At 48.8% G+C, this 105,835-nt stretch overlaps 2 protein-coding genes across 9 annotated transcripts; both read right to left on the bottom strand.

Annotated features, from left to right (window-relative positions):
• Positions 1 to 13,689: 13,689 nt before the first annotated feature.
• Positions 13,690 to 63,390, bottom strand: NACC2 (NACC family member 2). Of its 8 annotated transcripts, none has more exons than XM_033077504.2 (6): positions 63,279 to 63,390; positions 27,521 to 28,444; positions 19,455 to 19,622; positions 16,819 to 16,924; positions 15,826 to 15,923; positions 13,690 to 14,648 (listed from the first exon to the last, which is right to left on the bottom strand). In XM_033077504.2, the coding sequence occupies exons 2-6, from the start codon at positions 28,380 to 28,382 to the stop codon at positions 14,149 to 14,151; spliced, it is 1,734 nt and encodes a 577-aa protein (XP_032933395.1). In that variant the 5' UTR covers positions 28,383 to 28,444; positions 63,279 to 63,390; the 3' UTR covers positions 13,690 to 14,148. The 8 variants fall into 8 exon arrangements, with proteins under 8 accessions (XP_032933395.1, XP_032933399.1, XP_032933396.1 ...); XM_033077508.2 differs by lacking the exon at positions 63,279 to 63,390 and adding an exon at positions 36,450 to 36,534; XM_033077505.2 differs by lacking the exon at positions 63,279 to 63,390 and adding an exon at positions 36,413 to 36,497.
• A 17,132-nt stretch (positions 63,391 to 80,522) lies between these two features.
• TMEM250 (transmembrane protein 250) lies at positions 80,523 to 84,530 on the bottom strand. Its single transcript, XM_033077896.2, has 3 exons — positions 84,439 to 84,530; positions 83,134 to 83,293; positions 80,523 to 81,084 (listed from the first exon to the last, which is right to left on the bottom strand). Exon 3 carries the CDS (start codon positions 80,964 to 80,966, stop codon positions 80,547 to 80,549), a length of 420 nt encoding a protein of 139 aa, XP_032933787.1. The 5' UTR covers positions 80,967 to 81,084; positions 83,134 to 83,293; positions 84,439 to 84,530; the 3' UTR covers positions 80,523 to 80,546.
• Positions 84,531 to 105,835: the final 21,305 nt, after the last annotated feature.

Below are 105,835 nucleotides of genomic sequence, written 5' to 3'. Positions count from 1 at the left end.
CATTCTTGCTCATTAATAATTCAGCGGCAGCGTGGCGATCTTTGGAGAGCGGCAGCACTTCATATTCCTCTCGAGTCGGGTGCCTGGAACGCTTTGGGGGAGGCAGCCGCCCTTCCATCCGTCTCAATTTCAGCTGCTGCTGCTCCTGTCCTTCCTGAGCGGCGTTTTCCAAAGCTGGGGAACTTTCCTGCTCCCCTGGGGTCGGTGCCAGCGAGTCCTGGCAGCTCCGGAGCTCTGCGCCCACTCTGGAGCTTCCCGAGGTGTCCCTGGCGAACCTGGGCAGCGCCAGGAGATTTTGGGTTTGCATTCAGCTCAAACCCAGCTTCACCTCCTCCTTGAGTGGGGTCTGAGCTCAAATCCAGCCTCACCTCCCTGTTTGTGGGCTCTGAGCCGGGTCTGAGCTCAAACCCAGCTCAACTTCCCTCCCTGAGCGGGGTCTGAGCTCAAACCCAGCTTAACCTTCCTCCCTGAGCCGGGTCTGAGCTCAAACCCAGCTTCACCACCCTGTTCGTGGGCTCTGAGCCGGGTCTGAGCTTAAACCCAGCTCAACCTCCCTCACCGTGAGCTCTGAGCGGGGTCTGAGCTCAAACCCAGCTTCACTTCCCTCCGTGAGTGGGACCTGAGCTCAAATCCAGCCCCATACCCTGTTCGTGAGCTCTGAGCCGCGTCTGAACTCAAACTCAGCCTCACCTCCCTATCCGTGCTCCCTGAGCCGGGTCTGAGCTCAAACCCAGCTTAACCTCCCTCCCTGAGCGGGGTCTGAGCTCAAACCCAGCTCAACCTCCCTGTCCGTGCGTCTTGAGCCGGGTCTGAGCTCAAACCCAGCTTCACTTCCCTGTTCGTGAGCTCTGAGCCGGGTCTGAACTCAAACCCAGCTTAATCTCCCTCTCCATGCTCCCTGAGCGGGGTCTAAGCTCAAACCCAGCTCAACATCCCTCCCTGAGCCGGGTCTGAGCTCAAACCCAGCTCAACCTCCCTGTCCGTGCCCCCTGAGCCGGGTCTGAGCTCAAACCCAGCTCAACCTCCCTGTCCGTGCCCCCTGAACGGGGTCTGAGCTCAAACCCAGCCTAACCTCCCTGTCCGTGCCCCCTGAGCCGGGTCTGAGCGCGCAGCCCCCACTGCAGAGGATGTGAAGGGATGGGGAAGAGTTTCCCGTGCCCGAGCTGCCCTCACTGCCCCTCCTGGCCTTAACCACCGCAAAATCACCAGCAGCAGTCCCAGCCCCCCAAAACCCCGCAATTCCCAAAAATCAGGAGCTGTCCCCGCTCTCCCCCGCCCCTGGCAGCCCCAGGCCCCGATGGGGATGCTGCTTCTTGCTAATGCTGACAACCACCGTAATTTAGCTTTACACCAGCACTAAAACCGGAGGAAAAATTCATGTCCTGGGACATCTGTGGCACAGTTGATGCGGAGGGCGGATTTATGGGCAGCTCCCAGCGAGGAAAACACCCCGGTGCACACACACAGAGAGGTGAAACAGCCCTGGGTTGACTCCAGCCGCGAAATCAGCCTTTTTTTGTAGGGATAAACCCCTGCTCCACCTAATTCCAGCGTGGTCAGTGGGGTAGGGGAGGGAGGGAAGGCAAATCCATGTCCTGGCGCTGCTGGGCTCATTCCTGGACCTGTCCAGCATCCACAGCCCTGCCGGGATACAGGAATGCCCCAGGGCAGGCACCAGCAGCAGATGGATGGAGAAACCCCCCTGAAGGCGGCACCTGGAGCAGCAGGGATATTTCGGGATGCCAGCAGCAGCTCCGGAGGGTCCCTGCTTTCCGCCCAGTGCCATCACTGCTGCTCCCAACCAGCAACCAAATGCTCGACAGCTGCTGCAGGAAAATCTGAACCCGCAGCCAAAGCCCCGGGGGCAGCAGGAGGGAGGGGAGCAGGGCAGGATGAGGCTGATCCCGGCTCAGCGCAGGGAATTGCAGCCCCTGGATGAAGGCACTAAATGTCACCTCTGCCGAGGAGCCCCCAACAACCTTTACGGAGCTGCTGCGGGAGGATAAACCTGTTTGCACACCTGGCTGGCTTTTGAACAGGTTTAATTCCTCTGTGCGGGTCCCGCCGGGAGCATCCCCGGGCAGAGCCGGGATCTGCCTGGCCCCAAAGCTGAGTTCTGTGGGTGATGGCAGCCCGAGGTCAGGGACAATTCAGGGGCTCAGAAAGGCTCAGGTGAAGTCCTGTGGTGTTGGGTGTCCTGGTTCACAAATCCCCCTCTGTGGATTCTCACATCCTGCAGGAGAGGGGCTGGGATGGTGTGGGACAGTTCTGGGGCTGGATCCATCCCCAAATCACCCCACAAGTGCTGGTGTCCCTGACCCGGTTGTGAGAGGAGCCCTGAGCATCCCCAGATACCCAGGAGGTGACTCCTCATTAAACTGGACACAAATCCAGGCAGATTTCCAAAACCTGCTTCTCTTGGAGATCCTCCTGCATGGTCCAGTGGGATAAAAAACCAGAAGCATAAGGGAGCACGTTATTGAATATGGAAACCTTCTCTTCGGGTAGTGCACACTCATAAATGAATCCACTTTATGGAGCCATAGCAGAGAGGAAATGACTATTCCGAGCCTGATTTATCTGCTCAAATGCTTTGTAGTACTTCAGATTAATAAAAATATTTAATAAAGAATCAAGTTGGTTTATGCAAAGAGAATCACATCCCCTGTATTTTTATTACTGAAAAATTGGAAGCGAGAAGGAATAATGATATAAGCTACTGTATAAATGACAAAAATACCCATTCTAGTTATATGCATTGCTGTACAATCTTCTTCTATCCTATAAACATAATATATTCTTATGCCTATTTCAACTGATTCAGTAGTCATATGCTGCATTGTGCAGTTTAATACCACCCCGTCCTCAACAGTTCTGGCAAGTGATTAAATAAGAAATAAATTTTGCTGTCATTGCATTTAAAATCAAATCAAGGATCATTTGTTACCCCAAACGAACCAGTTATCCTGCTCTGCTCGTAAGGAGGCTGCTGTTTGCTGAAGCATTTAGAAATGTATATATAGTAAACTCTTTGCATAATGGCTTGTACTGTAATATGATCTTTATGAGCCTCCCGCTCCGGAGACACTCGGCAGCGCCAATAAACAGCACATTGCTTTTTTAATTTAAAGTTATAGGTACGAGACACTCCAGATTCTCCTTGTGCTCCTCCCAGCCTGGCTGGCTGGGGACAGAGCTTTGTGTCCCCAGTGACAGCCCTCAGTGCTGGCAGCTCCTCCCCAAAATTCCAGACCCCAAACACGCAGGGAATGCGCCCAGGAGGGACAGACAAACCGTCCCACTCCCCAAGTGCATTAAATTTAATGTCACCGCCTCGCTAATGGCCCCTCAGTTATAATGTGCAATATAAACTCACAAATTAATTGTGATACCTTGGGAAGGTTCTTTAACTGCTGCCAGAATGGAACCTGGCTAATAACCATCAGTTCAAAGTCTGTTCTTGTTAGGAGGTTGTGTCTGATCAAGTTCCTTCTGTTGGGTCGTTATTTTAATTCCTCTCCTCCCCAGGAATTGCCATTTTTTGGGCACATCCTCACTGGGATTTACCTGAGAGCAGCTGCTGCTTCCTTTGGGATTTCATCCACAGGTGAGCCAGGTGTGAGCAGCATCCCATGGAGGGAAACACTTTCCTTAGAAAGAAAAAAAAAAAAAATCAAAGAATTTTCATTTAAAAAATGACCATTGTAAGAAAAACAATCAAAGAATTTTCATTTAAAAAATGACCATTGTAAGAAAAAAAAATCAAATAATTTTCATTTTAAAAATGGCCATTGTAAGAAAAAAAATCAAAGAATTTTCATTTTCAAATATGACCATTGTAAGAAAAAAAATCAAATAATTTTCATTTTAAAATGACCATTGTAAGGAAAAGGAGGTTCCCCAAGGTGCCCCGTGTGGATTTGGACATCACCAATAACTCCCAGCCCCTCACCACAGACCCACCACGGACCCTGCCAAACCCACTGGGTAAATTATTTGTTGCAAATTATTTGCTCAGCTTTAATGATCAAGTTTTGGCACCCATTAGTTAAACCGGTTAATTTTATTACGGAGAAAACAACAAATCACACGGCTGACAATAATGAGGATGAACAGGCATTTAATTATCCTTGTTCTAGACAGAACAATTATTAATTTTAAATGGTGAAAACTCATTTGAAAAGTTTGGAGTCTGGAGGATTCTGGTGGGGAGTGGGAATTGCTGCGGGAGATCCGTGGTCATTAACACCAGCAACTCCAGGAAATCAATTCCTGCACCAACCTCTTCCTCCCCCTTGCAAAGGGCAGGAGTAAAACCAATAAAATTTAGTGTGTGGGGTTGTTCTAAGAGATTTGGGGTCGCTCTTGATGGATCTGGAAGGGTTTGACAGCGCAGATCCCTCCCCTCTGATCCTTCCTCGAGGCTCAAGGAGCAGCAAAACCACCCAGCAATAAAAGTTGGGGGAATGGAGCTGGAGAGGGAAGCAAGAAGTGGAATCTCATCCCTTATCCCCAGTGGTCAGTGGCACAGATAACATTTTTCAAAGTGTAATTGCAGTCAATTGTGCTTTCCCCCCAGTGCCCGTCAGCCCAGCTGGGGTGATAATTGTTGGCTTTTAAGCAAGAATGGATTGATTATTAATAGCTTAGATACCAGTTACAGGAACTGCAATAAAACTAGATTTTAATTTCCCTCTCTATTAAGGGATCTCATGTTTCATTCAACGTGGAGGGAAAATTGGGGGTTTTGCAAAGATATTAGATTTACTGCCTCTATAAAAGGTCCTTGATGCACCCAACTCTGGGCTCTATCTGAGTGATTTTCCAACAAAAGGCAGCTCAGAGGGACTCCCTGTGCCCAGCCCTGAACCTCCCTGGTGTCAGGGAGCAGAGGATTTCATGGAAACTCAGAATGGGAAGGGACCTCAAATCCCTTCCAGTGCCACCCAGGGTCACCTCCCACTGTCCCAGGCTGCTCCAAACCCTGTCCAGCCTGGCCCTGGGCACTGCCACAGCTCCTCTGGGCAACATTTCCACATCTCCAGTGTTCCTGATCTCCCAGACTCCCTCCTGTGCACTCCTGCTCCCCACTAAACCCAAAATCCCAGCAGAAAAATCACTTAATCAGGGTAGGGATGTTTGGGCTGTGATTTGTGTCTAAGTCAGGAGCAAAGGCATAAAAGCTGCCTTGACTGAAGAACAGAGTTGTGCATTTTAATCTCTTATAACTTACTTTTATGATGTAATTCTGAATTATGTTATTGCATTTGTATTTAGAGAGCACACCAGATGGTGCATGCAGTAACACTTTAAATTAGGGTTTCCCAAATACACATTAAATTTAGATTTAATAAGACAGTTATCACATGGGAATTAAATACCAATTGATTATTTAGAAGGTACCACAGCTCAGCAGAGTGAGCAGCTCCCTACACTGCAGCTGGCACGGGGGAGGGAGCTGGAGGGAGCACCCAGGGGTGCTGCCCTGGCTCCTGCCTGGCACCCCTGGCTCTTTGTCACCTCGGTGGTGGCACTTGGAGGGTGGACACGAAGGGAGGGACGCTGCTGTCCCCCCCCAGCCAGGTCAGTCCCCCACTGGGATCCCAGCATCACCCAAATGGGAGCAGTGACACCCAGACTGGTTCCAGTCCAGCATCACCCCTGGGTAAATGAAATCAGCTCTGAGGGCACCTGCAGCCTCACAAACCCATCACAGCCCCCTGGCTGTGCCCAATTCCAGCAGCCCCTGCCCTCACTGCCACCCTGGGGCACAGGAACGGGCACAGGGGTCCCTGGGGACATGGGACAGCTCTGCTGGCATGTCCCAGCACCAGGAGTGGGGCAGCAGCCCTGCTTCCATCACAGGCACCACAGCTCAGCTCTGTGAAAACACTGCAGAGCCTTTGCTGCCACTGATTCATTTTTATATATTTATTTATTTATTGTTATTATTATTATTATTATTATTATTACTATTCTGAGCCACAATGTGCTACTCATAGACTGCGGGTAATTTACTTTTCTAATCAAATTGATTTCCATTCAAATGAATTCTCTTGTCCGACTCCATTCCTGTAATGTTATTTTGAGCGTGAGCTCTGTCTTGGTACAAATGTCTAATCAAATGGGGAGATGCAGAGGGCAGCCTGGTGTGTCCTGGTGAATCACTCACAAGTGAAATTAGAGATGCTTTTAGGTGCAATAATTTATGTATTGTAACTTCTGGGGAGTGAGATTACATTCCCTCCTGGATTTATCTGCCTTGGGTTGTGGCTTGGCATTTCTGCCTTTTTTTATCCCCCTTTTTGTCCTGGACTGATCTAATTCCTCTCCCACAGCCCCAGAGGGATGAGGTTTGGTCCCACAGGACCTGGCAAGGACCAGATCCACCAGGAGGGATTTGGGCACCAAAACACCAACCCTGCCCCAGCCAGCCCCAGCAGAGCCAGCCAAAAACCGAGATCTGCCTCCCCTGAGCACCCCCTCATCACCCAATGTCTGAATTGTCACCGTGCCACTGCTGCCACCACCCCAAGGACGTGGCTCCAACCCATCCCTGCCACCCTTTCACCACGGAATTCCCATTCCTGTCATCATCCCCCCACAGGAACCCCCAAAGCTCCTCCTCAGCCCTGCCTGGAGCTGAGGATGCTCTGCTGGCTCTGTGCATCCTCCAGAGCGTGGCAGGAATGATGCAGTTCCTGCTCCTCACCCTTTATTTGTGTTTTGTGTCCTGCACGATCCATCTGAGCCGTGGCTGGCGCTGGAGTGCAGCTCCAGAGTCGATTATAAAACAGCTCGGTGCAGAGGATGCATTTCAATCAGAGCAGCGCTGGAGCCGCCGGCGCGGGGCTGTGATGGATGGGGGCTGCTCCAGGGCCTGCCTGGCATCAATCCCTCACCTCCCTCACATGGATGGGGCAGGAGGGGGAGTGGTGGCACCCTCAGAACCCCCAGCACCCCCAGCTCACAGCCTGCAGGGAAAGGGGGATGAGTGGGATGGAGCCAGCCCAGCACGGGGGGCTCAGCTCTTGGTGCCTCTGGCAGCTGCAGGGACAGGGACCAACATCTGCAGGGACCAAGGACTGCAGTGGGCAGCTCCTGGAATGGCCAAAACCACCTGAAATGGCCAAAGCCACCTGCAATGGCCAAAGCCACCTGAAATGGCCAAAACCACCTGAAATGGCCAAAGCCACCTGCAAGGGCCAGTGTCTGCAATGACCAGCTCCTGAAATGGCCAACTCCTGCAGTGGCCAATGTCTTCAATGGCCAACTTGTGCAATGCCATCTCCTGAAATGACCAACTCTTGAAATGGCCAAAGCCACCTCTAGTGGACAACTCCTGCGTGGCCAACACCTTCAGCAATGGTCAACACCTTCAGCAATGGCCAGGGCCAGCTGAAGTGACCAACACCTGCAATGTCCAACACACAAAATGACCAACATGTGCAATGGCCAACACTGTGGTGGTCAGGTCAACACCTCCTGCAGTGGCCAGCACTTTGTGCAATGCCCAACCCCTGCAGTTCCCAGAGTCTTGTGTTCCTGGGCTGGTGATCCCCGATCCCAGCACCCTCCAGTTCTGTTCTGTCACAGTGGGGACAACCTGCACCTGTAACACCCAACTGTGTGGGTGGAAATGAGGAGCCAGGTTCAGGGAGCTGGAGCTGGTGCAGTGCTCCAGCATCTCCCCCTCTGGAGCACAGCCCAGGAAATTAAGACAGGTTAAGCCCTAAGAACACAGCACTAATCAGGAATTTTTAATGTCCTGGGGTTGAGCCCACCCATGGGTGCCCCAACTCCTCTCTCAGCCACCTCCCTCTCATTTTGGCACTGTCAAAATCACCACCCCACCCCAGGCAGGGGGGAACCTGTTTTATACCAACAGTAATAAAAATAAGAACATTAATGCCCAGAAAAACCCCGTTCTGTGTCTCCAGCAGTTCCCCTCCTGTCCCTGCTGCAATCCCAGGGCCCATCCAGCCTGAGCCAACCCCCCCCTGCACATTTTCCCTCTGCACATTTCTACAGCAACGTCGTTTACTTGGTTAAATAACTCATTTATCTTTTTATACTCTCTGCAGATCATAATACACCCACTCTGACAATACCGCACACCAAAGACCTAATTTTAGCGCTGGTGTTTAGAAGTAATCAGTTTGAAATATTGGAGCAGGCGTACGATGGGGTTGGGGTTGGTGGTTTTTTTTTTTCCCCCCCTGAAATACTGACGTTTGCAAGAAAGCTGCTCATAAGGAAAATTCTGATTATAACAACTCATTTAGAATAAATCAGTTTGAAATGGTTTATATAACGCGGCGGAATGCGCCGTACGCCAAGCATCCAAGTTTCTGTGTTTTTCCTTTTCAGTGAGATGAGATTAAATGAAACCCCAAATGCAAGTGGTTTTTGGGCACTTCTATTTTGCTAAGCTGAGGAAATGCAGCCTCTCAGCAATTTTATGGCCAATTGGGTTGGGGGGGAAAAAATAAAAGGCAAAAATTACAGAGAGGAGAATTACCACCCTCACAACCAACGCCCCCAGCCCTCCCTGGGACCCTGCTCCAGATCAGCTTTGAAATATTTTCCTAAAGGCAACAACAACCCCAGGACAGCAGAGCCAGGAGTGCTGGGACTCCTGTGGTGGTGCCTGGGTACCTCCCCCAGAGCAGGGGTGGCAGCAGAGCTGTCGGTGCCGCATCCCCTGAGCATCCTCACTGTGCCCAGAGCTGTGTGAGCCCCCAGATCATCCTCACTGTGCCCAGAGCTGTGAACATTCCCTGAGCATCCTCACTGTGCCCAGGGCTGGGAGAGCATCCCCTGAGCATCCTCACTGTGCCTCAAGTCTGAGAGCATCCCCTGAGCATCCTCACTGTGCCCAGGGCTGTGTGAGCATCCCCTGAGCATCCTCACTGTGCCCAGAGCATCCCCTGAGCATCCTCACTGTGCCCAGAGCATCCCCTGAGCATCCTCACTGTGCCCAGAGCATCCCCTGAGCATCCTCACTGTGCCCAGGGCTGGGAGAGCATCCCCGGATCATCCTCACTGTGCCCAGGGCTGGGAGAGCCCCCTGAGCATCCTCACTGTGCCCAGAGCATCCCCTGAGCATCCTCACTGTGCCCAGAGCATCCCCGGATCATCCTCACTGTGCCCAGGGCTGGGAGAGCCCCCTGGGACCCGGCAAACTCGTCCCTGGTGTCCCCTGGGGGTGGCAGGAGCTCTCCTCAGAGCCTGGGGGAGGATTTTGTGTGGGGAAGAACTGGGGAGCTCCCAGCAGATCGGGGAGGGATTTCAGTTGCTGCTGCATCCTCCAGTCTCGGCCCCACTGCCTCAGGTTAATTTGGGAGGGCTGCAAATTCAATTTTAAATACTGATAATAACAAATACTAGTTTTTTAAAGTAGTGAGTGTGGAGGGAGGGTGGGATGTGTCCAGGTAAAAAAGCCAGAAGATGTCCAAACCACATCAGCTGCAGTGGGGAGAGAGCTCAGGGCAGTGCAGGGAACTCCAAAACCCAAAATTTGGGGAAAACCCAAAAATTGGCCAAATCTGGGGTGTGTTTCATACCTTCATACCTGAGCCATCAACAACCCCTGCCTGACACCACCCACCACCCAGAAAGACAGAAAACAGAGCAAAGGAAACCTTTTAATTGTAATTTACTTTATTATTTTGTAAATGTGAATTTTACAAAGCGTTTTACAATTAATGATCACATTGGGTTGGGTTTTTTTTGTTGGTTTTTTTTTTTTAATGGAATTTTTTTTATCATATGAAAACAGCTATGAGCACAGTTCCAGCTCAGGGGGGGTCTTCATCTTTTCTCTCTCTTTTTTTTTCTTTTTTAGTTACTGATATATCGTGTCAGCCATGGCTACAAAATAACAGTCTGAACTATACAGAGTAAGAGCACATAAATACTAGTGAATAATGCACGATAAAAAATAAAATAAAATAAAAAATTAAAAAAAAAAGAAGCTAGCATCTTTTGTGGCTGAGACAGTTGAGGAACATAATTCAGTGGTACTGTGAGATTTCCTTACAGCACAGAAAGTATTTTTAACAGTCATGAATTACAGTACTACTTAATACCCTATGAAGACGCTTTAAAAACAACCTTGTACTTTAAGTCCTTTTTTTTCCCCAAACATTCTGTCCAAAGGATTAATGTTCTATTTGAATCAAGTGCCATCCAAATGTTCAAGTCAAAAATATTTATACATTTATACTCAGTTGTTTTTTATTATTTATTAATTATTTTATCTTTTTTTTTCCTTTATTTTTGTCTGCTAAAAATAGTATTGCAAGTTTTGGCTTTTTTTTTTTTTATTTTTTTATTTTTTAAACCTTGACATAAAAATCACGATTTTTTTTTTTTTTTGTAAATTTTTAAATTTTTGTGTGTGTGCAAAACGCTTTTCTAACAGTGGAAGAAACTCAAGGAGGAGTGGAGGGGTTTCCAATGTGAGTGTGTCCCACTCGCCCCCTTGGAACACTTGGAACAGCAGTTGAATCCCGGGACATGGGGGGGTGGGGACACTTTGGGGACATTTTGGGGACCTTCTCCATCCTTTAAAACCCGGGATGTGAGCACAACCCCCCCGGGGGACACGGCTGGGGACACGGGGACAGCTCGGAGGGGTCTCTGCTCCCCCAGACACCGCGGGCAGTTCCAGTTTTGGGGCTCAGCTCCCACCCCCAGCTCCAAATCCCAGCTCCAAATCCCAGCCCCTGCCCCCAGCGCCGGGAAAAGCCGGGAATGTCACGGCAATGTCACGGCAATGTCACCGTGTCACACCTGGGGGGGGTGGCAGAGGGTCATGCAGCCCCTCGGCAAAGCGGTGTTTATTTAATTAGCGCTAATTAAGGAGGAGGAGAGGAGCTGGTCCTGCGCTGCGGGGAGCTCGGGTGCTTTCACTGCGCTCGTTCAAGGTGCTTGGTATAACTTCAGATATAGAATATACAGGTAATATTGCTAATAGTCAAGCATAAGAATAAAGGTGCAGACATACCATAAATACTGATGCTCTGATTTTACACTGTCAGACCTAGATGAATGCAGTTTTCCTATTCACATTATAAAGCAGCCCCAAAATTCTAGAATTTAAAATAGTGTCGTAAACAAAGAGGAGGAAGGAGTCGGTTATGATCTGATCTTCTTAATCTGTTTTCCTTGGAAAAAAAATGATCAAAAAATTCTAAGGCACTCAGGAAAGCCGCATACAATCGATGGACTGCTCTGTTCTCACCTTACATTCAGTTTTAAGGGGTTATATTTTTTTTTTTGCTTTTTTTTGTTGATTTTTTTTTCTTTTTTTCTCGGAAGAATACAATCATTACCGTATAACATTTTCAAACATATCATTAATCCTCCACACACAGGAAACATTAGTGCAAAATGCTTGCCCTCATCTACCAGATAAGGAAAAACCCAACGCCCTTCACATTTTAGAAGTTTGCCTTCCTAATAATAATAATAATAATTAACAAAACAAACCCAAATCAGGAAAAAAAAAAGGAAATTAAAGGAAAAAAAAAATAAAAGAAAGAAAAAAAAAATCCCAAAATATACAGGAAGTTGTGCTAGGTATAAAAATATATATTTTCACTGTGCAACTTGACTCTCTCCAGACTCTCTGTCCTAAGCCATTCAAGTACTTTGCTGCTGCCCCCCTGGTGGCCCCGCCGGCTGTTTGGGAACAGGTTTGGTCCAGAATTAATCCCTCCAGCCAAGTGCAACCCCCAGCCAGGGGGCTCAGCCTGCTCCCCACCCCCAGCAAGTGCCAAAAAGGAGGAGGGGGAATCCTCTGCAATATCTTTTCTCTCTATATTTATATTTATATATAAGCACACAGACACACACACAAGGGACGACTTTTGATCTCCGGCACCCGGAGCCGCTCCCAGCTTGCCTCAAACTTTTGGCAAACCCAAAATTTTGGGGATCAGGAGGGATCCTCAGCCAAATCTGAGTCCCACCAAGCTGGCTGAGCTGCCCTCAGGGGCACAGGGACATCCCAGGGTGAAGGAATTGCTCCTTGTCCCCAGGGATGGCCCCAGAGCTCAGCCCGTGGTCCCCGGGGTGTTTTTAGTGACGTGGGTAAAGTGCAAATAGAGCCGTGCCCATTCCCACTTCTCCAAAGCATCCCACACCTCTGCACCTGCACCAGCCCCCAAAACCTGGTCTGGGGCATCACATTCCCCCCAAAAAAGCTGTGCCAAAACCCCACGTGGGGCAGGACCCCCCCTCATCACTGATTTGTTGTGTCAGGAGCAGTGGCACAGGCTGGGCAGCCTCGTTATTTACGATGCAAAAAACTGCTTCAAGTATCAAAGAAAACAAAACAAAACGGCCAAAAGTTGGGTTATCCTCTCCCCACTCCCCCTTTCCCAATGGAAATACAAAGAAGGAAGAAAACCCTGAGCAAAGCGCTGTCTGGATTAGGGAATCAAAGCAGGAAAGGAAAGAGGAGCACAGCCACAGCAGCCAAAAAGTGACTCTTGGTGCACCTTGTTCCTCGTCCCAAACGTGTTAAAGAACAAGCTGCAAGTGTCATTAAAGCAGGTCGTTAAGTCACAGTAAAAATAATCATCATTAAAAAAGGAAAGAAAAAAAAAAAGGGAAAAAAAAAAGCCAAACTTGGCTTTCAGGTCACTGTCCCCATCCCTGTGGGACCCCCAGCCTGGCCCCAGCGTTTGGGGGAAGCTGCAGCACGTGTGGGACAGATTCTGGTTACTGTGGGGCTTGTAAAAGGGACAGAGCAGGTACCTGCTGCCCATCAGGCTCCAGGGACACCCACAAGTCCCATCCCGAGGCCACCAAAGCCACCACAGCCCGGGGACATCAGCCTGCAAAGACAAACAAAGACAAATAATCCACATTGGGTTTTCCCCAGCAGGGGCTGCGGGAGGGTGAGCAGGAGGCAAAGCGCTTCCTCCTCCCCAAAACCTCTTCACAGAAGGGCACAAAGCTCTTTTTTTTTTTAAATTTTTTGCATCCAAGACACTCCAAATTATTAAAAAGCGAGAGCCTGGTTGGCCTGGGGAGGAGGGAGGGGGCAGAGGGTGAGCTCTGCACTCACTGAGCTCTGCCTCCCCTGAGGAGCCAGCACCAGGAGCTCCGTGCCCTTTGGAGCAAGAACAAGGTGCTCTCCATGCTCAGGTTCCTCCCTAAATCCCTCCACAGGCTGAGGGGGGGCTCCTCCCCTCCCAGCAGCTGCCCCAGGACCTGCCCACCCTGGGGTGCAGAGTGGGGACGTGAAGGTGCAAACACGGAGAAGCAAAGGAGAAGGAACTGCTGGGATGGAGGAAAGGAGGGAGGGAGGGAGAGAGAAACCAAACCCAAACCCAAACCCAAACCCAAACCCAAACCCAAACCCAGCCATATTGGGCAAAAAGCAGACCACATCACAAGGGTGGCCAGGCTCTCCACCTGCATCCCACGCAGTCCTCCCGACACGCGCCAGCCTCGACTCCCCGCTCCAGGGAGCTGCAGGAATCTCCCTGGGACAGCAGCGCCCACCAGGGCTCCCCCTGCCCCCAGAGGGATCTGCTCACCATCACTGTCACGATTTCCCCCAGCCCATCCCACTTGGCTCGAGCCCTTCCCGAGACAAACACGGCCAGTCACAGCACCTGCACCCCAGCACGCCTCGCTTTCCTGTTCAGTGACAAAACTCTCCTTAGAGGACAAGGTTAACCATGGCTTTACTTCTGAGCTGAGTGATGGATGGGGTGATGACGGGGTGGTGGTGGGTGGGGGGTGGCTAGCTTTTCTCCTCCCCTTCTTAAAACAAACAAACAAACAAAAAAAAACCCCAAAAAAATAAAAAGGAAAGGAAAGGAAAAAAAAAAAAAACAAAAAGAAAAAGCTACAATCTTATAGACTAACCTCAGGAATATCAAAAAAGGAGCCCAATATTTTTTTAAGTAGGTCGCCACAGACCTAGTCGTTTACAGTATAACGAATGCGATTATTTCCTTCATAAATTTTAAATACAAGCAGAATAAAAATCACATTTTTTTCAGGCAACAGTAGCAGTTCAGTAGGTAAGTGGCTTGATCACATTTGTTTTGTTTTGTATTAGTAATGCATGCAAGCAGCTTTAGTATTACAGATCCCTTATAGGTCACGAAATGTTTGCTCTCTTTATAAAGTCCCTCCATAAGTACCATCCTGTCTTCTCACGGGGCTTTCGGGCCGGCTGGAGGAGCCCGAGCCTTGCTCGAAAGGTTGTGGAGTGCTTTGGGTTTCTGAGGCCAGGGCTTCTGTGGCAGCTGCCTCCTGGATGACGGAGCCGGCGCCCTCGGCGTCCTCGCCCTGCTCGAAGGACTGCGCGGATCCGTTGCTCAGCTCTACATTCACTGTGTTAGTTCTCAAGGCTACGATAGTCCCCGAGTCGCTCCTCCTCTCTGCATAGATGCGCTGCTCGAAGACCTGAGCAGTGTTGGGCTGGAAGTCGGGCTCCAGGGGGGCAGTGTTTGTGGAGGAGCCCATGACGCTGCGGTACATCTCCATCCCCTCGGGCAGCATGGATTTGATCTTGGGCAGCCAGCGCTTGCGCACGCGCCGCGCGTTGGTGCACATGTCGGCCGCGATCACGTTCATCTCGCTCTCCTTAAAGCTCGGGGCAAAATTCTGACAATACACTGCAAAGACAGGGAGACAAGGAGCTGAGGGTTCAGGGGGGTGGCACAAAGGTGATCCCACACTGCCAGGTGGGAGCGGAGCTTCGCCCATGGAGCTGAGCTCCTCGGCGGGAGGCACAGCCAGGAAGGGATAAAAGCTGAAGGTAGAAACACCCAGGTGACAGAGGGAGGGGGATGGAGAAGGACCCCTCATTCATTCAGAACCAGCACCCAGAGCCACAGCACGTGGGGACACAGAAAAGATCCCCAAGAGCAGCCCCAGCAATGGCTCCTAACCCACAGCGCTGCAGGAAATGTCAGAGCTCAGGGGCTGCCCAGGATTGTCCTCTGCCTGTCCCTCTCCTCATGCCACCCCTGTGTGACCCAGCAGCCTGGCACATGCAGTGGCACCCAGCAGGAGCTGGGAGCTGCAGCAGCCCTGCAATCCCTCGTGTCCTGCTCCTCTGCAGGAGCCAAGCACCTGATGTTACAGAGCAGCATCCAAGGAACTGCCACGGTGAATAAATGTCAGCTCAAGCTCATGCACAGGGAGAAACCCAGGCAGCAGGAACCCATCCTAGATCCTGGCACACAACAGCAGTGCCCTTCAGCCCCCCTCAGCAAGGACCAAGGCTGGGAAGTCCAGAGTTGGGACTCTGCAGGACAGAACTGCAAACAGGGAGCTCACTCCTGCATGTTCAGCCACATTATTGAACATCTGCCCTCTTATCCCTCTTCCCCAGATGCCACAAATCTCCCAGGGCAGCTGGAAGCCCCCTGGACTTCATAATTAGGGAGGGGAAAGATTTCTCTTCCAAATCTTAAAAACAAAATTTAAAATTTGCCAAGAGTATTGTTTTCCAGCACAGTATTATTTACACAAAGATTTACTCCCCAGAATTCAGCCATGGTGAGAGAACACAATGATTTCCACAGCACATGAAGCCTGTTGCAAACAGATTTTCTGCACCCCTCATCGTTTCCTCCAGCCCTCAGCTCCTCCCTCTCCAGCACCTCCTGTCCCAAAACACTCCAGGTATCCACAGGTGACTGGGGGGGCAACCAAAAAACGATGCAAACTAAAAAATAAATTGATTTTTCTACAACCTAATTCCACCATTATCACACCACAGAGTGCCCCCCCCTGCTCAGGGCTGGGCCCTGCTCCACCCCAGCAGCAGAACATCCCTCTCCTTACATTTGACTGCATTAAGGACCCTGCTGTCCAAGGGCTTCCTGCTGGGATCGCTGGTGGAGGACCGGATTCCAGTTCCACAGCTGTTGGCAAGGGTGTTCCTGTGGGAAAAGCAAAGGGACATCCTTGGAGAGAGCATCAGGGTCAGCCCTGCCCTGCCCTGCTCCCTTCAGCTTCTGCTGGAGGCATCACCACGATTTCAAGGTGAGGAATGGGAGATGTGCATGGAAATGGAATAAAGTTTTCAAGCATCATGAAGAAAATGCACAGAGCTGAGTGCAGAGGATGAAGCACTCGTGGTACAGGGTTAAAGCCTGGGAAATGAGGGGATAAATCCCTGGGAGATGAGGGGATTGAGGGGATGGATCCCTGGGAGATGAGGGATGGATCCCTGGGAGATGAGGGGATTGAGGGGATGGATCCCTGGGAGATGAGGGATGGATGGATCCCTGGGAGATGAGGGGATGGATCCCTAGGAGAGGAGGGGATGGATCCCTGGGAGAGGAGGGGATGGATCCCTGGGAGATAAGGGGATAAATCCCTGGGAGATGAGGGGATGGATCCCTGGGGATTGAGGGCATGGATCTCTGGGGATTGAGGGGATGGATCCCTGGGAGATGAGGGATGGATCCCTGGGGATTGAGGGCATGGATCCCTGGGGATTGAGGGCATGGATCCCTGGGGATTGAGGGCATGGATCTCTGGGGATTGAGGGCATGGATCTCTGGGGATTGAGGGCATGGATCCCTGGGGACTGAGGGGATGGATCCCTGGGAGATGAGGGGATTGAGGGGATGGATCCCTGGGAGATGAGGGGATTGAGGGGATGGATCCCTGGGAGATGAGGGGATTGAGGGGATGGATCCATGGGGATTGAGGGGATGGATCCCTGGGGATTGAGGGGAGGGATCCATGGGGATTGAGGGGATGGATCCCTGGGAGATGAGGGGACTGAGGGGATGGATCCCTGGGAGAGGAGCAGCAGGACGGACGCACCGATCGAAGAAGGTGGCCAGGAGACGTCTGAGCAGGACCTTGTGTTTGACACCTGCACATAAATGGCAATTCATCAGCTGCCCCCGGGTGATGTAAACGCCTGAGCCTGCAAGGGGGGAGAGGGACAATCCAAAATTAACCCCTGACACACCCACAGAGCCATCAACAGCTCCTCCTCGCTGCTGGGAACCTGCTCTTCACCTGCTGCAACAAGGATTTCTGGAAAATCCTGACAAATCCTTGGGGTCTTGGCAAGTCCCAGGCAATAACAACTCCTAATTTTATCTGTACAGACAGGAAGTCTGTGGGAATCAAATGAAAGGATTCTTATTTTCTCACCAGTGCACACAGTGCAAGGCTTACACTGTGATTTTATACATACAGATCAGATTATTTATTCTTTCTGACGTGAGAAAACCCCAATCCATTTGGCTTTGTCTTTTTTTCCAGTGCAAGACTGTAGAACTCAGAACTGGAAATGAAAGAAAAAAACCATCTAGCACAGAAAGAAGTACTTGGTTACAGATCTAACTGCTTCCAAAAGCTCAGCCCACCACCTCTTGATACCTCTGGTGAGCAGGGAATTTTCCTGCTAATGCACAGCAACTGCTGCCTTTGAACATGCTGCCTTTAAGGATGTTTTCTGGAAGAAAAAGGAACCCTCTGCAAAGCAGCTGGACACATCCAAAGGTCTGGCAGTGCTTTACAGCAGGTTTTATATCAAACCTTTTTACTCTGCTCACTGACCAAACTGCTCCTGCCTCGGCATCGCTTCCAGGGAGAGCTTATCCCATTTTTCAAGCATTCTGTTACATGAGAAGGCTTTGGTATTTGCTTTTAATTAAGATGAAATAATGGGTCATAGCTGGATCCAGAACACACTCTGCTCTCAAGATATAAAAACATCTGCTGGAGAAGTAATATCTCCTCCTGGATTTCCAGGGAAGATGATTGTCCCTGACCTTCTGGAGCTCAGGGCAGCCCCTGAGCTCGACCCTCTGCACTTCCCTTGGCACCCCAGGCCACTCATCCAGCCCCAGGATCCAGCACCACTCTGGATCTCTGAGCCATGCCACATCTCACCAGGAATTCTCCTTGTATTCTCCTCCATCTAATGAGTTTTTTTTGGGTTTTCTTTTGAGTAGCAGCTTCAGTCCCTCCCTCAGATGTGCTGTGGTGACTGCAAACCTTGTTAAAGACCCTTTTTCAGAGAGGGCTGCTCAAATTTGCTGAATCAATGGTGGCATGAAAACCGAGAAACAAAAGGAAAACACTCCCACTTGGAGAGCTGAGGAAAACTTTCACAGCAGGATCAAGCCTCCCCTCCAGGTCTGAGACAGGAATTAGGGGGGTTTATTTTGTATTTTAAGAGATAAAGCATCAGAGTGAACACCAGCCACCACCGAGGGGAACTTCACTCAAATAAATGAAAAATAACCAGGCAGCCACTATCGGTTAGTGATATTAATCTACTTCTTCTCCAGATTGAAAAATGTAAATCAAGCAGAGTTGCCTCAAGCCAATTTGCAGCTCTCACTGTGAAAATAACCTGCACCACTTGATGGTTTTAAGAAGTCTCACATTAAATGGAAATGGGTACAAAATGAATATTCCAGATACAAAATAAATACTTGTACAGCTGTACGCTGTGCTTTGCCTTCCATCAAAGTCCTGTCCTCCATCAGCTGCAAACCACTGAGGGCATCCCCTGAAATCCTGACTCCTAGGCTGGAAATGAAATCATTTCACCAAGAGAGAAATGACTGGAAGGGAAGAAGAACTGATTTGGGTGGACTGTGCTGCCATGTGTCCTTTTTGGACCAAGGGTTTTGTTTTTTGCAGGAATTAATTCAACCTCCCCACCTGGGGTCAGGTCTGGGGTGTCCTGCCCAGTCATCCCCACACAGCTACAGCCAAGGGAAACAGCCAAAGTAAAGCTGGGGGGGACTTCTAAAAGCAGGATATGATTATTTCCACTGCAATTTGACCTGGTCACTCCAGTGAAACATTTTCTGTGCAGTGCTGGGGGTGCCTGGGCTGGCACAGCCCCTGATTTCACTCTTCATCCAGCTCTGCACTGTCTGAACAGAACCATCTTCCACCTCACACTGGCCAGAAATCTTTTATAGAGAAGGAGTCAATTCTCCCAATATTGTAAATTCCCCCCAAAATGAAAATAAAGACAGAAGAAAGGACCAAACCAAATTCCTTCTCCTCCTGCTGCAGCGTTTGACCACTTAGTAAATTTACAAAGAAACTTTTACAGGTTTTTCAAAGCTTGTTCACTGACACAAATTTTATCTCCTTTGCTTTGTAAATCTTATCATGTGGTAATTTTTTTTTTGGGGGGGGATGTTGGGTTTTTAGATCTGTGATTCTAAATGAAAACACACTGCAGCCACACCGAGCAGGAAGAACACAAGCTGCAGAATTCAATTAAAATGCTAAATTAATTCAATTGAATAAATCCTGTTAATGACACATTTTTCTATCAGCAAATTAAAGGAACTTTTCAAAAAGATGATTGGTGATGAATAATCCAGAAAGACACAGCAAGGGCACACAAGATGCAAGATGGAGAACACAATTCCAGAAGGAAAACAGCAGCAAGCTGAAGGTATTCTACAGAAAATTACCTGCAACCAGCTCGAGTTTTTCTCCAGGATCTCCCTCTGAGTAGAGCTTTGGGTGGCAGCGGTATCCGATCTGGCTGATGAGACTGGCAGGGAGAGCCACCAGGTCCCGGCGGATCAGGACACACGAGCGGTTCTCCAGCGGGATCTGCTCTGCCTTCTCTTGGGCAACTTCAAAATCGAAAGGGAAAACGGTTAAAATCGCTCTTAAAATGATTTATCATGCAGGAACAAGGTCAGGCTTTGACTTCTTCATGCAGCAGCTGGAAAAATTCCCCCCTTCAGACATCCAGCCACGGGGCAGGAGCCACCTGAAAAGTTTGGAAAAATCTCCCCCTCCACGGCTGTCTCAGGTTCTGCAAGAGGGATTCTTAGAATCTAATTATTCTTTAACTTCTCCTGAGTTAATCATTTGTGGAAATGGACAGCTCTGCCCTGCTGCCAGCACAGCACAAACACCCCAGAAGGGTGGCAGGAACTTCACCAGGGGGTTCTGAACAGGCAGGAAATTGCCTCAGTTTGGTGAACACCTGCAGCAGCTCCATCATTACTCCTCTTGATGGTTTTTCCTGCTGAAGTTAAAATCCAGACCCTCCAGACACCTCTGCTCTGAGAAAGGTCACCAGAGCCTCTCCACCATCTCCAGCCCACCTCCTCTTCCTCTGCCTTCTGCAGGCCAACTTTTCCTCTCAGTAACAGGAGCAGCCCCATCAACAAGGTAAAAAATGTTATTAAGATGTAGCCTCAAAGCCAAACCACCAGATTTTCCCAACTCACCCCCATGCACCATCCCCAGAGCTCACCACTGCCCAGGAGCCACCAGCAACATGGAAAAGCTGGGAACACTGGGCTGACCTGCAAATCTGGGCATTGTGAGCACACAGAGGGTTTCTAAAGCACATTTACAGACCAAGACCACCAGATTGCTTAAAATGACAATTTCTGACAGCAACCAGGGCTGACATCAACTTCAGGGCATGGTGGGAACAGCTCCAGGGCAGGATCCAGAGCAGGATCCAGCTCCAGGTGCAGCCCAGCTCCACCATGACCCACCTTCCTTCCCCAAAATTATTTGATAATGTGGCCAGTGCCATGTACAACCCCAAACCCAGCTCTGTGCCTGAGCACTGAGAGAAACAGAAACCCCAGCAAGGAGAATTCCTGAATCTCCTGCTCCAGAGGTGTCTTTTCCTGTGATTATCCTGCAGTTCTGGGGGCCACTTTTCCTCTCTGCAGATAAAATAACAAGTTTTGCAGACTTGTTGCTGCAGTAACCGAGGGTGATGGCTCAGGGACAAAGGGAGCAGTGTTCTAAGTAGGACATGGCCGTGATGCCGTGCTGGGCTGTGGCATCCTATGGCAGGCTCTGGGATCATCCCCACCCTCAGGGCTCCCCCTGTGCCTGAGGAACTGCAGGAGGGATTCTGGAATACCAGAATGATGGTCCTTGCTCAGGGGGTGAGGACCCAACAGCAGCAGAACAACTCACAGGGTGTTTTTAAACTTTTTGTGCCCCGGTTATCTGTGTAAAATCTGTGCCACTGCCATTCCCAGCTGGAATATGGAATATTCCCAAGCATCCAGATCCAAGATCCCACTGGAGATGGGGTCAGCTCCCACTGAGGGAGAATCTCAAACACCAGCTCTATTTTGAGGCTTTCAGAGTGGTAAGCAAACCCTATCCAATTAAATACTGATATTTTCCAGCTTAAGTGCTGGAAAGCAGAGGGACACTGGGCATGGAGGAGCCAGTCTTGCTCTGCTCTCCTTCCCTGCCTAAGGGGAGGAAAGGACACCTCAATCATCTCCCAGAGGCCAAATTTTACTCAGAGGTGAAATTAAATACACATCCCTAGGAGCTGTGTATGTGACCCACACAACCCCACCCCAGCACAGGGCTCTGCCCAGGTTATTAAAACTGAATTTTGAATATTGTATTTTTACTTTAACCAATGATTCAAAAGCACCCACAAGATCCATCAGCACCCAAAAACCAGTGGAGCTGCTGAAGGGAAGCAGAATCCTGCACAGACTCTGGGATGAGAGGCTTCCAGGTATTTTTTTTTGTGTTCATTCTCCCTCCCTGAAGAAATCTGGAAAGATTTGGTGTCAAACCTCTCTCCTGAAAGAACAGCAGCTTTTCAGGACAGGTTGGGACAGTCCTGGTTTGAAGAAATTCTTTGATTCTGAAGACATTTCACTTTTTACACAACGAGAAATGGAGAAGTTTCTCTTCCTTCCTGTGAAATCAAATACTTCATAAACCAAACTAAAATTATGCCAAAAAGACCAAGTGCAACTCGACCCACTGCTGGATTTTGGTTACAGCTGCCCTGCTGCCTCACTGTCTGTAAATCTCTCATTAAACATGGCCATGAATCACTTTGGGGGACTTTGTTTCCCTTCAAGCATTAGCACAAAATCAAGAACACCAAAAAAAAAAAAAAAGAGATTTGGGGCTTTCAGTGGCACCTCAGTTGGGCAGATAGCAATCAGTTATGTAAAGGAGCAGGACACAAGAGCCACTTTGGTGCCATGTTTCCAAAGAAAGCCACTCTGTTTGGCCTTTCTGCTCCAGAGAACAGGAGAGAATTCGCTTCTAATTAATTTGTATCTTCAGAGGGCAGCGGCTCCTTCCCTCTGAATGAAAGGGCAAACAATGGGAAGTATTGTTAAATACAGTTTTGTTCCTGAACAAGAAAGGAGCTCCCAGTCAGCAGAGAGGGGCAGGAAATCATTACAGAGGAAGCCACGAGAGCTGCCAGCCAAACATTGGAATATTTTATTTCTTTGGATATAAGCTTTTATCCCAAACTTAGCTGGAGGCTGCAGCTGCAACAGGTGGTGCAGGATGGGAAATCCCATTTTCCTGGATTTTTCTGGCTGAAGAAAAAGCCTCAAACTAACTCACTGGTAAATGCTCCATGGCTCCAGGCTCTGCATGATGTTGGGACATGTGTCCTCCTTATCCCTAAAAAATTCTGTCCCCTCCAGAGGTCCCTCACAGCACCCTAGTGCTGAGCTCATGGTGGTTTGGGATTTCTGCAGGTCCCACCTGAGGTGTTTGGGGCCAGATTTGCTGGGGATGGGCTGCTCAGGTGAGGGAATTTCTGGACACACACCTGGCCCCAGCACTCACTGATCTCCTCAGTTCCTGGCAATCCAAACAGCAAAGCTTCAAAATGAGTCATGAACCCCCAATTCCCACCAGTCTGGGCTCTCCAAACTGCACATCAAGGTTCTCCTGTGGGCAAGAAACAACTCTTGCTGGTTTAGGAGTGGGATTTGGAGATACAGAGAGATCAGAGTGATGGAACCTCACCCAAAATTTGATGTTTACAGAGTCCCAACAGGTAAGCACACATCTCAAGCCCTGAAGGAAAGGTTTGAGAACCCATCTGCTCACCATGGATGCAAACTCATGGATGGCTCTCCCCTGTTCCACACACAGCCAGAAGTCCCTTTTCAAACAGCAATATTTTAACAATGTTAATATTTTAACATTTCTCTCCCATCTCCTATTTTCCACTGGCAGTGGGATCTCCCCCAAAATATCTTCCCTCCACAGCCTCAGCATCACCAGCTCTGCTGCAGATGTAAACCTGTGGCAGAGGACACACGCAAGCACCATGGGACAGATCCATCACAGAGTCCCAACGGGGAGAGTTTACATTTCCCAAATAGTACATTTATACCAAAGTACTGCAATGTAGCCATTTGATTTGTGACCTATTTATACAGGGAGGTAATCTGGAATTAGTATAGGAAAAATATTACCGGTTTATAAATACCCCTATCTTGCCTTCGCCTCAGATCTCAGCCAGGAGTGAAACATCTGCCAGCCTAAAATTAAACATCTGTGGTTCAGAGTGAGGAAAACGGGGCTGGGAGTTTAATGCCAAAAAAGGCCAGAGGCTGAGTGCCCCGGCGTGGGGCTCAGCCCTGCCCTGCTCAGGGCTCAGGATGGGGCAGTGCCACCACAGAGCCACTCAGGCTGGAAAAGACCTCCAGGAGCATCAAATCCCATCTGTGAGCAATCCTCACCTTGGATTAAACACACCCTGCCTGGCTTCCAGCACTCTCCAGGTGTCTGAATCCCTCTGCTAAAAGCGCTCTGGTGGACAACAGGCACAGCTCAACCGCTTCATTTCCTAAAACCCCACGAGCTCTTTGCTGCTGAGCATCCTCCCTGTGCACAGCCTGGCCACCCCAGCAGCAGTGGGACCTTGCAGGACCAGTCCCTGTCCCTGCAGTGGCAGCCAGCTGCAATTACCCGGCGTCAGAGCCGTGATTTACGTCGCTGCAGCGCGTCGTGCCCGGGCTCCGCTCGGGATGCTGCACGGGCTGCATCATTTGGGATTCTGGGTTGTTCCTTGCCCTCTTTCCTTACTGTCAGGAATCAGAGGCCAGGAGAGAAAACTATTCTCTCAGCTAATTACCACAACTATTCTATAATGGCTATTTTAGATGAATTTTTAATGAAGTGTGCTCTTGTCAGTTCAGGATTTCATAACTTTCAAGTCCAGCCTTTACATTCCAGCCATTTGCTGCATAAAGATTTTTCCCTTTTCCCTGCAAACCGCTGCAGCAGGAGCAGGGGAGGAGGACGGACCCTCGCACAACTTCTCTGGTGCCTGTCAAAATTAAATTAACTGCATCTGCTCAGCAGAGAGCTGACTGACAAGAACGTGGCTCAGCGCAGAAAAGCGCCGAGCATCTGCAAGTCCTGCTGAAACCCACTTCAGCTCAGGCCCACGACGCTGTAATTAACAGGGATAAAAATACTTTGCTTTTGTTTAATATTTTCTGGAGTTGTGCGTTCCTCAGATCAGATGCTGGAAACCTCATTAAGTCTCGCTCGTGTCCTCGAGGCCCACATGTTCTCCACAACCAGACCTAGTTAGGGATGAGGAGCCATTTTACCGCAGTGCTGCCAGCCTGGCGCGGCACCGCAGCCACCAAACGCGGCCACCAAACTGGGGGGGAAACTGAGGCACCTTTTCCTACCCCCTTCTGCCAGCCCTGTCTGCCAACACCTCCTGTGTTTAATCCTGGCCTCATCCTGCTGCTCCTTTTGCATTTCTGCTGGTCCCTCACACCACTGCAGGTGGTATCAGACTCTTCTCCCAGTTTCCTCCAACAGGAAACAGCCTCAAGCTGTGCCAGAGAAAGTTCAGGTTGGACATCAGGGGGAATTTCTTCATGGAAAAGGTGTTCAGGCACTGGAGGTGTTGGAGAGATGCCCAAGGAATGATGGAACGTGGCACTTAGTGCTCTTGGTGGTGTTTGGTCAAAGTTTGATCTTGAAGGCTTTTTCCAACCTTAAGGATCCTATGATTTGGAGATGTGGCTCTGATCCAGCTTTGGACTTTCAGAATGGCTCTGACTACAAGAAGGGGTGAAGAAAATAAATTAAAAACCCCCAGCCTTGGGGCAAGAAGAGGATTGGTGACCTCTCCAAGTGATGCTGAAGGCAGGTGAAGAGCACCAGCCACCAGTGTCCCACCACACCCTCACCAGCACCAACACTTCAGATGGGGAACAAAAACACAGAGAAAAAGAAGGAAAAAAAAAATCCAGCAACTCTCTCTGAAATTCAGAGCTTCGTCTCCTCTTTGGCTTTGTTTTTGTTTTCACAAACAGGGCTCTTGGAAACCTTGGCAATCCCTATTTTAAAGGGCTCCCCCCTCCCCCAGGCCTTTGTGAGGCTGTGGGGATCTCCATGCCAGGAGCAGGATTAGCTGCCTTCTCTCTTCCATCTTACAGTTTCATTATTCCGCACCTTTGGAGAGGGTACAGTTTATCCCGAGTAATTAAAACACAGTTAGCTCTACAAGTCCAAACCATAATGGAACAGCTTAGGTTTTACTTTTTGTAATCTCTTTTTTTGCATGCTCTCTTTTCCAGGAAGACTGATACCTCTAGCTGGTTTATTTCAAACAGGAAACTCCCTTGAAAGGTGCTGGTGAGGAAGAGGGATTTCAGCAGAAATGTGGGATATTTAGAGCCTTACATCCTGCCTCTTCCCTGCATGGCCTCAGCATCACCACCTGGTTCTCCCTACAGAAAACAAGCAGGAAAACTTGGCTGTGGGATGCCCAGCTTTGGCACAAGGCTGCAGCACCTCCAGTGCCACCTGAGAAAGCTGCTTGGATTTTCAGTTTTCCAGCTGGGATGGCTCCTGCCCGACAAGGATTAGGGACAGAGCTGCTGCCTGCACCATCCCAGGGCTGCTCCTGTCCTTGCCTTCTGAATTGGTTTTGTTCTGTTTCTGTAGGAACTGGCCCCGTGACAGGGATGGAAAACACAGTCCAAGGGCATAATCCCACTGCTCTGAGGAATAACACTGAGGGCAAAGCCACATTACTCACAGGGGGGAAAAGCAAAATAAACCCCAAACAAGTGGGTGACAGCACAGATCACAGTTCCTGATCAGTCTGGCTCTAACAGCAGCCATGGAGGAGACTCTGACCTTGTCCCACCCCAATCCCACTCCTCTCCTGCCCCATCCCAACCACTGGGACCTGAAGCAGAGCAGGGAGAGCAACTCAGGCCTTTGAGTTTCCTACAACTGCTTGTCCATTTTTCCTAGCAAATATTTCTAATATTAAAACAGTAACTTTGTTATGTTTCCCCCCTTTTTCATATGGTTTGGTGGAAAAAAACTCAGAAAATACTGCTTATCTGCTTGCTGTCTGACAGGGGAATGTGCCAAGAGGATGCTGAGCTTCTCTTGATGGGATGGGATGGGATGGGATGGGATGGGATGGGATGGGATGGGATGGGATGGGATGGGATGGGATGGGATGGGATGGGATGGGATGGGACAGTGTGTGGGGGTGAGCCCATTCTCAGTACTAAAGAATCCTGGCTTTAAGTAACAAAAATTGACCTATTTGCCAAATCTTGTTCTTGGTAAAGACTAAAATCAAATGGCTTTGAGGAAAGCTCATCAATGAACCAGAGTTAAAGTATTTACAACATTAGTGCAGCAGTTCCAGGAGCCAGAGCAGGGGAAGCAGCTCCAGATGAGGGGATGCTGTGTGGGAAGATGTCCCTCCCTGGGGAGCTCCTGAGGATCAAAGCTGCTGCCACAAACACCTGCAGCTCCCATGGGGAGGCCACTGAGAGGCTGAGTTTCCATGTGGGACACTGCCAGCTCCATCTGTGGGGGTGCTGGGAGCTGCTTCCACACAGGACAGCGCCCAGCAGGCATCTCCCCTCTGGAACTGAGCCCTGGGTCTGCACCCCACCTGTCCTGGCTCCTCAGCAGGGTCTGAGCCCTGCAAGGTGCCCAGGGAAAGGGGCTGTGTGTCCAGGGAAGTGGGAGGGAAAGGACCTCTGGTGTCCTGTGCCCACTTCGGGGCAGCAGCAGCTCCCAGTCAAGCACCACTGAGGTGAAGCTGCCTCCTCTGTCTGAGGCCCATCGAGGGATTCGCACATCCCAAATTCTAGAAGGGCAGGAGAGGGATTTTACTTAGTTCTGGGCACTGTGTTTCTAATGGGGAAATAAAAGAACATCAAGCCCCCAAACTGCTTTTCCCTTTCTGGCAGTGATGTGTGGGACAAGGCTGGCAAAGGAGAGAGGGGAACTTTGGGCAGTGGGGAGAAAAGTCCTGCAGATATTCCTGGTTAACTTCTATAAAAATGATTTTGTTGATATTCTACCCTCTTCCTCCAAATCTCACTTTTTTGGAAACTCTTAGTCTAAAAAGCCAGAAGACAACTCCCAAGTGACCACCTCGTCCTGGGCCAAAGGGCTGGTGCTCCCCATGGTAGGTGAGCTCAGCCATCACTGTGAGATGGATGTCACCACCACAGGGCTCATGCAAACACCAAAAAGCAGAGGGCTGAGCTGACCCTGTGCATGATGCAGCCTCTCCTCTAAAGAGTCTCCCAGCCGGGCAGCGATGGCACAGGGGGGGACCTGAACATCAGCACCAAACCAACAAATGAAACCCCCAAATACAAAACCTGGCAAACAACCCAAAACCACCCACAGTGGCTGGACAAAAACCACACAACCCCCGAGAGGGAGCAGAACACCCAAGCAGAGAAACATCCATTACCAGAGTAACCTCCCGACGACTTGATGTACATCTGCCCGTACTGCTCCTCCACCATGGTGTCGTAGGCCTCGTCATCCTCCTCATCCTCCTCGTTGTGGTACGAGGTGGGGCTGTCGGTGGTGGGGATGCTGCTGGCGCCGGGGCTGGTGCGCTCTCCCTGCGAGTACTGCACCTGCTGCACGTTGGGGATCAGCGTGGCCAGGTTGGGCATGCCGTAGTAGGAGACGCGCGACAGCTTCAGGGGCCCCGCGCCGGTGCCGCCGGCGCCGCCGGGCCCGTCCCGCGCTCCGGGCTCCAGGGGCCGCTTGCCAGGCAGGCCTGGCAGGGCCTGCAGCTCCAGGTTCTCGTGTTTGACGCGCGTGAGGAGCGGGATGGGCATGGAGGGGGACATGACGTAAGGAGCCGAGGCCGACTGCAGCTGGTTGCAGGGGCTCTGCGGCTCCGAGCTGGGGTCTTCGATCATGGTGGTCTGAGAGTCACAGTGGGGAGAGCTGACCTTGAACATCAAGTCCGTGCCTTTCTCCACGATGTGCTGGATCTGCAGGAAGCCCGCCGTGTACATCACCACCAGCTGCTCGCTGGCTGCCATGGTCAGCTTGCCGGTGTAGCAGAAGGACAGGATCTGCTGGAAGCAAGCGGGGGGGACGGTCCCCGGTAGCTCAAAGGCGTTTTTGCTGTTCCCACTGAACAAGTCTCGGAAGTAGAGGCTGCTGGCGGCCAGCACAGCCCGGTGAGCCTTGAAGGCTTGGCCCTTCACCACGATGGAGACATCGCAGTAGAGCCCCAGCAGGCGCTGCTCGTTCAGGCAGCCCAGCACGGTGTTCCCGAAGTTGGGAATCTCTATGTGCAACATCTGCGACATGGCTCAGGATCGGCTGGAGCTCCTCAGACATTCAATGCAGGAATATCCAAAGTAGGGCACATCTGAAAAAGGGAGAAGGCAGGGAAGAGAGGAACAACGTTTTTAGACAGTTCACCAGAGCAGGCAGGAGCACAGGAACCCACCTCACCCGACATCAAAGGCTCCAAGCCGAGCTCTCAGAGCCAACACGGAAAAGCAATCGCTTATAAAAATTACTTATCGATGGTTTCGAGTGATGTTGGGAATGCTATTGGTGGATGGCAAGGGATATTCCAAAAATGCAAGTATTTCCTTCAAGTTGTGGTCTGTTTAAATAAGCACCACTGATTTATTCCCCCGGGGGTTTTTACTTTATGCAGGAAAATCTGAACGATAATGGGAGAGAACAGTAAAGCAAACGAAAGGCAGTCAGACAGATCTCGGTAGCATTATATAAGAAACACAACAACCAGCAGCTATGTTGAAACTACAGAAAAGATATTTATAAAACAATGTGCCATTCTGCCCGAAATAAATACAGGATTCTGCCGGAGCGAGAGCTCCCAGGAAAAAGCACTTTGAAAAGCAATCTTCCCATTTGCACCAGAAAGAGGGAGCATTTCAACAGTTAAACCCCTTCTCAACAGATTTATCCTCCAACAAAACGAGGCTTATCTCCAAATTAAGCCAGATATTTGAGCCCCAATAAAACAAACCCAACGTGCCTGCCGCAGCGAGCCGCCTACCAAGTTGTCTTCTGATTTTCCTCCCCCAGATCCCGAGCGGGGCAGGGGGAGCCCCAGCCCAGCCCCTGGGGCAGGAGGAGCCCCCAGCCCAGTGCCCCCAGTGCGAGCCAGCCCAGCCTGGAGGCTCCGGCTCTGCATCCCTCTCTTCAGGGCCAGCTGTACCTTTCGGCCATGGGCAGAATTCCTGCTTCCACCTCCCAAAAAAAAAAAAAAAAAAGAGCCAGGCGTTGGAGGAAAAGCTGGAGCAGGTAGCGCTGGTGCAGCCTGGGCGCTGAAACTCCAGCGGAGCAAATCACTGCGGATTCACCGAGCCCAGACCCCCCCGTGCTCCCTCCCCAAAGAGTCCAGGAGATTTAAAATCCTGGCTGCCTCTAATACTACTGAAGAAAAACTACGTTTAACTAATACTGAAAGCTCAGAAGAACGATTTTTTTTTTTTTAAAAGGAAAAAAAAATAGAAGTTTATCTGAGAAAGATTAAAAAAAAAAATCTCTGGAAAGAAAATAATAACCCACAAAGAGCTGCTCTGTTCCCATTGCCGAGGGGAAAAAAAAAAGAAAAAAAAAAAGTCCTATCTGCAAGGCCACGGGGTAACAGGAAGAAAAGGGAACACACTCGGAGCCAATTTAATTGTATCTGCATGGTTAAAAAAAAAAAAGAAAAAATTCTTCCAAGCGAGGAAGTTCGCGGTGCCTTCGCCCGGCCGGGAGCGAACGTACCTTGAGCAGCGTCCCCGGCGCGGCTGCTGCCGAGGGGCTCCTGTCCCCCGACTGCTGAGAGCTCAGGGGAGGGGGAAAATAAAATATAGTATCAAGCCCTGGGTTTGTATCTGCTGGAGCTCAAGCTTTTACCAAGTCAAATCTCCCCGGCAGCGCACAGCATCTAAATGAATAGGCCGGATGCAGATTAACATTCAGGCTGCTCTCTGCAATGAATAGAGCCCTTTGATTAGGGACCTGAAGTAAATGCCAGTTTCAAACCGAAGCTTTAAAAACAGAGAAATATCAGTGCCAGAGGAATGCTCTCAGTGTTGGTACAAGACAGACTTTTGATGAGTCACTGCAATGCAAACAAAGATGGCAGAAATACTGTACTGTATGCTGATGAAATGCTTAGTGGTGCCACGGCAACTGAGACAGGTTTTAAATTTATAGTGCAGTTTTGCATATGAATTACGCTGTAAACTGCCTCCCCTGCCATCTAGTACATCCAGAGTGTCAAAGCATTTAAACTATTCCAAACAGTCTGCAGAGCTGGCACTGCTGCTGGTTAACTCCTGCGGCCAGGGGAAGGCACGGAGCTGGGGGTGGTGAGCATCCCCTGCATCCCCCCAGCATCCCCTGCATCCCCCCAGCATCCCCTGCATCCCCTCAGCATCCCCTGTACCCCCTCAGCATCCTCCTGTACCCCCAGCATCCCCTGTACCCCCTCAGCATCCTCCTGCATCCCCGAGCATCCTGCTGCATCCTGAGCATCCTCCTGCATCAGCCCTGCATGCCTTCAACATTCCCCTGCATTACCCCCACATGCCCCCAGCATCCTCCTGCACCCTCCAGCATCCTTAGCATGTCCCCTGCATCCTCCAGCATCCCTTAGCATGTCCCCTGCATCCACCCCAACATCCCCTGCATCCCTCCAGCATGTCCCCTGCATCCACCCCAACATCCCCTGTATCCCCCTCAGCATCCTCTGCATCCCCTCAACAACCCCAAAATCTCCCCCAGCATCCTCCAGCCTCATCCAGCATCCTCCCACCTGGCCCAGCATCCCACCCCAAGAGCTCCCCAAAAGCACCTGCCCAAAAGCACAGCTTGGGGAATGCCCAAATCTGCCCAAAATAAAGGTGCTCCTTGAGCCACAGTCCTGCTTCCTGCCCCCCTCCAGATCCCCCCTCCCCAATACAAGAAAGCCTTTCAAATGCAGGAAAAATGTTTACCCCTTGGGGAAAGCTTCTTTCAGTCTGTGGCTGAATCCACTAAAAGCAAATCCATTTGCTTAAGTAATGAAATCCCAGTCACATTGTCTCCTGGATTCAGATTTTAAATTACCTTCGCATTTATTGAGCATGTTTGGTGCTTTTTTCTGGGAAAGAGGGTGGGGCCTCCCTTTGCTGATTTCTCCCCTGCCCAGAGCGTTTTTCCTTGTGCCACTGGCCTCGGATTTGGTTCAATTGCTGAGATGGTCACACAGAGTTAAAATCCCAGGGATGAGAGGTGAGGCCATCCCTAGAGGAGGATAACTGCAGGGAGCACAGGGCTGGTGATGCTCCAGCCTGACCTTTCCCTCCTGATCCTGCTCACAGCTCCACTTCCACATCCAAAGGGATGTTTGGTGCATTAAGTTCAAGCCCAGGGCAGGGAAGTGCTCCCAGCAAAGCTCTCTGGCACGGCTGCCCTGAATGCCACAGCACCTGCAGCCTCACAGAGCCTGGAGAGCCACACTGCTCCCACAGCAGGGCATCCAAACCCCTCATCCAAACTCATCCAAATTCCTCATCCAAACTCATCCAAACCCATCCAAACCCCTCAGCAGCTCACTGAGGTCTCTGCCTGGTGCTGGTGAGGGGGACTGAGGTGACATCCCAGAGGAGGTCAGATATGACACCACAAAACCTCTCCCAGCCCCAACACCACCCATCTCTGCTGGAGAAAGGATGGAACCTGCCCTGGCAAACAAAGATCTGCTCTGGATCTGAGAAAAAACGAGTTACAGAAAAAACATCACTGTTCAGGCACCTAAGGAAGCCTCATCCATAGTGATGGGAAGAGTGGAGAAGGATTTCCTCCTCTTTTCCTCCAGGAAGGGCTCCCTCAAATCTGGAGAAGACACCAGGCTGGACCTCCCTGGACCCAGCAGGGCAGGATGTGTGGGACCAGCCAAGGACAGCTTGGTAGCACAGAACAAGCCAAACTTAAAATAAATATCAATTATTAATATTACTTAGAATGTGCTCTAGAAACAAACAGGCTTGTCAGGAGTCTCTCCCTAAAAGCACCAAATTGTGCTGGTTTAGGGTATGTTTAAGCCAGAGAGAAGGAACAAAGTGCCCCAGCATCCCAAATCTTTGGCAAATCTCAGATAAAACCTCCCAGGAGAGTTTGAACCAAGATGCTCCACACAAAATGCAGCTCTCAGGGAAATGGGGGGGAAGGAACAGGGTTTGGTTTAGAGAGAATCAAGGAACATGAGTAAAGCCACACAAGGAAGCTGCAAAAGCCCAAACCACCCCAATAAACCATCAGCCAGGACTGCTGGAATTTTTTCTTCTTCCTCCCTCTACCCCTTCCTTTTTATAACCAGAATATATAAAACAAGCCTCCCAAAACCCAACCCAAAACCACCAACAACCCCAAATCATGGAGAAATAAAATAAAACAGTCTTGAAAGTTCAGGAGAACCTGCTCACCATCAAACCTCACATTCTCTAAAAAACAACAGCAACAAAAAGCTACTTTGATTAGACAGCAAATTCAATAAAGCTTGATAATTTCTATGTTTAAAATTCCCCTATTAAATATGATCATTTTTCTTTTAAATAGAGCACCAAGTGAGTTTTGAAGGGTTTGAAATGGCTTCAGCCCATCTGACACAGGAAGAGCTGTGCTGCAGGAGAAATGACCTTTGCAATTACAGATGGAAGCTGCATTTTTCCAATCTCATCTCCCAAGCTGAGCTGTGTCCCAAGGTGCAGGAGGAGCCCCCAGTATGACCATCACCCCAAAAAATCCAGTCCCCTTTGGGCTGGAGTGTCCTACAGGTGACAGAGCAGCAACTGGACATTTCCAAATGGGAAAACTTGGATAAAACTGAATTAAAACCAGACAAACATCCCCCACCTTGATCATTTTACATATGTGACCATTCAAGCAAAACATCATTGTGTTTTCTGGTGGCTGTCTCTTTTCCCAGCTCGTGGATACAGGAGGATAATTTGTACATCTCTGCCTGATTTTTGTAAAGTCATAGCCCTTGTCACAAGATGTTCATAAAAAATGCAGCCGTTATCTGAGACAACTTCCAGGAGAGTTTGGGAATTCTCAGTTTCTGCATTCATCTGCTTTGGGGGCAAAGAAAAAAGCAGGTTTGCTCTTTTCCAAACTAATTCCCTGCTCCAAGGCCTGAAAGGTCAGGGCGAGGCGACAGCAACAAAGGGAAAAAAGCATCGACCTAGAATAAGATGCTGCCATCACAGCTCCCCCAGGAGTAATCAGAAATAATTAGATAATGTATTTAAATTGTCTTTTTTTCTTAGCCAAACAACAGAGAGACTCAGTAGAGAATCATTTCCCCCAAAAGCCCCCAAATATCCCCCCAAGTCCTGCAGTTCCCCAGGAAGGTGAGCTGGGACAGGGACAAAGGGACAGGGAGCCTCTGGGGGTGGGAGACAAAGCAGCCAAAGGCTTTCACCCCCCCAGCCAAAGCCCCTGGAAAGAAAAGAGCTGAAAAGTCCTGCCCTTGAAGGCCCCAAAAGGTCAAAGGAAACTTCCCTTTCTTCTGTAAATGAGGAGAGAGGGGGGAAAATCCCACCCTTGGATTTGAGGCTGGCAGGGGGTCCCCAAAGCCACCCAAGCCCCCAGACACAGGGGTGGCACCTGCCCTGCTCTCACTGCAGGGTGTGGGGGTGATTTCCCCATATTTTAATTGCAAAAGAAATGTGAAAACCCAGGGGAAAATATGCAACAGCTCACTGCAAACTCAGTGGCCAAGTATCATCCCCTGAGCCCTGACGCTGTAATGCCTCAAATGAAAAAAAAAAAAAAAGAGTTAAATAAAATAGAGTTAAGTAAACTAAAGAGTTAAATAAAATGAAAAGCTAAATAAAGCCAAATAAAATGCACTTCAGGTCGAGGTTGAGCATATTCCCCCACCCCTGCATCGCAGGCTGTGCCAGGGAGCTGAGAAGCCAAAATTCAAAGTCTTTGCACCCCCACCCCAAAAACTGAGCATCCCCTCCTCGAGGTGACAAAATCCAGGAGAGGAAAGGGATTGAGGCACAGGTTTGGATTCCTGCACAGTGTTTGGCAGGGGGAAGAAAACAAGGTTAAGTTCAGTAATCAAATGGCAGTGAGACTCCTCTCCTGCAGCACTGGTATCTGCAGCTCCAAAGTATTTATTTTTGAAATGCTGCAAGTGGCAAGCGGCGCGGACGGACCCTATTTTTAGTGTAGCAGCCAGTGGCAATGGGTGAAAGAAGATTATTTCTGCCTTATTAAGAGCAGAAAGTGAATTTGCAAATATTACTCAGTAAGACACGGGCAGCCCACACGCAGCAGACATGCAGCACGGAGCCACCGCCGCTTCAGAAGGCTCCAAGTTCGCACAGAAAGTACAGACCTGGAGTCTGGGGCAGGGAATGGGGGGGATGGAAAAGTGAATTGGGATCAGGGTGATGGTGCAGCTCAGGAGGGGTGGGCAGCCTGGGGATGGGGCACTGGGTGCTCAGTTTGGGATGCTGGCACTGCTCGGGGGGTCTCTCCTTGGGGACCTGGCACAACTCCAAACATCTCTCCATGGGGACCTGGCACAGCCCCGAGGGTCTCTCTGAGGATCCTGGCACAGCCCTGAGGGGTCTCTGCCCGAGGACCCTGGCACAGCCCCAAGCATCTGTCCATGGAGACCCTGGCACAGACATGAGGTCTCTCCATGGGGACCCTGGAACAGTCCTGGGGACTCTTCCTGGAGACCCCAGAACAGCCCTGGGGGCTCTCCCTGATCCCCCTGCACAGCTCCAAGGGGTCACTTTATGGGGACCCTGGCACAGTCCCAAGAACCCCAGAACAGCCCTGAGGGGTCTCTCCCCTGTTCCCCAGCACAGCTCCAAGGGGTCTCTTTGTGGGGACCCCAGCACAGTCCCAAGGGTCCCAGAATAGTTCCAAGGGGTCTCTCCCTGTCCCCCATTACAGCCCAAGGGTCTCTCCCTGTCCCCTGGCACTGCCCCAAGGGTCTCTCTCTGTCCCCCCAGCACAGCCCCGAGGGTCTCACGCTGTCCCCCAGCACATCTCCAAGGGGTCTCTTTGTGGGGACCCTGGCACAGTCCCAAGGACCCCAGCACAGCCCTGAGGGTCTCTCCTCAGTCCCTGGCACAGCCCCGAGGGTCTCACGCTGTCCCCCTGCACATCTCCAAGGGGTCTCTTTATGGGGACCCCAGCACAGTCCCAAGGACCCCAGCACTACCCAAGGGTCTCTCCCTGTCCCCCAGCACTGCCCAAGGGGTCTCTCCCTGTCCCCCATTACAGTCCAAGGGTCTCTCCCCAATATCTGGCATTACCCCAAGGGTCTCTCCCTGTCCCCCAGAATTATCCAAGGGTCTCTCCCTGTCCCCCAGAATTATCCAAGGGGTCTCCCCCTGTCCCCCCAGCAGCACCCCAAGGGTCTCTCCCTGTCCCCCAGCATTACCCTGAGGGTCTCTCCCTGTCCCCCAGCAGTACCCAAGGGTCTCTCCCTGTCCCCCAGAATTATCCAAGGGTCTCTCCCTGTCCCCCAGAATTATCCAAGGGTCTCTCCCTGTCCCCCAGAATTATCCAAGGGTCTCTCCCTGTCCCCCAGCATTACACCAGGGGTCTCTCCCTGTCCCCCAGCAGTACCCCGAGGGTCTCTCCCTGTCCCCCAGCAGTACCCCGAGGGTCTCTCCCCAGTATCTGGCATTACCCCGAGGGTCTCTCCCTGTCCCCAGCACAGCCCCGGTGCCAGCCCAGCCTGGCAGTGTCCTGCTGCAAGGTGAGTCACCGGCAGCCCGGGTGCAGCGCGGCTCCTCGAGGTCACCCACCCGGCAGCTCCAAAGTGCCGTCATTCAGCCAAGGCGAAGCGTGTTATTGCCATTATTATTTAATTAGCTTTTTTTTTTTCCTTCTTCTTCCCCCCTTCCCTAACACTGATCTTAAGAGCTCTCAAAGCAAGGAGAAGCAAAAAATAGAAAATGCAACATTTTAATTTTTTTTTTTTTTCAGATTGCTGCAAGGGGAAGGGAGAAGGGAGAGACACGGCTAGAAAATACAATTATTCTGCAGAACGGAGTATTTTGCCATCTAATAAAAACTCAAGACCCCGAGTAAGTTACTGCCACAGGAAAGCACAGAGCACCCCATCACCCTGCCTGCAGCATCCCATCACAAGCACTAATTCCCATCCGTAACACATCAAAAAAGACAAGTGCCATGCTGAATCCTATTCTCCTCACTCCTAGTACACAACAGCACAGCTAGCAATATATAACATGCATGACTCAGTCCTAGCACCGTGCCACTACGGAACAGAAAGCTTTAAAATAAAGTAAATATCTTAAAAGGTCAATTAAAAAAAGCTTACAAAACATCAGACGCTGCTTCTCGCTAGAGCTCATTACCTAGTATGGTGGAGCTGCCTGTGTGTTTTTTTTTCTTGTGCAAGTTAGTCTGTGAGTCAGCATTAACACACATGAGAACATCAGGAATACTGCCTAGTTCTGATGCAATGGAGGTTGTAAAAAAAAAAAAAAAGAAGAAGAAGAAATCGCACTCGGTTTGGACAGGAGCCTGTAATTCAATTGCCTTTACTTTTCAATTACTGCATAGCCTACCCTGACCAACCTGCAGAGGGGAAGGAAACTTTGCTTACATCTCTGTCTTAAAATTAATGACTTTTACTTTTGGCTACAGCTTATTCTCCCTGCTTAAAAAAAAAAAAAAAGAAAAAAAAAAAAAAAGACATAATACAATTAACCCTTCAAGGGCAGCTGAGCCCGTGCAGTAATTGGGATCCTCAGGTTTTTGTAGGAATTTCAGGGCTGCCAAAAAGTTCTGGTGAAGGGAGACATTTATACATTAAACTTTTAATACTCTATAAAGCAAAGCTACAATTGCATCTGAGCTTGATCCTTAATGGAAATAGAAGCTTGCAGACAAGGGAAGTCAGAGACTGCAGAAATTTAACTCTGCGCTTCTGGGTCCAGACAGGCAAACACCAGACTGCACAGGAGCTCCTTCAAAAATGAGGGGCTTGCTCATTCAGCAAAAACCCTGAGAAACCTAAAATTGGTGACATGAGGTGGCCACCCCAGCCTGACACCCACTCTGCACAGGCAGATGGAGGCAAAGCTGAAAAGCTGCATTTTTAATGTATTGCATTTACTGCCTGTACTCCAGCACAGAATTCCCTGTCCCCCCTTTTCCAGGGGGGAAACCCCCCCAGACTGATCCCTGCCCCCAGGATTGAGCACAGGAGCCTCAGCACTGATTTCTCATTTCTGCCTCCTCTCCCTCTGCAACAAAACCTTCACTGGGGGCAACAAATTGTGCCCAAAGCTTCAGAATGTGACTATTTCTGTATCACACCCTAAAACACCCCCAGACAACACTGCAGCCCAGAATATTGTATTATATATATACTGCTGATGACTATATACATGAACTGTTATAATACTGATGGTGTATGATCAATATATTATTTATATATATATATTACATGCTAAGGTACATTCACCAGCATCTGACAAGTTCTGAGCTGCTGGGAGAGCCCAGCACAGAAATTCCTTAAATCTGTTTTTTTTTTAATCTCTGCAGCAGAGAGGGGTCAAAGGTTGGAGTGAGAAAGTTTCCCCAGTGCTCACAACCTCACAACCCACACCACCAAACACTGACCAAGCCTCAAAAATACAAAATATAAATAGGTCATCTAATTCATATGGATTCATAATCCAGGGGAACACAAGAAATGCCAAACCCCAGTTCAGTTTGCTGGTTGTTCTCATCAGCAGACACAAACACTGCAAAACTCTTTCTTTTTTTTCCAAGCATAAATACTTATTAATGCTGATTAACCAACACAGAACCCCCTAATATCAGAGATCAATCAATTCTGCAGCCTCTCCTGCAGGCAAGGGTCTGTCTCAAACCAGTATGAGCCTGGTGGGGTTATTTTTTCTTAAGCATGTGGGATACTTGAATACAGATGAATTGAGTTTTAAAGGAAAAAACCCAAGCAGCAACTTCTGGGCCAAGTTCTTGTGTGCCAAACTTTTCAACTGCCACAGCACAGCTCGACAGTGTTTCAAAAGAATTTAAGCACTGTTTTGAATACTGCTGACAATCTTCCTCATCAAAATTTGTAATTTAAATACCTCAAATCTGAAAAGCACGCTCCCTGGGGCATGCTTCATTCTCCCTCCCCACCACCTACCCTCCCCAAGCCCCATTTGGAATAAAATCCATTGCTTTCCAAGTCTGGCTGGGTTTTCCCCCCTCCTGCAGCCCCCCGCTGCATCCTGCAGGGATCCCAGCACAGCAGCAGAGCTGGAGCCTCTGTGTGCACCCCAAAACACAACCACCTTCCTCTTTTGGGGCTCTTGAGGCTGATTTACAGATAAAACCAGTCACTGGTTTAGAGATAAAATCACTGATTTAGAGCTAAGTCCAATGAGTGATTTAGGGCTAAAACCAGTTAGTGATTTAGAGTTAAAACCAGTCACTGATTTAGGGCTAAAACCAGTTAATGATTTAGAATTAAAACCAGTGACTGATTTAAAGCTAAAACCAGTTACTGATTTAGGACTAAAACCAGTTAGTGATTTAGGGTTAAAACCAGTTACTGATTTAGGGCTAAAAACCAGTTACTGATTTAGGGCTAAAAACCAGTTACTGATTTAGGGCTAAAACCAGTTAGTGACTTAGGGCTGAAAACCAGTAACTGATTTAGGGTTAAAACCAGTAACTGATTTAAAGCTAATATCAATTTCGGATTCAGAATTAAAACCAGTTGCTGATTTAGGGCTAAAACCAGTTACTGATTTAGGGCTAAAACCAATTACTGATTTAGGACCAAAACCAGTTACTGATTTAGGACCAAAACCAGTTACTGATTTAGGACCAAAACCAGTTAGTGATTTAGGGTTAAAACCAGTTACTGATTTAGGGCTAAAAACCAGTAACTGCTTTAGGGCTAAAACCAATAACTGATTTAAAGCTAAAACCAGCTTCTGATTCAGAATTAAAACCAGTTACTGATTTAAAGGTAAAACCAGCCAGCAACTCAGACTAAAACCAGCCTGCCCTGACTCCTACACAGAGAAGGGTTAATCCAAGGAGCCCCATCCCATTCCCAGTGGATAAGATGCTCCTTCAGTGTCAATAATCCCCAGCCTGACCCTGGAGGAGCAGCTGGAGGGATTTTTTGGGGTTCCTGTGCTGCTGGAGCAGCAGCTCCATTTTGGCAGGAGAATGTTTAAGATTCCCTCCCAGTGCTGCAGAAGCACCTTGAAAGGTCGACGAGCGCTTTCATATTCTCAGATCCATCTCCAACGCTGCCGCAGACGAAAGGGATTGACCTAGACAAGAACTGCTGTGAAATAATCCATCACCACCCCTCGCCAGCCGCAGCCCTGCCTTTGTCATGGGAATCTCACCTACCTAGTGCAGCCTGGAGAGGATTTAAATCCCAGCCCTGCTCTCCTGGGATGCAACCAAAGCAATGCGGAGCGCCAAGCCGGCACACAACAGCAAATTCCTCCATATTCCAAAGCCCCGTGCCCATTACCCAACTCATTAAAGACAGTGATACTTTGTAACACACTCTAATCTTTAATATTCATAGCTTGCTGCATTTGCATATCATGCCATAAATAGTTGAAGCAGAGGTAAAACACAAAGCGCTCCACTTGCATTTCTAATTATGCCTAAAATCAAATGTAAATCACAACACATCCGAGACACTGAAAATATTAAATTTGCTGGCTCTCAGTTAAAAATCTTTTAAATATCCACCCCCCTCCAACCATGCTCACAAACCCAATTATTTTTAAAAATAAAAATCAAAGGGGCTCACGTTGTGTGTTTTTAAAGAGGAGCTGACAGCCCCAGCCCCAGCAGCATTCCCAGCTGCAAGCCCCCAGTGCCAGCTCATCTCCCCAAAAACCATCCCCAAAAACCTGCCCTTCCCACAGGGCTGGGCTGCAGCTGCCCATTTCACCTTGGTCTCTGCAGGAACAACAGGAGCCTTTTGCCCCAGGGTGCCTGGGAAAGCTGATCTCCAGCAAAGGAGGTAAATTTGAAACATCAGCTCGAATCAACTTAGGCTGGCTGGAAGTCAGGGCTGTGGATTTGGGAGAGGGAAGGAGAGAGGACCTGAGGCTGGGAGCTGCTCCATCCCAAGGTTTAACAAGGAAAGTTTTGGGGTGCAGAAGGAAACAGGTAATTCCTGCTCACCATGTACCAGCACAGGATGTTCTGTGCGGTGTTTTTCTCCAGAAAGAGCCCTCAGAGGCAGCCACTGCTCCTTTGGGGAGCATCCAGGAGCCCCACTCAGCTGCTCCTTGGAAAGGTTTGATGTCAGTGAGCCCTGTGCTCTCTCCAGGTATATCCCAAAGATCCTTTTCATAGGAGCTGCAGCAAATTCACCTGCCAACCCCAGAAAGGAGCCTGGGGAACTGTGTGGAGACTTCAGTCCCCAACCACCACAATCCTGGAGGATTGTTCCACAACAATTCCCAATTTCTCAGCTTTTAGGGAGAAGTGTGGCATTGGTTGAGGAGCCAGGCTGCACCCCTGGGGGAAACAGGGGTGAGGTGTCCTCACCTGCACACAGGAACCTCCCCCAGCACACCAGGCACCAGGACACTTTCTATCTGCAAAGCACCTCGATATCCTTGGGTAAAAAATGTTCTTGATACATTCCTGAGAGCGGCACAAATAATTTCCCTGATGCTTCTGCATCAAGCACCATGAAATCCTCTTGATTTTATGGAAATCCCCATGATTTTATGGGAGTCCATCACCACCACCATGTGAACATGCACATTTTTAGTTCAAGAGCACTGCAACCTCAACCCAACCCTGCTCTCCTTGCCCACCACACTGATCCAACACACTGCTGCTGCTCCCAGGAGGCTCAAACCCTTCCCAACCTTCATCCATCTCCCCACTCCTCCTCTTCACTTCCCAATAAACTGCTCACAACAGAGAGACACAGCATCCACAAGACTCAAAGTTTTACAGCTTCATGCCCAAAGATTGAATGAAAATAAAATGAACTGAATTTTACAAAAATCCCAACTCTTTGGGAAGGCACGAGGTGCCCTGGCTGGGCAGAGGAAGGTTGGGTGCCACATGGATCCTTTCCCATTTACCTTCCCTTTCCCACTGGGGCTGCAGCTGCAGAAACCCACCACATCCCAGGGAAAAAGGCATTTTTAAGTCACTTGAACCTGGATTAATTTTGAAGAAATCATCTAAACACCATCACAGTGAGCCGAGCACCCAGCGGCCACCCCAGCTCCAATCTCCCTCCTGAGATTTCTCCCACTTAACAAAAGGCTTAAAGAGACTTCTGAGAATGGGAAGAGGGAAGAAGAAAATAAAAAAACAAATTATCACTGCCATATTCTGCTACTTGTACACTGGTTTTCCTAAACCCCATCAGTGAATGGTTCCAGAGCTCCCCTTTCATCCCCTCATTCCTGCCCTCCCCTGGTGCTGCAGCTCATCCTGCTCCTTTTCCAGACTCAAATCCAGCTCTGCAACTACACTGCACCAGTGCTAAGAAGGAGTTAAAAGCTTTTTTTCCCTGCCATACCAACTTCCAAAGAATTCCAGAGACATTGTTAAATTTAACCCCAAAAGGGGAGCAACCGCCCCGTGCCCCCAGCCCGTGCCCAGAGAGAAGTGAAAGCGAGCAGCTCACAGCCTGCAAAGCCTTTCTGCTCTTCATATGCACCCTGGCATCCTGCCCAGACCTATTTTTAAGCCCATTTACTAGAAATCCCACAAATTAAAGGAAATACGGATAATGTTGTAAGAATCCTTTGGGCCAAATAAAAGCTACACATAATTTTCCTTGTGCATCAAGAGTAAGATCCTTAACCACAAAAACCAGATTTCCCCAAAGCTCTTTTGCAACAGTGAGAGAGAATCTTGTTTTGTAAAAAGTTGCTTTGATTCACTCCTGGATTACAGGGAGCTCCGCTGCCTCCCGGCCAAACCCGGGAGTGATTCCTGTTATGAAACACAGAGGTGTTAGAACACAAATAAATTAAATTTATCTCCAGCTCTGGAAAGGGGAGTGCAGTGACAGCAAGGCACAGAGTGCTGTGGGGAGAAGCTGGAGGATGGTTATTGGGGTTTTTCCCTCTGCAGAGGAGACTTGGGTGGGTTTATCTCCCAGCTGTGTGCTCACAGTGCTCAGGAAGGGTCAGTGTGCTGGAAAATTCCCTGCTGCAGGCAGGACAGGCAGCACAGAGCCTCTCCTCCATCTCCAGTCCCCATCCCCAGCTGCACCCCAGTGCCACCTGCACCCCCAGGATGGGCACAGGGTGCACCCCAGCTCCACTGAAAGCTTTCCACAGCATCTCCTCGAGGATTTTCTGTGGTTTTATACAAAAATAAATCTATCTCTGCACCTCTGAATAATTACAGTGGGGTGAGCAGAAATAAAGGAGCATCCACCTGCAGCAGGGCATTGGGAAGGAGGGAAGAGCTGTGTTTTACACAGCATCCACGATTTTAACGACACAAAGATTTAAAATAAACTCCACTAACACTGCTTGTACTGGGTAGGATTAAAAAGAACACAACAACCAGATTCATGTTTCAATAAAACTCATCAGACAAGCAGAAACAGCCCCAAAACACAGCAAGTCAAAGCAGCATTTGTGCTTAGTCCTGGCAGGGAGGGAATGAGGGGAAGGTGCTTCCTTTTCCCCATCCAACCTCACTCTCCTTCATCCCCACCACTGGCTTAAAATGTCTTCCTCACAAACATTCCAGCTTCTTTTTAAAAAAGGAAAATAATGATGTAGTGGAATAAGCACTTCTCTGCTCCAAACACACAGATATGAACAGTTAAACACGCAACTTTGGGAACTTTTCCAAGATTTATATGTTTTGCATGGAAAGCAAATGTTGGTGGTTTGGTTTTTTTTTTTTTTTCCCCTGCCTGGGAAAATATTTAAGCACCAAGTTTATGGAGCCAAGTCCATTTATTGCTGGTTTATGCTGCTGCTCAGACAGAATCTAATTAGTGATTTAAGCAGCACTGGGGGATGCAGCGCTGGCCGATGCTGAGCCCCCAGCCTGGAGCTGTGCTGGCACGTGGCTCTGGCAATTCTGGCCCACACAGAGGTTTTATCCATGGCACAGGAGTGGCTGAAGGATGGCCACCCTTCCCTGGAGCATCCCAAGGTTCCCAGGAGAGCCCCCCAGGTCCCTCCCAGCCCATCCCAGTTCTGCTTTTTGACGCAGGAAAAGTCTTTTCATGGTGATGCCCTTAGAAACAGCAACACCTGATTTGCATTTTCCTGGCCCATTTTACTGAATCCCTGCCTTCAGATGGAAACTCCTCCCTGCAAGTGTCCAAGGCCAGGCTGGACAGAGCTTGGAGCAACCTGGACCAGTGGAGGGTGTCCCTGCCCATGGCAGGGATGAGCTTTAAGGTCCCTTCCAATAAAAATCATTCTGGAATTCTATAAAACCCCAAGATTCACTCAGTCCCAAGCCTCAGCCACTTGCTCAGACCTGGAGACTTCCTCACCAGGTCCTTTTTGCACCAAGCCAGCCAGTGATTTTTTGCCTCTGTATTTCCATTTATTTGTATATTTTTGCAGATCTTTCTGGCCAGTTAAACCAGATCCATGGCAATTGCGAAATCCAGGAAATTTGCTGCAACACTCTGTAACTCTTGCAAGGCAATTAGCCAAAACCTCACACAAATAAGCTTTTTTGCCACACCATTCTAACCACCAAGCATTAACCCATTTTCTTAGGAAACAACATCTGCTGAAACAACTTCCTAATCTAGCAGCAGGCATGGAAAAAACCCACTGCAGTATCTCTAGAGCATGGTAAAGGGAATTAAAAGGCAGATTTGTCCTGCTCAGAGGGTACTGACCAGACCCTCTCCCTGGAATATTCATTCCCTGGGGCAGAAAAAGTGTTAAGGTCAAAGGTTTTCCTGCATCACTTCCATGTTTTAAAGACAGAGATGATGGAGGAGCAGCCTGGGGGATTTGGAGCAGGATTTGCATCCCTCAACCTGAATGCTGTGGGCTCTGAAATCCTTGGAGCTATGGGAGCTGCACCCTACAGCTGTAAGGATAAATTAAAGCACAGAAGGATGGCACAGGTGTCATTTGTAAGAATAAACAAACTACTGGGAAATAAAATAAGTTTTCATTTCCTACCCTGGTCTTTATACAACTTTTTTTTTTTCCCCTGGAAAAATGGGAACATAGAGCCAAAATTAGGCTCCATGAGACCACACTGCATCCTTCTCCTCACTCCAGATTAAAAGAGCAGTCACACTTCTGTGCCATTGTTGGAACTCATTTCCTCCCTCACTCTTTGCCCCTGCTTTCTCCACCATCCCAAAAAACCAATAAAATAAAATAAAAAGCTTCCTTTTGGGAACACAGTGCTACTCATAATGCTCCCATCTGTTGATAAGTCCGAGGAGCTGCACGAGGAGCAAGGAGGCTGGAAAGCTGAAAGGGAGTCAAGTGTTTGCATGGCTTTACTGAGAAATGAAATCCAGCTTTAAACACAGCAAATCGGAGACTATTCTGAATCACCTCTTGAATTTTTTAATGCTACTCCTGGGAGCACTGAAGGTAAATATGTTAATTTGACTTCAATCATGGTGCAGGGAAAAAAAAAAAAAAAAGCAGCACACTGTATTAGTTTAGGGTACCAAGTCTTAAAACTATTCATGCATTTCTGCATATTTTATACTCAGCAAATAAAGTTCCAAGGTTCTATAAGGAGGCTGCAAAATTATTCTGAGTAAGCAATAATGAGCTGTGCATTATATAAGGCTGATACTAATGGTAATCTATTATTAAAATTTGAGAGTTATAGCAGCTCCATAAAAGTCCAAGAGCAGGTTTTCCTCCCTGGGAAGGGAGAGCAGCATCTGGAGCAGGGAGGTTGGCCAGACAGGTTTTAGGGGACCCAAAGTGCACCCCAGGTCCTTGGGATTATCTGTCCCATGTCTAATTAACTCTTCCACAGGTAGCCCTGCACAGGCACCACCCCCAGCCACGGCAGGTTCACATTCCCAGCGCGTTTCATTCTCCACCTGAGCGAAACAGATCTCCCAAAATGCATTAAAGAATTAACAGGGTCTCAGGTTTGGACACCTCAGCCATCCCCAGAGCCAGCCTTTCCCTCAATTCCTGAATTAACAGGGTCTCAGGTTTGGACACCTCAGCCATCCCCAGAGCCAGCCTGACCCTCAATTCCTGCTGTGATGCCTCACCTGGGCTGCCCAGTGAAACCCAGTGAGCTTTTCCTACCTGTCCCCTCCTGCCAAATCACCTCCAGGACCTCCAAGGAGCACCAGGGTGGGATCCTGGACTCAAATGCACAATGGGAGAGGGCACATCCAGCACTGGGAGGTTCCCTGCCCTTGGAACAGGGTTGGAACAAGATGGGCTTTAAATCTCTTCCAAACCAAACCCTTCCATGGCTTTACAGTGCTCAGTAAGTTCAAGCCAAGCTTTGCCTGGTGCTGGTTTGAGCTGGGTTTGTTCTGCTCCTCTCCCAGCCCCATTCCTTCCTGGAGATGATCCTTTCCTGGGCACTGCTGCTGCAGGATCCATCCCAGCGAGATTTTAAGGACAAATCATCCTTTCCTGGAACAGCACCTCTCTGCACTGCTGTGAGAGAAACAAACAGCAAAAAGCCCAGAGTTTGGCTCACTTTCCTCCTTCCTACATCTTCTGGTGAGAATCAAAGCAGTCTCTGGAGGCTGCAGATTTGGATCTGGAGAACTCACACAGAAACAGGCACATCAGGGAGGGAGCAGGGCATGTCCATGTTCAATCTGTACACCTCCATCTCACAGGGCCCATGGATCCTGAACACACTTGGGAACATGATGGTCTCACCTCATCACCTGGCCCTCAGAGGAAATTCCTCCCTTGGTTTTGCATGAAATACAAAATTACATTTTTCCTGCATTTCACAGCGTGTTGCAGTGTGCAGCCAAGCTCCTTTTCCCCACATGAAACCCTGCAGTAAGTGCAGATCCCGAAGGCAATGTTCTACCCAAACCAGAGCATAATGAAGCATAATAATTCCAGGAGAAACAAACTTAGGCTGAGACCTTTCTGCACCGAGAAGGATCTTAAACAGCGACGAGCTCTTTGCTCTCTCCGTGCTGAAAAAAAAAGCACAAAGGGAAGGAAACCAAAACAGAGCAGGTGAGATTTGCTGGGTGTTTATGGCACCCACCTGCTCTGTGCCCATTCCCTGCTGGATTCCCTACCTGGGCTGAAGGAGTTAACAGCTCCTCTGGGATGTAACAGGAGCTGGAGTTAGTCACCCAGGCATGTCCGGATGGGAGCTGCCTATGAATGAAGTTGCCTTGGAGATGCAGCCAAAACCAATGACCAGATATTAACTTTTCACCACGGGCTGCCAAGGCAGGCAGAACATGTGAAACCAGCAGGACACAGCTCCCAGCCAAGCTGGAACATCCGGATGCAAAGTCAGAGACCCCTGACTCCCCCCAGAGGAGTAAAACTTTGTGTCTTTGCTCATGGAAAACAGGAGAAATTTCCCCTTGCAAAGCCAGGGGAAATCCAAGGGCTGGCAGTAAAACCCAGCTCTGGGACCTTCTGGAATGGGCAATTAATGTCCATAAGCAAGATGATGCCTTCCCTTGGTTTAATTTTAAAGTTGATATTAAAGATAGCAGCTCATTGCTATTAAAGATACCAAGCTCCTTAATTCTTTCTGGAATCAGCTTCATAAGCAGAAAAAAGCAGCACGGGCACCTTCCCCAGTGCAGCTGAAATGAGATATCATGAAACAAAACCATTAAGGAGGAGTTCAGAGGCTGGGCTGGTGCAGGATCACACATCTGCCCAAGCCAGCACTTCCTCCAGTCCAAGGGCAGGTTTGGAGGGGGGTGAGCAGGAAGGAGAGGCTGCCCCAGCCATCCACTGCCTGCCAGGGCCCTCACACAGAAGGAAACTCAACTTCTAGCAGAGCTTTCTCAATCTCAGCTCAGAGCTTCCTTTTGTGCCCCCCTGAAGGTGCTCAGCCATGTCCCAAAGGGACCAAAAAGGAGGCAGCAGGTAGCACCAGGAGGAAGAGCACCCACTAAAGCCCATGGGTGAAACCTGCCTCACTGCACCTCTCCTCCCAAGGAAAAAAAAAAGCTTTCAACCACAACAGTGAGATAAATCAGAGCAGCACACTCCACTGCCACTGGGGAACACACAGCACCACATTTCCATCCCAAAACCCAGCCCCTGCAGGGGATGATGCTTTGCAGGCCCTGCAGTGTGTCCCACACAGGGGATGTGTGCAGGACACCAATCCCAGCCCCAGCAGCAGCACCCAGCAGGGATGGATGGGTGCTGAAGCCACACTTGGGGCCAGCACAGCTCCATGAGCACGAAGCACCACGGACATCTCCCCATCAGAACAAACACTTCCTTCCCATCCACACGCCAGCCCCTTGATATTTTTTCCCTGAAGGAAAAACAGAAGATGCTTTCCATAAGCAGACGATTTCAGCAGCTAATTTTACCATCACTTATGGTCGACTTTATGACTAAGATTTCATGCTGACTATATTAATCCTGTCAAATTTCAGAGCGAGAGAGAAATGATACTGTATATTTTATGGCTGCAATAACTTCTAAGCCATTAGACATGCATGCTGACATGAAAGTAATCAAATTGATTTTTTCCTATTACAATGAAGAACTTTGTATGAGCAAATAGTCTTTCTGGCACAGGAATGAAACACCAAGAAGCCTGTGCTCACTCAGGAAATTAGGAAATTGCCACGAGCCATCGTTCAGAAATTTGAGTTTTCTGCTTACTCACATTTTATTGTCACCAAAGCTGAAAGGGACACGTTAGTCAACCAAACGATCGACAAAAGCCAACGCCAGGGATAATCAGAGGGGTTTGAAGCCCTGTTAAATACTGCAGAAGCTGCAGTTAATTGTTTTCCCAGCATTAAAGGCTCCCCTGTGCCTTTTTTAACCTCACCAGACACGTTTTTCCCCCCACAGCTCACTGGCCACTCCTCCAGGTGTTGGGTGGGCAAGGCAGAATGGATCAGAGTTGCTCAGAGGGTTTTTGGCAAGTCCTGGAGATCTGGAAGCTCTAATGGATATCCCACAGTCAATGAGAAAGGCCAGAAGGTCAACTGAAATGATTTAAAAATGCAAATAGGTATTTAATTGTTAATACCAGTTGTTTAGTGTTTTGTTGAGGGTTTCAACACCAACTCATCTCTACACCTCGACTCTGCCTACCCAAAATTCCAATTTAAAAATCTTTAATCCAACCTGCGCGTCAAGTTCTAGAGAAAGTCAGCTCAAAGCAGAGCCAGGGTGGGCAGACAAGTGGCAGGGCAGAGGTGCCACAAGGGTGTCCTGTGTGCCCAGGGGCACACCTGGGCAGGGCAGGGGCTGTGCAAGCCAGGCCTTGCAGGGATGGGCCAACAGGACACACCTGCCAGGTGAAAATCCCTGTGAAAACCTGTTTTCTTCCCCTGCTGCGTGAGAACACGTTGGGTGTGAGAGGACAAGATCAGAGAGGCTCAACATCTCCAAAGACTCAGCAACCAGAAGCAATTAAGTGCAGATAACACAAATAATGCAAGAGACTCACCTGACACCCTGCAGGCACAGCCACAGCTCCTCTACAGCCAATAAAGTGTAAGATTTCCTTTTAGTTTGCAGGGTTTCTGTAGAATATTGGTATCAATCATTGGATAATGTCAGATCTTTCAGACCAAGCCACCTGCATGAGAAAAACTGGCACAGGGATGTGCCAGAGCTGTCTGAAAGCTCAAAGAGATAGGGGTGTGTGTGTATATATATTTATATATATATGTGTATGTATGGCTTGGGTTAGCAAAATAATTACAGCTTTAACATGCATTTAGTTGCAAATTAAAATGTTTTGATGGCTCTCTATCAATAATATTTATTTTTGGTTACGTTTTCATTTTTTTCTTTAAAAACAAAAAGAATTTAGAAATACAAAACCATAAAACCACAACTACATGGACTGCCTCAACCAAGACTTGCAAAACACCAATTTTAGTGAATTCCAATTTCAGTGAATTCCAATTTCAGTGGGTTCCTTTGTCCTTCCACACACCAGACATTTGTAAAATCATCAGAGCTGCTGTGAGCAGGGACCTTCCACTAGACCAGGCTCCTCCACCCAACGTGGTCTTAAAAAATAAAGAAAAGTTGGGTATTTTGTTGTTGTTTTGGGGCTTGGGATTTTTTTTAAGCTGCATACAACAAAGTTGTCCCAAAAAAACCCAAACCAAAGCTCGTCCCAGCACACTGAGCCCCATTAACCAGCACCAACCTCTGCTGCCCCTGAGATTCAGAAGGATCCCAAATTCCAGGGCAAGCCTGGAGGATGAGCCCATGAGCCACCAACCCTCCACCAGCACAAATCCTTTCAACCAAACCTCCACAAGATCGTCCTTCAAAGTTATTCCCCAAACCCAGAGCCTTGCAGAGGTAGGAGAAGCCTCCCAGGAGAGGCAGTGAACAATATCCACGAGTTTCTCATGACCTTACGGAGATTGCCATGACAACACCGCTTCGATCCTCCAAACATGGATATATTCATTTGCACTGGTGTGATTGAGAATAATTAGAGTGAGATTCCCTGAGCCTGGGAGTCACAGCCGAGCTGGGCTCTGGCAGCACAGCCCAAGTTTCAAGGGAAGCAGCCTCAAATTTAAATGTAAAAAAGAAAACCGACAACACTCTTCGGAGCCTCGTGACCTAATTCATTATAAAGAATGTCAGTTAGCAAACCTTTTAAATAAAACATTAAGCTAGAGGTAATTTGAAGCCTTGTGGATTTTGTTTTACTCAATTATTTTCTAATGCTTCAACTTCAAGAATAAATATGCAGGAATCAAAAAAAAAAAAAAAAAGGAATACTAAGGGTTTCATTTAATTCTTTTTTCAAAAGAAATGAAGACATTCATACTAAACCAAAATACCCTCAACCAAGCTGGATTTTTAATTAAAACTTTTATGTCCTACAAGATTCTTCAAGGTTAGAATATCTGCTCCCACATCATGAGGCAGCATCACGCTCACACAAGGGCGAGCCCATCATCCACGTTAGAACAACCTGTGCTCTGCATTGCTATAACTTATTTCCAGGACATCCACTCACAAATTAAACCAGCTTGGAATGCTATTTCTTCCCTGCCCCCTAATTTCCATAACCACTTGCAATTTTCCCTCTGTTGGGAAGAGTTTCCCTGCAGCAGACAGAGGCAGGGGATGATCACACTGCTCTCTGCTTTGGTTTTGTTAATTCTTTACCTGGTAAGAGCATGGTTGGAGTGGGGCAGTGGGGATGTAAAATCTGCAGCAGAGGGTAAAAACCACAGCCTAAAATGAGGTAAATTGGGAAAAGGGGGAAAACAAAGGGAATCACAGAATGCTGGAGCAGTTTGGGTTGGAAGGGAGCTTCAGGCCCATCCAGTGCCACCTTCCACTGTCCCAGGTTTCTCCAAGCCCTGCCCAACCTGGCCTTGAACATTGTCAGGGACGGGGCAGCCTCAGCTTCTCTGGAAGGAGCTGGAACACTGGAAATGCTCTTCTAAGAAATACAACAAAACAAAAAAAATACAGCCACAAAGAGGCATCTTTTGAAGGAAAAAAAAAATGTTTAGAGCTAAATATTTGATTTGATTTTGGCAGCATCACCTTTTTCCAGAGGCTACCAGAAAGAGATTTGCAGGAATGTGCTTAACACCACTCTGCTACAAGTCCACACTACAAAACATTCCAGAAACAAAGAAACCCAGAAGATAAAAAGATTCCTTTCCGCCACACTGTTTAGAATTAAACACCTCCCTACTCTGAGCCAGCCTTCCTTGCAATGTTTGAAAAACAAAAAGTCAGCTTTTCCCTGTGGGTTCCAGCATGGATCCATCCCCAGGCTCAAGCAGCAGCTCCCATCCTGACCCCAGGAGATGCCAGGGAAGCAGAGCAAACTCACTCATCCCTCCCTGCTCTGATTTCCAGGTCACAGCCACACCCCTGGGGCCACTTTCAGGGTGCTGGAAGTTCTGTGTGTCCCGGGAAGAAAGGATTTGGTGTTGGTGGAAGGTGTCAAGGGTGGAACTCACAGCAAACATCGCACCCAGGGCTCCTTTTCAAGGCACAAAACTCCAGATAAATCCATTTCTCTGCAGCAGGGAATAAACAAGGATTAGTATTCACCCGTTCATAACAGGGAAACCCTGCAGCTAGAGGTGGAGTCAGGCAGTGCCAGAACATCCAGCCTAAGTTGCTTGACGAATGCTAACTATGACTTCCAGCTTATTTATCTAATTTGGGTTGATTTCTAAATATTGAGTTATCTAACCAGACACAAAAAGAGAGCCTGAAAATTTCCCGTGTTAGTGGAAACTCTCCCTGCTGCTGTAATTCAATCTGCATGTCTGAATATTACTGACTTTTCTCAATCACATTTGTATTGAGAAATGCCTAAAAAAATTCAGCACCTCATTTTCTCAAAATGCTTCAAAGTGCCTGGAAAACGGGGTTCTGCAGCAAATGAGCCTCTCCAAAGCTGGCTGTGATGCACAGCTTGCAAGTATTTCAGTCATTTACAATATTTATCAGGCTCTATTTTTGTCAATCAATCCATAAGAAGAGCAGAACAGCCAATACCTATAAAACAATCTGCTCTGGTTTCTGTGTGTGAGAGAGGGGCAGCTCTGAACTGATACAACAAAAAAATCCATGGAGGAGGGATGAAGTCAGTGGCAAAATCCTCAATGGCTTCAGCTGGGCCAGGATTACCTCCAGGAACGTGCTGATGCTTGGAGAAACACAAGGAAGATGCCAAGGCTGGAGAAAAGGAGGCTCAGGGAAGATCTTATTGCTCTGCACAACCCCCTGACAGGAGGGAGCAGCCAGGGCAGGTCAGGGAATGGGGACAGGATAAGGAACAGCCAGGACAGGCTCAGGTTGGACATCAGCAGGAATTTCAGGCCAGGCATTGGAGTGTCCATCCCTGGAGGTGTCCAAGGAAGGCTTGGATGTGGCACTCAGTGCTCTGGGCTGGGCACAAGGTGGGGATGGGTCACAGGTTGGGCTCAATGATCCCTGGGTCCAACCTCCCAGCACCCCTGCAGTGCCCCCATCCAGGGGGTCTGACTGGTCCCAGGGGCTGGAACTGGTGATTCTGGGGAGTCTGTCCCTGTGAAATCCACCCCAGTCCTGCTCCCCAGCACTGCTGCTCCTGCTCAGGGTGATGCTGAGCATCCCCACCCCACGGAACAAGAGGCACCACCACAGAATTTCAGAGAGCACCAAAGAGCTGAGAATATCAGAGCCTGTAATCACCACCAGGACGGATGTGAAACAACAATCAAAGCACAAAAACCCTCCCTGACCATCCCTGAACCCACGAGGTTCAATGCACTGCCCCCAACCCCAGCCCTGGTTTTTAAATTCAGCCTTTATCAGCTTGAGTTGAGCAAATCCAGTCAAAAGGCAGAAACGGATTGTGCTAGTAAGCAGAAAAACTGTTACATCTTCTGAATGTAATTTTGCCAAAAGCCTCTGCACAATTTTTTTTGTCACGCTTTGCATTATGAAGGAAATTTCTTTTTAGAAGAACAGGAGAATGATTTGCATAATATTCTTTGCAAGTTAATATCAGCCTCTGATAATGATCTCTGCATAATGCAAAAACGTTTGAGAAGACTGTTACAACACTAAGTAATCATATTTTAAATTATGTTTCCCTTTATAGAAAGGTGTTGCAAAAACACACAGACATGAAATCTGTCTGTTGAAGTCCCAAGAACCACCTGACCATCTTCCCACTATTCTACTGTTACAGATTGCAACACTGCCTTTCAAAATCTTACAAAACAAATTACGCTGCAACAGTCTGGCTTCACAGAAGGCAGAGCTTTTTCCTGTGCTGCTGCTCCAGCACATTACATTTCACAAGAGCCTCTGATGTACTGCAGGGGTTAAGCAAGGGCCCAGGGATGAAGCTGTAGGAGGATTCTCCCATCTCACACTGCCACCAGGCAGAGGTGGCAGCACCAGGACATGCCCTGCCTGCCCCCAGGTGCTGATTCCTGATTTGGGGGCATTCCTGGCTCGCAGATGGAGCACTGGGAATTCAGATATGATCCCACCAGGTGTCCCTTCCAGCAGGCAGGGATCTTCCCAAAATCTCTGTGAGGGATGAGGTGCTGGGTGCAGCCATGAGATCTCCGTTGATGCTGTCACTCATGGTTAATTAGGTCAGGAACTGAAATAAAGGCAGGGTGCAGGAGGAAGCTGTTTGTCCATCTCTGCTGGGCACCATCCCATTAGATGTGGGCGCTGACGATTTCCCTCAGCCCATCTCCAAAGGGGGATGTGGGTGGGAAGCTAATGCACTTGGATATTAAATACTTAATATGTCACTAAGACTTAACAGCCACAGCCAAGTGGTTTAAACCTGAGCTAACCTTCCCTGAACTCCACAGATCCCAGGGAGGAGCCCTGGCAAGAGGAGATGGGATCAGGAGTGGGATGAGGAGCAAAGAGAGACACTTTGGGACCAACCACACAAGTGATGTGAGTCAGATTTGGGGTGAAGCATGGAGCAGGATCCTAAGGGCAGTGCCAACACCAGAGTGTGTCCCAGAGAGCCACTGTCCCCATCCTCTGGCCAGGAGCACAGTGGGCAGTGCATCAGCACAGCCAGTGCCCCCCACGCCTGTGACACACACAACAGGGCATCATTCAGCCTGCATGGTGGGTGGTTCTTGTCCCACCTACAAAATGAAGGCTAAAATTCAAATACCAGAGCTGAGCAGCCAAGGCAAGGAGAAAAGAACCTCTGGGATGCCAGCCTGAGCTCGCTGAGGCAGCTCAACCACTGCTCTGGGTATGAAACCATCCCAGACTTGTGAGATCATCCCTTCCCTCAACAGCTTTTGGTATCTTGGAGAGTTTGTCCAACTACATCCAGTGATGGGCAGGAGAACAATCCTTCACCCCACCCCATCACCCCTTTTCATACCTTTTGAAACAAGTTCCAAGCAGCTCCTTGTTACACCTCATCCCAGGCTCCCTCAAATGGGTTTGCAAGCATTGGGAAGTTGGGTTTTTCTTCAAAATCTGCCAGCAAATCTTTTCCTTTTTTCCCCCAAACAGACATATCCATCCATCCTGGTGGGTGGTACCACCAGACACAATTCCTAAGCTCCCAAACCACCTCCTGTCACCAGGAAAAACTTCTCCCAGGTCCCAGCAAACACGGCAGCCGCCGGCACGTGCGCCGGGGCGGGCACCAGGGCGTGCCTGAACCAAATATTTCCATTGCTAATGCTGCACCCTGGGTCTCATACAACATTCCTGAGGCACACAGGAGAGGTCAGGAGCAGGCTGCAGGGTGGGGAGTGGACACCAAAGCACCCAAGCAGCACAAATCCCCGAGGCACAGCCAGGGGAGGCTGCAGGAGCACGGCTCCCGTGGGGCTGGCACCTGCCCTGACTTGGGATGCTTCATAAACACATTGCAACTGAACTGCATCCACAGTGCTTCAAGGGTTGGGAGGTATGAAAAAGAACCAAGAAATCATGATTGTCACTTTATAGAAGCTTACAGAAGAGCCACTGGAATATTTTTGTCTAAAATCACTTGCAACGCTTTGCACTGCGGACATCACCAATGTGCCACTGGAGTTTTCCGTGACACAGGCTGCAGGTTTTCTTGGTTTCTCCACCCCCTCCAAGCTGTGCTGCCCTCCTGTCCCCCTGCAAAGAGTTAAGTCCTCCCTCCTGCATCATTTCTCCTGCCAAATGCAGATTAGTCAGCAACTACTGCAGGATACACCTCTCCTAAGGCACTCACAAACAAAGCAACAGCCAGTTTGGGATCTTAAAGGGAAAGTAAATGAGGAAACTTCCTAACCCTGATTGCAAAAATATTCATGAAGGTGCTGCATGGCTTGGGTACCTCCAGCTGCTCTGCTGAATCTCCCCCTGGCTCCCAAAGATGTGATGGACACTAAACCAGTGCTGCAAGCTGGAGTTAGAACTCACCAGTGGATCTGAAAATCACCCAGAGCCAAATCCCAATCTGGTGTCACAGTCCCAGCCCTCACTGCCTGACCCCAGAGCAAACCTTGGGATGGGGGGTCCCACTGCCAAACCAGAGCACTACAAGTACCCTGGGCTCAATCTACATTTTTACAGTTGCACAAAGAAACCAAACACCCAGCAGTCATCTGAAAGGCCGGGTGAAAATGAGCTGAAATGAAATTCCCACAGGTTTTATTGGACTACTGAGATATTGATTCTGGTGTGCTTCTCTCAGCCTGCAGCACAGAAATTCACCCTGCCAGAAATCCCACCTGTGTGCTGGGCCAGAAAATTCACTGGGAATGTCCAGGGTTGCTTTTCCTTGCTCGTTCTTCCTGGGCCTAGAACTTTCCCTTCCCCTAAGGACATCTGAGTGGCACAAATGCTGCTGGTTTCACCCAAAGGCACAAATCACCCCTGTGCCAGATCACACCCCCAGTCCATCTGACCAGCTGAGCTGGGACAAGGATGGGTCACACTCTGCCAAGGCTTCCCCCATTCCTGCCATTTCTGACAATTTTGGATCCCCATCCCCAATTCTCTCAGGTTATAAATTCACGCCGTGCCTCGACGCAAAACAACATCGCTATAAATTTTTTTTTTTTTTAACCCACATTAAAAAGGAGTAAAACAATTAAAGCCCAGGCTGTGCTGTGTGTGCAGAGACACCCCAGAGCTCCAAGGAAGCCCTTGCAGGGCCTGGGCTGCCCAGCTCCCAGGTCCCTGTGATGCGGTGCCAGCAGCACGCTCTGTGCTTCACGCCTCACTTCCCACGGCATGAACCCAGCCCCAGGAAACTGCCAGCGTGTTCTCCAGAGCCCTGCAGATGTTTCAGCTCCACTGGGCTCCCTGGCCAGCCCACCACCACCCATCCCTGCTCTCCTGCCTGCCTTGAGCAGGGAGAGTGGAGTGGCTGGGAGGCGGCACCATGGATCTGTTCAGCTTTTGGCTTTGGAAAAAAAAAAATATATATAAATAAATAAAAATTCATGCTTGCAGCATAAAAACAAGCTGGGCTGGTACTCCACTCCTCCCTCAGCGGGATGTGCTCATCACTTGACTTCCAGCTCAGTCATGAGGTGCATCACTGCCTGGACAGCAGCACACCCAAAAATCCCAAACTCCATCACCATGCTGCCAAGGACAGTGCTCTTCCCTAAATTGATCCTTCCCTCCCTTCCCCATTGATCCAGCATCCCACAGGAGGTGTAAAGCTCTTGGGCAGCACAGGCAAAGCTCTGGAGAAGGTGTCCAGGAGTGTGCAAGGCTGGGACTGAGCAGCACAGAGTGTTCTGGATGGGCTGAGCACAGCCCATGGCCCTGATGCAGCCATGGCACGGATCCTGGGAGCTGTGTGGTGACTCAAGAAGCCCTGGTGTTGGATTCACTACACAGCCTGTGAATTAGTCAATCCTCCTCTCTCTCCTGGGGAGGGGGGCTGGTCCCAATTCAAATATTGTGTAAGCTGAAAAAGAGTCTCTTAAAAAAAAACCCAAAAAAACAAACCCAAACAGATAAAACACAGAAATACTGTTTTGGAGGAACTGGGGAAAGCTGAAGCAATAATGACAAACGATTCCTTGCTGCTCTCCCATTCCCTTCCTCCCAGAGCCTTAAAAAGGCTTCTCACCATCCTGCTCTGGCCCTGCTCACGTTACACTGGGATCAACCAAAGCTGAGCCCGGTGCTTGTGTCCTGCCCAAGGTCACAGGAACAGCCAAAACCCAGGAGGAGCCCGGTCTGGAGCTCCCCAGGGCTCTGCCCCAGCCTCTGATCCCAACATTCCCAAATTCCCAGGCATCACTTGGGGGGACACACGACTGGGGAGTGATGGAGCAACAGGGCTGGGTTTTGTTGGGTTCATTTCCATGGACACCACGCAGAAAATGAAGGCAACCATCCCAACTTCCCCTTTTTTCCAAGGCTTTTCTCTCTCCCTCCTTTTCTTCCCCCCAGTTCTTAAAATCCAATTATAGCACGACTCTCTCAGCAGGGGTCAGTGTGGAATAAGAATCGCCCGAGTTAATGGACATGAGACCAAGAAAGATTAATGCCTAAATGGTTTCAAAAGTTGTATGATGCCGATTTCATTAACATTTTAATTGTAATGTATCTTTTTAATCTTCTTTCACACTAATGGTTTTTATATGCTTCAAAAAAAAGAAAAAAAAATGCTGACAACAAAAATATCAACATACCAAAATTAACAGACGGAACTGAGTGCTGTAATGGGAACTGAATGAAATGCAGAAAACCATGTTAATGATGCATTAAGAGTAGAAACTGTGCTCAGGCAAGAGTCAAAAATTCAGCCCTACACTTCATGCCCTGGCTTTGAACAGGGGCACCTTTCCCCACGTTGTGTCTTTCAGGGGGGATGTGCTGAACAACAACCCCAGCAGCTTCACCAAATGCAGAGGTTTATAAAAAAAAAATAAAATAAGTTGCTGGCACAATTAATCTAATTTAACCAGGGTGGCAGAGAGGAGCAGCAGGTCCAGGTGGGGAGGCTGCTGCTGTTGTCCATCCCCTTCTCCATGGAATGGCACTGCTGGGGCTGTCACCACTCCCTGGGCTCAGGTACCTCAGGCACAGCAGAACTCCCAGACAGGAAAGATGCTGTTGCAACCGCCGTGCAAAATTTTATTTTACTTAATTAGAAGACAATTAAACCTAAGCAATAATGTTTCATTAAGCATGGGCATGTATTGATGATGTTAGCATGGATAAACGGAGGCACAGAAGGAGCAGATAATTGGGGAGCAGACAGATGAAGCCTCAAACAACTTTGGTTTGTAGAAATGAGTGAGAGATTTGGTTCTGCCACCTGCCCTGAGGCCAAGCTGCAGCTGCAAGGGTGATGCAAAAAACCACAAAGTTTTCCTTCCCAGTCCATCAGAACTTCTTAGAAGGGAGAAGATCCAGTCAGAGGGATTCAAAGCCTCCTTATGCCCATCAGGAAATCATAATCCACAAGTCTGCCGTGAGGATGTGATTCCAGCCACAACAGAACAACCAAAATTGGCACATTAGGTTTGGTCCTTCAGGGAGCAGAGGGAGGTTTCCAGTGAGGGGCACCTGCCTGTGGGAAATTCATCCCACAGGATCTCAGCCATGGGGCAGTGCCTGTGCCAGGAGGGGTCTGTATCCCCAGCCAGGCTCATGCATCCCACTGGAAGTCTCCCAGCAATCCCCATCTGCCTCTTCCCTTAGAAATCAAATCCTTTTATTCACCTTCAAATGTATAAATCCTCACTCCCCATCTCCTCTGGGCACCTGGCCATTGCCTTCTGCACTGCACACCACGAAACACCAACCCTTTATTTATGTCTCATGCCAAACCTCTGTGGAGCACAACCCCATAAAGCTCAGGAGGGCCAAAAAATGATCACCTTTGCCCTGCCACCACTGCCCAGCGTCTCTCACAGCCTCCCTGCAAGGATTGATGTTCTCTCCTGCTTCCCTAATGCTTCATATAATCCCAGAGTAAATGTTTGTCCTATGACAGGGAGAACTGGCATGTAAAACATGTCCCCCCACACAAAATGTATATATATATATACATCTCAGGCTGCCATATGCTTCCCAGTGGATAGCATTGCAGAGGCACAGCCAGTGCTGGCACCCACACCCAGGACCCTTCTCCAGCCCCCCTGAACTCCCAGCTCCTTGCACAGGCTGTGCTGCTAAAACCCAGCCCCCAGGGATGACAAACACCTGGCTGCTCTCCCCCAGCCGATCCACCCAGAGCAGCCCAGACCGAGATGCTGCGGGGTGGGGAAAAGAGGAATTTTCTCCTGCTGTTCTAATGACAGATGAACAGATCCTGCTCGTGGCTGTATGGCCGTGGGGGTGACACCGGGGAGGTGAAGTGTTTAATCTCGTCCCAGTGACTATATATGGTCACTGTGATGGAGCCACCTCCCTCTGCTCACGCTCTGCTGCCCTTGGCTCCTGGCACTGCAAACTGGCAGGGCCTGGGCACGGCGCCGGCGCGCCAGAAGTCAGCAGACTCCCCACGTTCCTCTGCTCTCCCTACCTCTTTCCCAATTTTTTCTGGCTTTTATCAGTTGAAAACTACAGAGAATGAGCAAATACTCAAGTTTAAAAAAAAAAAAAAAGCCTAAAACAATTTAAGAGTGCTTTATAGAGAATTGTCGCAAAAAATAAAAAACAACCTGTCAAGTTATTTATGCTTAAATGTACATTTCATAATCACTTAGAAGTTTTAGGGAAAAAAATAAAATCTGTTTTTTGGTGAAAAGTGTATCAATTTATTCAGCCCACACAGGCTGGTTTGTTAGTGCAGGGTAGTTTGTGGCTGTGATTCCTGTCCCCCCCCTCCATCCACCCACCTAGGGGAAAAAAAATGCACTGAAATATTTGTCTTCATAGGAAACGCAACACCAAAAAATGTACTTGACACGCAAAAATTCTGTGAGAAGTCTGACGTGAGGACCTCTGAAAAGCCTGAGGCCAAACTGTGCCGGCTGTGAGCAGCCCAGGGAACACACACAGCACAAAACCTGTGCCAAGGGCTATTTATCTTCATTTTATCTCATTGAGCCAGCAGCTTTCAGGGGGTCTTGGTCACCGTACCAAAGAACTGCTCTCATCACCGCTGTCCCAACAGCATCCCCCATCCCTCCTGGGATCCTCCAGCAGGGTGAACCCCCCCAGCAGGGAGAAGGAGGAAGCTCCACAAGCTGCTTCCATCCTCTGTCCCAGCAGTCTGACTTTTATTACCTCCGTCCCCATTTAGGAGTAACCACATGACAAACCCGAGCGCAATCCTGCCCGGGGAGCTCGCCTGGGATTGCCTCTCCCTCCCCGGCATTTTAGCAACTTTTCCCTTCACAGCAGAATTTTTGACTACAAAGAATGCTAAGATTTAATTTTTTTTTTTCAGATTCCTGTTCTGCCTCCAAACATTTGCTTAAAAACCAAGTTGAACTTAAAAAAAAAAAACAAACCGAAAAAACAAAAACCCCCAACAAAAAATAAACCGCTAATGAATCACAGTTCCTAGCAAATGAGCAATTGCAGTTGACACAATGAATTATGCCTGAAGCAAGCTGGGAAACATATTTTGCAAATGATCTCATCCACAGGCAAACCTGGCATGACACTTGATTTGCTAAAAAAGACACAAAGCCTGTCAAAATTCCTGTCACTCCACAAATAAAGTCAGGTAGAGAAAACCAACAGCCTCACCCTCTTTTAAGCACGCTTCACCTATTTCTCAATTGCTCTACAGGCTCGATTTAATAAAATAAAAGAGCCCCACACGCCCTCCTGTAGGTGTGCCCATCCCAGTGGGTGCTGAGGGCTCTCGGATCCGCTGCCACTTCCCTGGATGAGGAATAAATGGGCTGGGAAGCCGCTCTTTGGATGCCAAACACAGGCTCAGCTCGATTTGAAGCCTAATTGCAGCAAGATATGATGCTCGCTCTGGCCATTAGGTATGGCAGGGAACTCACAATTCCCTTTAATTTCCTCTAGCTGAATGCCTGGGGTTTATTTCTTTCATTACATCCAAGTAAACTCAGAGACAGGTTAGAAAAGAGGGGGGAAAAGTGCAGCCCCCGAGTCCTCAGCATCCCTGGAGCTGTCTCGGAGCAGTTCCCTTTGGCCCAGCACATCCCACCCTATTTCCCCACCTGAAAAGCTGCTGCCTCAGAAAACCTGGAAAAATTCAAAGCCATGCCTGAACCCTCCTTCTAACCCCATTTTGTCAGGCTCGAGTATTTTTAAACAGCAAGCAAAGCAGGAGCTGAGTCCCAGCACTGTTCCCAGGCTGTTCCACGATGTTTGTCCCCAATCCATGTCACCCCAGTGCTGCTGTGCCAGCTCTGCTCCCATCCCAGCTGATCCCACAGCCCAGCACGAGCCCTGCAGGAGGCCAGGCAGGGAGCAGGGGCTGTAAGACAGCCTGAAATAAATATTTCCATTCCAAGGTGAGCTGGGCTGTGTCCCCAGCAGGGAAAGCACAGCCTGGAGGTTTCTCCCAAGCCAGCCCCGGGTGGATCAGGCTCTGGCAGGAGCTCTGGTGGTGTTTCTTCCCTGGCCAGCAATGCTGCAAAGTGGCCTGGCTCCTCCTGACACCTCCAGCTGGGATCTGAGCCAAAGCCCAGTCCAGAGGGACTCACCTGGGTGCTCCAGCCAGGCTCAAGTTCAAGGAGAAGGAATTTTTCTTCTCTGGGCTTACAAGCAGTGAGGATGCTCTGTGTCCCCCCGAGCGTGGGGATGCTGCCCTGTCACCAGCACCAGCTGAAAGGAGCCAAAATCTGCCTCCAGTTCCAGCAGGCTCCCTCAGGAAAGCACAGTCATGGCTGGGGGGAGCTAAAAGGCTTTTATATTGCCAGAGGGCTCCAAAAATATCACTTCCAAAGTGATCCAGCATCAACGCACGCATCTTGGCTAATGGCATCCATCTCTCAGAACAAAGGGGGGCTCTGGGAAAAGCTTGGGGAGCCCTGGACAACGTTTAGGGAGCACAGCCCTGCAGAGCCACAGCCCAACCAACACACAAACCACATCTCTGGCCCCAGTGGGACCCCCTGCTCCTGCCCTGCTCCCTGGCTTTACCCTGCTCTCTGTAATGCCAGCCGCCTCGGGAGGTTTTTGTGACAAATGTTAAGTTTCAGAAATCCATCCCCACCCTCTGGTGTCCCAACACGACAGCTTTTACCCAGTGAAGCTTTAATTAAAAGGCCTCTGCAGGAGGAAAAACCCCAAAACACAGCAATTACAGCCACAGAAGGACATTCACTCTCAGCAGGGAGAGGATGAGACCCCTAATTTTTTTCTACTTGCCACTTACTTCAAATCCAAGCATTACCACCTCCATCCCTCTCACCTTGGGGTCACAGCCTTGCTGTCCTCAGCCAGCTCTTAAGGAACAGCTCAGCTTTGCTCTTTTTAGTTAAAAGCTTTCCGAATTTCAGAGCAGGCTGTGAATGTGGCAGGGAAATTTTGGGGTGAGGCGTGCTGGGATGCTGCACTTTTGGAGCTCCCCAGGACCCTACTGGCAGTGTCCCCACGGAGCAGCAGCAGCAGCAGCAATCATCCCGGTTTGTTTACCGATCCCAGCTTCTCCTGCTCTTTAATATTTCAGCTGGAGAAGGTGAGCCGGCACGCCAGCCCCTCAATTACGCAGGGCGAGAGGCAAACACTTGGCAGGCAGCGAGCACATCAAGCTGCCCACAAGCCTCGCAAATGCCTCCGGAAAGGAAGAAGGGGGAGAGAATAAAAAAATTTAAAAGAAAAAAAAAAAAAGGAATATTCAAATTAATGAGCCGGCGGGTAATGGAGACTTGGCTGGAAGTGATCCTGCACTTCGCCGGCGGAGCAGCACGCGATGTACCGCTGGCGTTGGATTTTCCTAGGGCAGGGAAGATGTTTGCAGAAGTCCTTGAGCGCTGTAACTACAGCAGGGCTGCGGCGGGCAGGGGAGCGCTCCCCCAGCCCAGCCCAACTCCTAAACCCCGAATTTCTGCATTGCTGGAGCTGCTGGAGCCCCCCGGACAGAGGGGACCCGGCTGGCATGGGAGCACATCCCGGCCGTGCAAGGGGAGCCCCCGCCACGCCACGGCCCGGGGCTCCATCCCCTAACCCCGATTGCAGGGCTCGGCCGGGTCTCGGGATCTCGATCTCTCCCTTTCCGCAGCGTTTCCCTCCCCTGGGAGCGAAAACTCCGAGCCTGCGCCTGCATTTATCCCTTAACCCGAGGGGGGCTCGCACACAGCCCCAATCCCCCCGCGCCGCAGCAACTCCCGAACCCCGAACTCCCGAATCCCCGAACCCCCCGAACACCCGAACTCCCGAACCCCCCGAACCCGCTCCCCACGCGGGCACAGCCGCGGGGGTGCCCCCGTCCCCTCCCGCACCCCCCGGGACCCCCGCGACCCCCGGGCTGGGGGTGAAGGGCGCGATGTGCGCGTCCCCCACAGCCAGCCCGGCCCGGCCCGGCCCGGCTCGGGGGCGATGCGGGCTCGGCGCTGCCCCGGGCGCTGCCAGGCCCGGGGCCGGGGCCGGGCCGGGGGTCGTGGCCGCGGTGGCGGGGCCGGGCCGGGGTCGCGGGGCCGCGCTCACCTGAGGGGCGCCGGCCCCCGAGGCTGCCCTGGGCCTGGCGCGGCGGGGCCGGGCGGCGGCAGGAAGTGATTCCAGCCGCTCCTCACATGGACTTTCCCTGACCTCGCCCAGCAGCGCCGGCAGCCGCCGCACAGACCGGCCCGGCGGGACCGGCACCGGCAGCGGCTCCGCGCCAGGGCCGCCCGCGGGGCGGGGGCGGCCGCGGGGGGCGGCACCGGCCCGGGGGGACCGGGAGGAGCCGGGGGCGGGACCGGCCCGGACACCCCGAACCCCCCCGGGCCCGCTCCCCCAGCCCCGGGCCGCGGGAGGGGCGGGCACGGCCCGGAGCGGGGCGGGAACCGCGGGGCTCGGGCTGCTGCCGATGGCTCCTACCTGGCTTGTCTTGTCTTGTCTTGTTTTATTTTATTTTATTTTATTTTATTTTATTTTATTTTATTTTATTTTATTTTATTTTATTTTATTTTATTTTTTATTTTATTTTAGTTATTTTATTTAACTTTAGTTATTCTATTCTATTCTATTCTATTCTATTCTATTCTATTCTATTCTATTCTATTCTATTCTATTCTATTCTATCCTATTCTATTCTATCCTATTCTACTCTATTCTATTTTATTCTATTTTATTCTATTCTATTCTGTTCTATTCTATTTCCCACTTTTACTTTCTGTATTTTTCATATTATTTTATTTATGTCATCATAGTTCGTATTTTATCTTATTTTATTCTATTTTCTACTTTTAATTAATTTATTTTTTTGTATTATTTTATTTATTTTATCATATTTCTTATTTTATCTTATTTTTTATGTTATTATTATTTTATTCCTTTTTATTTTATATTTTAACGTTATTCTATTTTATTTATTCTATTCTATTTATTTTATATTTTATTTCATTCTTTTTTATTCTGTTTTTTTTAATTGTGTTTTATTTCATTCTTTTTTATTCTATTTTTAAAATTTTTTAGTTTTATTTCACTTTCGTCTATTTTGTTTTTATTTCATGTTATTATCACTTGATATTTCATCTCATTTTATTCCTTTATTTGGTTTCTTTTTTGTTGTTTATATTTTTAATTTCTTTTTGCTCTTGCATTTTTTAAATTCCATTTATTTTGCCTGTTTATATTTTATTGTGTTTTATTTTTCTTTTTTATTTCCTTGTAAATTTCCTTTTCATTTCTTTTTTTACCTGATAATTTTTTTTCTTTTTTATTTTTCGCCTCTTTTTTTTTTTTTTTTTTTATTTCACCTCATTCCTATTACTGATTTTTATTTACCTTTATTACCTTAATTATTTCATTAAATAGTGAACTTCCACCCCCAGGAAAACCTGTTGGAGTTTTGGTGTTTACCCCAGGCCTGAAGATCCCCACAGCTCCAGGGCTGCCCCTCTTCCATCCCTTCTGCACAAAAACCCTTGAAAGCATCACAAAAAGCAGAGCAGTGTGAGCTGGGACTGCTCCAGCCTTGTGGGCACATTTCCATTCCAAATTTCATTTTATAACCTTAAAAAAAAAACCTAAAAATCCTCTTTTTGCTTTGTTGCCTCCCTAAGCCCAAAATATTAAAATCAGCAAATTTGCATGATGAAAGTGTGCAGTTTGCCCTACGTCTGCTGAAGGAATTTCAAAGGAGTAACAAAAACCCTCTCGGAAGCAGGAGCCTCTTGCTGTCTGCTTTGCATGCGAAATTACGGCAGAACTTCTGTGAATCTGGAAGTTTCCTTCCTCTCACACTCCCCAACATTCATCATTTCGAGGCTGCCTTAAAATCTGCAGCAAAATATCCCCATATTTTAAAAATCAGCATCAAATGCCTAGAACTGCTCAAGGCTGAGGAATTTCATTAGCACTTGACACTTTAAAAAAACAGTGTCAGGTCAGGACAAACACATTTGCTTTTCTGCTCGAGATAAATTCGGGTTTTTTTAGTGGCTTTTTTTTTTTTTTTTTAAAGAAATGATGCATGAGAAATCTGTCCCCAACCCTCATTACCCTTCCAGTGTGACAATCCCAGCTCCCCTTCCTCGGTTTTCATTGGAACATCTCAACACCCTGAAGAAGGGATGGGGAAAGGGGGATGGATTCCAGTAGGGAGAGGGCAGGGCTAGAAGGGATTTGGGATTTTGGGAATAAATCCTTCCCTGTGAGAGGGCAGGGCTAGAAGAGGTTTTGGATTTTGGGAATAAATCCTTCCCTGTGAGAGGGCAGGGCTAGAAGGGATTTGGGATTTTGGGAATAAATCCTTCCCTGTGAGGGTGGGGATGCCCAGAGAAGCTGTGGCTGCTCCATCCCTGGAAATGTCCCAGGATGGGGCTTGATTCCAGCTGAAATATGAAAAATATCTTCTGCAAGAACTTCCCTGGCCACCTCCTTGGGTGGTCACCTCTGTGGGTGACCAGAACTGTCCCCGTGTCCCCTCTGTGTCACAGGGATGTGGGGACACTCAGGGACCCCGTGTTGTCCCCAAGGGGCTTCACTGAGCAGGGATTTGGGGTTTGGAAACCCCCAGAACCCCTCTGAGGCTCTCAGAAAATCCAGCCATGAGCTGCAGAGCTGGAAAATTCCTTTTTTTCCTCCAGCAGGAGAGAAAATCCCGGCTCTGTGACTCGCCCAGGGCCTCCCCAGCTCTGAGACAGCAGAGCCTGGTAATGCTCCAGTGCAGGAGCATCCTCCCTCCCTTCAGCCATGGACATTTTAAAAATGTTCTGTGATGGAGAAAGAAACATTTCTTAAGTACCATTTGATGTCTGGGAATGGCTCCGGGGCTAGAGAAAACATGTTTATTTACTACTCTGCTGATTTTAATGCGAAAGATTGGTTCAGTGAGTAGAGGAAACAAACCAGGCAACATTTTCCATAATGTCTGCAAAGTGTTCCTGGGCTGCGGAAATATTTTCTTTCTTTCTCTCTCTCTCTTGCCTGCGTTTTTTTTTCAATCTAGCATTTCAAATTGAAGAATGGCTTGAGGGCTGAAGAAATCACTTGATAAAATACCCAACATTTACATTCTTGCAGGAGAAAAGCTAACTTTTTCATTTTTTTTTTTTCCATCTGAGCAGTGGTTTAGTGAAGCAGAAGAAACAATCCTGCAGCATCCCCATGTCCCTTTAACCCTTTCTGGCTGCAGCTCTTCAGCTGAACTTTTGCTGCAAAGCTTTAGGATTTTGTTCCTTCTGCAAATTCTGGGCTCTAAGGTGGCTAAAATACACTTTTCAACTTGATTTCCAGGTGTATTTCTGGATGTCTGGGTGAGGGAGCCAGCCTGGCTGGGGACCAGCAGGCAAAGCATCAATCACTGCACCAAGCTCTGATTTATTTTGTGCAGGGATGTGACTTTCCAGCAAACTTGGTAATGAGCAACACCTTCAAGGTGTTCCTGATCTTCCTGCCCCCAAAATGCTGCAGTGATTGTCCCTGGGCATGGCTGGGACTGATCTTTGTGGTGTGGGGATCACCCTGAGTTATTGGGCTGGAAGGGATGCTGGAAGAAAATTCAGGAATCTGCTGGGAAACTCCTTATCCTGCAGCAACACTGTACAAAGCACATCAGTTGTCGTGCTGGGAAGAATTTTTGTTGTTCGCTTTGTAGGCAGAATAAGTTTTATCTCCCCAATATTTGGGCTGTGAGCTACAAGGCCTTGTGGTAGGTGGTGAAAATGTCCAGAAATTTTCCCTTTGATGGCCCATTTAGCCACCTCTGCACACAGCTGATGTTCTTGGAGGGAGGAGAGGACACAACAGCTCTGCTGCAGCCCAGCAAAGTTCACTGGGATTAGCACAACACCGAGAACGGTGGAAAATAACAATAAAATGTATCAGAGCCCCTCGTTTTAGTGCTTTTTTTGTTTATGCCAGAGGGATCTGCCTTCTCCTCTGCTGTTCACAGCACCCAGTGAATTTTGTGATGAGTTCTGCTCGGTGTGCTCCCTCCTGCAGGAACAGAGACAATCTTTACAGCAAAATGAGAATATTGCGAGTGAGGGGAGAGCCATGGTGACCAGCAGGGCAGGGGTGGTGGCCATGGAGAGCAGTGACTGTCCAGGCACAGCCCTGCCAGCCACAGAGCTCAGATCAGGCTGAAGGCAGCTCTTACACCACCTTTCCTCCTGGAAAATGGGGATTGAAAGGTTTGGTGACAACGTGTGGCCACCCTGGGACTTCTCCACCTGCTGGCCCTGCCTCTCCTGCTGTGGTGTCTCCATCTCCCTCCCTCCAGGATTTCTCCCTGCTCCCATCACTTCCCCATCACTGGGGAAGCTCCAACCCTGCTGCAGTAAATCTCTCCTGGGTCAGGGGGGTCTGGTTCCAGCCCAGCAGTGTTTTCTTGTCAGCCCCCAGAGCTCCCCTGGGGCTCAGAATTGGTGTTTTGGTGGCACTGGAGCTGTCTGAGCAGGGTCTCTGCCATGAGTGACAAGAGCCACTGCAGTGGGACAGGGAGCATCCCCACACCTCCAGAGCCATTCATGTGGGAGGGATGGGGTGTTAACACCACATTTTGGGACAAACCCCTGAAATCTCTGCTCAGCCAAAGCCACAGCACCCAGGGAGAAGATTCCTTACCCAATAAAACCTTTTGTTTGTTGTGTTTGGTGCCTGTTCAGCTCTGACATTTTTTCTCCGTGGGGTTTTCTCCTCCCCAGCATTGAAAGGGTGTGATGGTTCCAGCTCTCCCAGCCCTCCAGCCACCCCAGGGATGCCAGCCAGGACAGGGAAGCACTGCTGGCAGGCTCTGCCACCTCTCTGCTCCAGGCAATGGGGTGGGATCAGCGCTCATGGAACCCCTGAATGGTTTGGAAAGGACCTCCAAGCCCCTCTCAGTCCCGTGCAGTGACCCCTTCCACTATCCCAGGCTGCTCCAAGCCCTTCCCAACCTGGCCTTGGACGCTTACAAGGGGTGGGCTGGAGTTAAACTTGTTCTATTTTATGAAAAACATAAATAAATCTCAGAGTTCTTTACATGAAGTCTCCACACAAGGCTGGAGCATCTCCCTGTGCCACGCAGCTGACACGGTGCAGATGTGGATTGTTTTGACTCCAGCCAGGCTTATTTGATTTACATTAAAATGATTAGGAATAAGTTAAAACAAACAGAAATGAGATGTCTCCGAGGCAGCTGCTTTGTCCTGACCAAACTGGCACAAGGCTGTGTGTAAAAAGGCTTTACTTGTTAGTAAATAGAGAAATCCTTCAGATCCTGCCGGGAGAATTGCTCCAGAAGCTCAAGGCACTGCTTGTTTCCAGCTGGGTCCCCCGAGGTGAGAGCAGGACAACAACAGAAAACCATGTATCATTGGCCTGTTTTAGTAATTATTTATTATATAATGGTGTGGTGCCTGTGCAAGCAGGAGAAGAGAAAGCCCAGCCCTGGGAGGGTTTTGTGGCTGTGTTAATTCGTGGCAGGTACTCACAGCCTGGGAGCTCTGACCTCCCTGGACACAGCCTGCAGGCTGTTTTCCCAGGAGCAGCACTCAAATAAATTTACATAAAAGTATCTGCTTTCATCTCAAAGATTCCACGTGCTGGTGGATGGAAGCTCATCTGGTAAACGATGCTGATATTTAATTGCCTCTAAAGCTCAGAAATGGTATTTAAGTCGGGCTGGCGCAGTTCAGGGGACACCAGCAGCCTTGCTCTGGCTGCCTGCTCTCTCTCTGAGCTCTGCCCATGATTTCTGCTCCCCAGATGAACCATCTGACACTCGGCTGAGGGAGCAGACTCGGTAGTGCCAGATCCAAGGGAATCACTCCTGCTGAGCTCTGCATTGACTCAGGGCTGCCTTTAAGGAGTTTGGGAATTGGGAAGGAGTTTCTCTTTTGGGTCTGGCAGAGGAGGTGAAGCTGCTCCCTGGGCACTCCTGTAATGTGGAGGGGTGTCTGTGGCCAGCCTGGGGGATTTGGGGACTCATGATGTGTCCCAACCCAAATTTCCTGCAGGCTCTCTCAGGCCTCTCACAACCAACACTTTTTCAAAGTCTTTCTTGGTCCATAATTTTAGCTCATTTAAAGCTGGCCACTCCAATAAATGGTGCTCAGGCTCTCGCTACAGATCCTCTCACACCCCTCATGTGTTCAGAAACACGAGCAAGATGCCTTTGAGTCAAGATGCTCAGGTCACCCTTGGAGTGCCAGGTGGGAAGGGGAGGAGGTGGCCACATGTCTGCTGTGCAGGAGATGATGATCCCCTCGATGAGAGCGTGAAACTGCCAGAGACAGAGTCAGGCATTTGATTTTTCTAAGCTAAGCATGTAAATGAGACTGGCATAATCGGTGTGTGTTTCCCCTTCCTTTCTGTAGAGGAATATTTTGGGTTGAAGTGTCTGTGATGTGACTGATGCAGCGAGTCAGCGCTGTCAGAGCCTGATTCACGAGTTGGTGCTGCAGTGCTGGGGGTGGGAGAGGGTAACCTTGGCTCTGCTCCTCCTCCTCCTCCTCCTGTGCTGGGAGCCCAGATCCAGTGTCAGGAGCTGCTCTGTCCCTGCTGGAAATGGGCTGACACCCACAGGGAGGTTTTCCTTGCTCATGGCAGCACATGGACAGCAAATCCAGCAAAGCTGGGCTCTTGGTCACCAACAATGCACCAGGCAGGGGCATGGAGCAGCCCAGATGTCTCCTGAAGTTTTGCTGCTGGACATGAGCTGGTCTGGATTTCTGTTGTGAGGGATCCAGTGACTCTTGGTGCTGAAGTTAAGCCAAATTTCTTCATATTTCCCACAGAATTTGAGTGTGATCTTATCACAGGAGCTGCAGTGGGGCCTGTGCATTGGCACAGCTCCTTTGCTATTGTTGAGAAAGTCTTGCTCTGAGGAAATTTAGAGTAATAATGATCCCTCCTGCAGTGTATTGTTATTCTTTATTCTGTGTTTGCCCTGGTAGCTGCACCTTTAAAGGACACCCCAAGAAAATCACTGCTTCAGCCCACCCAGGACAACACTCCAAGAGAGGGGAGAGAGCTTTGCCAGCCAAAGATCTGTTGGAAAGAAGCCTTCAGCTGATTCATTTCCCAGGTTTCCCACAACTATTTGGGGAGTTTTTGTTTCCCATTGTTACCAGACAAATTTCCAAGCTGCTCTTCACGAGGAGCTGGGCAGGGATGTGATGTCCAGACCCATCCATCCCTGTGGGATGTTTCCACCTGCTCCAAGGTGCTCCTGCTCCTGCTGGGGCTGGGCTGGGCTCCTGGCACCAGGCAGGAGGAACTGGAGCACCAGTGACTGCACACAAAAGCCTGGGAAAAAACCTGCTGTGATTTACCCACACGGAGTTCAATAAACATTAGATCTGATGGCATTCATCGTTTTTTCATAGCATGCTCGATTACTGCTTCAGTTATTGCTCAAATGACATCATTCCTGGCAAAGGAATTGATTGATTTTTTAATGAATATTCATATGGCATTTCAGCCAGGAGTAGGCATTAATATTCTAAGAAAGAAGAATGAAACGTACATCCTAATTTAATGAATGATTGTAAATATGTATCTGATGGATAATGTGACAATGAGCATTTTAAAAGGCATCCATAGTCACCTCGGGGGCTTTTTTTGGGAACAAAGGGGCAAAGGGGTGAGGGATGGACTGGTCAGATCCCAGCACGGATCTCCTGTCACTCACACTGGGATTCTGCAACGCTCTGGAATAAATCACGTATTGATAACACTCGCTGATCCCAGGTGATGCGAGGTGGAAAACAGCGATGAGAGCGGGATGTGAAGCTGGACAAAGAGCCAGGAGGGGACAGGGCAGAGCCCCCATCCCTGCCGTGATGCCGGGTTGGTTGGAGGCAGGTGAGGCATCTCCTCGGTCCCCTTGTGGAGCTCTGTCATGTTCAATTCCCTTCACCAGAGCCCGGCTGCCAGCCCCGCGCTCCCCGAATGTACATACATTTGTCAGACATCCTTAAGATGTCTCCCCGATCCGAGCACTGATCCTTTGTGAAGGCAACAGTTGTAATGCTTAAACCGCGACAGCAGCCTCGCTTCTCCCCCTCGTGCCATCCCAGCTCCGGAAAGCGCTGAAAGCCCCGGCACAGAGCCCTCAAACAGGGGATTGATTTAAATCAAACACCTGGAGCATCCTCTGGAAGCAATGATAAATCAGGGCATTGCCATTAAAGTCACCGAGGGGACAGGCACGGAAGGCTGTTTATATATTGTGAGAGGAGAGAGAGGGGCCCTTGTGCTGACAGAGCACAAACCCCGAACGAAAAGCAAAAAGCAAACCCCGAGTGAAACGCAAAAAGCGATCCCCGAAATCCCCGCAAACAGCAGAGCCACAGCCCGGAGACAGCAGTGGGGACCTTCCTGGGGACAGAGCTTTTTTCCCCTTCAAACCACTCTTTTTTCCATTCTATAGCTGGCAGGGAAAAGGTTTAACCTTCCAGGGCATCTCCAGGGAGGGCGGTGTCCCTGCGGCTCCCGTTCGCACATCCCGGTGCGTGGGACCGAGTTTGCCGATAAAAATACAGCCGGAGTTATGCTTGGTATGGAACAAGCAGGCAGTAGCTGCCCAAGACTTCACAACATCCCGCTTTTGGCTCGCCTCCAAAGCACCAAAACAAAACAAAAATTCACTTGGCATCTCTGCGGATTGAAGCGAGTTTTTCTTTTTGCAGCAATTGCTGAACAAACGTTTCGAGGCTTGTGCCGCCGCCCCCACCCCTGCTTTCTCCCCCGAATCATGTGCTGGAAGGATGGAAAAGATGTTCAAGGTCATGGAACAGAATGGCAGAACCCCAGAAGCGCCGAGGCTGGGAAAGCCCTGCCAGAGCATCGAGTCCAGCCTGGGACTGAGCCTCGCTTTGTCACCAGCCCTGGGAGCCACCCAGCCCTTCCTTGGACACTCCAGGGCTGGGGACACCCCTGGGCACCCCCTTCCAAGGTTTCACCACCTTTTCTGTGAAGAAATTCTTCCTGAACAAACCTGTTCATTGTCCATCTCTGTCCTCGGTGGCCTCACTGTGCTCTGCCACCAAAGTGGAGCTCAAGCTGTGGGTGTTGGGGAGTTTGGCCCAGCAGGACCTGCAGGAGAGGGGTGATTCCTCCAAACCACTCTCTCATCATGCTGGGGGCTTTTGGACCCCCAGGGAGGTGCAGCTTGTACCCCTGTGCTGAATTCAACCCCTTCACATTGGAAAAGCAAATTCACCTTCCTCCCATCCGAGCTCCTTGCACCAGCCAGGAAGGAGCAGCACCCCAGGAATTACAGCAGAGTCAGCCTGGGAAAAATCCCCCAGCAGCGGCCTGAAACGAGGGAATTCAGGGTTTGGCCTCATATTTCTTGTGTGACACAGGACACAGACAATGCACATCTTCTGCAGGTTTGAGTGCTGCAACTTGACCTTCTGGGCTTTGTTCTCAACTGGTTTATTTATTTCCCCAAGAAGAGGCAGGTTTGTTTGAGAGGAAACAAGGTGAAACCCTGACCTTGCTGAAAGCGCCGAGAGTTTGCCATTGATTGCAGCAGAATTAGACATTTACACGGAGTTATCACCAGAGGCTCAGCTCTTGTTTCTTTGGTGCTTGATGCTTTAAAGGAAGAGACCAAAAATCCTGCACGGCCACCACTCCCCCTCCTGCCCTCTCTGGAAGCAGCTACAGCCCTTGAAACATGAAATTTTCCTGTCCCTGCCGTGGCACATCGCTATCACGCCGTTGCTGATCAGAAGAATTCTGTGTTTTCTCTGCATGCAGCCCTTCCCGAGGGCGTTCACAACGTGTGAGCACGGGCACAACTCGAACAATCAATCTCTGTGGAAACCACCCCCTGCTCTGGCAGTGCTCTCCCCTGGCTCTGGGCAGCCAGAGTGCAGAAATGCATCAATTTTGGTGATTTTTGGCCCCCCCCAAACGCTGCAACAGCGACTTTGCAACCCAGACTCCCCAAGCACCCAGAGGAGCTCTTTGTACAGTGTCTTAATCAGTACATAAAATGCTTTCAGTGAAATGCTGCCTTCTTCTGTCTATTTGTCACAACTGATGCTCTGGTGAGCAGTAAATAGGAAATTTGTTGGCAAATCAGCACCACCAGCTCTGTTTGCGAGGCAAGGCTGGAGCACAGAACTCTGAGCGAGTCCCTGTCGTGCCTCCTGCTGGACCCTCAATCCTTGAGGCTCAGCAAGTCCTGAAAACACATAAATCTCTCCTCAACAGAACCCAGACAGCATTATAACCAGGTTATGTAATTCCCAGCACCTCTGCTGTTATTAACAGCGCTGATTAAAGCGATGCATGCACAAGAATTCCCCACCAGTTTGGCTGGGAAAGCTCCACATGGAAAATCACATTGAAAATTCGGGCCCTGCGCTGCTCCCCGCCTCCCTCCCCTCATCCCCATCCCCGTTGCACAACTCTGGTTTCGTGTTTGCCACCAGACAGTTCGCAGTCAGCCTCACATGGAAAAGAAGGAAGTAACAGTGCCTACATTGCACAGAGCTGCGAGCAAACGCCTTTCCAAGAAACTATTAAGCAGTGCTCATTTGAAGTTGAAACGAGGAAAAAAAAAAAAAAAAAAGACAAACTTGGAAGGATTTTTCTTGGCTCGGAGCTTTTTATGAAATTCAGATTTGAAGTGAAACGCGGCCAGGCATCACCAGCGGGGCAGACAGATCCCAGTCCTGCCCTTTGCCAGAATTTTCCTGGTGTTGTCCCCAGGAGGGAGCAGTGACCCACAGCCCCTGAGCTGGCCCCGGAGCCCGGCTCGCCCTCTCCATCCCCCGGCACTGTCCGGGCTGGAGCTGCGTGGGTGCCCGGGGATGCTGGCAGGGCATCAGCCCCTCAATCAGCCCCTTTGTGCCGCACACAGCAGCGATTGTTCCTCGGCAGCTTTGCGTTTGTCCCCCGGCGGCTTCAGACACCCTTGGTGGCAGCATTAAAGTGACCCCGTTGGGCTTTTCAAATGGATTTATTTTTTAAACCTTGCTCGTTTTTCGAGGCAGGGAGATAAGACTCCTTAAAAAAAAAATAAATAAAAATCTCTTAGCCCATCTAAATTCTCCCCATTACCGAGCAAATGGTTTGCAACAACAAATTTATTCCGCAGCGTCTCCTGTGCTCTTTTTTGTTTGAAAAAGCCACAAACAGATTGTGATTTTCTCTAACAGATTCACCATCTGGGAAATTTTTCATGCAACTCCTTTCCTCACTGGGAGCAAGTTACTCAGAGGGGAATTCCCAGCAGAGAGCGGGCTCTGAAGGGATGGGTCGTTCATTTAATTAGCATGCATAATCTGGATGTCCTTACTCAGGCAAAACTCTCACCAGGGCCAATGGGAGATTTATTTTTTTTTTTTTTCAAGAACCAGCTAAGGACTTTGGTATTTGTCTCTTGGTGTTACATGGAGTGTTTTCCTTGCAGGGAGAACTTGGCTTTTGGCTGCATTGGAGGCTCTGATTTACTACAGCTCTGTGCATCCAAGGTCAGGATGTGGCCCCTGTCACAAGGCTGAGCCTGGCAGGAGCAGTTCCCTTTCACACACTTCCCCAGCCCAGGGAACACCCCACGTTTTGGGAGCACACACAGCCAGGGTGCTGTGGGGTGGAGGTCAGCGGGGCAAGAGGCTCTGCAGAGCCCAGCAGCACCAGCACAGAGAAGTGTCCTGCTCCTGCAGCTGGGATGGGGGGGATTTTACCTCTCTGCAGATGAATTTATCACTTGGGAAGATGCAGGAAGAGCAGGGATGCTCCTTTCATCTGCTCCCTTTCAGCTGGTGCTGTGGAACATCAGGGAGCTCAGACCCCTCTGTGCTCCCACCCCAGCACAGCTCTGAGAGCTGCACAAGCAGATCTTACACAGAACAATTTTCACCGGCTCATTACTGGACAAAACTTCACTTTGAACTGACATTTTCTGGGCACGACGAGTGCTTTGAAGCAGGGAGACAAAATTAGTGCAGAGAGTTGGCAGGTGAAGAAATGACAGGGTGGTTTGTTTTTTCTTTTTTTTTCTTTCCCCCAGCAGCAGAGCTGTCCAGGAGCTATGGAAACCTTGTTTGGCTAAATAAAAACGCAGAAAGATAACAAGGTTCATATTTTCCAGTATTTGCTGGAACAGGGTTCTATCTGTGTGTGCTGGAGGCTCCAGAACAGCCAAAGCTGTTCCTGAAGGGAAATGTGCTGTGCTGTTCTCCACAGCTGGAAGTAAAGGCTGTCTCAAACCTCCCCAGAGGGAGGGAATGAAGTCAGTGATGCAGGAGAATCCTGGAGGGATTGCAGGGAGCTTCAGGCAGGTGAGGGGCTGGTTTCTTCTCCAGTCTGTTCCAGCGCCCTTTTGAGACTTGCAGCTGTAAACTGGGACAAAACTTGGCCCTGAAGCTCCCTCTAGGAACTGGGCAAACAAGTTCTACCCCAGGAGCTGGCAAAGGCTCCACATCCCCATGTTACTGAAAGTGAAAATACATCCTTGTCCAAATCCTCCTCCCTCTCAGAAACCTCCTTCAAGGTCTCCCCTGTGACTCCTCAGCTCTTGGGGGAACAGAAAGGAGCAGATCCTGCTCACATGGGGTGGTGAGCTGCTCTGTCCACACAAATGGCTCCAGTTTGGTCTGTAATGGTCCTGTCCACACTGGTTCTCCAAAAACCTGTGCTCCATGGGCTCCAGCTTTGCTAGTCCTGCCCAGCATCTATTTTAGAGCTTCATGCTGTTGGACATCACTGTAGTGCTTTCCACATAAGAATAATAGGAATGAGAGAGTCCTCCACAGCAGGAATAATCCTTTATTCCCATAGGAAGCATCAGAGCCGTGTCCTGAAACTTCAGCTGAGCACAGGGAAGGGAGGAAAGGCAGCACCTGCCAAGAATTCCCTGCTGTGCCCCTCAGTGGGAAGTGACAGCTCCTTCCATCCCCTCCACCCTTTTGGAGAATCACAAGCTCATCAATTTTGGAAAAGACCTCCAAGATCAAGTCCAACGTTCAGCCTAAGCTGTGCTGCCACCAGGACATCCCCACATCACAGCAGGAGGAGGAAACTCTTCCTTTTCCTTCCCCACCCATCCACCAACATGTTAACAAGCCAAGTTTAATGTAGGTGGCATGTTTCATACAGAATCTTACAGGCACCCAAAACACCAGCTGGTGCCATGTTCTGAGGAGTTAACGAGGTGAAACTCCAACATTTCAGTCTCCTTCCAACATTGCCAGGCTGAACAACAGGCTTGGCTCCTCAGGGGGATCCCTGGCACCCAAACACCTGCAGAGCTCAGCAGCCAGCAGGGCTCATTCTCCAAAGGGTTTGGAATAGCTCTGCAATGGACACACACCCTCCCAGATCAGTATTTCTAATATTTTTCTTAATTAATGAAAGGCTTTTTTAACCTGCAATGTAGAAATGTTTAAAGACCAAATGTGGAAAGAGGAAAAATCCAAACAAACCATCTGCTGTCGCTGTTGAATGTGGAATCTGCATGAAGAAATTTTAGAGTTAAAGCCATTTATATCTTTAATACACTTTATATATTTTGGGGCCTAATCCATTCCTCCCAACACTGAATTTGGAAAGAGTGAAATACCCAAAAGAACATAAAACTTCCCCAGCTTGCAAGAACCTGCTCAACATGAAATATTTCTGGCAAATATCATTATAAACCACTCCTGAAAAGCTGAAAGTTCAGCTTCCCCTGTTTCCTTACCTGTATTCTACAATGTTTTGTGTGTCCCTTTATTAAAAATGTCAGGTTTTTAAATTAAATTAAAGGGGGGGAAAAGCTCTACTTATTCTTTGCATAAACACAATACAACATTTAGTCTGCCTCTTTCTCCCTCCCTCAGTTGTGGCTTGGCTCCCTTTCAGCTTCTAAGAAAGTTTAGGAATCTCAATTCTGCAAGAAAGAAATACTTTGGCAAAATAGTCCTAAAAGCTTTTTTAAAAAATTAAAACCAATAATTTTACATTCTGAACCATTCCCAAGACCTTACTTACTGTGCAACCTCCCGGGGATGTTGTGAGGTTTAATTAGCTCCAGTTGGAAAATGCTTCAAAGAGGAAAAGTGCCAAATATTGCTCCACTCAGGTAGAGCTAAAATGTCTAAATTATTACATCATAAAGCAAATAATTTGAAAATTAACTCCTCTTCCTTGCCAGCATGACTTCACAGGGACTTCACCTCCCCACTGTGCTGGTAGGATCACACCAAGGTGTCCAAGTGCTGGTGATCAAAGATTTTTGGACATTGTGGTGCATTTGAGGCCACCTCAATTACAGAATTTTGGGGTTGTCTAACTCTGTTTGCCACAGGAGCCCTGATCCTCAGGGCATTGTCAGTGCAGGTATTTGGCCACCTGTGGATGATACAATTCCTCCAAAGCCATCTTCCCCTGGCCCCTGAACTTGCTATAATAGATAAGATTTCCTAGATTCCAAGGTTGAGCCAAATTCCTTAAGAATTTGGTTAGAAATTAGGATGTGTAATTGGTCAGTTCACCTTTAGAACTTCTCACTTGGATTGGATGCTGTTCTTTGTATAAACCTTTATTGGTTGTAGTTTGAATCCCCCCTGAACCTATAAATATGATTCTGAGAGAATCCTGCTTGATCAACCTTGGCATGAAATAAAGATTCTTGTGGAACTCATCAAGTAAGGTCTCTGGTCTTTCTCTGCTGGCTAAATGTGAGCTTTCTGAGAGATGGCTAAATGATGTTAGCACCCTCTGGTCCTGCACCTTTGCAGAAGATGCTCTGAGCTAAAGCAGCTCAGCCCCAGGGTCTCTCTGGAGGAACATCTGGGCATTTTTGGCAAAGGTTATTTTTTGTGCTTTAACAAGGACACGTCCTTCTCCCTCAGAACACAACGTGAGTTTATTGAAGGTGTAAAAGCGAGGCTCAATCTCCTTCTCCCTGCACCGAGGACGTGATAATGACCCAAGGCTCCCAAGATGAGATTTTAATGCTCAACATCCCTCACTTGCCCACATCTGCACTTGGCAAGGGGGCTCAGCCTCCAGCAGTGACCTTGTGAGGCTCCAGCTCCGATCCCCCATCCCAGCAGCTGCTCAGCAGGGACAGCTCAAAAAAGGCTCACTCGAGGCTGTCATATTTATGGAATAAAGCAGTTGGCTGGCAGTCAAATTAGAAGTGATGAAAAAGGTTGTGAGACTCCTTGTACCCACGAGCTCCTTTGTTCCTTGACCAAATTAGCGCTGGAAGAACCACCTGCTATTCATGTGTTAATCGCATGATCGCTGCTCTGCTTTACAGGCTCGCACACATCAAAGCCGCCTGTGTCACCCTGTTCCTGTGGGGGTTTTCAAAGAACACCGTGAAACCAGAGAAGTTCACGACCTGCCCACAGCCCAGACCTTTATTTCCTCCGGAGCCAGAACCAAACCAGCACAGGTTTGGCGGAGCAGGTGAGTGTGTCCATCATGAGGAGCATAAATCACCACAAATCACCTTTTTTTAACCCAAGGAGTGCTGAAGTTTGGTCACTCCCAAGGTCCCACTGCTGTCCCAGCCACACCAGGGCTGTTTGTGTGAGTCTGACAGGTTTTCTGCAGGAATTCTGAGATCCTCCCCACCCTGCAATGCTCGGGGCTGGCAGCTGTGCTGGAGATTATTGTACTGGGGATTACTGGGAGCTCTCAGCACACAGAGCAAGCTGCAGCTCAGACCTACAGGACATCCAGGACCTGGGGTCCACAGAACAATCCCAGAAAAGGCTGTGGGGAGCTCTGTTGGGAGAGAAGCTCCAGACACCAGTTTGTGACAGATGCTGATGCTCCATCTCTGCTGCAGAAAGAGCCTTTGGTTCTCTTGGGGCTAATCTAAAGTTCACACCACCGTGGCCATTATTTATTCAGCTCTGCTCTTCAGCTGCATTATCTCTAACACTCCATAAAGACAGAATTTCGGGCTCCACACAGAAACCTCTCTGTTTTCTATCCACAAGCCTCCAAACCAAGGTATGTCAGCAAAAGACTGCACCACTCACAAGTTAAAAAGGGAAGGATCTTTGGAAATCACAGCTCTGACCAAGGAGAGATAAAATCCAGACACATAATTTCACTCTTATTTCCCTGTCATGGACCCCAAAGATTTTGTGCAGGGAGGCAAAAAGGTTCTGCATAATTTTCACCAACAATAAACAGTCCCTTAAAGAATGCAGGGAAAAAGGCAATATTCCATCATAAGGCAAAACAAACAAACAAAAGCAGAATAAAAATAAACTTTAGGGCAGTTTCTGGGCTCCATAAATAGAGTTCCTTGACTGACTGCACAGTGACATCTTAGATCAGGACCAGCAGAACTGAGCTGAAAATTCAACTGTTATTTTGTGCTGCTGGTAAAGCTGTGCAGTGACCCTCCCTCTCCCTGCTGCAGAGGTAGAACAATCTGTGTCGTTTCAGGGAACAATTATTGCCAGCTCAGACTGCACTCAGCTCCTAATCTCTCCTAGGTAAGACAGTCTCACCTCATTGTGCTCCCTGAGACAGAGGAATCTCTGTGAGAAAGCTGGAACGAATCAATTGAGGGAAAAGCAGAAGCAAATGCCAGGATCTGAACACTGAGGATCGTTGCAATGGGTCCCCCTTAATCACTGCAAAATGAGAACATATTTGCCGTGACTGGGAATTTCAGGAGCACATGATGGTAAGGCCTGCTCCCATCCCTCCTGTGGATTTGTGCTCTAAGGGAAAGACTCAATTACTCAGCACTAAATGCCTGAAAAGGACAAAGCCACTCAAAGCTACATAATCACCTTAAAGTGGACGAAAACAGGAGAGTGGGGTAAATGTATGTCTTGCATAAATCTAGAAATAAAAGAGGAAAAGAAAAAAAACAAAACCCCAAAGCCCTACAGTTAGTTGAATTTTGGGCCCAGATTCTTATTGGGAGTATACAAAATAAAAACCTACAAGAAAGATACTTATTACATGCCTGAGACATTAAGGAACATTTTTAGGAAAATGGTGAAGATGGATTAAGAGTGTGGAGTGCAAAGTGATCTGGCTTCTGTCCTCCAGATAAATCACTGCCTTTTTCATGGCCATAGGAATACAGGAACAGCAGCAAAATGAGCTCTTATGGATTAAAAGAAACTTGTACTAACCAGCACTGTGCAAAGAATAAAACACTCAATCCAGTGTTAGATTTGCTAACCAAAATGGCACCTTGACCTTCAAAGAGATACAAACTCCAGAGACAAGCACGTTCATTTATCCACAAAAATTAGCACTGAGAAATAAATTAAAAAAAAAAAGAGGATATGGACATATTCGGGGGTGGGGAGGTAGAAGAAAAGTCACCTCCTGATCCCACATGCTTGGTTTTATTTACATATCCACAAAGACCATGAAACACCAGCCCAGCCCCCCCACCAGCAGCATGGTGACATGGATCCCGTAGATGAGCAGTTCATTCATCAGGCTGAAGTCCACGCGCCTCCGCCCCAGCAGCAGCAGGATGATGGACAGTTTGTACTGGAAGCGCAGGAAGATGCGGATGCCGAGGTACTGAAGGCAAAACAAGATCGACAGAGCCACCCAGAGGATGGAGGTGAAGAGGCTGCAGCTGAAGTAGAGCAGGAAGCGGATGAAGCCGTACATCCAGCGCGATTTGAGATAGATGTCGAAGTTGTTGTACTTGGTGCGCACCAGGTGCGTGGTGCGCACGGGGCCGCAGGCGGAGTGCAGGCAGGTGGTGTGCGGGCCGTGGAACGAGCGCACCCGCCGGGGAATGGGGATCACCGGCATCGGGCCCCGCCCCGCGCAGCCCGCCCCAGGCCACCAGCACCGCACATATCAGGTGGCAGCGCGACACGGCCGAGCTGGCACAGCTAAGGCTGGGCGGGGTGTCCGAGGAGGGAGACACCTGTAGGGAGGCACAGTGAGCACACTGGGGTTTGGTGTTGGTAAATAAAACAGGCAAGAGATTTTCCCTAAATAACATAGGCAATAGAAAGTTTCAGTTCTCCTGAAGTTTCTGAACAGAGCAAATTATCCTGGCTGATTTCAGCATCAGCGCTCGCTTATGGTTGCTTTCCAAACCTCAACTTCTTCCCTCAGACCTTCCCTTCTTCCCTCACACCTTCCCTTCTCTCCTCAGACCTTCCCTTCTTTCCTCAAACCTTCCCTTCTTCCCTTAAACCTTCCCTTCTTCCCTCAAACCTTCCCTTCTTCCCTCAGACCTTCCCTTCTTCCCTCAAACCTCAACTTCTTCCCTCAAACCTTCCCTTCCTCCCTCAGACCTTCCCTTCCTCCCTCAAACCTTCCCTTCTTCCCTCAAACCTTCCCTTCTTCCCTCAAACCTTCCCTTCTTCCCTCAAACCTTCCCTTCTTCCCTTTGCCTCTTCACTTCTTATCCCCCACACAAACTCGTTCTATTTCCACGCCACATTCTAAATAAATTCCCCAGCCAGCACCTGTTATAAACTTTATCGAGTGTTAACAGCAAAGAAGTTTGGTCTGAAATCATCCTGGCTAATTCATAAATCTTTGCTCATCTAAGCCACCCTGCAGGAGCCCACCCACCTGAGCAATAATATTCGTGTGAGAGCAGTAATATTAATGTATGTGTTTGCACTGGGTCATATTTCCTTTAAAAGCAAAAAAAAAAAAGAGTTCTCAAAGAACTTTCACAAGTGGATTCCAGATTTGTGCTCATTTCCAAACTTGGCAAAGCTTCACCAGATAAACAAACTGAAAATAATGGCAGGTCTTGGAAGAACAATGAGGCAATCATGTTTTTCACACTCCACAGGATGCACCTCCCCTGGCTCAGGCCAGCCTGGGGCTCTCACTGTCACTGCAAGGCAAGGCCAGGCAGCATTTCAAAGGCACCCACCAGTTTATTTCTCCCCTTGGGGACCTGCAGAGATAAGTGAAATTATCTTGATCTTCTGCAGTGTTTAGGATTTATAATCTTAACATCCTTCCACACACCCATTGTTGTCGTGTGAGTGATGAGCAGGAGCCTCTGAGCTGCTCTCTGCTTCACCCCAGGCTCCTGATGGGCCAAATTCCGGGAATTATGAAATGACAATGCACTCATCAGATAATGCTGCAAAACAACAGGGACCTCCCCAGACTCCTTGCACACCCAAGTGCTCAGATCCAGGCAGATCCTTCCTTTGTTGAATCAAAAATCTGACCATTCTTAAAATTAAAACTAATTCAAGAGTTACTTCAAGAGTCCTTTAGTTTTACTACTAACAGAACTAACCACAGAGCAAATGATAAAGCTGCAGGAAATTGTATTTTTGATATCAAAATCCTTCTCTGATACAATATGTATCAGTGGGGAAGTCTCTGCCTTGCTTCCTGCCTCAAATTCCATGGAAATGGAAATTCCACTTCTGATCTCTCCTGCTCAGCCCCACATTCCAATTCCTTTTGGAATTCTGTAATTCCTTACAGAAATGTGAGGCAGCATTGGCTCTACATGGATCAGGGACTACCAAAGAAGGAGTAAGGGCTAAATAATGATTAAAGGAATTCAGGACACTAAGGATTCTCATAATTTTAGGTGCCTCTTGCCCTATTTCCTGTCTGGGGCCAGGAAATGCCAATCAGAAATGTGGCTTTTGCAAGGCACAGGAATTGCTCAGACATGAACAGCACTGCCTAAACCCAACCCAGTTCTGTGCCTGCAGCATGTGACCCCACACACTTCCCACATGATGGCTCTGAACCGCTCAGCACTTGCTCCCAGAGATATTTTTGGAAGACTAAAGCAAGACAGGTCAAAAATCACATGCTGGGGATTCAGAGCATTCAATTCCTGACGATGCAGCCTCTCCTTGCACCTTCCTTCACCAGGACACAAAAGTTTTTCAGCAAACTCTTGCACTCATGCTCTTTGGATGAACTCAAATATCAACACTGCAAGGAGGGGAGGACAAAATAAACTCTGAATTATTACATTTTAAGGGCACTGCCATCCACTCAGCAGGTCGGGGCTCCGCTGCCTTTCTGAATTCTTGGAACAAAAGAGTGAAGTTTTCCTGTGATACCTTCTAGGAAGAGCGACAGAAACTGCTGAGGTGCTTGACAAACTCACAACTCTCTGCACAGGAACTGACCTAAAAGACAAAATGACACAATAATTTTCAATTAGCTCATTTTGTGCATTAAAATGCTCGTAATTACCAGGCCTCTCCTCAAGCATGAATTTTTAAGCCCACAAGACTCTAAAAAGAATCCAACACTCAGCAATATATGGGTTCCAGCTTCCTGATCAGTGCTGGGAAGAATCAGTGCCAGGACAGAAAATCACAACAGACTCGTGCTGGTCACCTTCTCCTGCCACAGACAGTTCTGTGGCACATGAAACACGATGCAGGGAGCACAGACTTTCCAAACTGAGTATGGAATAGCAGATCCTTCCCTGGGAGGGTGGGCAGGCCCTGGCACAGTGTGCCCAGAGAGGCTGTGGGTGTCCCTGGATCCCTGGAAGTGTCCAAGACAGGCTGGACAGGGCTTGGAGCCCTGGGATAGTGGAAAGTGGGATGGGATGAAGTCCCTTCCAACCCAAACCCTCCCTTGGTTCTGTGATTATTCCTCAGTCTGTATTTTGTGATGCCCACAAACACTTTGGGCACCCACTCCATCCTTTTGGGGGCCAACTCGTTCTTTTCGGGGCATCACTCCACAGCTCAGAGGATTCCACCTCGAGGCACCTCCAGGCCGCTGTCACCCCCAACACCACCGGAGCGGCCTCCCCAGGGCGATAAACACGCGAATAACTCTTCCTTTAGGCGAGATCTCACTGCCTCTCCTCTCACAAGGAGCAAGGTGCGGGAACTCCGCATCCCTCGGGCATTCCCGGCAGGATCTGCCCAGGCTCGGGGCACTCCCATTGCCGGAGGAGGAGCCGGCGGGACCCTCGGCGGGCCCCGGGTGCTCCGGGAGGGGCCGCACACGGTGGGGGACAATGACAAATAAAGGTTAGAGCCGAGGGATGAGCGCCGTGAGGACGGGAAACGCCAACTCCTCCAACATCGCCCCGATCCCCAACGGAACCGCGGCCGCCCGGGGAAGGAGCGGCGGGAGCGAGCTCGGCCTGGCCTTCCCCGGCAGCCCCGCACGGCCGCGCCTCACCCCGGGCACAGGGACCGCCGGGCCTGGCGGGCACGGACCGAGCGCTGCCGGGCCCCGGGGCGGAGCTGCCGCCGCCGCAGGGCGAGGCCCGGGCCCCGCCGCCCGCCGGGCCGTGCCCCGCACTCACCGTGGTGCCCATGGCCGCGCCGGGCCCGGGCGGAGCGAGGCCCGGGCCGCCGGGCGCCCGCTCTGCGCATGTGCGGGGGCAGCTCCGGTTCCTCCGGTTCCGGCGGCGGTGGCGGGCGGGGAGCGGTGGCGCGCGGTGGTGGCGTCATCGCGCCACGCCGCCCCGGCCGGAAATGGCGGGGACGCGTTGCCCTGGTAACGGGGGCGCCCCGGCCTGGTCACTGCGGGGGTCACACCCAGGGTCACTGCGGGGATATTCCTGGGGTCACATCGAGGGTCACACCGGGGGTCACACCGGGGGTCACTGCTGGGGTCACATTGAGGGTCATACCGGGGGTCACTCCTGAGGGTGACACTGGAGGACACACACCTGGGGTCACTCCTCGGGAGGTCACACCGGGGGTCACACCTAGAGTCACTCCTAGGGGGTGACAACGGAGGTCACACCCAGAGTCACACCGGGGATCACTCCTGGGGTGTGACACCGGAGGTCATACCCCGAGTCACACCAGAGGTCACTCTTGGGGTCATTCCGAGGGTCACACCGAGGGTCACACCGGGGGTCACACCGGAGGTCACTCCTGGGGTCACACCGGGGGTCACACCGTGGCTGAAGTGCCGTGTCCAGCGTAACTGGACCGGCAGCCAACGGTTGTCCAGAGAATCCTCAAAAGACCCAAAAAGTTCCTGAAAAAGCAAGCAGGTGGAGAAAAATTCAAAACAATATAAAGGGAAGGAAAACAACTTCCTCCCCGCTGTTTCCTCTTGGATTTAATTAGGAATTCTTCTCCGTAACGGAAAGAATACACAACTTTGACATTGGCTCCCTGCCCCGCTTTCTGTCTGGGCAGTGCCACGGTGGAAGAACATTAAATAATAATAACTCAGGCCATCTGTCACCTCTCAGAGCTGCTGCTCTGCTCAGGCCAAACCCTCCTGGTGTCCCGGTGCCTCCTGGAGCTCCTGCTGAGCCGGTTCCTCCCCTTCCCCTGCCCTGCAGAGCAGTTTGAGCCTCAAACACCAGAGGGAATTCTGGATAAGGCGTCAATCGGGGAGTTCTCCTGGGAAATTGGTCCCCCACATACCTCCTGCTGGGAGGGAGAAGAGGGTGTGCAGAGCTGAGACATCTCCCCAGTAGCATGGAACTGGGAACATCTGTTTGTTTGGATAAGCAGGAGAGCCTCCCACATTCCATTTATTTCCCTCTGCCGTTCTTTGGGACTGGAGCTGTCACTCAGAGATGGGAATTTCAGCCCGAACAACAGAATTATGAAGGCGCTTTGTCTTTGCAGTTCTGCCTTGGGGAATCACAAGGATGTTGCTGAGTGGAAGTGTGGCAGTGGGGGCTCCTGGTGTCCCAGAATCCCAGAAAACCCCTCATGGAGTGACCCCACGACCCAAACACGTGTGTGCACCAGTGCCAAGGCTGACCCTTTTAGTTTTTTAGGTCAGGGTGACCTTCAGCTCAAGGCCACATTGGCCTGGTCTAGTGGAAGATGTCCCTGCCCCTGGCAGGAGTTTTAAAATCCCTTCCAACCCAAACCATTCCGTGATTCTGTGACACAAACCAGGACAGCCCCGTTCCATTCCCTGCCTGGCCCATTTTGACCCCTGTGCTGCTGGAATGCACGTGGGGCTCCATAAACAACCAAGTGCCCTGGGGTCAGGCATGAATCCAAGCTTTGACATTCAGAGAGATCAGATCCTGAAGGAGGGCTCCGAGCAGAGCCCGCAGGGAACCCGCCCACAGCCCTCGGGGCTGTATTTCTTCCCCGTGCTAATTTTACTAAAGACACAACTCATATTCCTGTTGATTGAACAGTTTTGTGGTGACAGCGTTTAAGATTTGTGATGAAACTCATCATCAGCCCTGAGAGTGGGCCATTAGTCCCCGTCAGCGCCGCTGGCGGGGCCTCGGATATTTTATGGCCCGCTCTGAAGACAAACATACACATTTATATGTCACTTGTTGCAATATAAATGCTAACTTGTACTTCTTTCAAAACTTTTAATGAATTGTACACATTTCGCAAGATTTATAGCGAGAAGCGGCCGGCTCAAAATATTGCTTTAAACATATTTGTCACTTTGGCAACAGAACAAAAAAAATCTGGAAGATACTGCCTTTAGAAATAAATCATAAATATATGCATCTTAAAAGAGTTTATTTTGGTCATTAATAGTTGATGCTCCCTCCCCCACTCAGTGCAGGATTTAAAGTTAAATTATGCAAAATCAAAAACAAACCTTATAATACTTAATCAAACATGCATAAAACTGTCAGGGCCAAATAAATTCTCTCAATTAACTTGCTTCAGATTGTGATTGCATTTACTAATTTAATCAACACTAGAATAATTTGGAGACTGGGTAATGATGAATTGCTGTGGTGCTGCACGTGGAGGGCCACTAAGGTGGTGTGCTGAGGCAGGGATGCAGGAAATGCCTTCGAGGCTCAGGGCAAAAAACTCACAGCTGAGTAGTCACAATCATTTTATAACAGAAACTTTTTTTTTTTCCCATTTAGAGGGGAATTTTTGCCAGCAAATGCCCTTCATGGACAGCCCTTGTGTGGATGAATGGCTTCAGTGTCAGTCCATGGAGTCAATGTCATTTCAGCCCGAGATGAGCAGAGGTGTCAAACCTGCAGAGATTTTCCCTCCCCATTTTTGAGTCATTTTGTGAGTGTGATCTTTCCCCTGGGGCAGCGACCTCCAGCCCTGCTGCCTTCAGCCTCGTTTAGGCTGGAGCTGGAGTAACAGCCCTGTAATATGGAGATGTCCTTTAGCTCAGTCCTTTTGCACTTTGAATGGATCTGCACTTACAATAAAACGGGCCTGACCCCTGCCTAGGAAAGCTTTCAATACTATTACTTGTGGAGAGCTAAACATTTCACTTCTGCAGGCGTAAGCAAGGTTTTATGGAGAGCTTCTCATTTACAGGTTCATGTGAAGGAGGCTGTAAGGTGTTTCCAGCCCTATAAAATACCTGAACCTCAGAAAAATCACACCCATATTTGGTCTTTAACCTTTCCACACCTGTTTTACAAAAAATAACCATGTCCACGTAGCTCTGTGGGAATGAACTCATTGCAAGACTCTCCTCCTGTCTCTTTCTCTCCATCTCTGAAAAATATATTTTCCACAGCCTAACTGACCATTTTGGCCACTTTTTATTTGAAATGGGGATTGTAAGCTTTATAAATGTCTGGCACTGAGCACTATTGGGTCCCCAGCAGAAATCAGTAAATAAAAATCCATATGCTGAAGAGAACATCCAGAAAAATAGTTAACAAGTTTCCTTGGGTGACCCAGAAACAATTACTTCCCCAGCAATCCCACAGCCATGTAGACATCCATAATTCTTCAGGGCTTAAAGATAATCAAGTGTTAACGTGGTGCTTTTCAAACATTCACTGCTGCCTTCCAGTCATATCCAAAAGCACCATTCAAAACCAGCAGCATCTTAAACTCCCTTGGGTTTTGCTGAGCAAGAAATAAAACAAATGAAGGAATTAATTCTTTCCTTTTCCTTAAAGGAGATTTAGGATTGAGTCTGGCCCTTAAATTTTAAATGCAATCGATCCTCCCTGCTTGTGAAAATAAACTTGTAAAATAATTTTTCCTTATTACTTCTTTCCAGATCTTGTCTCATGGCTGGAAATGTCAGCTTCTATCAGTTTGAGGAGATTTGCATGTGGTAAATAATAATGCAGCCTATTAGACTAACCAAATAAAAAGTCATGTAGCAGAAAGTGGAATTAATTCCCAGCCCTGCAAGCCCTGGGTGCACCCAGAGCAGCGCTCTGAGCCTCCAGCTCTCCCAGCTCCCCAGGACTGCAGAATTCGGGGGTGTTGTTTGGGGTCTGGCAGCTTGGGATCCCGAGGGAGTGAGGGATGTGGAGAGCAGCCAGGACAGCGCAGGACACCCTGCAGGCTGGGAGCAGCAGTGCCAGCTCCACGCCGAGTGCCAGCGCAGATGGTCGGGCTGCCGTGTCCCTGCAGGAACCTCCTCCTGCAAGAGTTTTATGGATATATCTTTTACAGGTGACTTGTGAAATATAAAACTAGAGCAGTCTGCAGTTTCTAAAGAAATAAATGATTGGTGTGAGGCTCGGTGAGACAGTAATGTTTGATGTATTCCGTCTATGTGATACCTCAGGCTTGCTTTTGGGCATAATAATCCTCTGCTGCTCTAAAACCTGGGGATGCTCAGGGGGCTGGAGGCTGCCTGCCTCTCCTCTGCCCCAGAAAACTGCTCCCTCTCTGCTGCAGGAATCAGGAAAGGGAGGGAAAGCGCAGTGCCAGTGTGGGTGAGATCCCAACGAACCCACAAAAGGTTGATGCACATACAAAATGTGTGTTGTCACACAGCAAAAACACTTGACTATGCTAAAAGACAGAGCCTTACTAGGCTGGCTGTTCCCTCCACCTCTGGAAAATGGGAAGGTGATTATTTTAAAGATGCTGGAGTCATGGAAAGATTCCTGCTGACCTGCAGGGGCTGGAGCAGAAGCCAGCTGCACACATATGGCGAGTGAGTAACTGTCTCTAAAACAAATGAAAATAGAATCGGACGCTTTGCCAGGGACAGAATTCCTGCCAAAGCTTGTTGCTGCATCATGTTGGCGAGTCCTGATCTGGCTGATGTCAGAAACTGCTTATTATGCAGAAAACTCTCGAGGAGAAGTGTCATTATTGCCTTCTGTTCCTTTGTAGGCTGGGTCTAATTTAAGCAGGAGACAGTAAAACCCAATCCATCCCTGCCTCGTGGGGCTGAGCTTTGTTGGGACGGATGAGGAAGCCTCCCAAATCCTCTGGCTCTGCAAAGTGCTTCTCTAAGGGTGATATTCCAGGTCAAAGTAACAGCTTTTCTCTGGGAATCTCAGTTCTGTTTTTCCATTCATCAATACTACATTTCAATCACATCATCTGCAGATGTCTCCTCTTAAACTCACTGCATGGATCCATCAGGATCCTCCAGTGTGGATGAGATCTGTCTGCTCTGGGTCACTTTAGCCACAGCAACGTCCTCTTGTGTCACCCACAGTGCTGAGCAGTGACAGCAGAGAGCAGAGACAAACCTTCCCTTGGCAAAGGAGTTTGAGCTCTGAATCAATGAAATCACCTACCCTGGGCACTGGTCAAGTGTCAGATTTAGGGACAGCGTTCAGTTCTGTGGGATCAATGGAAAGCTGAGTTTGTTTCTTAGGCTTTATTCGAGAGCATCAGTGAGAGTCAAGTCCTCACTGGCTGGGATTAACCATGATGGCATCGCTGTCAGCACGAGAGGGTCCCCTGGGCCAGGAACCCAAAACACCCTAAATACATCCCTAATAACCTCATTCTAATGTACATTACAGTAGGAACTCTTTTTAAAAATTACTATTTTCCAAAACCAATAGGGAAAAGCAGGTGAGCATCCCTGCACCCCAAACTCCCCGGGCAGCATCTCCTGTGTGGGGCAGCCCTGAGTGCCCGGGGCTTGGGCAGCCCTGGAGGGTCCCCACGATGTGGAACAGCCCCTGGAGGGTCCCCCCGGTGTGGAGCAGCCCCTGGAGGGTCCCCACGATGTGGAGCAGTTCCAGGAGGGTCCCCACGGTGTGGAGCAACCCCTGCAGGGTCCCCACGATGAGGAGTAGCCCCCGGAGGGTCCCCACGATGTGGAGCAGCCCCAGGAGGGTCCCATCGGTGTGGAGCAGCCCCTGGAGGTCCCCACGATGTGGAGCAGCCCCTGGAAGGTCCCCACGATGTGGAGCAGCCCCGGGAGGGTCCCCAGGATGTGGAACAGCCCCTGGAGGGTTCCCCCGGTGTGGGGGCAGCCCCCGGAGGGTCCCCCCGGTGTGACAAGCCGGGGCTGTGCTGCAGCCGCGTCCCACGTGGCGGTGCTCCTGCCCCAGGGATGCTGCGGCTGCCGACAGGGAGCGGCGGGGAACGGGGAAAAGCAGCTCCCAAACCTCGGCAGCTTCGAATTCAGGGTGAAACCCCTTCCCCGAGGCTCTCTCGGTGTGGGGCAGGCTCGTCTCATGCTCTGGCCGTTCCCCCGATACATCAAGGCTGAGGGATGGAGCGGTGCCGGAGGAAAAGCATCAGTGGAATCTCCTGCATCCTCCGTGATGGATCCTCCGCTGCTGCCCCCTGAGCCTTCCCCACCTCTGATTTTGGGGGGAATAAACCAAACTCTCCGTTTCTGTGGGGCAAACTGCGCCCTTTGTCTCTTTTGCTAAGGGGAATTTTGTCCCTGTGGTCCCGGGGGAATCGGCACTGGTAATCCAAGAGCTCTGAGGAAGGGTTTGGTAGCAATTTGGAAAAATGCTTTGCTGACAGTTTGAGAGAAACTTCTGGCACTCAAAAGCTTTTCAGAGTATTTTTGACTTTGATTATGCATAGACTGTGTGTGCAGAGGAGGAAATGGCTTTCCAGCATCAAAGAGTAGCAAAATCCATATCAATAAAAATCATCAAGAAAAAGGAACAAAGTGTTTATAAGACAAAACTGTCTTCAAATTTATCAACAACGATTTTCAAAGTGGATTAAATCATTGCAAAGAAATAAATGTGATTTTGGAGTAGATGACAGCACTGCCCCTCTCCTTATGTGGGGAAATGTGGATCTCCATGGCAAAACTGCCCCTCCATCAATAATACGATAAATATTTTATCACCACAGGAAACACAGGGATAAGAGCTGAGAACATTGCTCCAAAAATGCCACACTTGAGGGTCACACAACAGACATATTTCACTGGAGTGTCTCTGCCAGGCTGAATCCTGCTCCTTGCTCCCCAACTTTCTGTAATTCACTTCCAGCCTGTAACTTACTGCTGCAACATTTTGTTCAGAAGAACACGAAGGAGACAAAAACCCAAAGCCCTCATCAATCACAGCCCGGCTCCTGGTACAATTAGCAAGTTCTATTATCTTAAGAATGACACTTGTAGCACGGAGCAAAGCCAGGCTCACCCAATATTCTAATCCTGCATGGAAAAAAGGGAAGGCTTGAATTGCATTAGCATTGCATTAGATTCCCATGACTTTTTATATCAGCACTTGTGAGTTATTTATGAATTCATTTATTTACAAGGACAGCCCTTTCTGCATTCAGTTGCCATGGTTGCTTTAACTCCTGTATCCTATTAATTCTGGATGTTATGAAATAGATATAGATCACACAATCATTGTGTGGTGGCAAGGGGTTTTTTTTTTATTATTCTTATTTTACTGTTTGATTCCCTGTGTCCTGACCAGAAAGGCTTTAACACCCAGCATCTCTCCAGAGCATCCACTGCCAGCTGGCTGGGGAGCTGCTGTTGGGGCAATTCCCAGAGCTCTCCCCACTGCCAATCCTTCCTGGCACAGAGATGCAGCCTGGGCTGGGGGAAATGTGGCAGCTGATTCCTAGCACAGAGCCACCAGGTTTGAGGCAGCAAGTGAAGAGCAGAGCTGGGAGCAAGAAGGGAATTCAGGAAGGGTGGCACAGGGAGGCATGGGGCACCCTCACCTTTGGGAATTGCTGTAAACCTGTTGTGATGGGGATTAGGTTTTCCTGCCTTCCTCGTGCACACTGCCTGTTTGCAAAACCCACTGTGAATCCCAGAGTGCCAAAGCAGGCTCAGCCCTGGGAGAAACCAGAGGGGTTTGTGTCACCTCAGAGAGATCAGAGTGTGTTTGAGAACACAGATCTCACATGAGCTACTCCCCAACTCCTTCTGGAAGGAGGAGATCAGTTTGGCTGCTCTGCCAGCTGAGGGACAGGGAGAAGCTTCTCTGACAAGGGAGAGCTTTGAGGTGCTGCCTGTTCCAGCCAGGATCTCATCCCCACACTGAGTGGGAATTTTCTGTGACACTCTGGGATCTGCCAGGCCAAGGAGCTTGGGATTGTTCCTTGGAGAGGGCAGAGGTGCTGCTCAGGGAGGAGGATGGTGCTGTAGATCCCAAAGCCAATGTGTTGGAAGTGTTCTGTAATAGAATTCCACAAGAAAATTAAATCAATTACTGAGTCTAATAAAGCTTTCAAGGTTTTTAATTAAATGAAGTTTTAATTAAGGCAGCATGAGCCCATGCTCTTTTGATATTCTGCTTCAGACCCTAGAGGATTGTGACTCCTTTTTGTAATTTACATGGGCTGGATCAATCACCAGAGTCACAAAAATGTGAGAACTGTGTCAGTTCTGTGGGTTGAAATACTGTACACGAGCCTGGAAACTCCAACAGCTCCAGCTGGGACAGGTTTTTAGTTTGGGATCACCTTTCCTCCATGGGCAGAGCATCAGCCTGAGCTGGAAAAGTCCTCTCCCAAGCACAACTCCTGCCATCTAATCCAGGAGGTTGCTGTTAGTGGGAAGTTACATGAACTCAGTAATTCCCTGTTCCACACATCTCCCTCTGTCCTCAGCACAGCCCATCCCAGGCTGTGACTCTGCTGGGAAAACTGCAGGAAAACTGCAGGCAAACCAGACCCACATCTTCCAACCTGGACATCTGGTAAGTGGCCCCAGAATGTTCTGTCTCTATTTTAGTCTTGTTTTGCACACAATATGCCCAAAACATGCTTTATTTCTTAAGGAGATAAGGATCTTTATGTAACCCATTTTTCCTTAACGCTAAGTCCTTTGTCAGGATTAAAGAATCCTAAAACATCTGTACAGGCTTGGGTGGCAGATGTATAGAACAAACAGCCTAAAATAACATGGAATATTAACCTACTAAATGAGGTATTAGAAAAATAAAATAAAAGGACCCTCTTGCATTCTTAGTTACAGCAATTCCCTGAGCCTGGCTACAGTGCAGGTGGGTAACAAGTGGGAAATGTGGATTTTCATCTGAGGAAGAGAGGGGACAGGGGGGATCTTTGCTCATGGGGGCAAAGGCAAACCTGACTCCAGCTCTGCCCTGCCACTGCTGTGGGGCTGGGGATCAGGATCCTGGTGCTGTTCCTGGATAAGAGTGCACAGCTGGACTCAGAGCCTGGCTGAGGGGCTGGCGGGGAGCTCCTCTCCTGTGCTGCTGCTCCTTGAGTGCCAGGGGCAGTGTCTGAGCAGGGCTGGGAGCTGTGCAGAGCACAGAGCAGCTCTGTGGGTGCCCCTTAGCTGTGGCAGCTCAGCATGGATGGATGGCTCAGAGCACTCAGTGACCGCTCTGTCAATAGCCAAGATCAAACCTGATGCAGTTCAGAGTCTCCAGAGCAGGTCAGAAATCCCCTGCAGTGCCTTGGCCAGTCAGAGCCCAGCTTTAGCAGCCTCTGCCAGCCCCATCTCCAACGATCCATACAGGTCCCATCAGTCCTGGCCACAGCCAGCTCCCTCCCAGGCAGCCAGCTAAGGCCATTAGTGTGATTACTGCAGGTCATGAAGTTCAAACCAAAATGTCAATTTTCATTTGGAAGAATGGTCCCATTTTAGGAGCAAAGGGAATTTTTTTCCTCTCTCAAAGAGACCCCGACTGTGGAATCATTGCTCCCCAAAGACTTGCAAATTTCTGGCCAGAGAAAGGTGCCAATAGTTGCTGGAGCCAGTGAAAAGATTAACAAGGGTCACCAGTGCTTTCCTCTTTGCCTGCACTCAAAGGCTCTGGGGCCTATTTGGAAGACATTAACCATTGCCTTTACCTTCTGCACGTTCATCACTGGCTTTGGGGTCTTTATGGATTTATTGACAAGACAGTGCCCATTAATCTTCCCTGCAGAATGCCAGCCTGGGAGTCACTCAGGTTACATCACCCTGCAGACAGGAGCCTTTAGCCAGAGTTTTAAAGAGGAGAAGGGGATGAGGTGAAGCAGGTGGTGGGTGAAGCCAAGTGCTGCTCTGAGAGGCAGGGAGAGCACCCACCCAGCAGCCTCTGCCACTGTGGGAGGGCAAAACCTGACCTTGGGGAGGCTGCTGGGCTCTGCTCATTGATTCAGCAGGGTCAGGATGACCCCTCTGTGGTCTGGGGTTACTGATCCACATTTGGGGATGGCTCAGGAGAGCGGAGAGGTGATGAGAAGGTGGGTGCTGCCCTCACTCTGGGCAGGGCTGGTGATGACACTGGAAGTTTTAGATGTTTCATTTCTGGAGAAACTCAAAACAGCTCTAAAAGGCCTTTCTCACACCAGGCTGCTGCTGGGAGCACTGGCTGGGCCACTGGCACTGCAGGGTGGCACATGGCAGGGCAGGGTGGGCTCACCTAGGACATGTCACACTTTTAAAGTGAGTTTTTTCTTCTATGTCATTGTGCTAAATAATTAAGTCTGTTCCATCTTTACCTACTGACAATGTGGCACTTAATTAAGTAGTTTAATTAGAAGCTGGCAGCTTTAATTAAGTTTAGGACTGTAGAGGTGATTGGGAGCCTCCAGCCGAGTCGCAGAGCCTTTCCCTGGGGATGAAATGTGATGGGGGAGAAACTTTTGCTCTCTTGTCCATCGTCCTTAGGCACACCAGGGAGGGAACCAACATCTTGCTGCAGCCCCCAGCATCTCCCAGATGCTGAGGGAGAGCTTGAGCATCATTTGGGAGAGCTGAGGTCACCACAGAGCAGGAGGGTTGGTCAGGAGGATTGGTGGGACAGCAGGAGGGTGTCCAGAGCCACAGGCTCTGCCCAGAGGGTGCCCAAACCTCCTCACCCTGGCTAAAGCTGCTGAGCACCTGGGAAAGGTGACTCTGAGCAGGACAGGTATCACAGGGTGAAGGCTGTGGTGGGCTCAGAACAGCATCTGCAATTCTACACCATGCCCAGGGCTGTCTAAAAGATGTATTGCTTTTTAATAATGTAAATATGTAAATATTACCGAGGTGCCATTAATCCTCATTGCCTCAACATGATACCACTCTTAAGAACAAATGTAATAAGAGATTATTAATATGCAAAGTAATAGTACATTAACCTGACTAACACCAATAAATTCCCAGCTTAGCACAAAGCCAGAGGTTGCTCATGGAGCAGCCTGAGCCTCGCTTGCCTTGGGCCACCCCCAGAGGAATCCCAGTTATCCCAGTGGGATCCCTTGCTGGGAATCCCAAACAACTGGGAAAGAGGAAAGAAGCCCTGGGAGAGCAGGTGGGTAGGAGCAGGCTGGGCTAGGCAGACCCTGCTCCTTGCTTTGGAGCACAAACCGTTGAGATTCCTTTTCCAAACCCTCACATTTCCCCAAGGGATTTCTTGACCCCTTCTTGCAGCAGATTAATTTTAAACTTCTAACATGTATTAGGAAGGAGAATAGGAAGGAGAGTCTTAGTCCCAGAAGCACTTGAGTTAACTCAGAATTCCTGGCTGGACTTGCTAAGGTGGTTAAAGTCTCCATCTCCTTGGTGGCTGGAATTTTCTCCCTCTGTTCACAGTTCTAACTCCCAGCTCTATTAAAGGTTTCCAGCCCCCAAGCTGGGTCCAGTGCAGCCCCTTCCTCACTGCCTGCCTTTGCTGGTGTGCTTCCTCTTGGAATACAAGCACACCCAGGGATTACACATTGGAACAAGTGTCCCAATTTGCAGGTTGCTGTCACCTCTCCTTGGCCCTGGCAGGGCAGCCTCTGCCTTGAGCTGTGTGAACGACAAGTGGGATCAGAGGGAGGACACACAGCAGACCAAAAGGAGCAGGGGAAGCCATAAAGTCTGAATTTAGGGCTTGAAAAGGAAATTATTCCGTGCAAATGGCTGCTTCGGTTCAAATCAGCCCTGCCTTGTAAATCCTGCTCATGGCTCTCAGGAGGGAAGCCTGGTGAAACAGCCAATATTTCAGGAGCACAGATCCCAGAGACCTTCACCTCTCAGTGTCCCCGAGCCCACAGCCAGGCACGGGCCTGGAGAGCAATTCAGGCACGAGCACCATCATGGTTTATGCAAAAATTAACCTGTTGCCCTTACTTGGGTCAAAGTAATTCCGTTTAATTTGGTAATCTGGGCCCTTTATCATTAATGAGTCCTTAGGGGGTGGGGGTCAGAGCATCCCTTTTTTGGCTGAAGAGAGCAGCAGAGATTACTGTTAATATTCAGGCTGTTCAATAGAGCAGAAAGACCTTTTGCTATTGACAGTACTGCTGGTTTTCACCTCATTGGTGAACGGAAATTGCCAAATTAATCTCTCACTGGATCTGAAATTAATCCTCTATTTTGTGGTTAATGAACCTCAGAACCACAGATTTACCTGGGAAGAGTATATTGAGAATTGTACACAGTAGCTGTCTGCAAATAATCAAGATAATATCCAAGGAAAAGAATAAAACAGTTTCCTTTCTGTGGAAGAATTAAGTGGAACACAGTAAAATCATCAGGCTGATTATTTTTCCCCCCAGAGCATTACAGGGTGATGGAACTCACTGCTGGAAGATCTGAATAAGTTTTCCATATAAAGGACCTAAAAAAGGCTTTGCAAATTCATGCATTATATGTGCTTTTAACCCAGGAGTGTCTCATCAACAAGTTGCTGAAGGCTGTGATATCAATTAAACCACTACAAGCTCACCTAAATAAAGGTTTAGGCCAACCAGAAGAGTTCCAGTTTATCTGTCTGAGCTAGTTTTGTCTCTGTCCCTCACCTGCTTGCTCAGCCAGTGCCCCTGGTGCTCCTTTCCCCCTCCTCAGCTCACTGGAGCAGCTGGCTGGAGTTCACTGTGCTCAACTGCATTTCCCTTTCCAGAACGTGAACCTTCCTTTTCCTTCCAGGCTTTCTTTCATGCATCATCATTTCAGCAGCCCCTTTTGTACTGGAAATCTGTTTGCCACATGTTAGCTGGAGCTCATCTGCTAAGTTCCTCAGTTAAATATTCATGGGGAGGGAGCAGTTGAACTCAGGTTACACAGCAGAGATGAGAAGGATGCTCTGGCAGAGGAGACTGACTCCATATCAAATTAAAAACCCTGTGGAAATGGTTTACCCCACACAAGGCCTGGGCATGGAGAGGTAGGGAAACATCCCAGTCACACAAGTGTCACCCATGAAGTGGCACCCTGGAGCCCTAAAGCACAGTGAAACACTGAGTGAGTTTGTGGCTGTTAGAGAAGCCAGAAAGAATTTCCAAACAGATTGAGCTTGAGAAAAGGAGAGTGAAGTGTCTGTGCCCAAACACACGGGGAAAGGAGATGGGTTGGACAGGGATAACATCAAACCTGCTGTGCCAGTCTGAAAGGGTGACTCACAGAGAGGTGATGCTTGAGCAGGGCAAGGTGGAGAGCAGCAGGGGCTGTGACAGGATCCTGTGCATTTGGAGAAGTCTGGGGACAAGACAGTGGTGTCAGCTTTTGGAGAAGTGTGGGGACAGGACAGTGGTGTCAGCATTTGGAGAAGTGTGGGGACAGGACAGGACCCTGTGCCTTAGGAGGAATGGCCAGGGACAGGACAGGACCCTGTGCCTTTGGAGGAGCAGGTTGGGGACAGAACAGGACAGGACCCTGTGCCTTTGGAGGAACAGGTTGGGGACAGACCACCCAGCCAGCTCCTCTTAACTCCCACAGCCTGGGGACAGGAACAATAAGGGCAAAAGGACAAGAGAGCAGAAGTCAGTCTGGGGTGTCGGGTAACCGGTTACCTGAGCTCTGCCCAAAGGTAACTTCCTCATGAATAGCCCAGGAGCGCTCATGTCCCAGCAGCGACATGCGAGGCTGGTGAATTATGCAGGGCGCGGTGCTGAGCAGATGGCATCGCTGCTGTAACCTGAGCAGCCGCACGACACAACACGCAAAGCCCAGCAATTAACCTTTTCCCAGGTTTCCTCTTGTCTCGGGGATTAAACCTCCTTCAAACCCCCTGCGCTCCACTCCTGCCCGAGAGAAACGAGTAATCCCCCAAATAAATAAGGGAAATGGATTTCGATACCTCCGGCAGCGCTGTGAGGTTGTCACAGCTCCCGGCGCTCTGATGAACACCGGGCAGGTCTGGAGGGTCCGTCCTGCCTGTGGCACTTGCAGCTCAGGAACGGTCCCACCTCGGTGGGCTAAAGACAGGAAAAAAGTGAATTCCGTTCCCTGTCACTCCACCTTGGCACGCAGTGACCACACAGTGTGGCCAGGAAGGAAAACATGAACGTGGGCAATGATTTACTACTCAGATGAAAAAAATATTTGCCAAATGCAAGGCGTTCACCTTGGTGCATGACAAAAGCTGTTATTTTAACTATGATACTTGATCCTCTTTGTAATTAAACTGATTAATTCACAACAATAGAGTCTATATCGCCTAATACTTTTAATTAACAAAGTGTTGTACATATACTGGCAGAGCATTACTGGCATGCTTCCTAGGCAATACACTTAATTCTGTAATAAATTATTAGGACAAAGTGACTAAGATACATTGCACCCTGGAAGAGACTGTCAAGAGGGGAGGACTTCAGACTCTTGGGCACTGCTTGGACCATCATGGAGCAGAAGAGAGCCTGGGGAAGGTAAATTTGTGCAAGTACAGCACTGACAGCTACAGCACCTCGAGAATGAGCCGAGTGCAGAGCCAGTCCTGCTCCTGCCAGCCCCAGGGACACAAAAATGGGGTCACCAGCCAATGTAGGAAGGAAAAGAGTGGAGTTACCAGGAGAAGAAAGCACCAGAATGGAACTAACCAGCAGGACTTGACCCTTGGCGCATGCTGGACTTTAGATCTTAGCGGTGACCAAAGTTTCCACGACCGAACATCAGGTGTGAGAAGGAAACTGTGTCTTGTAAAGTAAGAATTGGGAGGTTAGGGAAAGGATCCTGTGTTTTTCCAGGTTTATTAAGAATCACTTATGAGACAAATACCCTGGGGCCACATGCAAAGCAAAATTCATTCCTGCAACTTCTATTGGATCCCAGCTGAAGAACCTCACGGTCACAGGTCATCTGTGTTACTTTAAGACACAATCCCTGGGGTCAAGCTAATTAGCACCAGGGATCACATCACAGGCTTTTCCCTTTCCTCTTTGTTTCCGAGTCCTCTCTGACCTCTGCTCAGAGCCTCCCAGCCAGCACTTGCCCTCCAGTTTTCCGCCTGGCAGACCTATGGCTTGGCTCAGACACTCAGCTGAAGAAACATCCACGTTTCTTCCTCTTTCAGTTCAGTTTGGAACCAGACAAGAGACAATCCATGGCAAGCACAACTTTATCCCTCTCTCCAAAAGGGAGCTGTTTGCTGGAGAGACCAACCCATAAGTGATGGTGGTTGTAAGAGCCCCACAGCAATCACAGCTGAAGGGTTTCAGCAGCATCCAGCTGGGGCTGAGCACGTTCCCTCCTGTCCCTGGGCAATGAGGGCCAGCACCACTCTCCTCTGACTGGCACATCCCAGCCTGTTGTGCTTGGTCAGCACATCACAAAGATGAGTTTCATGCAAAAGCTGAGCCTGGCCCCAGTCTCATAAATTTGTTATGCATTACATCCAATTAATGTAAATTATTACAGTGACTAAATAATGGCTCTGCATCAGATAAGGGAATAATTGTAAGTGAGCCTGAAAAGTCCCAAGGTCCAACTGTGTTAACCCTTTCCCCTGACTCCACTGGACCTGGTGTGAGGACTGAGAACCAGCCCAACCCTTTTGCCTTTGGAAAAGGGGACATGGACATGCAGCCTGTCTCTGAGGCAGATTTAGTGTGGGCTTTGGGGGTCTGTGATCAGAATGCCCCAGGCTGGGAGCTTATCCTCATCAGAAATGCCTCCAAGTGTCTGTGCTGCTGAGACCTGGGGGGACCCTGGTGTGTTTTTCAAGGCAGAAGTGGTCATCAATGTTTGCAATAATTCCTGGGCTCAGATTAAATGGAATAAAGGCATGAGTTCTGAGCAATAAATAAATAGTCCTCTCCCTACCTCAACGTGCTTCTCATGGATTCATTTGCACGATTTCCTGCCTCTTCCTGCTTGCCTTGCTTGTGCCCAGCTCCTCGTGGTACCTGTTTTACCTTGGCAGAGCAGCCCACAAATCATAGTGACACACCAATCAAGAGATCTGGAAATTTTTACACCACTCTGCCTCTTGAAAGATGAGTCACCTTCTGCACCACGTTCCTGGGCATCCAGATAAATCTGTCACAAACTTCTCCTTCCCTCCAGGTGCAAAATTCTCTCCCTCTTTCAGCAGAGCTGTATTTCCTCTTTTTAAGCTCTTCTTTCTTGCCCCAACACACATTCCCACCCCTCAGCCATCTCAGTATATTTCTGCCTTTGTTCCTGTTTCACTGACAACTTCATCCTAATAGTCTCCTCAAAGGAATGATGAATGCATAAGCTGCATATTGATCACTGCAGTGATTGATTACTGGATCTCTTTGACAGATGAGCCTACTAAGGTAGTTGCCAATATGGAGGTATGGATGGCAGGGCCCCCTTGTACAACAGTCTAATGGTATCTGACCTGATAGGGCAGAAAGGCAACTCCCTCATTTCAGCAGGAAAAAAGGCCTCTTTATACTCTTTATAAAATAATTCATAGGAAACTTAAAACACTCAGACACAGAGAGATTGCAAATGGGGAAATATGATGGATTATGGGTTGAAAGGAGCCGACTTCTGGAAGCTAAATTGATCCCCAGGAAAATGTTTTTGTCTGCTGTGAAAAATGGGCAATATCTCAGCAGCTCTGGAGGGCTATAATCTGGAAAATAATTTGCTTTTGATTTCCTTTAGTTTCATGCAGTTTTTTTTTTTTTTTTTTAAGTTGGTTCCTTGCAGGCTTTGTTGCTCAGCTGGGAGAATCAGTGATGAAACAGGCGAGGGATTAGCCATGGACAAATACAAGCTGATCCTTACTTATGCTTATAAAGCCCTCACCCCACCCAGTGTCACTTATTCCACAGGAGATGTTACACCCCCTGCAAACTCTGCCTACCAAAAAAAGCAAAGCCAAGCACAGTTTATCTGAAATAAGTTCGAGAATCTGGGTCCAGGATCCTGCAGAGTCCTGCAACCAAATGTGATGAGCACACTCCTTTTCTGAATGTCTCCAGCTTGCTGTGTACCTCACTAACAACGAGGAGTAGATTGCACAAGGCTTGCTCAGTGCCCTTACTCAGTGCTTGCTCAGTGAGAAAGGCTCTGCCTGTGATCCTGTGAAATGGGAGGCAGAGTTTTGGGAGCACTGCTAGCACCAGGCTGGCAGGGAGAGAATTCCATGAACTTATTTACTGCTTCTGCCCCTCACCAGGGTGTCCTGTCTCCCTAATTTAGGGGCTGGAAAGAGAGAGAACACAGGGGTGGTCAGGAAAGCACGTTTAGAAGCTTCTCCTCAGCAGAGGAGTTTCTTTTGCTCCCATTTTTTATTCAGCTTCCCGCTTCTACTGCTAATAACGAGAAATGTTTTGGCAACAAGTAGAAGAGTTTTGTCCGAGTTCAAAGTGCTAAGAATAAAATTTATAGGAATAGTTACAGCCTCTCAGTGCCTGGAAATTCCTTGGCAGTAGGCTTTTGCTCCAGAGAAATATTGAATCAGTGGTGTGCTAACAGCTCAGGAGCCTATTACAATAACACGCATACCTGGAGTCCAGACAATCAATAACTCAGCAGGATGCAGCTACCAGAAAACAACAACAAATTAGTTAGATTTCCATAGACTATACATTTGGTGAGTAATAATCTGTAAGTGGAAATGAACCCAGCCTGGAGAGACCACTGAGCCAAATGGAGATCTTTTATTCATGCCTTCAACTATTCACTGAGCAGGATGTTTGGGGAGGGCTTCAGCCTTCTAAATATACATGTGCATGTTTGGCTTTACACATATTCCTACTGAGCCCAGCCACTTTATTGCTACACTGGAGTTCTGTTTGCACAGGTTTCCCAGGATAAGCCAGGATAAAAGTCCAGTAGTGAAAGACTGGCAGGCTTAAATTTAATGTATGATATTATTTGCACGTTCCCACTTTGAGGGATGGCCGAAAATCCCTAAATACAGTCCAGAGGTCAAATCTTGCTCAGGTTACATATTATAGCTGCTGACTTATAGTCTTCTAAGTCAGCCAGGATTGACCTCTAGCTGTATAAAGCACTTGAAGCATAAGAGCTCTCAGAACAGCAGAACCACAAATCACCAGTCTAAGTACCACAAACAGTTTCGAGGCCATTTCCATGGTTTCTCTACAGGCAAACTCCTGTTTCCTCTGAGATATCCAAGTTCATTTTTCTCCCTCTGGAATAATGAACATTTGAATTAATTTTTAATCATAGGTGCCTATCAAGAGTTGACTGGCCCTTTATTGCTGGAGTTCCTGTTAAGTAAAGCTAAATGAAAAAGGAAAGTGTGAAAAGCACAGTGACATCCACACCTCCCCTGCTGATTTATTCAGGCCACGGCTGTGCCTGTCCTGTCCCTCCCAAATCTGGATCCCAGCTTTGGCCCAACACCTGCACAGAAGAGAAGGGACCACAAAAAATGATTTCAATTACTTGGCTAAATTCAAAGCAGCTCAACTTGCTCATCTGAGTGTAAAATTAGATCAGAAAGTAGCCATGGAACATCCAAACATTAAATGTTTCTCACGCTCACCTGGTGGGCAGTTTCTGAGGAGGCAGATTTCACAGGCTGGGAGCTGATTTTATCTGCTCAGCCATTAAACTCTCCTATTCTTGACAGATTTTAAGGAGCTCTTGTGTGAATACCAGGTTTTATTTTGCCAGCTGAAACACAAATACCAAAGAGGTTACAGAGATATATTTGCTTATTGCTTTTAGTAAAGTCTAAATGTCTGTGGCAAGCTCTCTGGGGAAAGCACATCTGCATTAAAAGTGGCCTTTCCAACAGGAGAGACCCTTCTCAGCTGCTGTTATTAATCATAAAAGCTTTTAATTACATAGTTCTGACTGGACCTAGTAAGTGGCTGCATCTGCAGATAACACCAACCATTTGTCTCTGCATTCCTTTTTATTTTATGATCATTATGTAGTTATCTTTCATTTATAAGAAACACAAATTTTCAAAAGGAATAAGAATCCTTATAATAACCCCAAACTTCTGAATATTTCCAAGCTGCACCACACTCTGATCCAAGCTGAGAACAGGCAGGAAAGAATCCCTTAAATGAAGATATAAAGATAAAGATGTAAAGATCTTGTGCCTATCACAAGAACATACATTAAGTTGCTCCAGGAACATCTGTACCTGTGGGGGTGTCGGGGAGGGTCCAAAATTGTGAATTCCATTTTCAGGGAGACATTTTCATATGGATGTGGGGAAGCATTCAGCAGTGTCATGGAATGATCTATGGCTATTGCCAGCACAGGCCAGGCACAAGCACTGCAGTGAACTTCCACACTCGTGCACGTGGAACTATTTTTCATGGATCTGATGAATTCTGCAGCGGCGTTCATCGCAGTAGGACACATTATTGCTGCAATATATGACTATCAGTAACACCTACAAGCCTTTAATATTCTGCAGCTCAACTGTGGAAACAGAAGAAAGTCACTTGTAAATGCCTAATTCACAGTGTAAGTGGGTTGTCTGTCAAAATAATGCTCAGATGTGAAACTTCAAGTAGGAAGCCTAAAAATCAGAAAAATGCAAGGAACCTCTTGATGAATGCTAAAAGCAGTTTAGAGAAGGAGAAAAGGACCAGAATACTTTTCTGCTTTCATCCTCATCACAGAGCTGCAATTAGCTCTGTCTGTACAGGTATCTAATCACAGGAATTTCTGCAGTCTTAGCAACCATTATCTAAAGAGTAAAGAAGGTTGTTTCAAGTGACAGGGCTTTGTGGGCAGAATATGGAAAAACAAGTGGGAAAATGAAGGGCAAAATGGATTCTGTCCTTCATTTTCCCACCACAGGAAATGTCTCCTGCTTATTTCTATCTCCCAGTTCATTAGTTTCAATAGAAATGCTGGCTAAGTGTGCTGTGCTCCAGGATTTGCAGCTGCACTCCTTGTTCCCCTACAGATGGAGTTGGTCCCCATCAGAGCACCCAGTCACTCCTGGGAACAAATCCTCAAATCTACCCCTTCAAGGACATGAGAGTGAGGAGGTGGCAGGAGAATTCAGACTGAGAAAGAATGAACAGAAGGGTTGCAACACGAAAAAAACACTAAAAAAATAAATGGGCATTTTGTGTTACATGATGGGATTGTCCACTCCTGCCTCACTCCAGTGCCAAACCTGCTGTGGGGTTTGCAGCCTCTGAGCCCATCAGACTTTACCTGTTTGTGCTGCACCTATGTAATGGTGGTGGTGTTCTGCACCACTTAATTAGTGATTTGTCTGGAGTCTCTTCTGTCTTCACTCGGGGCCAGGATTAAAAAACACATGAAAGAAATGGATTTTCTCGTGTTCGGGCTTGGTTGTTTATTAAATCTTATCAAAAATTCAGAAAGTTCAGCAACACTTCCAGCCACCAGCTAGAAGCAAGCAAAGTGGAGATGAATTTAATTAGCTACAAGGTCTCTTAAATCTGAACAGTCCAATAGAGAAATAACGCCTATATTATTGATACTTATAACCCAACAATCAAATTCTCGTGAAATTCAGTGCGACCCTGACTGACCAACCACAAACCACTGCCTGAAACCATGAAGAAGAAGGAAGATGAGCACCCAAAAATCCTCCATCTTATAAAAACCTCACATTTAAAACCCTTCACCATGTGAAGGCACACACTTCTAATTAACCACACACCCATGATTTTAACTTAATTTGGAAGCCTTCAGATCCAAAGCAGGGGGAGAGTGCCAGAAAGGACAGAAAGCTCCAAAACCCCCAGGTTTCTGGGATCCAACACACCTACACAGGGCAAAAACTGAGGAATAGCTGTGGAAGCTGCAGCAGGAGCTGAAGGGAGCTCCCCTCTCCTGATCCAGCAGGACACATCCTCGTTGGCATTCCCGGCATTGGAACAGCTCTTTGCATGAAACATCGCCCAAGGCTTTGGCAGGAAGTTGTGCTTAACGACAGACTCTCATAGGAGGCACTTGATTATATTAGACAGATAATTATTGATCCAGCTATAGTTTATCCTTGCTGCCTAATTTCAATAAACAACAGCTTGGGGGAATTAGCAAGGGATTCTGTTCCCCCTCCCCCTGCTTCTTCAGGATTTGTCAGAAACAAGATGATTTATGTGTATTCCAGTAAGATTCTCGTTTGTTGGCAGGCTGCAGGGATTGTTTGGGGTTGGAAGTACTAAGCTTTTATATTTAAATGCTTCCATGAGAGTATTCATGGGTCTCACTGCCTTGCATTGTAATATCTGAATAATAACTGTGACTTATGCAAACCAGTTTTCAGCTGTTCATCGGGATCAATTTTTCATTTTAAGCAACTCCCTGCCATCCCAGGGAAAAAAAAAATAATAATCTGATAGGCATGAAGAGTGAGACCCAAGGAAGGCAGAAATACTCTTCCCTTTTTAAATAATGCACAACTCATTTCTGGAGCACTTTCAAATGTGTTGCTTTCTATTAAGCATAGATAATATTCTGAGGATGTTCCCCCCTCCTTTCAGGTGAGGCTTTTAGAATAGCAAAGGTCCACAAAG

The sequence above is a fragment of the Catharus ustulatus genome, chromosome 21 (genome assembly GCF_009819885.2).
Source record: "Catharus ustulatus isolate bCatUst1 chromosome 21, bCatUst1.pri.v2, whole genome shotgun sequence".
NCBI classification, from domain to species: Eukaryota; Metazoa; Chordata; class Aves; order Passeriformes; family Turdidae; genus Catharus; species Catharus ustulatus.
The sequence above is the reverse complement of the archived record's forward strand: the minus strand, read 5'-3'. Positions and strand labels throughout refer to the sequence as shown.

What these genes read in the sequence shown, in the direction of transcription:
- NACC2 (XM_033077504.2), bottom strand. Translation starts at nt 28,382, where the DNA reads ATGTCGCAGATGTTGCACATAGAGATTCCCAACTTCGGGAACACCGTG. An exon ending in GTCGTCGGGAGGTTACTCTG is followed by an intron (nt 19,623 to 27,520) that starts GTAATGGATGTT and finishes TCGATTTTGAAG; the next exon opens with TTGCCCAAGAGAAGGCAGAG. An exon ending in CTGGCCACCTTCTTCGATCG is followed by an intron (nt 15,924 to 16,818) that starts GTGCGTCCGTCC and finishes CTTTTCCCACAG; the next exon opens with GAACACCCTTGCCAACAGCT.
- TMEM250 (XM_033077896.2), bottom strand. Translation starts at nt 80,966, where the DNA reads ATGCCGGTGATCCCCATTCCCCGGCGGGTGCGCTCGTTCCACGGCCCG.